Consider the following 144,179-nt stretch of genomic DNA (forward strand, 5'->3'; position numbering starts at 1 on the left):
TAGCTCCACTAAATTTAACCACACCTGCACAACATTCAAACACCTTTTCAGTGCAGTACTTTGAAACATCTATTGACTCAAATGGGATACCGTTTTTCACATACATGGCTACTCCCCCACACCGCAAAGAGCTCCTAGAAAAGCTGCCAGCCAACCTGTATGCTGGTAAAGGAAGCCTCTGAATTATCTCCTTATTTAAGAAGTGTTCAGATATACCAATAATTTCAGAGTCAACATCTATAAGCAGTTCACTAACTTTATCTCTAATACCTTGTATATTTTGATGAAATATACTAATTCCCTCATTAATCGGATACCCAAGCTTTGTAGAAAGTGGTTTCTTTGTTAGAGAGACTTCCCTTAAGCAGGAATACCTATCAGCTGACTTCAATCTAAAAAAGGTACAGCTCTAACACCCACAACTACCGGAATTTTCCCATGAGTGATCCCACCACCCCCACCTATGCTGTCACCTATAAGTTTTGCCAACCTCCCCTTCCCATACCTGTTGAGGTGCAGGCCATGTCTAGTGAACAGTACTCTTCTGACAATACTCCCCGCCTCCTTTTATACTGGCTGGTTCGCCGTTCGTGACATCTGGCGCTCATTTCCGCAATACGACGGGTGCCCCAGTACTAATGATCAGAAGTGTATGTGGTACATTTATTGTCAATTTGGCTACCTTGCATACCACCTTCACGGGGTTGCAAATTTAAGGGTTGGGTTGGGTTGTTTGGGGAAGGAGACCAGACAGCGAGGTCATCGGTCTCATCGGATTAGGGAAGGATGGGGAAGTCCTTTTGTTGCCAGTTCCCCCAACGATTTAAGACGTTCTAATGGAATGTTATCTGTCCCTACTGCCTTATTTGGTCCAAAGTTCTCCAAACCTCTCTTAAATTCTGATTCTAATACTGGATCCGCTACCTCTTCTAAATCTACTGCTATTTCTTCTTACACTACTGGCCTTAAAGTTGGGATGGTTCCTTTCAAAGGGCATGGCCGACTTCCTTCCCCGTCCTTCCCTAATACGATGAGACCGATGACCTCGCTGTCTGGTCTCCTTCCCCAAACAACCCAACCCAACCCTTAAATTTGCAACCCCGTGAAGGCGGTATGCAAGGTAGCCAAATTGACAATAAATGTACCACATACACTTCTGATCATTAGTACTGGGGCACCCGTCGTATTGCGGAAATGAGCGCCAGATGTCACGAACGGCGAACCAGCCAGTGTAAAAGGAGGCGGGGAGTATTGTCAGAAGAGCACTGTAACAGCAGAATGGTTCCTTTCAAGACCTCAGTGACTTGAACGTGGACTAAATTGTGGATCTCACCTGAGTGACAGATCCAGCAGAGGCATTATAAATCATCTAAAGCTGTCTAGATCGACTGTTGGTGATGTGACTGTGGAGTGGAAACGCGAGGAACAACCACACCTAAACCAAGACCACGCAGACCTCGTATACCGTCGGACAGAAAACATCGAGCATTGTGGAGTGTGGTTGTCAAAACCCGCATGAAATCTGCGGAAGGAATCACCCATGAGTTTCGTAGTGCAACCAGCAGTCCACCTAGCCCAGCGACTGGGGATAGGGAGTTGAAATGAATCCGGTAGAATGCTCGAACAGATTCTCATAAGTAACACATTTTTATAGTTATTATCCGCAGCTCGTGGTCTTGTGGAAGCATTCTCGCTTCCGGCGCACAGGGTCCCGGGTTCGATTTCTGGTGGGGTCAGGGATTTTCTCTGCCTCGAGGTGACTGGGTGTTGTGTGTCCTTCATCTTCATTGACTCGCGCAAGTCGCCGAAGTGGCTTCAACTAAAAAGGTCTTGCAGTACGGCGGCCGAACTCCCTCGCATGGGGCCTCCCAGCCAACAATGCCATACGATCACTTCATTTTTTTTTTGTGGTATGTTGTCTGCTGTCATGTTTAGTATCAACAGTGAAGTACAGACGAGGTGGTGAAACTGTATGGCGGTGGTTTTCGTCGTTATGGTGTTGTCCCCTCATTCCAATTAAGAAAACGCTAACGGCTGAAGAATATGAAAATATTTTAAAGCATTGTGTACCACTTACAGTTCTGAGACAAAACTGTTCAAAGACGATGATCGCATTAGCTTCATGATGTACCCTGCCATAAAGCAGCATCGGTGAGGCAGCATTCTGTGGACTATAACATTCCTGAAATGGATTAATCTCCCCGAGTCTCGACCTAAACTTTGGGAAGACTTCTAACGACTTCACTCTCGATCTCACAGTCCAACATCACTGCCTTCTCTGGGTTCCGTTCTTGAGGAAGAATAGGCTGCCATTCCTCCACACACGTTTAGATGCCTAATTTGAATGTGTCCCTAGTGTAGTTCAAGCCAACATAAAGGCGAAAGCGGGACACACTCCATATTAAGGATTAGTAGCAGAAGTACGAAAAAATTGATAATATATTTAAATATTCAAATGGTTAGCGTTTCAGCGCAACACCACCAAAAAGACAGGCACATCTAAATTAGATACGTAAGAAAATGTTATTTAGCGAGTATTCATTCAAAAATCACATTTCAGTGTTGTCTGTTTGCGAGACGACCGTCTTATGACCCATGCACGAAGCAGAAACATCCACTAGCTATACACTAAAGGCTACTACTAAATTAGGAATACATCGATAATGTTATGTCTGTGAAAGGAGTTAGATTTGACTGTGAGTGGGTATAATGCTTAAGGCATCGGACTATTTTCATTTCTCTAAAAATTTCTACTAGAAGGAAGCAATAGCAGAACAAATAGGAATCGAACCAAGATTCTACTAGTAAGTACGTAAAAGGAAATGGTCACGAGCCTAATTAGGCGATGTTGTCGAAGTACTAGCACTATTCATGAAGAAAGTTAAATGTTAGGATTGACTTTACTTGGTACTAGAATTCTGTTTTGCTAATAATATACAAGGCAGTAGCGCAATTTAGCAAGCAGTGTAACAGTAGTTTGGCGTGAACAACAGAGAATGAATATTCACCGTTTCTGCATCAACTGGCCCTCAGTAACACCATTATCTGTACATTAAAGTAGAAAGCTAATGATCATCACAGCTAAATGACTACTAATGGCGAGGCAATTCTAAGGTGTAGAACAAGTTTTTTTTTATCAGCTTAATTATGGGGGAATAGTGTCACTTAAATGGTTTTCCAGTAATTATGTTCTCTAATGAAATTGCTATTTCTATCCTCAAGGAATATTCACTTCTTTATACTGTAAATTTCGAATGCAGCATGGGGTTCCTAGATCTGTTACATTTTGTAACCCGGTAGCCATTTCCACAAGTTATAAGAATGGAAGTTGCATTTCTTTATTATTGTCATTGTAATTTGTATTGGATAATAAGTTCAACAACTGGCACGGGGAACCAGACACTATTCTTTAAAATGACTCAGATCAAAACTGAACATTTTAGTTAGCATATAATATGACAAACACTTATATATATATATATATATATATATATATATATATATATATATATATACATGAAATTATAAACACTGTTACTACCTTGTACAATAATTACTCCATTCAATTTTATTCGATAGTAAACTATACTGAATGATCCCAGTTTTTATTGATGTAGCTTTAATACTGTCCTGGGATTTCAATAAGAAGAACATTGAATCAAAACGCTTAAGATTATCTCTGCGAAATTATACTTGGTGAAACTGAAAAATAAGTGTCTTCATTAACTACAGTCAATGCCCTTTGTGGAGTAGTAAATTTCATAATTATTCAGTGAGCCTTATATCTGAAGTACTTTACGGAATTTACGTCGAAGGATAGTCAATATCCTTCTACGTACATTCCTTGAAATACTTCAGATATAAGGCTCAGTGAACAATTATGAAATTCACTACTCCACAAAGGTCATTGACTGTAGTGACAGAAGACAATTATTTTTCAGTTAAAAAAAATCTGGATACTCGGAATTATCGTAGCACTTGGGATAGGATTCTGTCTAAGTAAATGATTAAGGAAAAATATCGTTGCTTAATACAAAATGAAATGAAATGAAATGATCGTATGGCATTGTTGGCTGGGAGGCCCCATGCGGGGAAGTTCGGCCGCCGTATTGCAAGTCCTTTTTAGTTGACGCCACTTCGGCGACTTGCGAGTCAATGATGATGAAGAACACACAACACCCAATACAAAGTTTACAGAACTCACACTTATTATTGGATAGTAAAGGAGGTAACTGTTCCAAGCAGTTATACAGTTATACAACTGATCCTCCGAAATGGAGGTGGTGGCAAGTCAGTCTCTTATGGCTATTGGAAAATGACGGCAAAAGTATCCATGGCTCTTGCTGCATGACAAACTTTGAAAATTCTCTTTTTGGCGTTGTGTTTCCGTATTTCAGACTTAACCAATAAAAGTCATGAACAATAAATCCAATTTCTTCCACATCCGAAGCTATATAAAATAATCTACCTGCTCTTCTTGCTTCACTCCACTCAGAGGATACGAAAATCCTACATGCGAGCTGCCGACTAACTTTTGCCGCAAAGGATCCTTCCACTTCGATCGCCAAACCCACCTTTTCTATTCCCACCAAGATATTCCGTTATGGAAGGACTTCCCTCCAATTTTCACATTATTACAAACCTACATGAACCAGTATTATAAGTGAAGTTTTAACATTTGCATTATTTCGTAGAACACCACTTTTAAAATTACATCCGAAGATTAATTGCACTGACATAAATGGACATAAATGATGAAATCAACATTTAAATTGATGTTACGTCAAAAAGCTTGGTGATACGAAGTCACATTAAGTAAAAACAGACAAAGAAATTAGATAAGATAATATAGGTAATATTCATAGTACTGTTACACAGAGGTTTTCGAGAACGGCAGGATCGTCGTTTATCGAGACTGTGGTTAATCTTTGCGCGAAGTTGCTGCTTCCGTTGGTCGATATCCCACGACTGTCATTCGAATATAGAATCGATGGATTCAGGAAGGCCATACTCAACGCTATGCAGATCACAGTGGCCCAGCGCAACTTGCGCTCGAGAGGACAATGTATCGACTGCGCTGCCTAGGGATGGCGATTATCGCTTAAACAACCGGTTTCTGGTTATATCGTTCTTTTTCTTCAAAGCAATTTTTTTAGGACTGTTAAAACACGTTCGAGTAACCAGTTTCTGAAATCACTGATTTTCTTTATTTGTTTCTGTTATTTCCTGCAAAAAAGTAGAAATCGCACAAAGATTGAAAACATTGACTCCCTCAGGTTCAAGATACACAGAATCCAAACATAAAATAATATAAGCAAATAAAAGGAAAATTAGTTCATCGTTCGCCGCTTTTCTCGAAAAGTGGTAAGTGGTTGAATATTACAAAAAAAAATCGCCAGTATTTTCCTATTGATTCCAATTTTTTGAAACTCTGCTTAAAATCATGTTGTAATCGGGAATCATATCACTATTTGAATATTACGAATAATCGGTATTAAAGAACGAAAACGGAGGTTTTTCGTGTTATTTTATAGGTTTTCAAGGGCTACATGCACATAAAGGCATTTTATGTAGACACAGGTAGCAGATCAGCAGATTTCTATTCTCATTGTAACTATGAATGAACTGTCAACTTAAGTTTTCTCGTCATATTATGTCACAAGTTTGTTGTGGTTTCTCCCGTTTTCAATCTTTTAAAGCAAATTGAGTATACCATACTTCGTTAAATACTTCCACACTAGGGATGGTGCTATTCTGTAATCCAACAGACGTCCGACGACAGCGCGAAACTATCATATGAGGTGTGATCAAAAAGTAACGGAAATTTTTTAATTTTACAGGTTTTATACATCATTTTTTCATCTTGTTGGTACACATATTCCTGATTTATGTATTTTCAGAGGTTTCGAATATATAGTTTATTGTGTTAGATACGTTTTCGAGTGCTCGGAAATTTATACTTTCTAAAAACGAGCATCAAACAATTTCCATTAAATTTTGCTTTTTATGGAATAGAGTACAGCATCGCCTTGTAAATGTTAACTGTGGGTTTGGGAGAATCAGCTGTCAAATTTATGAATAACACAAACATTTCAAAGAGGGCCGAGAACACGCTTAAGACGACGACCGCCATGGACGCCCTTGCACATCAACTACTGACGACAATGTGGAGGAAGTAAAGGAAAATTGTTCTGGTAAATCACCGAGTCAATGACGTCGACGTTGCTAATGATGTCGGCATATCCTTGGGTTCAAACGAAGCAGTTTTTCGGATGATTTGAGCATGAAACGTGTAGCATAGAAGTTTGTTCCGAAACTGTTAATTTCGATCAAAAACGACGTTGCATAGACACATGTCACAAACTGCTAAATGGAATCGACAACGATCCAGAACTTATAAGCAAGGTTAAAACAGATGAAGAAACATGGGTATATGGGTGTGACATTGAAACCAAGGCCTAGTCCTCCCAATGGAAACTGCCTGAGGAGCCAAGACCGGAAAAAACTTCGACAAGTTAGATCATATGCCAACGTTCATCTCAGTGTTTTCTTCTGTTACAATGGGGAAGTGCATCATGAGCTCCTGCATTGTGGTCGTGCGATTAATAAGGAATACTGCCTGGCAGTTATGCGCTGTTTCCCTGAAGCAATCCGAAGAAAACGACTAGAAATGCGGCATAACCACTCATGGAAACTGAATCACAATAACGCCCCCGCTCATACCTCAATGTTTGTTCATGACTTTTTGGCAAAAAAACGGAACCGTTATGTTGTCTCAGCCACTGTATTCGCCGGTCATGGCCCCTGCTACTTCTTTCTATGCCGAGGCTGAAGAGAACCATGAAAGGACGTCATTTTACCACCATCGATGGGATAAAAACAGAATTGCTGAAGGAGCTGACTGCCATAACGGACAGTGAGCTCCAGAAGTGCTTCAGAGATTGGAAAAAGCGCTAGCACAGGCATATTGTATCTGAGGGAACTATGTTGATCAATAAATAAAGATTCTTTAAGAGAAATTAAAATTTCCGTTAATTTTCGATCACACCTCATATAGATCAGATGGGGCAAGTCTTGCACATTGCATGTACGTACACGCCTACCATCTAATGGCCCATGATAACAAGTAGATTATTGTTCAGCAATCATATCTCAATTCTTACATCATTTGTTTGTTGCTCGTTTCTGTGGGCGTTTTTAATAAAATAGCACTGATTGCTTTTCCCATTTTCTGCAATAACGCAATATTTCAAAGCAATGCAGATTTTACGAATAAAAATTACTCTTTCTTTAAAAAGGTTTATTTAAAAGGGAAAAATTTTAGCTCTGCTGCTATAACTAATTGATATTTTGGTTTTTATCCGGTTATAGTAAAAATTCAAGACACTTCTCATAACTGAGACCAAATAAATATCGGAAAGAGTGTGTATCTCCATCTTTTCATCATGGTTGGAGTATCTAGGCTGTTCAGTAAAGAATATCAAATCAAACACATTTCAGGCGTCTAAATTTCCGAACTGTTACTTTATTGGGCTTCCAGTCTCGGCGATCTATTACGCCATCTCCAGGCCCCCTGCCCTACTTGTAGGAAGATTCTACATCTACATCTACATCCATACTCCGCAAGCCACCCGACGGTGTGTGGCGGAGGGTACCTTGAGTACCTCTACCGGTTCTCCCTTCTATTCCAGTCTCGTATTGTTCGTGGAAAGGAGTGTCGGTATGCTTCTGTGTGGGCTCTAATCTCTCTGATTTTATCCTCATGGTCTCTTCGCGAGATGTACGTAGGAGGGAGCAATATACTGCTTGACTCTTCGGTGAAGGTATGTTCTCGAGACTTTAACAAAAGCCCGTACCGAGCTACTGAGCGTCTCTCACGCAGAGTCTTCCACTGGAGTTTATCTATCATCGCCGTAACGCTTTCGCGATTACTAAATGATCCTGTAACGAAGCGCGCTGCTCTCGGTCGGATCTTCTCTATCTCTTCTATCAACCCTATCTGGTACGGATCCCACACTGCTGAGCAGTATTCAAGCAGTGGGCGAACAAGCGTACTGTAACCTACTTCCTTTGTTTTCGGATTGCATTTCCTTAGGATTATTCCAATGAATCTCAGTCTGGCATCTGCTTTACCAACGATCAACTTTATATGATCATTCCATTTTAAATCACTCCCAATGCGTATTCCCAGATAATTTATGGAATCAACTGCTTCCAGTTGCTGACCTGCTAGTTTGTAGCTAAATGATAAGGGATCTTTCTTTCTATGTATTCGCAGCACATTACACTTGTCTACATTGAGATTCAATTGCCATTCCCTGCACCATGCGTCAATTCGCTGTAGATCCTCCTGCATTTCAGTACAATTTTCCATTGTTACAACTCTCGATACACCACAGCATCATCTGCAAAAAGCCTCAGTGAACTTCCGATGTCATCCACAAGGTCATTTACGTATATTGTGAATAGCAACGTTCCTATGACACTCCCCTGCGGCACACCTGAAATCGCTCTTAATTCGGAAGACTTCTCTCCATTGAGAATGACAAGCTGCGTTCTGTTATCTAGGAACTCTTCAATCCAATCACACAATTGGTCTGATAGTCCATATGCTCTTACTTTGTTCATTAAAAGACTGTGGGGAACTGTATCGAACGCCTTGCGGAAGTCAAGAAACACGGTATCTACCTGTGAACCCATGTCTATGGCCCTCTGAGTCTCGTGGACGAATAGCGCGAGCTGGGTTTCACACGACCGTCTTTTTCGAAACCCATGCAGATTCCTACAGAGTAGATTTCTAGTCTCCAGAAAAGTCATTATACCTGAACATAATACGTATTCCAAAATTCTACAACTGATCAACATTAGAGATATAGGTCTATAGTTCTGCACATCTATTCGACGTCCCTTCTTGAAAACGGGGATGACCTGTGCCCTTTTGCAATCCTTTGGAACGTTACGCTCTTCTAGAGACTTACAGTACACCGCTGCAAGAAGGGGGGCAAGTTCCTTCGCGTACTCTGTGTAAAATCGAACTGGTGTCCCATCAGGTCCAGCGGCCTTTCCTCTTTTGAGCGATTTTAATTGTTTCTCTATCCCTCTGTCGTCTATTTCGATATCTACAAAATGGTCCAAATGGCTCTGAGCACTATGGGACTCAACTGCTGTGGTCATCAGTCCCCTAGAACTTAGAACTACTTAAACCTAACTAACCTAAGGACATCACACACATCCATGCCCGAGGCAGGATTCGAACCTGCGACCGTAGCAGTCGCACGGTTCCGGACTGCGCGCCTAGAACCGCGAGACCACCGCGGCTGGCTCGATATCTACAATTTTGTTATCTGTGCGACAATCTAGAGAAGGAACTACAGTGCAGTCTTCCTCTGTGAAACAGCTTTGGAAAAAGACATTTAGTATTTCGGCCTTTAGTCTGTCATCCTCTGTTTCAGTACCATTTTGGTCACAGAGTGCCTGGACATTTTGTTTTGATCCACCTACCACTTTGACATAAGACCAAAATTTCTTAGGATTTTCTGCCAAGTCAGTACATAGAACTTTACTTTCGAATTCATTGAACGCCTCTCGCATAGCCCTCCTCACACTACATTTCGCTTCGCGTACTTTTTGTTTGCAAGGCTTTGGCTATGTTTATGTTTGCTGTGAAGTTTCCTTTGCTTCCGCAGAAGTTTTCTAACTCGGTTGTTGTTCCACGGTGGCTCTTTTCCATCTCTTACGATCTTGCCTGGCACATACTCATCTAACGCATATTGTACGATGGTTTTGAACTTTGTCCACTGATACTCAACACTATCTGTACTTGAGACAAAACTTTTGTGTTGAGCCGTCAGGTACTCTGTAATCTGCTTTTTGTCACTTTTTCTAAACAGAAAAATCTTCCTACCTTTTTTAATATTTCTATTTACGGCTGAAATCATCGATGCAGTAAGCGCTTTATGATCGCTGATTCCCTGTTCTGCGTTAACTGTTTCAAATAGTTCGGGTCTCTTTGTCACCAGAAGGTCTAATATGTTATCGCCACGAGTCGGTTCTCTGTTTAACTGCTCAAGGTAGTTTTCAGATAAAGCACTTAAAAAAATTTCACTGGATTCTCTGTCCCTGCCACCCGTTATGAACGTTTGAGTCTCCCAGTCTATATCCGGCAAATTAAAATCTCCACCCAGAACTATAACATGGTGGGGAAATCTACTCGAAATATTTTCCAAATTATCCTTCAGGTGCTCAGCCACAACAGCTGCTGAGTCAGGGGGCCTATAGAGACATCCAATTACCATGTCTGAGCCTGCTTTACCCGTGACCTTCACCCAAATTATTTCACATTTCGGATCTCCGTCAATTTCCTTCCATACTACTACACTTATTATCGCTATAAACACGCCTCCCCCTTCACTGTCCAGCCTGACTCTGCGGTATACATTCCAATCTGAGTTTAGGATTTCATTACAGTTTACGTCTGGTTTTAGCCAACTTCCTGTCCCTAGTACTATATGGGCATTGTGACCGTTTATTAATGAGAGCAGTTCTGGGACCGTTTGTCCAATCAAAACAGGGGCCAGCATTCAATGACTGGAATCCGTAGATTTCTGAAACAGCGACTGTTGGAACAGTCGGCGGGTGATGTTTGAAGTGATCACTGTCTAAAAAATCTAAGAATTCCACTCATTGAATGCTGGCCACTGTTTTGACTGGACCAAAGGTGAGAAAAATCCTATAAGTCGGTCACAGGGCCTGAAGATGGCGTAATATATCGCCGAGACAGGTATCCCAATAAAATAACAATTCGGAAATTTAAACGGCTGAAAGGTGTTTTATTTGACATTAAATACCGAAAAATACGGATTATTCAGAACTAAAACACCGGTATCGGCCATGCCGGATCGTACAATCACAAGACCTATCCTGAATAAGATAATGAACTTGTTTTAAGGAAGGAAAGTGCGTCGACGTCCGGAGTGCCATAGACTGTCACCAGGGCGACGATTGTTGAGGCCTCCCTTGACGCGGCAGTGGAGACACGTAAGACGGCAACGGTGCGTCCAGCCACAATGCCTGACGCAGCGGTGACACCCCGTCCTCTTCCCAGACGAGTTCCGTTTCTGCGCATAGCATCACGGTTCACGCATCCCTCAGTGATGGATCGTTGACCGAGTGAATCCATCATCGTCATACGCACCCAATATGTAGCGTGGTAATATGGGGCGGCACAACACAGTGACTTCTGGATGACATAGCCGGTAGGCTAATCTGCAATGAAGGTGCTGCATTTATAACGTGTTGACGCCGGTGGCATAGCCCTATATTCGTGATCTTCTTGGCATATTTCGAGAAGATGAAGTAGAACCGCTTGTTCTCCGTTGTGTCGATACGGAAGGTGTTCCTCTGTTGCCATGCCCAGTAGGCTCACGAGGCCTCCCACAGACTTGAAACATCTGGTATCTGGTCGCCGAGAGGCAGGCTCGTCTCCACTCGCCATATTCTACAACTGATGAATTCTGGCACAGAAGTGAAACAACATGGAATGACGTATCCCCGTTTGCCATTTAAGCTCAGTTTGACTCGATGTCGAGCCGGTTTAGACAGGTGGGAGCTCTGTGTTCTAAATTCCCCAGCTTCAAGTTTAATAATTCAGTCTTCCTACTATAATGAATGCAACATAAATAAAATTTCTTTACTTGCTACCCCTTCTGTGTTTAAACTATGTGACTTGGCTACAGAAGTTCACCACTATTCCTGAAATCAAATTATTTCTCTCTCTTATGGGAAATATCTTTCATTTATCTCCGTTTAACGAGAGAGAAGCAAAAATGCTCTCCAATATGTTCTGTATTTGCTTTTCGTCATCCAGCAGCGATACATCCTCAATGAATAACTTTCAAGTACTGTTCACACTTTTGTAAGTTTGTACTGTTTACCATAAAACGTAGACTCCGGTGAGCGATCCCAGGCAAATAGGAACATGTTTTACAATTTCGTATTATAGATTTTATACACATAGATACGTTGAAGTTATATATGGTGGGAATTAGTGGAACTGAGTGGCAGGAGGACCAGGACGTCTGACCAGGTAAATGTAAATGTCGTTTGACTAGGGCCTCCCGTCGGGTAGACCGTTTCAATTTGATGCCACTTTGGCGACTTGCGCGAAGATGGGGATGAAATGATGATGATTAGGACAACACAACACCCAGTCCCTGACCTGAGAAAGTCTCCGACTAGGCCGGGAATCGAACCCGGGCCCTTAGGATTGACAGTCTGTCGCGTTGACCATGCAGCTGCCGGGGGCGGACTCTTACCAGGTGAATAAAGGGCTGTAAATATGAATAGGGATAGTGCGAGAGTGGGTTTAATAATGAATAAGAAAATAGGATTGCGGATAAGCTACTATAAACAGCATAGTGAATGCATTTTCGAAGCCCACACTCGCCGTAGTAGTACAAGTCTCTATGCCATCTAGCTCTGCAAATTATGAATATATCGAAGAAATGTGTGATGAAATAAAATAAATTTTTTAAATAGGAAATGGATAGGAAAATTTAATTTTGATGGACTGGAATTCGATAGTGGGAAAAGAAGGAAAAATTGTAGGTCATCATGGACTGAGGGAAAAGAAGGAATTTTCCACAGAAAATAATAAAAAAAGATAAAAAATAAAATAAAAAAGCGTTGTATACGTGGAAGAGACGTGGAGATCTTGGAAGGTTTCAGACTGATTGTATAATAGTAAGACAAAGTTTTCCAAGAGCTGATGTGGAGTCTGAACACAGTTTATTGGTTATGAAATGTAGATTGATGCTGATGAAATTTCAGAAAGGTGGGGAACTAAGGAGATGAGACCTGTATAATTTGAAAGAACCAGAGGTCCGCCTTGACTGTCGCTCGAGTTTCGAGGAAGGGTTTCCACAGGCCACCAACAACCACTCAGAAGTTCCTTTTGTGCGTAAAACCTGTGGATCCCAGTCTTATGTTTTCTGTTATACTTTGGCATCCACTATATGATAAAACAATATGTGATAAATGTTTTGTGTCAAAAGAGAAAAATGCTGTCGTATTAGCCTCCTTGGGAAAGTGAAAAACTTTTCAAGTCAGTCACATGTTTCTGCAGATACTCGATGTGATCATGTCTGCTAGCTAAGCCTTTTGCGATTTATTTTCAGATTGACGTTGTCGGTCAATGGCTTGCTGTGCCTGTTCTATCACGAATGAGAAGCTGCGCCTTTTGCCGCAGGATAGTCGTAGGGTCTTCGGTGTGGTGAAGAGTGCTGGGTGAGCAGTTTAAAGCAATTTTCGGGATACTTGTCTACCGCCATTTTCAGAGAAAATTGTACGGTATAATAGCTAGTTATCCCAGCCGATGAGGCAAAAATAACAGTCATCCAGTGCTGTTATTGAATTTTGACTGTATTTCAAGGCCCTCAAACTCAGGCCCGTAATATCTCTTTCGTTGATAGTGACGCCAGATAAAGCAAACCGGTTGTTATCTACCATTAATCTGACACCATTCTGAAATTCAGCTATTATATACGTGTCACTTAAAATACAAATAAATAGTCTTCAACTGAATCTACTACATCAATTATTAAAGTTTTTCGTCTTAAGCGAACTGCAATTAAAGAGTGAAGTTATAATGTAATCTAGACCTTTCGTTGCTTAAGAGTGTTTTGCAACATACACGTTTCGCTTTTATTTACGCTTTCATTTTACTGTAGTCTTAGGTGCTTTACTCCTCATTTTTTTACTTGTTCTCAAGTCGACTCTTTGCATCCATCAGCCCAGAGATAGCCGCAGAGCGCTTGAGTCAAAGACTATCGTGCACCACATTGGGCACGCATTCAGGAGGACGGCGGTTCAAACCCGTGTCCGGCCATCCCGATTTAGGTTTTCCGTGATTTCCCTAAATCTCTTCTGACAAATGACGGTATGGTTCCTTTGACAGGGCACGGCCGACTTCCTTCCACATCCTCCTCTAATCCGATGGGATCGATGTCCTCGCTGTTTGGTTGATCGTTAATTTGAGCTGATGCTGTTAGCTTACTTACTTACTTACTTACTGCGTTGGCCACACAAACCGCAGTCGGTCTTTGGTCTCACCAATCAGCCTCCTCCAGCAGCCTCGGTCCATGTATTCTTCTTCAGACAGCCCCAACGTTCTCATATCCTCTCTGACCTGTTCAATCCATTGGAGTCGTTTTCTTCCCCGTGGTCTTTTGCCACTACTATCTTCCGCCACTACCTGCCTGATGATCTGGCCTTCTCCACGCATTACTTGTCCATATCACTTCAGTCTTCTTCCTTTGATCACTGCCACTATGTCCATCGACTTGTATAGCTCCTGCAGTTCGCAGTTCTTTCTTGTCCTCCATTCATCTCCATCCTTCACTGGCCCAAAAATCTGTCTGAGGATGGCATTCTCAAACGTCAGAAGTTTTCTTTCCATCTCTTGGGTGATGTTTCAGGTCTCTGCTCCACATAAGATTACAGGTTGTATTATTGTCTTCTAGATCTTGGTCTTTGAGGATCTCGGTAGAAGCCGGGACTTTAACAGCTTTCCCACAGCAAACCTTTACCTGTTTCGTGCTTGTGTGCGTGCGGTAATTTCCTGGTCTATCTCGTTCCTTTCATTGGGTATAGCCCCAAGATATTTAATGTCTCTTACCCTTTCAAAGACTTTGTCCCCCACCTTCAGGGGTCTGTCATCATTTTCTCTGCTAACTACGAGGTATTTTGTCTTACTGTCTTTTGTCTTGCTGTTAGCTATCGATATTAATTAAGCGGAAGGTTGTATAGATTTACTCTACAGGTGGGAACTTGTACGACGGGAAGTGTCTGTATGACGGACAGTGTCTGTATTCCGGTGAAAGATTTTAGCAACGGGAATAGGGCTGGATATCAAAGGTTGGAAATAATTTAATTTTATTGCGCTCCTTGGTTTATTTTGAAGAATTATCGCAGTGACGCATTCTTCAATTAGCTGTGTGTGGGTTTAAGTTTTGTACTTGCAACGTGGTTACGAGATTTCTGAGGACCATAAATCATGAATCGAAGAAATATTTTTCGACTTTAGCAATAAGACAGAAGGTATTTGAGTGGGCGTTCCAGTTATGGTGTATATGTAGCACGCCTATAAAGTGTGTACTGTGATTAATTCTAAAAGTTGACGAAAACGCTCTCTGAGACACAGAGTAACGGCCGTGAATGTACTGGATGGATTTGGTGTTTCAGGTGGTATGCGTGTAGGATTTTGTGGATACTGAATTATTTTATTGTCGAGCGGAGTTCTCGATTTTTATAGTGATTTGAAAATTTTTATCGGAACACTGAGACATTTACCCCACTCAGACTTGCGATAGTAACGTTTCGTGTTGATCCAGACCCAGGTGAACCACATTTAGGCGGAATTACACTGCGACCATTTTTCCTGTAGTTAATGCTTTCAAGTGACAATTTCACTGAGGTTTTGTTAGTGGGACGGCGGATCGCTAAGATCTGAAGTCACTGAGAATTTCACAATTTGTTTTTTAAAATGAGGTAAAAAGTGCTGGTAGGAGCGAGGATTTTTGTTTCACTTTTTTGTATTACTTTATTTCGCTTCGAGTGGGAATTTATTTTTGTTTGCCACTCGATCACTTGTTGGTGTTTGTCTCTGTACGTAGCTAGTAAAGAGAAGGTAACAAATTGTTATTTTGTTAAAAAGTCAAAACCTATTTCCCAGTTTCTGATTTACACCGAATTAACTACATTTTGCTATTTGAGAGAAATCTTTCATTATGATATAAACTGTGGAATATTAACAAGCAGAAAAGATCTGTCGAAGTGAGAGATTTTTGAGTGACAAATGAACGCATGCTATATCATCCAAGATACTTACAAGTTAAAGATTTTTCACTTCAAGATGATTTAATTGGTAAAATCATATTAAAATAATTAGAGTTTCTACGTTTGTTTAAAAGGATGTAAGAGTGAGTTACCTATTTAAAAGTACAGAAAATACGAAAGACTACTTTATTTTTCATCTAAAGGTGAAAGTCTACGAAGGTAGTTTCGTAACATAAAGACAGAGACGTTATTTATATTGTCGACGGGCGTTGCCTTAGAAACAAAATACATCGCTCACGGTATCTGTCAAAATTAATCATTTCAGTCACATTTTAAATTTTTGGTGAAGGTAGCACTCGTAAGTAAGAAGGTAGCAAATATCAATCTTTACTGTGAGTTTACTTAAAGCTCGGTAGGGAGTGAGTGCATTTAAGGTCTGTGATCTATGTTAAAGAGCAGTATGACGTATGTATTGGAAGTAGTGATTCTCGGCTACTCTAAAAGGTCACGAGTACGAAAATTAAATTATTTCTATTATAGGAACAGTTCTAGAGTTCTCACGTACATGTTTATAAAAAACAATTTCTGATTAATTTCGATCAATTTATGGTATTTAATGTTTGGTATTATTGGAGAATTTATGGTATTTAATCTTTAGTATTGCTGATCAGTATACGGTACGCAATTACATTTTTTTTGTTGGTGTGTTGACGTTATTATAGGAGGAAGTGCCTAATAAATATAGCTGCTGTTGACCTTAACATAATAATCATAATAATACATAAGGGAAAGGTATTTAAAAATTGTGTCGATGACAATCTACGCAAATAGCAACCGTTTGTGGTGCTCAGTTGCAATTCCCCATATCCTGAACTTGTGGGAAGTGAGAGTTACCGCTGCTTTCCTTCACATTAAAAATCATAATTCTTAAGACTATGTAAAAAAAATGTTTCTCAATTTCTTCTCTTATTGGGACGGGTCTGCTACTAACAGTACTAGTTACGTGAAATTATGGGCACAATGCAGTTCGCATTCAGGAGGACGACGGTTCAAACCCGCGTCCAGCCATCCAGATTTAGGTTTCCAGTCATTTCCTTAAATGGTTCCAGGCAAATGCCTGGATGAGTCCTTTGTAAGGGCACGGCCGATTTCCTTCCCCATCCTTAACAGAAACCGAGCTTCTGCTCCGTCGTTAATGACTCCGATGTTGACGGGACATTAAACGAGATCTTCCTTCGTTCCTCCATTCAATTTTTCACATAAGTTTTCTCCGTGGAAATTTTACCGTGGTTTTAACTGAAACACGGACAGCAACAGTAGGCCCATCAGCAGCAGCAACACGATGTCAGGAGGTCCTCTGAAATTAACTCATCGGTACTACAGAAAAGTAAAACTATCATTCAGCTACGTAAGGTAAATTCTGAGTTTTGTACGCCAGAGATGTGAATTAAACGCCCAACAGTAGTGTCACTGGTAATTTCTTATGGGAGTAGGCCGTGGTTCAAGAGATATTTCTCTGCCTCAGTTTCATCTTCCAGAGGTGAAGACATGAGGGATTATGGGAACTCCGATAGCACTGCAAACTTAAACAAGCTCGACAAGTCGAACTGTTTTTATCTATACAGCTAACGGTAAGTTTGTGACGTCATCAGACCGATGGCTAAGTTCGTGGACTCGCAAGGCCCCGTGTCACGGAGATTGTAGTGAGGAAGAGTTGGCGCTGTTGGCTTCATTTAGTACCAAGCCCTTCTTTTCTTTTAGAAAAGTTTTTGTGCTACTGAATTTCTATGACTTTTCTGTAGATACTAGCATAGTAATGATTGGATCTGGATATAACCATGACCTTGGCTAATCGAATGTGGTGGTTACACGGTCCCAATGCATTAACTATTACTGACAATTTTTGTTGTGTCCAAGACGAAAATTGCCCTTGTGTTACTTAAGCCCGTCGTTAATGCTTGTTTTTGTACACTGAAGCGCCAAAGACACTGGTATAGGCATGCATATTCAAATATAGAGATATGTAAACAGGCAGAATACGGCGGTGCAGTAAGCAACACCAGTGGAAGACAATAAGTAGTTACTGCTGCAGTTGTTAGATCGGTTACTGCTGCTACAATGGAGTTTATCAAGATTTAGGTGAGTTTAGACGTGTTGTAATAGTCGGCGTACGAGCGATCGGAGACAGCATCGCCGAGGTAGCGATGAATTGTGGATTTTCCCGTATGACCATTTCACGAGTGTACCGTGAATTTCAGGAATACGTTAAAATATCAAATCTCCGACATCGCTGGGGCCGGAAAAAGATCATGCAAGAACGGGACCACCGACGAATAAAGAGAATCGTTCAATCTGACAGAAGTGCAACCCTTCCGCAAATTGCTGCAGATTCCAAAGGGGCCGTCAACAAGTGTCAGCGTGAGAACGATTCAACGAAACATCATGATGGCGACATAAAGCTTTACGCCTCGTCTGGGCCCGTCAACACCGACATTGGACTGTTGATGACTTGAAACATGTTGCCTGGTCGAACGAGTCTCGTTTTAAATTTTATCGGGCGGATAGACGTGTACGGGTATGGAGACAACCTCATGAATCCATGGTCCCTGCATGTCAGCAGCGGACTGTTAAAGCTGGTGGAGGCTTGTAATGGTGCGGGACGTTTTCAGTTGGAGTGATATGGGACCCCTGATACGTCTAGATACGACTCTGACAGGTGACACATACGTCTGATCACCTGCATCCATTCGTGTCCATTGTGTATTCTGACGGACTTCGGCAATTCCATCAGGGTGATGCGATCTCCGACACGTCCAGAATTGTTACAGAGTGGCTCCGGGAACACTCTTCTGAGTTTAAACACTTCCACTGGGCACCAAGCTCCCCAGACATGAACATTATTGAGCATATCTGGGCTGCCTTGCAACTTGCTGTGCAGAAGAGATCTCCACATCGTCGTACTCTTACGGATTTATGGAGAACCCTGCAGGATTCATGGCGTCAGTTCCCTACAGCACTACTTGAGACATTAGTCGAGTCCATGTCACGTAGTTTGCGGCACGTCCGCGAGCTCGCGGAGGCCCTACACCATATTAACAGTTTCTTTGGATCTTCAGTATAGTTCTTATATACAATTGAGGGGATTTGCAAGGATTTTTATATACTCCTGCTGTGGCGAGTGGAGGGCGTAAATTGTCTGATGTGTTCCAGAAATTCACGTAGCTATCCTGTTGGTTTAAGCACTGAAAACAGACACACATGTGGGAGAGTGTTATGAGTACACGATATCGGCACAGTGCTTCACCGATATTCTCTCTTCATAGGTGTTGGATTCGATAGGGCTGTATGTTATTAAATGAAACAACAGGTTCACTGTTACCAGTCACCGTTTTATTTATTTGCACGACGCGTTTCGAAGGTTTAAACCTCCATCATCGGGTGGATTTACATTCTCTTCTGTGTAGTTTTCGTTTTCTGTACGATGAACTCGGTGTACTCTTTGACTTGCCGTTTTTGTGGATCTTTGGTTGTGATCTAAGGCAAGGTGCTTGTGGGCTCATTGTTACAATGTTTCCTGCTTCTTGGATGGTGAGTAGGAAGTTACTGTTGTTTGAAATGTGTTTAATCTCCTTTTGTATTCTGGCTGTTGGATCTGTATGTATTTCAGTTATGTTGCTGGTTTGGAAGAAGTCTAAAGTTTTTTCTATGTATGTTGTTCTGTCCATTACAACAGTTGTGTTGCCCTTGTCAGCTTTTACAATTATTGCATTATTCACGTTTAATTATATAAAAAAACAAATGTTCAATACACAGCTTTATAATGCAGAATTACAGTTAGGAAAGTTGCTTCATAGATTAAAACTAGCCAATCTTATAAAGCAACAATTACCTCCCAAACCGAACCAAAACAGCCAAAAGAAACACACATTCTACACACCCTTCCTCAACAACACGAACATAACATTCACTGCAGAAGAAGAGGTACTACTCTGCAATGTTCAAGCTCCGCTGGATCAAAAGAACCAAGAAAAGCTCATCACTTGTGCAACACAGATCTCGACCATCGCCTTTAAGAAGCAAACTGACAGAATATCAGCCTGCCAAAAGGAAATTGCAAAACCTTTCCCAGCATACAAGAAAAGAGAAGAAGCCCTTACACGTACCATTAAGACTAAATTAAACGTGAATAATGCAATAATTGTAAAAGCTGACAAGGGCAACACAACTGTTGTAATGGACAGAACAACATACATAGAAAAAACTTCAGACTTCTTCCAAACCAGCAACATAACTGAAATACATACAGATCCAACAGCCAGAATACAAAAGGAGATTAAACACATTTCAAACAACAGTAACTTCCTACTCACCATCCAACAAGCAAGAAACATTGTAACAATGAGCCCACAATCACCTTGCCTTAGATTACAACCAAAGATCCACAAAAACGGCAAGTCAAAGAGTACACCGAGTTCATCGTACAGAAAACGAAAACTACACAGAAGAGAATGTAAATCCACCCGATGATGGAGGTTTAAACCTTCGAAACGCGTCGTGCAAATAAATAAAACGGTGACTGGTAACAGTGAACTTGTTGTTTCATTTAATGTCAGTAACAGTCACGGTAAAGCCTAACCTAAAAATGTTCGCATTTAAAACTGTATGTTATTGTTTCTTACCCGTATAAGTTACAGTTTGTACGGGTCCCAATCTACTACCCTGTATCCTTCCTTACCTTTTACCGACACCTCTCAAATGAATCACGTACTTTTGTATTCTTACATTTCTTATAATTAATTTGTCGCTCTACTTTCAAAGTACGCTTTTAAAGCCACCGCAAACACGCTGCCATGCAATCTGGTGACGGGTATTAGCAGTTTTGATAATGGTAGCCAGCTATCAGTTGAACTCAGATGATGAAAATGTAATTATGTCACACAATACTATGTATTAAGACATTTTATATGGTATGCAAACTTAACAGCTGATGTTAACTATTTTTACTCTTTATTGTATCCCGCCTGGGTGGCGGCGCGTGGGTAGGAACGGGAAAAGGTAATACAAGTTGGTACTGCAAGAAAATGGTTTACTGGTGCAAAAACAAGGTGATAAACGATTACATAACTTTGTACGTAGGTGCGATGCTGTAGCGGAGTGTCCTGGCTGGCTGCACCTGATCAAATGGGCTGAAGCAGTCGCGGAGCTCGTAGACCTCGACAGCACGTGCTAGAGGGCGCTGTCGTCGGCGTCTCTCGTAGTGCCAACCTAGCAGAGCGGACCTACGTTGTGGCATCGTAGCTATCGATACCATACTCTTAATGTCACGTATACGTTTGCTCGTAATGTTATGGCAATTATGTTTCATTCTGTAGGAGTGCCGGTGACTCGCTACGCCTGACTCCCGTCAGAAAATATAATTGTTAACAAGTGCTTCAGCAATGGTTAAGTTTTAGAATTCCTAATCACAGGGGTCAGCATATTAAATAATGTATACCATTATGCGCTCTGGGAGCATATTTTCACTGAACAAATGTCAGATCGCTTCACTATTAGGTGTTTTTCAAACGTGAAATTTTAGTTGCATGTGTTTCTGAAGAAGACAGGGTCACATCCGTCGAAATCGCGGTCAAAGGTTCAATAAAACCAACGTTGGTTGCAACTGGTTAGCTGCTTTGGATTCGTTTACTAACAAGTGATTTGTTGATTTTAGCGACCTAATAAAGCAATGGTATAAGACATGCTCAGAGTTTACAAACACCTCTGTTCTAGACATCTGTAGGTTCAATGAGATCGGATAATTACTTGCTATCCCGTTTGTGGATATACTGAATCTGTAATGTCGAAAATCTTGAATTAAGTTTAAAAGCGCACAGTTCGCAACGTCCGGCTGTCATGACTTTCTAAATGGTGCTGGTACACCCAATAATTCTCTTCTTAGAGAAGAAATAAATCTCGTGGCGCCATGTCGAGTTACAGAAGTTTGAGTCCGAGGGTTCGTGTATGGCGCAGACCTCGCGAAGCCATGGATTTCAGGTTGTCAAAAAGACACTGTGCAAGCTGTTGGTGGCTCCATAATGGTTTGCAATGTATTTACATGGAATGGAATTGGGCCTCCGCCGTTCATTGGGTTATGAATGTCTTGGAAATACAGCTGGTGGTTTTAAAGACCTCTTCGCACCAAAATAAACGAGTGACAGGAGAAAAGAATAATTATGAAAAGTGTTTTATACATGAACGCAGTAAACCACACGTGCTAAAAATAAGCTCCCAGAATAAACAATGAAAACCTAAGACAACAAAAAAAATTCGGCGAATGAAGGAGGAGGGGAAGCATTACGTTGTCAACACAAAGAGAGTTGTTAGAAACGGCAAGACCTCAGTAAAGGCGAAGTAAATTAATAAACCTTCACATATAATGCCGATAATATCGCTTATCGTATTATTGGTCCCCGTAGTAACATCGCTAGATGATTGATTACGGAGCGCGTCTGACTGTGATGCCACTCATACGATTTCGATCCGCGAGATTGTGATACATTTCTCCTTGACGATGAGGAGGAAAATTAGGAGTTAACCTCCCGCTGAACATGAGGTTAATGGAAACGGTGCACAAACTCTGATTGTAACTAACGGTAAACAGGCCACCTTTTGAAAGGAATTTCATCTTTCAGTGGTTTCCTGAAATCTAAATCTTCGTTGTTGGTTTGAGGGACACTACAACCAAAAATGGTTAAAATGACTCTGAGCACTATGGGACTTAACTGCTGTGGTCATCAGTCCCCTAGAACTTAGAACTACTTAAACCTAACCAACCTGAGGACATCACACACATCCATGCCCGAGGCAGGATTCGAACCTGCGACCGTAGCGGTCGCGCCGTTCCAGACTGTAGCGCCTAGAACCGCTCGGCCACTCCGGCCGGCTCAAAACGATATTCTGTGTTTTGTTTGCTACAAACTCTCCAGTCCAATTCCGCAGTTGGGTTGGTATTCCGTAGGTTCGTATTTTTTTTCATTAGGCGGCAAAGTGGAAGTGTATCGACCCCCTTCCGGAAGTCAAGGGGCACGGCCTTTACCAGGATGCCTGCATTTGCTGCTTTCAGGGTCTTGTCGTTTTCGGAACCTATGTTAACTCCTACAGAGGCAATTTCGGTCTCCAGAAATGTCACAATACACGAGCATAAAACATGTTCCAAAACTGTACAACAGACCGACGTTAGAGACAGCTTCGTGCATCTTTGGACGACCCTTCTTGAAAACGGAAATAAACTGTGTTTTTTTTTTTCAATCATTAGGAACGATTAACTCCTTTAGAGACGTATAAACACTGCTGCTAGAAGAGTGGCAAGTTTTTGCGCATGCTCTGGGTATCCTGTCTGATCCAGCGGCCTTTCCTCTGGTGAGCTATTTCAGTTACTTTTCCGTTACTTTTCTATCTCTTATTTCGTTATCTGTCATTTTCTTGTGACGATTTAAAGCAGGAACTACAGTGGTAATTTCCTCTATGAAACAATTGTGGAAACAGACATTTAGTATTTCGGTCCTTTCTGCGTCATTATCTGTTTCAGTGCCATTATAGTCACGTAATGTTTGGACGGATGGCTTCGAACTGTTTACTGATTTAACATTAGACCAGAACTTCTTAGGACATTCTGTCGAGCTGCTACAAAGCTCACTCTCATCATCTTTGGGGAGTGAATCCTGGGCTATTACACTGAAGAGCCAAAGAAACTGGTATACCTGCCTAATATCCTGTGCGGTCCCCGCGAGCACGCAGAAGTGCCACAACACGACGTGGCACGGACTCGACTAATGTCTGAAGAAGTGCTGGAGGAAACTGACACCATGAATCCTGCAGTGCTGTCGATAAATCCGTAAGAGTACGAGGGGATGGAAATCTCTTCTGAACAGCACGTTGCAAGGCATCGCAGATATGCTCAACACGGTCGGACGAATCTCGTTTCAAATTGTATCGTTTGAGGAGTTTGGTGGCCAGCGGAAGTGTTTAAACTCAGAAGAGTGTCCCTAGAGCCACACTAAAGCAATTCTAGACGTCGGATTGCAGAACGGACATGAATAGACGCAGGTGATCAGAAAGAATGCTTATATACGTGTCACCTGTCAGAGTCGTATCTAGACGTATCAGGGGTCACTTATCACTCTAACTGCACACGCCCCACACCATTATGGAGCCTCCACCAGCTTGAACAGTCCTCTGCTGACACGCAAGGTCCATGAATTCATGAGGTTATCTTCGTACCCGTACACGTCCATCCGCTTGATACAATTTGAAACGAGATTTGTCCGACCAGGAAACATATTTCCAATCATCAACAGCCCAATGTCGGTGTTGCCGGGCTCAGGTGAGGCGTACAGCTTTGTGTTGTGCAGTCATCAAAGGTACACGAGAGGACTCTTGGTTTCTAAGGCCCATATCGATGATGTTTCGTTGAATGGTTCGCAGGCTGACACTTGTTAATTGCCCAGCATTGAAATCTGCAGAAATTTGCGGAAGGGCTGCACTTTTCAGTCATCATTGGCCCCGTTCTTGTGGGATCTTTTCCCGGCCGCAGCGATGTCGGAGATTTGGTGTTGTACTGGATTCCTGATATTCACGGTACACTCGTTAAATGGTTATAAGGGAAAATCCCCAACTTCATAGCTACCTCGGAGATGCTGTGTCCCACCGCTCGTGCGCCGACTATAACAACACGTTCAAACGCACATAAATTTTGATAACCTACCATTGTAGCAGCAATAGCAGATCTAGCAACTGCGCCAGCCACTTGTTGTCTTATACGCAGTATGAGCCGTATTCTACCTGTTTACGTATCTCTGTATTTGAATACACATGCCTATACCAGTTTGCTTAGCGATTCAGTATACATTTCTTCTCCAACCTACGGGATGAAATGGTACACCCGGAGGAGATAATCGGTAAAAATGGATACTCAAAACATCAAATTCAGAGGGCTCTGCAAAGGAAAATGCCAAGTCGACCAAAGAATACTAAAAAGAAAGTGATATTAAGTCTACGGCCTTTCTACCATGTGTGGTTACCGTTTCTTCAAAAATTGCCAGAATAATGAAGAAGCATGAAGTAGAAGTGATATTCTTCACTTCCATCAAGGCGACAGCTTTTCTAGGATCTGTGAAAGATGTTTTGTTTTTACGAAAGATGGATATTTATGAAATTCCTTGTGAAGGTGGTGAATGGTATATAGGATAAATAATGCGCTTTGGACAAGAACGATGAATCGAACACCGGCGACACATCCGCCTTTCACTGTCCCACAAATCTGCAGTGGCAGAACACTGTACTTCCACTGGATTACGGGAAAGTTACGATAGTGGCCACATCCACTCCTTATTGAGATCCAGTGGTCAAGGTAGCTGTGAGAAAGGAATCAGCAGCCAACCTGCACAAGCGAGACGAGTGTTTCCAGCACAATAAATCGTAGACTCGGTTTATTTCACGTCTGAAATATCAATACATGCCATCTATTTTAATAATTAATCATACAATTCGTAAGTACTATCTTTTTGGTATGCGTGCGCTTGTTATATTTTATTTTGGACGCTTAGTTTTTTATGTATGACTTACGCTTTTTTTGACAGTATTATCTCTGAAGCAAGTGTATTTACTCCACAGTATTGAGTCAAGTGATTTTAATTCTGTCACCGAAGACTCGAAGATGACTGTTGTATAAATAATACTGTCCCCGAGCCACTCCCGTAACATGATGAAATATAAGATTTATATTGTGTATCTTAACTCCCATAAAACCTCCCCAACTATTCAGTACCATCGACTAGTAGACAATATGCTTTCATACGGAATAGATGTGTGATGTGATTGAAGATATTCTAAGAAAAAGATGTCAGCATTTTAAGAGGCATGATCAGAATCGAAGGCTGTGTCGTACGTATTTAAACACATTGTGATGGGCCGCTACTGTTTATTTTATCCACATACATGATCTTGTCAATGGATAACGTCTGTAGCCTTACGTAGCTACTTGCAGGCGATGCGTTGAAGTACATGGAGGCGATACGTTAGAAATCTGCTACCAAATACAGTGAGACTCACAGATAAGCAGCGCCTAGTGCAAAATCTTCAGGTCACTAAAAGTTAACTAAATGTAATTTGATGTGTGAACAGACGTAATCATCTGGTATCGTGGCTGAAGAATTCTTGGGGGGCGACTTCAATGTTAATTAGTTATTTGACACCACCATTGAACAACAAAATATTGATTTGCCTAATAATTCTAAACAAAAACTACCTGTTTTATCTATAAGATACAACCACAATGAGAATATATCAGATGAACTTTTGCAAATCAGTACACAATGTCGTTCAAACACAAATGAAATTGTTTTAGCATCTACTACTGGTGTAGTAGGTGGGATTCAAACTACTATTATCTTAGATACAGGTGCAGCTCTGAGCGTTTTGTCTTTTAATTTCTATAAAGAGATATGTGAATTGGAGCCTGTGCCTGAGTTTCCCGCCCAAAACTGTAAAATAACTACTGCTCTAGGTAATAAGTCATGTAGGGTTAAGAAGCAAGTTTTTGTAAACATTAAAATAGGTAATGGAACCGTACAATGGCCATTCCTGGTTGTACAAAACCTTGTGACAAATTGCATATTAGGATTAGATATTATGAGCGAGAAGGACTGCATTATAGACTTCTCCAAAGGTAAATGTATTTTAAATGATAAAGGCAGTGTAATTATTATTGATTTGGACAGGAGAACTCTAAAGCATGACAAACACTGTACAGGGTACAAGGTTCAGTTAGTACTTGACAATGACATTCAAGACACGCACACACACTCATCTGACACAGAGCTAATGGACTTGAAAACATTGATTGATCATAAGATAAATGAAGCTACAGCTCTCAGTGTACATGAACGTATGAAACTACAGGAAGTGCTATCCAAATATTTACAAGTTTTAACCAAACGATTAGGTGTTATCAACACGTATGTCTACAAAATTGAACTTAAGTCTCACAAAATCTTCTACCACAAGACATATAACGTACCGTTATCTCAACGACCTGCTGTGTGGCAAGAATAATGTCAAGGTCATGTCCATGAAAACATTGCTAAGCAACTCGTAAAACTCTGTTTGCTACAACATAGATAATAAGTAGTATAGAAATGTTCATTTCAGTTTTTCCAGTGACGCAATTGAAGACAGAAGAACTTTTCTTTCAACGCCGCGGCACCACCAAGAAGACTGAATATTAAGGTAAAATTTATGATTTTGTAGCAGTGAATGATATATTAATTTTCCCCGGATCATTTGTAACTGTAGGTACCACTGACTTGGTATGACACCTGACGAACCGACAGACGTCATCTGTGAAGGGACCTTTTACTTCGAGAAATAGATTAGACGCACATCTCTCAGCAAGAAAAGCATCTACCAGTAGCCAAGGCCACACAGACACTATAAACACACGCACAAAACTCGAGGAATCTAACAGTTTTCCTTCTTTTATTATTTTGAATATTTATTGAGTAGTGAAAACGCCTGGTCTTGCCTACTGATGTAATGAATGTTGTGTCTAACCTATCTTAATTTCAGATGACATCACAAAAAACATCGATAAAATCCCAGCAAAACCGTTAAAGAGAAAGTAAATATCTGCAATTCATGTAATCAAATGTGACATAATGTAATAATTTATAGCTATGTAATGATGATGTAAACATGTTTATGTCTAACTGTATTATGTTTATGCTAAGAAAATATGTGACGTGTATATGTATGATTACTTATGTTTTTTTTAAAAAATGGATGTATAATGTAACTGTTACTATGTGAAAATTTGAACGGTAACGAGTGCCAAAATGTGAAAAACTTTAAAAAAAAATTGCATAGTGAACGACTGTTCACGGACATTAACGTACATTACTAAGTCTGCAACTACGCAGAAACCTATGTGAAAGAAACTGTTAATGACATTCATCATGCATCGTACCTTTGTAAACGCGATGAACGATTTCTTTGATAAGTAACTACGAACATTTAGGTGAGCTATATTTAGCAAAAAACTGAAAATGTGAAGTGCGTAATTGGTGCATCGTCTAGTGACATTACTACAGTATCTAACTTCAAGATGTTAACTGGATTAAATGGTCACAACGTGCCTGTCCGGACAACATGACGAGTGGAAGAATTTTGGTTGGAACTTCAGGGAATGGAATGTTCTCGAAATGTGACGGACACACTTACCTGGTCTGTCCAAGGATCGACGCCAGCTATGTGCCGTCCGAGGTTCTGCAACCAAGCTTCCACGGAATATCGAAAACGAACTGCATATGGACCAATTACTCGACGGATCACGTCTGATCTGTAATAAACAATGCTTTTTGTCACAACGAACTGCATCACAACGACTATAATGGAAATGGGAAATGGACATGCTTATGTATCAACTACGTTGTTATACAGCGATGTTACTGTGATCAAAAAACTTTACCACAACGACACTAACCTGTGAAACATTACTGTGGAGCAGATGAATATAAACTGTGATAACGACACGATGTGTATAGGTCAACGCACCTGAAACAAAAAGACATTTTTCTTTGAAGCATTTCAATGCAATACTATGTAACTAAGAATATTCAACAATCTAAAGTTGTATTGATTATAACAAATATCGTAATTTTAAAATTAAGTTACCTGTAATAGAGTGTACTCTTCATATGTAATCTTGGTGGAATATTTTCTTTGTGCGACGAGTAAGAAACGCGCGCGCACACGAACAATATGAACTGCAATACTGTGCCGCGTGATGTAAATTTACGATATAACGGCAGTGCCGGAGTCACATAGACGCTTCTGCGCATGCGCGCACTCTATTTTGCCAACATAAGAACTTTTACGGCGCACGCACGTCACTCAAATTTTGTATATAATATACTGTATAATGTATGTCATGTAAATAGTTGTAGATAACTTAGATTTTCTTGTGCCTTTAGGTGAATTGCTCGCCTGCAGGTGTGTCCTTTCGCCTCGCAATTCAGGGGGAAATATAAAGGCACATTTGCATGCCGTGCGTGAGTTTCCTCGGAAAAGCGAAATCTTAATTAAATAATTAATCTCTGACAAATAAATAAAACCTATGGCACAGAACTGCAGCGCTATGCCGCTGATGAAACAAAATACAATTATGACACTCTTATGTTTGATTAAGAAGAAGGAGGTCGAGGAGAATAGCTGAGGCTGGAAGCAGGTATATTTTATTAACTGGCACACCGCCATATTTGATGTTACATAAGAACACTGCGAGTTGCAATCTTACTAGGCACTCGATTCTGTAAAGAATTTATATTTATGAAAGTAAGTAGAATTATTTAACTGTAGGCTTATTCGTTGAATATATCTGATTTAACTAACTGTGTAAAATTTTTTTTTGTGTAGTAGACAGTCACCTCTGTACGACGTATTGGCATGGCTGGCAAATTATTCTAATATTGAGATTTAGATTTTGAGTCCGCACCTACCGCAGCAGTCTTCGGAAAAGATTTAAATACGAAGTCCGATTATTTGAGTCTTATTTCACGGTCAACTACGAATAACATTACATTTAGGAAAAAGCCATTGTCAAGCGTCTGATACCGAATAATTAAACGTCCACGTTCCAGATAAGCAAATATTAATTACATCCAATCACTATCATACATATACAATGATTAATATTTTATTTATTTATTTATTTATTTATTTTATAACCTGAATGTGACCATTCCGAGAAAGCTTTATATCTATCTTCAGTCTTAAGAATTTAGTATTTTTTACTCCACTCGTTGTAACAATGAAGCATCTGTTCTACGTGTGTTCCACGTCAAAAATTCTAAGCCCTGAATTTTGTTGGAGTTCAGCATCAAATTATTTTGTGTGGGTCATGACCCCATTTCACCCAGTACCCTACTTTCTCAATCGTTTACATTACATTTAAAGTCATCCACGATGCCATTGCGCCATTTGAAAGATTAAAAATATGTAAATTGTTACTATTTTACAATATAACTGACCCAGTTTAGAGAGGTCTCGAGAGATTTACTTCAAACACGAAAGAGAAGTGAAGGTATTGAGCCTTCTCTCTTTGCAGTGGCGCATAGCCGAGCCGTTGCGTCAGTTGCTGAATGTTTGGCTTCAGGCTCTGAGTGTACGCAGGAGCAGTCCAGAAATCGCTCTCCCATGCCACACGGAACGCATGTGCATAGCGACGTACGGTGAGTGTTTGCTCACGTAAAGTATTGGGTCAACCTCTCGACTCCACGAAAGCCTCTTGCAGAAGCGAAGGTAACAGATCTCCTATACTGTCTTCTTGTGTCTGCAAACTGCCCGCCTTGCAGACGCAGCCGGCAGTCGCAATGTCAACCAATAACGTAGCCACCACTCGTGGCTCTCCGAAGCGTTACCAAGAACTGTGCAAACAGGAAGACCTGCGTTACGTGTCTGAATTCGCCCGTTTGCGCTTTGCACATCCTACTACCCGATTTCCACGCTCTGTCCAACTCACTCCATTCCTCCGTTCATGTTCACGTACAGTACGTTGCTTCAGCATTCAATTACAGAATAACGTGTAAAGTTAACATTAGCTCTCATAGTGTAACTTTAAAGACTAATATTTCTGCACAGTCTTAAAATGAAGAGCTACTAATATATTCCACACCATAAAAACATTATAAATAAATTTCATGAAAATAAAATACAAGTTACTTCGAACAATCGATACAAATCACTGCATTTCTATCGATCATGCTGTGGGACAGCTGTGGATCTAGAATGGGTTACATCTTATTTCTGGAAAGTGATAGTCCTACTGTGGAAAAGATGTCAGACTGCCCTTAGTTTTAGAAGTAGTACATTTAACCCACATAATTGTGGCGCAAATTCAAACAGGAAGCGAGAAAAGAGATACAACAACCAAACGAACTTGAATCCACCAAAGAACCACTCTCCGAATAAGAGCTTAAATTTCCTTTTTCAACGACTGTCTCCTACTTTGAAAAAAAAAAAAAAAAAAGCAGCAGTATTCTAATGGCCTGCACAGCCGCTTAAAAGTTATTTCACAGGAAAGCATAATATACAGCACTCGCTCCAAAATTGATGTCACATTTGTGAAGTTTTTGATCAGTAAAATTAATTGTAGTTAGACCCTCAGATCAAATACTATAGTGAAGAATTTGAGTGGATTTGTTTTTGGGATGCGGGATGTGCAGTCGCGGTCTTACTTTGACAAACAAAATTTATTAAACGATCTTTCTCTACAATAACAAAACAGCTGTTTAGCAAACTGAATTCAAATATATAGCACCGTTATGGTTTCTGAAGTATTGGTCATTAGACCAACACAATAAATGAATTAAAATTACGTCAGCATAATAATAAAACGTAACACTAAAATTGGGAGACAATAACAAGCCAAAAACACTTCACAATATTCTGTCCCACGGTCCGAAACTACAGTAAGCACAAATTGAAAGTAACCTTGAATCAGAAACCGTTTAACACACACAGTAAAATCAGAATACCTGCCTCCAGACTGTGATACTAGATATTCATACAGGCTGATTGGCTAAATATGGCTCTGAGCACTATGGGACTTAACATCTGTGGTCATCAGTCCTCTAGAACATAGAACTACTTAAACCTAACTAACCTAAGGACATCACATACATCCATGCCCGAGGCAGGATTCGTACCTGCATACAGGCTGATATTTTCACTCTGCAGCGGAGTATGCAGGTTCCGAGTTCGTGTCTCGGTCCGGCACACAGTTTTAATCTGACAGGAAGTTTCATATCAGCGGACACCCCGCTGCAGAGTGAAAATCTCATTCTGGAAACATCCCCCAGGCTGTGGCTAAACCATATCTCCGCAATATCCTTTCTTTCAGGAGTGCTAGTTCTGCAAGGTTCGCAGGAGAGCTTCTGTAAAGTTTGAAGGTAGGAGACGAGGTACTGGCAGAAGTAAAGCTGTGACGACGGGGCGTGAGTCGTGCTTGGGTAGCTCAGTTCGTAGAGCACTTACCCGCGTAAGGCAAAGGTCCCGAGTTCGAGTCTCGGTCCGGCATACAGTTTTAATCTGCCAGGAAGTTAGATATTCATACATTTATAATAAAACCAAATACTACACCTACTAACCATTCCCTCTACAGTAACCCGCTACTAGTGCATTTCTGCCAGCCGACGAGAATAGTGTCTACACTTCCTCCTCCAGCAGCACAGAGGAGGAGGGCGCTTCAAGGTGCGTCAGGCAGCGAAAAGCTTCCCAGGGTGCCAGTCTAAAGGCTTCCCTGACATGTTTCAGACGCTATCGGTTAGTGATGATAGCCGTGCGAAGTGGCCGCGCGGTTTGAGGCGCCATGTGACGTATTGCGCGGCGCCTCCCGCCGGAGGTTCGGGTCCTCCCTCGGGCATGGGTGTATGTATTGTTCTTAGCGTAAGCAGTGTGTAAGTCTATGGACAGATGACCTCAGCAGTTTGGTCCCTTAGTAATTCACACGCATTTCAATATTTGTCTGTTGGTGACAAAGATTCTGAGCCAGAGGAAACCTCTCGACATGCAATATCCCTGGCATTCACAAAGGGAGAGGTTACTGGTAACTGGGAGCTCCAGTGTTAGATGCGTAATAGAACTCCTTAGGGATATGGCTGCCAAGGAGTGGAAGAAATCCAGTGTGCACTTAGTGTGCATACTGGTGGATGGGGGGGGGGGGAGGGGGGTCGCCCCAGATGTGGTGTGGATCAGGTGCATGAAGAGCACAGGATGCAGCCAACTGAAGGAATGCCTTGGATACGAAGACATTTTCTCCAGCTTGGGGTGGCTCTTTGAAGTAAAGACTGTCTTGATTGCTAGATGAAGGCAGAGGTCATCGAAAGGATGGACTGCGGACTGCGGGACTTCAGCACATTGCCGAGTGGAGGGTATGAATGAGAGGCTCAGTCGGTTCAGCGACCGTGAAGGCTGCAGATTCCTCGACTTGCGCCGCAGGTCAGAATTACACTACATGCATGAGGTGGCTACACTGGTAGCGAGGGCTGTGAGGAATGGAGTGGGCAGCTTCTTAGGTTAGAAGGTCTTGGAAAGTACAGAAGCGGTTCATTCTCAAAGTGTGCAGGGCAAACACATGACGACAGTAGACCTAGGTATTATGGTTGTAAACTATCGTAGCTGTGTTGGAAAGGAACCAGAGCTCCAAACTTTAACAGAAAGCACTGAAGCCCGAAATAGTTATGGGTACTGAAAGCTAGCTAAACCTGGAGAAAAGTTTAGCCGAAATTGTACAAAGCACCTAATTGTCTTCAGAAAGGATAGATGAAATACAGCTGGGGGCGACATGTTTGTTGCCGTTAGTAGTAGCTAATCTTCTAGCGAAAGTGAAGTAGAGGGTTCCTGTGCGTTGGTATGGATAGAGATTATTCCTGAAAACTATTAATTAACAATTTTTTCCTTCTACTGACCCAACGAGTCGGATGATACAGTTGCTATCCGCCGCGATAGCTGAGTGGTCAGCGTGACGGATTGCCGTCCTACGGGCCCGGGCTCGATTCCCGGCTGGGTCGGGGATTTTCTCCGCCCAGGGACTGGGTGTTGTGTTGTCTTCATCATCATTTCATCCCCATCCGGCGCGCAGGTCGCCCAATGTGGCGTCGAATGTAACAAGACCTGCATCAAGGCGGCCGGACCTGCCCCGTAAGGGGCCTCCCGGCCAGTGACGCCAAACGCTCATTTAATTTCCATACAGTTGCTGAAAGGATCAAAGAAAATTTGCCTCTCATTTCAAATAAGTAACTCACTCATGTAATTATATCTGGTTCTGACTTTAATCTACCCTCGATATGTTGAGAAAAACGTCTAAAGTCGGTGGTAGGCATAAAACATAGTACGAAACCGTACTATACGCTTTCTTCAAAGATTATTTGGAACAGTTCATCCAGGAGATCATTCGAAGCATAAATGGTTGTGAAATCATACTCGACCTGGTAGCTACAACTAATGTTGAGCAAACAGGGAGCATCATGACAGATGCAGGTGTTAGTGGCCACAAGGTCGTCGTAGCGAGACTGAGCACCGAAACATCCAAAGCCAACAAAAATAAGCGCAAAATATATCTATTTAAAAAGGCAAATAAAAATTAGCATGACGATAGCATAGACGTATCCACGTTTACTAATTTATAGTAAAATATCCTGTGGTAAACTGATAGATAATAAATATTTGTCGTCATTGCCTCACTGTCACAAGTTAAGGTTCCTAAACTCAACGCTAATCGTCATCGTAAAGCCTTTCAGAATAATCTCAGAGATCGATCGTCGACTATAATGGAGATTTAGAAGGAAAATTGCCTACTTTCTTTAGACCAATCTAGTCATCTATCGTCTTTTCTGTTAAGTGACTCCCAAGGATATAAACTTACAGAGGCCTTTTCCATGCCAAATATACTCCTTAAAAGACGCACATGGGAAAGGAATATAATGTGCCTGGGTGAATTACGTGTGCCCACCTCTTGCCATAAGAGTGTAGGTGCAGCACTGTCAAACATAGTCGTTTTGGTGGTCAAGTTGTTGTGACTTGGGGTGGGTGGGGGGGGGGCATAATGTTGCATGTGCGACTGACTTCTAAATTTTGGTTACAGTGATACTGCACTGCTTCCCCACGAGCGTGTGAGCTGCATTTCAGGGGCTCATTCGGTCATGACTTCCTTTTAATGGATGACAACGCGCGACCGCGTCGAACTACGCAGGTGTAGAAACATGTGGAATGACTATTGGGACGAGAGGATTTCTGACAACGGATGACCTACTCGTTCCTCCGATTTAAATCCCATCGGGCACGTGTGGTATGAGATGAGGGGAGGTATTGCAGCACATCCACATGTAGCAACTATTTTCCAACAGTTGTTAGACGCGCTGATGGACTAATGGATTGCCTTACCACAAATAGTCCTTACCAGCCTTGAGGCCAGCATGGCAGTGCGGTGCGGAGCACACAACCCATTGAGAAACAATGTCCCTCCTTTTGTAATGTCACGGGGACCATCATGAATAGTGACGACTTCTTTCTAACTATTGTCTTTGAATAAAAGTTTCATTTCTGACCGTCTCGTTGCGCATTTGTTTCATTTACCATATGTACTATGCTGTAGCAGTTCTTCCTATGTATGTTCCATGTTTTATCGAGCTCTGTTACTTGGCAGTGTCACGACAGACGAAAGTTACTTTCGTTCTCAAGTTTTGCACGCCAGGGTATTTATAGACCAGTCAAGGTGACCATCACAATTATTGTATTTGTAATGGTTCAAATGGCTCTGAGCACTATGGGACTCAACTGCTGTGGTCATAAGTCCCCTAGAACTTAGAACTACTTAAACCTAACTATAAGGACATCACACACATCCATGCCCGAGGCAGGATTCGAACCTGCGACCGTAGCGGTCGCACGGTTCCGGACTGCGCGCCTAGAACCGCGAGACCACCGCGGCCGGCTGTATTTGTAATATTATGGTACATTAAAGAATAAAAGAAACAAAATGTAGAACACAAATATGGCTGCTATGTCGGGAATTTGGCTGTAATCGCAACTGTAATTGCGACGTTCACCGATTAATACGATTTATAATACGAAGTCCAACACAACCGCCGGCTCTTTGTCAACTGAAATGTATGTACTTTTCTCATAAGACATTACATTTCGTAAAAGTACTACACAGCTCTGATACAACCAGAAAGACTGACTGTGAGCTACTGATCACAAGAGTCTGCTGGAGGGCTTGTAAATACTAAAGCTTTCTTACAACAATATTACAATCCCAGAAATGGATCACCTTTATGAAGAAATGAATAACGCTTAACCTTTCTGAAGACAGACTAAAAGGATACAAAGTTACAAGAAATAAGGAATTATAATAATTGAAAAGCTAATAATGTGAGCACGTGCACGTCAATATAATGGCACAGAAGAGAACAGCTAACAGTGCCCAGGAAAGCATGGAAAGCAGGGGAGCTGAAATTAGCTGGCTGAAGGAACTAACGGAAGATATGGCAGAAATTTATAACGCGACTGGGCAATAAACAGCAGAATAATATATGAGGCAGAAGGTTTCAAAGAACGAACGCCCGCGAAGAAATTGCCCAGTCAGAGGAACGCAAGAGTGACCATTCGGGAAAAAAAAATTGAGAAATATTGTACCGAATGTACGAATGTGTGCACAACAAATGACTGATGCTAGTGGAGTACGTAGTTTAAGGGGCTCCGGAAAGGCTCAAAATCATGAAAAGTTCAATTTTCACTTTTTTGCGTTTTCTGAATCTGCAGACTATTACCTTTTAATAGATATATAATTTATTCAATTCCGAAGACTACAACTATTTTTAAATTTTTTTTGAAATGTGTTCTACATTGGCGTGACCCACTGTGGCGCTGTTAAACTGCTGTCAAATGGTGTTATTATTAACGTCCGTGTTCATCAGGTACATTTTAGTGATGTGAGATAAAGTATGTGTTGTGGCTAACCTGTGATGGTTCAATATATATCGCTGGTGTGATTGTCGATTGTTTCATGTTTATTTACTCTCTCGTTATCTCGAAAATATTCGTAATTAATTCTGTTTCTTGAGTCTCTGTTTTGTTGAAGTATAATAATGAGTAAACGTAAAGTTATTAGAAATCCTCTGAAGGCTTTTAAGAAAAGGAGAAATGTTGGAAAGCCAAAGGTATGTGTTATTACTGTAAACAATAAAGACGATAACCAAGTGAGTGAACCTAACCTCTCAAGTACACCTGCCCATAGCAGTCAAAGTGGGAAAGAAAATACTTCACAGAAGAAGCTTGGTTCAATGAGTGAAAACTATGAATGTTTTATGGGCGAATCGGATGTGAATGAAATATTTGATATGTCGGTTCTCAAAGGAATTTTTTCAAACTGTGTAAGATGTATTCATTGTAGTGAAGTTGGTCTGGAACTCTCCATAATAAAGCACGTTGGACTTGCTAGTGAAATACAACTGAAATGTGATAAGTATTCATACATGACCACCTTTTGGAACAGTGTTGCAGTAACTGCAACTGAAGAAAATGGTAGCAAAATCTACGGACACAACATTAGATTTGTTTATTCCTTGCGTTCAGTTGGTAAGGGTGCTACTGCAGGTGCAATTTTCTGTGGCATCATGAATCTTCCAAATCCCCCAACCAAGTTTACGACCTATAATAAATTAATAGGGTCTAAAGTAGAAGATGTCTGTATAGAATCTATGAAGAACGCTGTGGAAGAGGCAGTAATGGAAAATAATGGTAACAGAGATTTGACTGCAGCGTTCGATGGTACCTGGCATAAACGGGGACACACATCTCTACATGGTGTAGTATCTGCCACCAGTACGTATACAGGGAAAGTTTTAGATGTAGCAGTAATATCAAAGTATTGTAGATGTCCACAAAAATATAAAGGTACACATGAAAATAATAGCAAAGCTAACTATAGTGGCAGTAGTGGAGGAATGGAAGTGGCTGGTGTTGCCAGTATATTCCAGCGTTCTGAGGCGTGTGATAAAGTGCGATATGTTAATTACCTTGGTGACGGTGATTCTAAAAATTTCAAACATGTTCAAGGACTGAAGCCCTATGGTGATGATGTTGTAGTGCAGAAATTTGAGTGTATTGGACACGTACAGAAGCGAATGGGAACAAGACTTCGGCGACTGAAAGCTTAGTACAAAAAACAAAAACTCAGTGATGGTAAAGGGTTGGATGGGAAGGGAAGGTTAATTGACAGTGTAATTGACAAAATACAGAACTATTACGGAATGGCTATTAGCTAAAATACACAAAGTGTCGACGAAATGAAGAAGGCTGTTTGGGCTCTTTTTTTGCATACTTCTTCAACCGATGAAAATCCCCAACATAGCTTGTATCCCAAAGAAGAAGACAGTTGGTGTAAATATAACAAAGGATTGCTAACTGGTGAAGTGTACACTCACAAGCATAGTCTGCCTCATGCAGTAATGGAGGTGATAAAACCTATTTTCAGAGACTTAGCAGCACCTGAACTGTTGAAAAAGTGTATTCACGGAAAAACTCAAAACCCCAATGAAAGTGTAAATAGTGTTATATGGTCGAGAATCCCCAAGACTGTATTTGTTGGAATAGAAACACTTCACTTTGGTGTGTATGATGCTGTTGCGACTTTCAATGATGGCAACATTGTAAGGTGCAAGGTATTTAGAAATATGGGAATGAAGATAGGTTCTAACATGGTACGAGCGATGCTTTCTTTAGACAAGGAACGCTTTCGGGCTGCTGACAGGGCTGTAAAGAGTCTAGAAATACAAGCATGAGTAAACAGGAGGAGGAACAAGAGGAAGCTGGAGGAGCAGTTTGCAGAGGATGAAGATAATCCATCCTATGGACCTGGAATGCACTAAAAAGTTAATCCAATCTTTGTCGCTCGATTCCCAAAACTTTTATTTTCTCATACTAATTACATGTTTTCTAAGGATCTTCCAAACATATTTGTTTCAAACTTTCAGTAAATGTTACACAGTACCTTCTGCATAATTTAACACAGCCTTTTTCCAAAAAACTGTATATTTTTGAATATATAAGTAAAAAATTGCAAAAAAATGTTGTGAATTTTCATTACAATTGAAAAAAATCATCTTTAATAACTGAACTAAAATTTTGTAAAATCCCTGTGTTAAGTTGTAGCCCATATTCCAATAAATAATCTGTAAAAAGTTCAACTTCCTACCTCAAATACTTTGTGAGGAAAGATGTAATTTATAAGCGTTATTTTAACATTGCAAGTATAGGGCGTTCCGGAGCCCCTTAAATAATAAATTAGATCTCAGTATAGGGGGCGCCATACATTTCCCTACCAGCAAAAGATAAAACAGAATCATCAATACATATTCCGAATTTAGTAATAATATTATAGGACGACTACTGAAATATGAACAAGTAATTGGAGGATGAGATTTGTGTTATCTTGGAGACGATTTTTCGCATAGAGAACCACGACACCTGCAATATTCCCTGTCGAGGTGGGCAAGTTGTGAGGCACCATTTCTGTTGAAGCCACATCTTATTTTCATTATTTTCCAGTTTTACAATTTTATATGGCGTCTGCAGATAATATGTAGCATACATTGGCTAAAACGGTTCTGCAGAGTGCATAGTAGGGAGTGAGATTTTAGTTCCCACGCTAGTTGAAAGACCCAATGGACCATATGAATTTGATAGTGATCGCTGGTGTGAGGCGCTGTAGCTAGATTTGAGAACGCCCCTTATGTCAGCAGCGAGGTTCGAAGGGAAAGCATACTTCCTCTGATGCGAAGCAAGTAATCTTGCTTAATAAATGTTTGCTAATAAAAGTTGGTTTTTCCAATACCGGTATTAGCAGAAGCCTACAAGTCAGAAGTACTTTCTTATAACAATATTACAATCCAAGAAAGGGATCATCTTACTAAAGAAGTGAGTAACGTTTAAGCTAACGAAAATGTACGTATGGCTACGGATAATAACGAGTGTAAGTACGAGATACAGTTGCTCGTCAGTCTCAGATAGGATGCGTTGTGTCATAATATCTTACTCTCAAGAAATTGTTAGTTTTCACTTAAACATTATTAATTGGACGATATTATCAGTTTGTGGTGTTTATTAAACAAATAAATCATAAAAATATCCATTTTGAACCTTATTCCGAATAATATAACTTTCCGCTTCATCATTTAGAATCACAGGAAGTAGAATTGTCTTCGAGAGCTTTTCGGCAAAACAGGTAGAAAGAATCCTACACGGCGACTCACTGAAATAGTGCATGGACGGATTGTTATAATCTCCACTAGACTGTGATGGAAAAGCACAGCCATTCATACTGTACGACCCTTATAGCATCCTCTACGTATTCACTAGCTAAACTGAGACATTTCTGGAGGTTTGGTACAAGTGGGGGATCCTTGCAATGTCCCAGTTTCATATTACAGGTCATCTGCATCAGCTGCATTGTGGAATAAGTGAAAGCGTGTCATCCGAGAGAAATCTCCATCCTCCGCACTTGCGCAAATGCGTTTACAATGAGGGTGACGTGTGGAGGCACTCCCACTGAATGAAGGCTTCGACGGACTTTGTGGGCAGGGAGGGCGTGCAGAGGGAGGAGGCGTCTGTTGTGCAATGCGAAGAGCTCGCCTGACTGGCTGATAGGGTCTACCTAAGTCCGGACTGCTCCATATTCTGCAGCTGCCTTACTTTCTGTGCTGGAGGACGAAGTTACGCCAACACACCTCATCCCCACAAATGGACCTTACATTTAATTCGTCCATTTGGCAGTAGCGTTATTTCACTGAAGTAAATTCGGTTGGAATTACTGCATGATACACCCAGAATGGTTGGTTGGCTTGCTCGGATAGCGTAATGTGTAGGCCGCTGGTTTGCGGAACATGGAGCCCAGCCAAACCCGGTTCGATATGTGTAGTGCGGCGTATTAACAACTACTAGCTGGTTCACCGGCAAGCCTGCTTGTACTGTAGTACAGAGTAGGCGGTTTACCGCGCTCGTTTAGGCAAATGCTGCGTTGGCCTCCAAATTGCGTCTCAGAGGATACGATACACAAACAATTAAAATACGAGAACGCACAGAACACAGTTTACGAGATTAACAGACAGATGGTGCACGCTACTTCCATCCTTTATGTTACCTTGACGACTGTAATGCCAAGGAGGGCGTCCGGATACAAAGCGAAATAATGCAATGAAATTTTCCAATTACTGGAAACCATACTAGACGGGACAATCGCTGGAGAAAAGAAGACTTAGAGCCATGTTTCAACTGCTTAATCTCGTATCTTGGCGCTCTGACACATCGTGGAACAGATATTTCTTACGTGCGCAGTTTGGCTTAGCGAGTAGGGATGAGTGTGTGGAGCACATACCGTGTTCATTTTGTTGGTGGGGCATATAGCGTGCGTATTGCATTTCTCCATGTATTAAATGTGTAAAAGTGTGCTGCAGAAAAACTAACACTGCCCTATGAAACAAAATGTGCTGCTAAACAGGTATTTAGCAACCTACAAATTCATTGATAAAACGCATTTTACTCCTCGGCTATTTTTAATTGAACCTTAATATCTACTTGTAATTGTTTCTGTCTTGGGCCATTTGCACATGATATGAGGCTAAAAGAGATCTGGTGAACACATAGAACATTTCCTTTTCTGGCTGACAGAAAATCCAAAACATCGTAACAGAAAAGAACACAAAATGTTTGACAAAAGTTTAATAGGTATGTGCTCAGAGTAACAACACTTAATGTAATGTTCATTACGTTAACTGTTATTACATTGAGCACATCTCTATTAGACTTTTGTGGAAGCTGTTGTGTTCTTTTCTTACGTCTGTTACGACGTTCTCGACTTTAAGCCAGATAGTTAAGATGCGTTTTTTTTTCAGTTACTTGATCACTGTTGAATGTCACCTAATCAAAATATTACAAAGTCATTGTCCTAAGTTAAAAACTAAGTCGGTCTTGAGGTCTCTTTTCTGACTATTTCATCTCTCGTAATGGTTTGTGTATGTAGAAAACGATAAATTGCACCGTGTTTGTAGATCTGCCTGTAACTGGATACATAAATCAGTTCAGATTTTCCGAAGAAGGCAAGGGCATACAGTTTACAAAAGGACCACGCCTAGTTACCCTTTGTCGTGTTCAAACCAATTTTCGGCCACTAGAAAAAAATGTATATTTTGATTAATACCTGATAAAAAAAATTTGCGCATTAATATAGTGCCTGTTATCTATCTGCTGACGTGAATAACTCCCGCTGTGAAGAAGCCCACGTTGCAGCTTTGGTTTCTGTATCTGATGAACAAGTAGAACTCTCAATAGCGCAGATATTCAAAATGTAGTTCCGCTGATACTAGAGTGAATGAAACGTAGTATTATTTATGACGAACTTTTGAGTGCAGTTATCATAGCGAGCAACTGTCTCTAGAAAATCTACCGTGCTTTTGCAGGTTGAACACAGTTGTATGACATTGTGCTATCACTTTGCAACAAATGAGCACATTAACACATTTTAATAACGCAGTAGCCCAGAACATTTACATCGCTTCTATGATAAATGCTATTACATTAAATTCGCTTTGATTCCTGTAACACCTCTGTAATAGACTACACTGAAGATCCAATCTCGATGATTTCTGATTAACTTTTTGTTTCAGTCCTCTGCCCCGCGACGAATTCCTCTCTAGTACCAACCTCTTCATCTCAGTGTAGCACTTGCAGTGTGGGCCCTGAATTATTTGCTGGATCTCTTCTTCTACAACAGAGATTCAAAACCTGTGGGTAATTACCACTTGAGGGGTAAAATAAAATTTTCTGAGGTAAAACCAAGAAGGTTCAATTGCGTTTCAGTCACAACACTAAATGATTTTTAAAAGATCATTACTATTATCAGTATTTCGTGACAGCTTAATACTGACTACAGTAGTTATCAGGATTTACATTTTTTTTAATTTGACATGGGAGAAATAATGTGTGACACAGTGTGGTGGGGGTTACAGCTTGTGAAACGAATCCATGGACATCTTATTCACATAGCTGACGAACTGCAAATACCGTGTAGTTTGTACCATGCAATTATAACAGTAAAATGAAACACATATAACACATATGCTTAAATATCTCATGAAAATGCCATCTCTGATCTGTAGGTAGTTCCAACTACCTGATGTTCAAAAAATGGCTCTGAGCACTATGGGACTCAACTGCTGTGGTTATCAGTCCCCTAGAACTTAGAACTACTTAAACCTAACTAACCTAAGGACATCACACACATCCATGCCCGAGGCAGGATTCGAACCTGCGACCGTAGCAGTCGCACAACTACCTGATAATACGATGTAAGAGTAACCATATAATGCTCCTTCACAGTTGTACGGCCTGCATATTATTATTATTGTTATTGTTAGTATTATTATTAATATTGAGAGTGGTGGTATACAAAGAATTGGCGGCCTGAAGTTCCGATTTCTGTCATTTCAGCAGTAAGGAGACCGGCAATTAAGTGATTTACAAACAATAAGTATAATGAAATTTCTTCGCAGATCAAAAATGTGTGCCGGACGGAGACTCGAAATAGGGATCTTTGCCTTTCGTGAGTAAGTGCTCCACCAACTTCCTTTAGTGTGCTTTTTTTTTGCATTTTGTTTGTTGAATTTGATCGTAGCGGACATCACATGATATCGGTTGAGGTTTTTTGTTGATCCCTTCACTCAGTTTTTCTACTTCAGAGAGCAGCCACCTCTGACCGAACACGCTGAGCTACCGTGCAGTCTTCAACTGAGCTATCCAAACACACAAGCACGCAACTATAGTGCACACATTTTAACTTGGCTGAATTGAAATAGATGGTACAGAGAATTTCTACTCTCAGTAAGCATACTTTTCTAAGGAGGAGTTGTAGGTAGTGGTTGCAATGCGCTGAGAATTGCTTCAGCGTTGTATAAAAAGAAGTTGTTAGAAATAAGCAGTACCAATTCTCTCAATGACTTTATAGCTCACGGTTTAATGAAACACCTACAAAAACGGTATTATTAATCATATTGATAATGGTTGCATAGGGGAGGGAGGTAACAGCTAACATCTTACCTGCAATCGGAAGGGGGGGTGGTGGTAATGGTCAGCAAGTTTGGGAACCACTGCTCCACAGTTTTTACACTCTACAGCTCTCTCTGGTCCTGCGGAAGTTATTTCACGATGTGTTAACAGATGTCCTACCATCATGTCACTTTTTTTGTCAATGTTTTCCATATATTCCTTTCATCTCCAATTCTGCATAGAACCTACTCGTTGCTTACCTGGTGGGTGCCTTTACCTTTCCTAAAACCAAACTGATTGTCATCTAAAACATCCAAAATTTTCTTTTCCATTCTTCTGTGTATTATTCATGTCAGCAACTTGGATGCATGAGCAGCTAATCTGATTGTGCAATCATTCTCGCGTTTTTTGGCTCCTGCAATTTTCGGATTTGTGGTGATGATGTTTTCCGAAAGTCAAATGACATTTCGCCAGACCTATACATTCTACCCACCAACGTGAATAATTCTGATGGCACTTCTCCTTATGATTTTTGATATACCTATGGAGTGTTATCAATCCCTTCTGCATTAATCGATCTTAACTCTTTCGAAGCTCTTTTGAATCTTGATCTAATACTCGATCCCCTATTTCTTCTATATCGACTCTTTTATCACGTCATCAGACAAGTCATCACCGTCATAGAGACCTTCAATGTATTCTTCCCACCTATTCCCTCTCTCCTCTGCATATAGCAGTGGCATTCCCATTGCACTCTCGATGTTACCAACCTTGCTTTTAATTTAACCGAAAGTTGTTTTGGCTTCTTTATGCTCCGAGTCAGTCTTACAGACAATCATTTCTTTTTAGATTTCTTCAGATTTTTCATGCAGTCATTTCGCATTGCTTCCCTGCACTTCCTATTTATTCCATTCCGAAGTGACTTGTATTTCTGTATTCCTGAATTTCCCCAAACATTTGATTAAGCGATCCAATTTATTCCGTTGTTTACGGCGTATAATATCTCATTCACAGTTTATGTAGTGCGAAACAAGATTAGCAATTTTTTTGAAGCACATTCCGTTAAAATGGCTGCGGAGTCGAAGACGGAAGGTTTCCGTTTTGCGGCTGGCCAAATACTGTATTTTTCTTTGTTAGCTACTCTAATTTCACTTTTAACCCAGAACATTTCCACCGTATGTTTTACACTTTGTGCACTACACGATCCATTTTGCCGCTTAATTCTTGCATACACTGGTACCACTTCACTTTTCAAACACATCTTGTTGAACAAGATTTTAATTTTATTTTGGGTAATGGGATTTTTTGCCTGATAGTAATTATTCACCTCCTGTTTTGCGCAACTAGGCGTTGTTCTACGTATGCCGGCCTGATACTGCTGGAAGAAGTATGCGACCACTATTATCAGTATAATTGACTGGATTTTAGAAAATTTGAGCAGTCGCAAGCAAACAGGTATTAGTTACTTTTTGGTGCATTTATTCCAAATGACATGCTTCGGGCTCTGTCCATCATCAGATAACAAATAATTAGTCGTACATTTTTTAAAACACCAAATGCTAAAAAGAAAAAGCAAAATCGAATTAAATGTCAGAGCCAATACATACCGTTTCACAGCGAGAATCCTGCACGATTACTTTCTTAAATTTCAGGCTGCTCTTCATCGTTGTCAAATTGTGATCTGAGTCTATGTCTATTGCTGGATAGGCCTTACTATTCAATATCTGATTTAGGAATCTCTGCCCGATTGTGTTGTAATCTAACTGAAATCGTCCTGTATCTCCCGGTCTCTTGTTATTACACCCTTGTCCGCAGCTCGTGGTCGTGCGGTAGCGTTTTCGCTTCCCACGCCCGGGTTCCCGGGTTCGATTCCCGGCGGGGTCAGGGATTTTCTCTGCCTCGTGATGACTGGGTGTTGTGTGCTGTCCTTAGGTTAGTTAGATTTAAATAGTTCTAAGTTCTAGGGGACTGATGACCATAGATGTTAAGTCCCATAGTGCTCAGAGCCATTTGAACCATTTTAATTACACCCTCTCCTATTGTCATTTCTTGAACAGAGTATTCGCTATTAGTAGCTGAAACTTAGTGTTGAACCCAATCTTTCTTCTGTCTCCCGTAATGTTTCCTTCTACTCCTTTCCAAGAACCGCATTCCAACCCCCATGACTATTAGATTTCCATCTTGCTTTACGTACTGTGTCATCCGTTCAGTTTCCTCATATACTTTCGGTATCTCTTCATCTTCTACTTGCGACATCGACATCTACACCTGAACTATTGCTGTTGGTGTTGGTTTGCTGTCAGTTTTGATGAGAACAAACCTATCAGTGAACTGTTTGCAGCAACTAACTTTTTACCGTATCTTCCTATTCGTAACGAGCCCTAATCCCGTTATACCATTTTCTGCTGTGTTTGAGTTTATCATATAGTCATTTGATCAGAAATTGTTGACTTCTTTCCACTTCATTTCAGTGACATCCGGTTCTCCGTCCCCCCACTGTATCTAGACTGAGCCTTAACATTTTTGTTTTCAGAGTTTCTAGCTTATGTACCTAGTTAAAATTCTAACAACCCACGCCCCGACTCGTAGATCCTTTTGTTGATTATTCCATCTTTTTCTCGTGGCAACCTCCCTTTGGCAGATACTAGTCCGGAATCTTTTGCCAATGGAGAGACCTCCATGACAGTTTTTCAATTACAGGAGTACTCCAAAGGATGGACGAGTGTGTCAGCTGTGAAGCAGAGTGTTTGATTGTACCAGTCGATCACCTCGAATGAGAGTGTCCGCACGTTTCAACATCGCAGGAGTCACAGCTGTGTGCGGCCGGCCGGCACACGGGAGATGTTTGAGCGACCTTGTTGCGAGATGACAGACGCGTCGCCCAACGGCTCACAGTGCTTTCCTTCACTGCTAGGTCTCCGTAGAGATTCTGAAAGCGTCTATGAATAACCTGGATGCTCTGGTTTCCCGCCTAAAGAAACTCAATGACAGCGCTCTGGTTAGAACGCACCTTCGTTACAGTCGGTCGCAATTTTGAAGCCTAAGCGTAGCGCCGCTTCCTGTCGGAGCTTCGTGAAACCGTAAGGGCTGAAGCTGGAATATTCCACGATGTCCCACAACAAATTCCGAGTTATTCTCAACCAAAATCGGCAGAAAAAATTTGATATATAACGCCCCTCGTATATGGTTTTCCCATCACGCCAAAGGCGATTTTGTACCACCATACAGCGAGACCTTCAGAGGTGGTGGTCTTGATTGTCCCACTCCTTAACGGCCATTCGGCGTAGATCGTTCAGAATTGGTGGTGGGTCACGTCGTCCATAAACAGTCCTTTAAAATCGATCCCAGGCTTGTTCGATAGGGTTCTGGAGGACATGCTGGCCACTCTAGTCGAGCGATGTCGTTATCCTGAAGAAAGTCATTCACAAGAAGTGCAAGATGGGGTGCAAATTGTCGTCCATGAAGGCGAATGCCTCGCCAATATGCTGCCGTTATGGTTGCAGTATCGGTCGCAGGATGGCATTCACGTATTGTACAACCGTTATGGCGCCTTCTATGACCATCAGCGGCGTACGTCGGCCCCAACATAATACCACCCCAAAACAGCAGCGAAACTCTACCTTGCTGCACTCGCTGGACAGTGTGTCTAATGCGTTCAGCCTGACCGGGTTGTCTTCAAACACGTCTTCGACGATTGTCTGGTTGAAGGCATATGCAACAATCATCGGTGAAAAGAACGTGATGCAAATCCTGAGCGGTCCATTCGGTATACTGTTGGGCCAATGGGCTGCATGGTGTTGTGGTTGCTAAGATGGATCTCGCCGTGGACGTTGGGAGTGAAGTTGCGCATCATGGAGCCTAAGCGCACAGTTTGAGTCGTAATACGGGACGTCCTGTGGCTGCACAAAAAGCATTAATCAACATGGTGGCGTTGCTGTCATGTTTCCCTCGAGCCATAATCCGTAGGCAGTGGTCATCCACTGCAGTAGTAGCCCTTGGGCGGCCTGAGCGAGGCATGTCATCGACAATTCCTGTCTTTCTGCATCTCCTCCATGTCCGAACAACATCGCTTTGGTTCACTCCGAGACGCCTGGACACTCCCCTTGTTGAGAGCCCTCCCTGGCACAAAGTAACAATGTGGACGCGATCGAACCGCTGTATTGGCCGTCCAGGTTGAACTACAGACAACAGGAGCCGTGTAGCTCCTTCCTGATGGAATGACTGGAACTGATCAGCTGTTGGACCCCCTCAGTCTAATAGGCGCTGCTCACACATGGTTGTTTACTTCTTTGGGCGGGTTTAGTGCCATCTCTGAACAGTAAAGAGACTGTGTCTGTGATACAATATCCATAGTCAACGTCTGTCTTCAGGATTTATGGGAACTAGGGAGATGCAAAACTTTTCTTGAGTGTGTATATGTAGCATAAATAACAGCATACGCAAGAGTATCTTGCTGACAAGATGACTCTTGCACATGTTGTTATTTATGCTACATATATTTGATGATGCTGGTGCTGATTTTATATTTAACATTTGACGAAGACACTGTGACTCCAGTACTTTAGGACATGTTTTTATAAAACACATCTGAAGAAGGTCATCATAGACCGAAACCGGTGGTCTGACGACATAACATTTGTGACCATAGACGCAACGTAAAGGACATTTATCCTCTGTGCTCCACCGTTGGCACTATACATCACGGCAGACTAATTTCTCCAGGCATTCGTCGAACCCAAACTTTCCCATGGTACTGTCACAGGGTACAATGAGACTAGTCATTCCAAATTCGTTTCTGGTCATCCACTGTCCAATGGCGTCACCATTTACAGCTTCTCAACCCTCGCTTACCAGTGGCTACAGAAATGAGTTCATCAACCATTATACCCCATTACTTTTAACTTCCCAGGCACAGTCAGTGTGTTAGCTGGACTCTGCAAGTCACGAGTGACACCTTCTGTTGATTTTACATGAGTTTTACAACCACCCTTCGGAGTGCTCGACGGACGCTCTCCAGCAGTGCATGATGCCTGCCTACTTTAGCTGTGGTTGTTGCTTCGTGTTTCCACTTCACAATCGCGACGACAAAACTCGATTTGGGCTGCCTGAAATGGTTGATATTTCCCTGGTGGATTTGTTACTCGTATGACATCGAATAACGAGTCCACATTGAAGTCAATGAACTCTGCTAACCGACCCATTCCGGGGTTACTGCTTGCTATAATGAACTCACATTATTCCCCGTCTCCTTTAATCCTGGCGGATCTGTCTCTTGTGACGTCTAGTGGTCAGTTCCGCATTACACAGGAGTATCCAGATACTTTTGGTAAGGTACTCTGCATGACAGTGGAGGACGTCAGTGATGAGTCACGAGGTGTTTGTGTTGCTGGTAGTGGATGGAACTGTAGGAAGTTTTGAGAGACAGGGCCAGAGCCGAACGGGAAGAACGGTCTAACCAGACGATAAACTGATGTGGACGATAAACTCATATGCTGAGGTTCTTAGAGAAAAAAGAGGAGTTGCGTGAGCAGCTGAGCTTCACGTCATATGCATGACATGCTCAGTTATAGCTAAGCATTCTATACAACTGCACAGCCCCGAGCAATGTAGGGCAGGCCGAAAACCTGCTTTACAATAACAGTTACGAAAGAAGAAATTCAGACAAGTATTTACTGAAATATTGTAGAATCGTTGAAGTTAATCCTAGAAGCGTAAAACGGGGTCAGTCTGACCCTGGAGTTCTTTGTTTCTTACTGTATATGCGCCGTCGCACACACACAGCTTGCTGCCACCTATGTAAATTCAGCACAGATTGAGACCTAGAAGGGGACGGTCGTTCCAAGTTGTGAAACATTCTTCTTTAATTAATTTAAAAGAAGTGTTTTTCAAGGTTCCCTGTGATCTTGGAGTACACATTGTGTAACTGATGTGTCGCAGGGTGTGAAGAACATTTACGTGAAAATGGCATGTAGAAAATACATTTTACTAACGGTGAAAACATTATTAGAAGAACTCAGTTTTGAAAATAACGTTAGTGAATTTCCTGATGAAAATGATTCATAAACCGATGCTCCTGCAGCAGTTACGGACAGTGGCGAAACTGATCACTCCGCCGAATCTTCTGACAGTGACGGAGTCGTCCTCGGTAAGAATGGTCGTTGTTGGAACACAGTCCTTCCTGACAGAAGAGACTGGTCATTTGCCGATAACATTGTAGTCCAGATTCCACAGTTAATCCTTTTTGCCAGTGACGGGTCACGAGAGAACTTAATTGCTTTCGTTGAGAAATTTGACTTCGCTGTACAACTAGAGAACGATGTGCCCTTGAAGTTCGTAAAATTCAGAAACGTAATGGGCAAGGATAAAATAACTGAAAAGGAACTAACCACCATTTATAAACCATATGAAAAATTATGTGACACGTGCTGAGGAATAAGGGAGTATTTATAAAAGCAAGCTCACCGTGACGACTGGACCCTCTGTATTCCATGAAGTTTCGGGATTGCAGCAGGGGACGCCGGCCTTTAACGACGATGATGCGGCTGACAACCATTCAGCTGCCTTCTGGACATACAGTGTTCGAAGATCAACAGAAACAGGTAGGCCTCCGTCGTAGTGGCCAGCACCTCCTTTTGGCACGGTGGCAGCAGCAACCAGGAAAGCAGGCGTAATTGACTGCCGCGATGGTTTTAGGTCTTTGCATAAATAGTTGCTTTCGAGGATGAGCAAAACAATGCTAAGTTCCACAAAACGTATAATGTTTAGCCAAAAAGTGATACACATAGTAGTTCAAGGTGACGAAAGATCCTATGAAATAAGACATGGATCAGATTTCCAGAACACATGATTCCAAAAACGACTTTCTGTATCAAAAATCGCAGGTTTCCTAATCTTTAATCTCAATGAAGCAGGGGTTATCACAGTCAGGTTGAGCTTAAAGGGCCGGCCGGTGTGGCCGAGCGATTCTAGGCGCTACAGTCTGGAACCGCGCGACCGCCTCGGGCATGGACTTGTGTGATGACCTTAGGTTAGTTAGGTTTACGTAGTTCTAAGTTCTGGGGGCTGATGACCTCAGACCTTAAGGGGCTCCGGAACGCCCTATACTTGCAATGTTAAAATAACGCTTATAAATTACATCTTTCCTCACAAAGTATTTGAGGTAGGAAGTTGAACTTTTTACAGATTATTTATTGGAATATGGGCTACAACTTAACACAGGGATTTTACAAAATTTTAGTTCAGTTATTAAAGATGATTTTTTTCAATTGTAATGAAAATTCACAACATTTTTTTGCAATTTTTTATTTATATATTCAAAAATATACAGTTTTTTGGAAAAAGGCTGTGTTAAATTATGCAGAAGGTACTGTGTAACATTTACTGAAAGTTTGAAACAAATATGTTTGGAAGATCCTTAGAAAACATGTAATTAGTATGAGAAAATAAATGTTTTGGGAATCGAGCGACAAAGATTGGATTAACTTTTTAGTGCATTCCAGGTCCATAGGATGGATTATCTTCATCCTCTGCAAACTCCTCCTCCAGCTTTCTCTTGTTCCTCCTCCTGTTTACTCTTGCCTGTATTTCTAGACTCTTTACAGCCCTGTCTGCAGCCCGAAGGCGTTCCTTGTCTAAAGCAAGCATCGCTCGTACCATGTTAGAACCTATCTTCATTCCCATATTTCTAAATACCTTGCACCTTACAGTGTTGCCATCATTGAAAGTCGCAACAGCATCATACACACCAAAGTCAAGTGTTTCTATTCCAACAAATACAGTCTTGCGGATTCTCGACCATATAACACTATTTACACTTTCATTGGGGTTTTGAGTTTTTCCGTGAATACACTTTTTCAACAGTTCAGGTGCTGCTAAGTCTCTGAAAACAGGTTTTATCACCTCCATTATTGCATGAGGCAGACTATGCTTATGAGTGTACACTTCACCAGTTAGCAATCCTTTGTTATATTTACACCAACTGTCTTCTTCTTTGGGACACAAGCTATGTTGGGGATTTTCATCGTCTTTATTGTTTACAGTAATAACACATACCTTTGGCTTTCCAACATTTCTCCTTTTCTTAAAAGCCTTCAGAGGATTTCTAATAACTTTACATTTACTCATTATTATACTTCAACAAAACAGAGACTCAAGAAACAGAATTAATTACGAATATTTTCGAGATAACGACAGAGTAAATAAACATGAAACAATCGACAATCACACCAGCGATATATATTGAACCATCACAGGTTAGCAACAACACATACTTTATCTCACATCACTAAAATGTACCTGATGAACACGGACGTTAATAATAACACCATTTGACAGCAGTTTAACAGCGCCACAGTGGGTCACGCCCATGTAGAACACATTTCAAAAAAAATTTAAAAATAGTTGTAATCTTCGGAATTGAATAAATTATATATCTATTAAAAGGTAATAGTTTGCAGATTCAGAAAACGTAAAAAAGTAAAAATTGAACTTTTCATGATTTTGAGCCTTTCCGGGGCCCCTTAAGTCCCACAGTGTTCAGAGCTATTTTATTGAGCTTAAAGTTTTCCAGTCTAATTTTTTAGTCATTTGGCAACTTTTAGGAGATGTTCCCTGGCAAATATTCGATTTTTTATTTCTTGTGATCAATCTGGCGTTCAAAATTCTCTAGATCGCACCACAGATATGGTCAACATGATTTCGGACAAATTTTTGGGATCGGGATCAGTTTAGCACACACGACATTCCTGTGGGACCTCTATCGTCTGTATGTCATGAACATTCCGAAGCTTTCATTTCATTCACTCTAAATAACATCCGTACGAGTCTACCGCCATCAGCTTGAAAAGAATCCCATTTCTTATCTCACTAGAGTACTGGAATTAGCATGTACCGTTAGGCACAATGGCATTCCTTGCTGAGTATCCTCCTATGGTAAGCTGCATTTTGTTTTTTCCGGTGGTAAACTGGCAGGTACACTGTGGTACAGTGGTTCGTCTGTTCGCTGTGACGAGTTGTTGGCTAAAGATTTTCGGACCAGAGGTGACAGATCAACCTGAGACTACTGAAAGCTAGTTTGACGAAATTCTCCACCCTGTCCTCCAAGTCTCTTCATCTCTGACTAGCTAATCTAATCTACATCTACTTGAACCTATTTACTCTACTCAAACCTTGGTCTCCATCTGGAATTTTTACTTCCACACGTCCTGACATTGAAATATTTGATGTCTTAGGGTGTGTCCCATCACCTTCATTTAATCAAGTCCTGTTATAATGGTCTTCCCTTTTCAATACGATTCAGTCTTTTCACTAGCGAATCTACCAGGGTGATCTACGGCGTCCTCCTGTAACAGGACAATTCAGGATCACCTTCACTCATCTGGTCTGTGCTGTTTTTCGCTCACGTTTAGTCACTTCTAAGGCCATATCCCAGAGAAATGCTTCCTAACATTTAAACTTATATCCGGTGTGGACAAATTTTTCTTTTGTGGATAAGCTTACCATGGTACTGACAGTCCGCATTTTATATACTGTTTACATAGGCTGGTTCTAGTTATTTTTCTGCCCGAAACGGCAAAACTTGTCTATGATCTCTACTAACTGATTTCCTAATCTAATTTCCCCAAGTTCACACTAGCGTAATTTGACTACGCTCCACTACCTTTCTTTTAAGTTTATTAATTAGTATCTTACAACTTATTTTCAAGATATTATCCATTGCTCTCAATAAAGTTTCCAAGTACTTTTCCTTCTCTCATAGAATTACAGTGTGTGATATGAATGAAAATGAAATGCAACTAAGTCTTACACGATTTCAAGATGTACCTATGTTGTATGTGAATAATCGTTGTAGATTCCAAAACGCCAAGATGTATCCTGGCTCTTGCGGACGGGCTGAATTTAAACTGTAAGTAAATAATACAAACTAATTTTGACACTGAGATACATCTAGGCCATTCGTAAGACAGTGGCATGCTAGCTCTTAAGCACTGTCCGTCAGTCTCCACCATGGCGATGTTCTTGCCTGCCAGACATGAGAAATGTTACCACATTTGGAGGCATGTTAGTCGATGTAAACAGCTATTACGATTTGAAACTAAAAATGTGGAATTTTCGACAGTGGAATTTGTGCCAGTATATGATGAAACACGTGGAGGAGCCCTGACTTCCCGAAAACGGAGTGAAATATTATTTCCTTGTCTCGGCCGTCCTGGATTCCAGACAAGCGTTGATGACGATTTTGGAGTTGACCAGACGAAAGTATATACAACAGCGAACGATGTTAGTCAGTTTTAAAAACTTACAACTGGATTCGATTCCTGCCTAAAACGCAGAAAATCAATACTTCTAAGCTAGGGGGGGGGGGGGGGGAGAAAATATTTCCACTGCCGAATATTATAGAGCCTCTGATCGCACCCAAAGAGAAACAAGAAAACCACCATTGTGATGAGTGCATCAATCATAAAAGTTATGCCTCTATTAATGTGCAGGCCGCCATAGCTGCTGGTGAGAAATTTACTAGCTTATGTGCAGAATGGCCTGGTAGCGTGCATGATGCTAGAATATGGAAACGTAGGACAGGGTACAGCGGGGATGTTTGCTTACTTGCTGATTCAGGGTGTGGAATATCTTCATGGTTAGTCACTCCATTTAGGCCAAAAATAAGTGCTGATCAGCGATGATTCAGTTTTATCCATAACAGAGAAAGAGCAATAGTGGAGAGAGCCTTTGGTCAGTTGAAGCAATGATTTCCGATCATCGTTGACTGTGTAAGGCTTTCTTTACAGAGAGTCCCCAAACTAGCAGTATCGTGTGCTGTACTGCACAACATCTTCAAGCAACTGTAAGATCACTTTTATTATAATTTAGAGAAGAGGAAATATGCAGAAGAAGAAAGTGATGACGAAAGAAAGAGTCCTTATGACGACGAGCCTACCGAAAGACAGAAAGCAAGGTGAGCAGAGGCGGCAGCAAATGCCCGGATTTATTTAGGTGTTTTTTCTTGGTTTAGCTGTGTGCCATTCAAACGCAATAAGCAACATACAAAACAATGTCATTATAAGTGTAAGTCACTGTAGAAACTGTATTTTTATTTACTTCTTTTAGACAATAAAAGGAAGGAATGGAAAGAGTATGCTAATAAAAAACACTTAACAGTACTTTGTTTACGTTTCATTTTAATAATCTGATTGAGCAGATTTGTCCTACGCAGTTTTTCTAGCTGTCCCACTTGGTTTTCTATTTAAGGGTTATGTAATTCCAGTTCTTTCAACGATACAAGTCTTTGAAGATATGGTGAAGACAAGTCGTCTTTTCTTTATATTCATATGCTACTATTGTTTTCACTCCAGGTCGAATGTATGTTGTCGGCTTTGTTGTCGCAGGAGCAACAACTGGAAACGTACTTGTGTATGACATTTCCCTCTGATCTGAATTACTATCACAGTCCTTAGCAGCGTTTTATACTTGCTTGACATTAACCGAAATAGCTCCTGCAACCTTACTAAAAAACAAGATTATCTTCCTGGAGTGCAATACCAATAAATCTTTTTTCCAGTCTTTAACCTTCATCGGTTATTTCCTGTTTCCTTCACATAGGTTTAATTTTCTATTTGACTCTTAGTATTAGTGAACAGTTTATTAACCTATTCAACAATCTACTGTTTCCAGTTCCGCGGGAGCATTTCTGTGCAATAGTGTTCCATGCACTCTTGTTTTCCGACATTCCCTTCGGTATTCTACATTCCTGTAGGCAACGGCCTTGCCGGAGTGGATACACCGGTTCCCGTGAGTTAACCGAAGTTAAGCGCTGTCGGGCGTGGTCGGCACTTGGATGGGTGACCATCCAGGCTGCCATGCGCTGTTGCCATTTTTCGGCGTGCACTCAGCCTCGTGATGCCAATTGAGGAGCTACTCGACCGAATAGTAGCGGCTTCGGTCAAGAATACCATCATAACGACCGGGAGAGCGGTGTGCTGACCCCAAACCCCTCCTATCCGCATCCTCCTCTGAGGATGACACGGCGGTTGGATGGTCCCGGCACGCCACTCGTGGCCTGATGACGGAGTGCTTATTCTGGATTTCTGTATTCTCGATTCATGTGATCCAATATCACAGGTTTGTTAGCTATGATCCTGCAGCGTCTGCACTAGAAGATATGTTGATAATTGGCTCTTGAACTAGAACAACTCGCGAGTCGCGATCCTCTACGTGCATCTAAATGTTGGTAAGAGTACAGGATTGGGGTGGGGAGCAGGACATAGAATAGCTGTGATTTGTTGCAAGCATTCGAACGCTAACTCACAGTAAAAAACAACATACACTGGGGTGACAGAAGTCATGCGGTACATCCTAATATCGTGTCGGACCTCCTTTTGCCCAGTGTAGTTCAGCAGCTCGACGTGGCATGGACTCAACAAGTCGTTGGGAGTCCCATGTAAAAATGCCGAAACATGCTACCTCTACAGTTGTCCACAATGGCGGAAGTGTTGCCGGTGCAAGATTTTGTGCACAAACTGACCTCTCGGCTACGTCCCGTAAATGTTCGATGGGATTAATGTCCGGCGACGTAGGAGGCCAAATCATTCGCTCGAATCGTCCAGAATGGTCTTCAAATCATTCGCGAACGACTGTAGCCCGGTGACAAGGCACATTGTCACCCATAAAAATTCCATCATTGTTCGGTAATATGAAGTCCATGAATGGCTGCATATGGTCTGCAAGCAGCCGAACATAACCATTTCCACTCAATGATCTGTTCATCCCACACTACAATGGAGCCACCACTTGCTTGTTTAGTGCGTTGTTGACAATTAGGATGCATTGCTTCATGAGGCCTTCACCACACTCAGTTCCCACAATCAGCTCTTACCTACTGAAATGTGGACTTATCTGACAAGACCATTGTGTTCCAGCCGTCTAGGGTCCAACCCATATGGCCACAGCGTCAGGAGCGGTGCTGCAGGCGTTGTTGTGCTGTCACCTAAAGCGCTCGCGTCGGTCGTCTGCTGCCATAGCTCATTAACGCCAAATTTAGCCGCACTGTCCTAACGGATGCGTTTGTCGCTCGCCCCACATTGATTTCTGCGGTTATTTCCGCAGTTTTGCTTGTCTGCTAGCACTGACAATTCTAACCAAAAGCCGTCGCTATCGGCCGTTAAGTGAAAGCCGCCGGCCACTGCACTGTCCGTGGTGAGAGGTAAGGTCTGAAATGTGGTGGTCTCGGCACATCCTTGACACTGTAGAATGGAATCTCTCATGCCTCTAGCTCCAGCTACCATTGCCCGTCCAAAGTCTGTTAATACCCACCGTACGGTCATAATCACACAGAAAAACTTTTCACATGAATGATCTGAGTACAAATGACAGCTCCGCCAATGTACTACCCTTGTATAGCTAGTGTACGTAAACTATCGCCATCTGTATATGTGCAAATCTGCATAGCATGACCTTTGGCACCACAGTGTTATCTTGCCCTTGTGTTGCATCTACCCCTGTAGAATCTACTTGCATTTTCAGACTCAAGAGGATACATGTACCTAGACTCAGGTTTCTTAATGCACATTTAACAAATTGTCGGTGCTAGATCTAGACCCTAGAGACTACTAAGTAGATTCTATATTTAATTCGCATCAATAATACCATCGAAGAAACTTAAAAATTTAGTTTTGTGTCTGTGAACTTTAATTCCTTTTCTTAATGTCTCCTTGATGTTTCTTACTCTCTTCTATATTTACAGACTTATTAAGATGGCTGCAATCGTGCCGGAATCCCTTCTCAAACACTGTTTCTCTTTCATGTCCTTACATTCATAAAGCATGGTTTCTGTAAAAGTTACAGACAGATGTTTGTTCCCTGTATTATATTACTGATAACTTCAGAATTTTATGTGCTGTGAAACGGTTTTTATAAATCTAAAAATGTGGTTAGCCTTTTTTTAACCTGTCTTCTAAGACGAGTCGTACAGTCAACTTCGCTCTCGTATTTCTTTCTCCCGAACCCAAGCGGATTTTCCCTATGTCATATTCAGTCCCCACTCGCCTGTCGATATCAGGAGTTAGATTTTGCGCCATTATTTATTAATCTGATGTTTCAGAAATAGAGAGACTGTGTTCTGCTTGAAGTTTCAAAGTATTCTGATTAGCATATATATCGGTGGAATAGTTGTTGTCATGGTATATTCTCTCAGAGGTGTTAATAATTCTCAAGTAATGTGGTTTAATGTAGGTGTCGCCTCCGCCTTAGGTCCTTCAGTATGCTGGTAAGTTCTGCTCTTAATATCGCATCCTCTACCTCATCGTCTTTTAATACTTCTTCCCATCGTAAATATCGCCTTCGACGAGCGCGAACATTGCCTAGCTACACTGCCGAAACAAATTAGACGCCTGGAGAGATGAAGCCGATTTTGATCCGATGATGGCGTATACCAGACGGAGGATATTGGACCTACTGATAATGGTTTCAGCTTCGTCCACCAACTGGTAGCGTAGTGGCATAGCTACCACGGAGCCATCTGCGTCTACCCTTTAATAGGGAATGCCAGAAGGCTCAGTGTGACGCAGACGTGTTAAGCAACAAGGCATTCACGCTGCGGAGACGCACTCTTGCTTCATATAGGCTAATAAGCGAGTTTTAGAAGCATCAAAATGTGACCTTCCGAGTGGCGGGATGAACCTCTCCGAGAATTAACACACAAGCTGGACGTATGCGCCAGTTGTGCGACGATGGTGGTATCTGTAGTCACGTGAACTTTCTCACACCCATAGATAATGTCACGCAACACAGATGTCCACCACGATCGTCGTACTGTGAGGGGAGCTGTCACAGCACAGATATGAGAAATATATTGAAAAATACGCCTCAGTTGCGAAAATTTTCTGGTCTTTACTCAGGTTTCGGCTAGAATAATCTAGCCTTCTTCAGAAGCATAAAATTAGTATAGCATGCCAGAGTAAGGCAAAGTCAACACTAAAAATAAAAACCTATAGTACCGCAGTACCGGTCGAATTAAAACTACTTAACTGAAGTCCAGCCCTGGCATCACTTCACCACGCGGTCGGGTGGCAGCGGCAAGTACGTTGGCACTGACTGTTGCACGCGGAATTTTACTGAGCACATAGCAACTCGTGCGCGTGCGCATACAGAGAGTCAAGGCTATATATCATTGGCTGTCTGTATATCACGTGTTGGGAGCTGATAACCGTAATTGTAAGCAAACTAAGCATTATGTAGATGAAGTCCCTATGTGTATTAACTATACGCAAATCGTATTAAATGACAGGAAATTCACTTGGTTGCTTATGTAAAGTTAAAGGATTACCTTTACGACTTTCAGCACATATGGCCATGGTGTGAAGTATCACCACCGAACATGGCTAATAGCGAGCACCTTATTTGTCTCACTTATTTAAAACCTTAATCATTATCTATAATTTAATAAGGGTGTAACTGGGTGTACAACGCCCCTGTCATCACGCTTAACTACTATTGACCGACATAGTTCAAGCATATTAATTAAAGTGTGGCAGGGGGTACAACGTCTCCGTCACCACGTTTACGTGCTATTGATCGACATAGGTCAAGTATATTAAAAATAGTCTACGATGTACATTAGACGGGAAATATTGTCTATAGGTAACACTGTAAGTAACGCTATACATGTAACGTTATCGTTATCATTAAAAGGGGAAATATTTAGAACAGCTAAAGTTCTACTTCACTTTGTTGCATAATTGTTATATTCATCTATGCTATTGACCGACGTAGGTCACGCATATTAATTAAAGTGTGGCGGAGGGTATAACATCTCCGTCATCACGCTTATGTGCTATTGACCGACATAGGTCAGGTGTACTAACATATAATCTACAATGTACCTTTGACAGGAATAATCGCCGGCCGCTGTGGCCGTACGGTTCTAGGCGCTTCAGTCTGGAACAGCGTGACCGCTACGGTCGCAGGTTCGAATCCTCCCTCGGGCATGGATGTGTGTGACGTCCTTAGGTTAGTTAAGTAGTTCTAAGTTCTAGGGGACTGATGACCGCAGATGTTAAGTCCCATAGTGCTCAGAGCCATTTGAACCATTTTTGAACGGGAATAATCTTCCACAGGCAACATTGTAAGTAACGCGATATGCGTGTAAAGTTATAGTTACCACTGAAAGGGGAAATATTTAAAGCAGCTAAGTTTTACTTTACTATGCTGCATAATTGTTAAATTCAACTATAATGGCGGGCCAAAATTAAATTAAAAAGGGGAACGCGAGGCTTGATGTTTGAACATGGTATGCGGTTACCAAGAGAGAAATGTGGTGGTCGATGTAACAGGGAAAAATTAAACCAAACTTAACAAAGATTGGAAACCTTCGAAAAAGTTTTTATTTCTCAGCGGCAGCTGATCGTTCAGAAGATTTTCTTTATCGGAGAGCAAGTGTTTAAAAATCTGCATCTACTCTAGAATATCTAGCCTTGTTGCTTTTACCTCACAGTGCAACAGCTCAGTATTAGTTGGAGGATTGCTCGGCGAAAGTCGAACCCCGTGTGCCATCAACACTTCTCGTTGGAATATGTTCTTTATATCTTGCTGACAACGCTCTCCCTGTTAGGCCGGGGCTGCAGTATGCTAAAAATTCACAGATAAGAGAGCTTGAGAGCCCAGACGTGTCAACAAGAACTATTGCGAACTGGCTGTTAGCAGTGGGACTACGGTCATGCACACCTCTAGCACGTCTTCCACTCACGCCACACCATCGACGTCCACAAGTCGACTGGTGCCGTCAAAGGATCACTTGGAAGAAGGATTGGCGCGCTGTGGTCTCCAGCGATAAAAGCAGATTCCACATGCACGCAAGTGATCGTCGTTCGCGAGTACGACGTAGACCTCGTGAGTGTTGTCTCTAAGACTGCACTCGGACAAGACCCACTGGCCCCACACCAGGTCTTATATGTTCATCCTTGGTTTCTCTGGAGGGGAAGCTAATTAGCGCTAGGTATGTGCAAAATGTTGCTAACCCATTCTTGCAACGGGAAGGTGATGTGTCGTTTCAGCAGGATAATGCTCACCCACTCTGCCCGCGAAACTCAGGTTGCTCTGTGTGGTGTGTGTACTGTAAGACCTTCGGTACAAACACCATCAGATTATTTGACTTGTCGCTCTAATGAAGTAGGCGAGTGTCAGCAATATGTCTCGTGGTCTTATCGTGGCGTGTTTATCTTCTGCCGTTAGGTCAGACGATAGAAATGCCACTTGCACGCTTAGAGTAGCAGATTGACGGTGACCAACTTTAAACAGAACTTGATTAATTTTCACACACATTTATTAAAATGATAACAAGGATAAACATTACATAACTTGATTCTGGATGCTATTTACAATTGACAATCTGAAGTTCCTTTGGTCTTGGTACGTTAATCTTATTCTCACATATCTCTGATACTTGACAAAGTGTCTATACATTTATCTTCATGGCTATGTACAGGAATATGATAACCTTCTTAGGTGCAGACTGAAACTTGACTATAGACTGGTACAGACTAATGCGGACTGGTGCAGACTGGTGCAGACAAATGCAGACTGACTAATCCGAGATCTGTACACTCGTTATAATACCTCGTGCGTTCAGGTATCACTGCGCGAGTGTGATCCGCGAGGAGAAAAGGTTCTACGTTAGCAGCAATCTCATTGGCTGCGTTACATATTAATACGCGGATCGGCGGAAGCAGAATTTGGTCCGTCTCTAAGGCAGCGCCATCTCGTAGTGCGGAGATGGACGAGCTCTGCGCCTGCACTGTTGTGCTTAGTGGGGCGCGCTCTAATGGAAATGTTGTGTACGAGCTGAATATGCGGAACTATGTACACAACACTGTGCAAGGTGTACAGCAGCTTCCCTGGCCGGAACGATATCTAGTCTTGTCTTCAAACGAGCACCTGTGGAATTGATTAGCGAGAAGCGACTCGGGCGTCCTCTCAACCAATAATTCTTACAGAAATATGTTATGTGAACATAGTGTATTCAGGTGCCAGAGTTCATCACACTCATGTGTGGCAAAATATAGGCTGTGTTTGTCCGTTGATGTTACACCTATATTCTTGCACAAGAATGTCAATCATCCTCTTGCCTAATTAGGAGCACGACAGTTTTTTTTATTCTTTGAACAGTGTAGATAGGTAAAATATTGTTTATTTTGTTTAAATATTTACATAATTCTGACTTTCAATTCCGATAAGCCACCTCCGTTAGGTACAACATGGTCAACATAACAAAATTACTCTCAGGGGATAACACTGCTCTGTTGCTTTGTGCCCGCATCTCGTGGTCGTGCGGTAGCGTTCTCGCTTCCCACGCCCGGGTTCCCGGGTTCGATTCCCGGCGGGGTCAGGGATTTTCTCTGCCTCGTGAAGGCTGGGTGTTGTGTGCTGTCCTTAGGTTAGTTAGGTTTAAGTAGTTCTAAGTTCTAGGGGACTTATGACCACAGCAGTTGAGTCCCATAGTGCTCAGAGCCATTTGAACCATTTGTTGATTTATACCATAATTGCTTCATCAAGATAGTTTTATTTCACGACCTGCCTTCAACTTTAAGGTTACGGTATAACAGTGGCAGACGGTAGTGTTATACGCTGTCCTCACTATGATTTTCATGTCTCACCCAGTTCACCGTTCTCGTTAATGGATAGTAACCATTTCTTTAAATACACATTCCCCAGCAAGGAGATGACATGTATAAATTATGTGTCCCTTTGGAAGCCAGATCTGGAAGCTGGAGAAATGTGGCGAGATTGAATAAGAGTCTCTGACCGTTCTTACCACCAACCCGTCGTCTTCTAAAGTTGTGTCCCCAGCGCAGAAGACAGATCATCGGTCGTGGGATTTTCTTCGGCAGAGGCTGCTACGCTGTCAATTCGAACCTGTAATTGCGCTTTTTGCGGGATGCCACTTGCCCAGGTTAGTCTCTGTATCTACAGAGGGCAAGATCTGTAGCATTGACTATGATGGTGGGTGACACTTCTCATTAATGTATCCTGTTTGGTTATTATTCAAGTATTGACACATTTACGCTATCTTTTACATCACTCGACATAGCTTTCTTAATTGTTGGTAACTTTTCCACTCAACTTCCAAAATATGATGCACATGTCCGGCTCTCCAGTGCGCACTACACAGAGTGAGCATTACATATTCACGACTAAGTTACGCCTGATATAGAGTACAAGATGACCGGCTCTGAAGAACACCCGAAACAGAGTGATTATTACATATTCACATCTAAGTAACGAACGATGCTGATATACGTGTCCCACCCTCCAGAACGCCCGAAACAGAGATACGTGTCCGGCCCTCCAGAACGCGCCAAAGCGACCTAAAGGTGTCCGGAGCACTTCGGTTGCAATATCGTTACTCTTATGTTTCTCAAAACTAGTGAAACTTGATAAACAAAAACAATAGACTCTTAGGGTAACCATGAGAGACTGTCAAACTAAAAACTGGGTTAAATTCAATGAAAAGTATGTAAACACATAATTAATAAGAGAAGTTAGGCGTTTGGCGCCTAGCACCCGAACGTGCCGACCAGTCAGAGCAAGTTCAGTATAATTGGCGGACTCTCCCTCGGGACTGGTACATTCTGTACCATCTGTGGCTTGTACCTCACTTCACTTTCGTACCATATTCTACTTCATGTGTATCAAGCTGCAGCAAGGCGAGCTTCTAGCAAAATATAATACTGGCGGCCACAGCCAGGAATATCACACTGGGTGCTAAACACACAGGACTTACACCTGGAGTTATGGTCTGGGGTGCGATATCTTATGACAGCAGGAGCACTCTCGTGGTTATCCCACAAACCCTGACTGCAAATCTGAGTCAGTCTGGTGATTCGAGCAGGCATGACATATCCCAGGACAGCATTCGCCATTTGTACGATCGACTGGATGCCAGAGTCAGCGCCTGCATTGCCGTCTGTATAGGCTGTAGCCACAGCCCGTACTAACATGGATGTTTCAGCTTGGGTCGAGACCTGGTACCTCAGAACCGCTTGTCCTATTCACTGGTTACCAAGTGCATCAGTCAACTGTGGTGTGCTAAATACACGAGATGTACTGCACAACTTGTCAGCAGCTACGAGCAGCAGGGCTGTATTATCTGGCACCTACCTGTAGTCCCGAAGCTATTGGCCTCTTTGGCATTTATTTGAAATTTTGTATGAAGGCTGTTCACTAAGTACATCTACATCTACATTCATCTACATTTATACTCCACAAGTCACCCAACAGTGTGTGGCGGAGGTCACTTTACATGCCACTGTCATTACCTCCCTTTCCTGTTCCAGTCGCGTATGGTTCGCGGGAAGAACGATTGCCGGAAAGCCTCCGTGCGCGCTCGAATCTCTCTAATTTTACACTCGTGATCTCCTCTGGAAGCATAAGTAGGGGGAAGCAATATATTCGATACCTCATCCAGAAACGCACCCTCTCGAAACCTGGACAGCAAGCTACACCGCGATGCAGAGCGCTTCTCTTGCAGAGTCTGCCACTTGAGTTTGCTAAACATCGCCGTTACGCTATCATGCTTACCAAATAACCCTGTGATGAAACGCGCCGCTCTTCTTAGGATCTTCTCTATCTCCTCCGTCAACCCGATCTGGTACGCATCGTACACTGATGAGCAATACTCAAGTATAGGTCGAACGAGTGTTTTGTAAGCCACCTCCTTTGCTGGTGGACTATATTTTCTATGGACTCTCCCAATGAATCTCAACCTGGTACCCGCCTTACCAACAATTAATTTTATATGATCATTCCACTTCAAATCGTTCCGCACGCATATTCCCAGATATTTTACAGAAGTAACTGCTGCCAGTGTTTGTTCCGCTATCATATAATCATACAATAAACGATCCTTCTTTTTATGTATTCGCAATACATTACATTTGTCTATGTTAAGGCTCAGTTGCCACTCCCTGCACCAAGTGCCTATCCGCTGCTGATCTTCCTGCATTTCGCTACAATTTTTTAATGCTGCAACTTCTTTGTATACTACAGCATCATCCGCGAAAAGCCGCATGGAACTTCCGACACTATCTACTAGGTCATTTATATATATTGTGAAAAGCAATGGTCCCGTAACACTCCCCTGTGGCACGCCAGAGGTTACTTTAACGTCTGTAGACGTCTCTCCATTGAGAACAAAATGCTGTGTTCTGTTTGCTAAAAACTCATCAACCCAGCCACATAGCTGGTCTGATATTCCATAGGCTCTTACTTTATCAGGCGACAGTGCGGAACTGTATCGAACGCCTTCCGGAAGTCAAGGAAAATAGTATCTACCTGGGAGCCTGTATCTAATATTTTCTGGGTCTCATGAACAAATAAAGCGAGTTGGGTCTCACACGATCGCTGTTTACGGAATCCATGTTGATTCCTACAGAGTAGATTCTGTATTTACAGATTGTTAATTCTGTCCCAGGGTGAGCTGGCCAGGAATCTGGTTCCTTTATGCCTTTCAGTGACCCCTTTTGGGGCTGTGTGTGCAAACTGGAGGTTTCTGTAAGCGCCAAGCTAGTATTTTCCAATTTCAATCTGGCACATGGAATAATTGTTTGTTGTCATTGAGTTTTTGATACTATCGATTGTAATTTCCGTTTATTGTTGACCTTTATGACCCTTCCTGGGGCGAGTTACTGTATTTGGCCTGTAACTAAAGTTGTGTGTGCTCAACCTAAATGTACACACGTGTGGGCCATCTGCATATTGTATTTGCACACTCTCTCCTACTCCGTGTTGAGGAGCACTTCGGGTTATAGGTGTACGTTTTAATCCTCTATCTGCCATTGGGTACGTATCAAAATTACTGTGTCTGTTACTCCCTAAGAGGCCTTGACTTATTTAATCTTGCTTGAATTGGTTCAAATGGCTCTGAGCACTATGGGACTTAACTTCTGAAGTCATCAGTCCCCTAGAACTGAGAACTACTTAAACCTAACTAACCTAAGGACATCACACACATCCATGGCCGAGGCAGGATTCGGACGTGCGACTGTAGCGGTCGCGCGGTTCCAGACTGTATCGCCTAGAACCGCTCGGCCACTCCGGCCGGCTTTCTTGAATGATTATGTAATCATTCTTCTAAACAACACTGTACAATGTTTCTTGTTATTGCTAGATAGGTTAACTTGCTATGTATATGAACGGGTCACTCCTGTACTGAAGTTTTAATAGTTGGTTTCCTTGAAAATGACCTTTAGTTGCCCGTTTAAGTATTGCTGTGTATGTTAATTTCTATCAAACTTGTTTGCTGTGCCTTGTTTGGTGTATGTTGACAGCCTTGTATCGGCAGCGGCTGACGCGTTGCTGTTCTGCTGGTCCGGGGCTGGGACGCGTTTACCTTCTGCTTCGACGGCTTTCCCGTCGTTGCACGAGGCCTACGTGTTGGCAGGTCACACGCCCTTCTGCGGATCTCCCGTTACAGGATCAAATTGAGTAGTTTATTGCCATTCTGTTGGTATCGCGCAGCGGCGGAGGCGTCGCCGGATTAGGACTAGACTTTAGTGATTTTGGGGAAGTAATTTATTCATTGCTTCTGTTACTGTAAGGGCTTTGTGGGCGTGTGATGAAAGCCTTTGGGCAAACTGAGCTTTTGATTTATTTTAAAAAATAAGGGTTTACTTGTCATTAACATTTTAATTGTATTTTAGGGGCCTAGTGGTTTATTTAAGTACTTAAATTTATTTATGTGTAACAGCTTGGTAGCCAATCAGTGAAGTATTGCTGTCTGCTTCGGTTTTTACACATGGATAGCGTTTCTACCAGCTTGGCCTATCTTGTCTGTGAAGGAGCATAATAACATTGTCTTACGACACCAACGTGTCCACGTTTGCCGTAGGCTCCATAGTGTTGTTAATAAAATCAAAATTTAACGTGACTGTATACCTTCTAGTGGTGAGGTGGCTAATGGACCTTGGTTACCAACGTTGTATCTATTTGTGTCAATTTCTTGCAATGGAGAGGCATGCATGTTAAAATCTTTTATTTAACGTTTGTAAAATTTATATTAAAGTCCTATTGTGGGATTAGCCCATAGTTCTGATGCGGACAGAGTGCCGCCACAGGTTTATTTAATCGATTATCTGTTTGTAATCGGGCCACCACTGCATTGCACAGTTGGCATGCCCTTCGAGTACCATTTGTAATTTTACGTGTAATGCAAATGTCCTAATGCAATGTGATGTTGAAAGGTATCCAAATAAATAAAAATATGACTGAAACTTCTGACAGTAAGATTTCAGCTGAAATAATGCATGAACTGTCTTAGTGAATCCTGCGAAGCAGCCGGCCGATGTGGCCGTGTGGTTCTAGGCGCTGCAGTCTGGAACCGCGAGACCGCTACGGTCGCTGGTTCGAATCCTCCCTCGGGCATGGATGTGTGTGATGTCCTTAGGTTAGTTAGGTTTAACTAGTTCTAAGTTCTAGGGGACTAATGACTTCAGCAGTTGACTCCCATAGTGCTCAGAGCCATTTGAACCGCCAATCCTGCGAAGCCAAAGCTGCACTGTAACAATAATTAATCATCGTAATGTAAAGGGAAGTCTTTCATACAGTGAAAGTTAACAATCTGCCCGCAAGAATTTTGAACAGTATAAACTGCCTGAATAATGAAACATAAAATCTACGATAATTAGTTTTGTAAAACAGATCACAGAGCCCAGAACTAAAAGTGATACACAACACAAAAAACCTAACTGTCTCTGAATGACATAAGTTGGCCCTGATTGCATAAAAAAGCATCAAAATATTGAGTTGTTACCTCTATTCTGCGCAAATTTGGATAACGCGTTGCAGTACTGCAGTGTCTTGCGAACCGCTGTGCTAAAGCTGCAAATTTCTATATCTACACAGATCCACTCGTGAGGTGCAATGAGTTCTCTGTCAGTTGTAAATCATGGTATACTTTGAAAACCCATGATCAATTTACGATTGTAAGAGAGAGGTAACTGAAAAATGAAATCTGGGCATAAAAGACAACATTATTATTATTTGTTTTTGTATACTGTGAAAAACTGCTCGAGGCTGATTTTAAATTTAACATCCAAACAAGACACTTTCCTATCCTTAAAATCTAGCAGCTCTCAGTACGCTAACCAAGTTAGCCCAGTGGCGTAACAATAATGAAAAAAAGTAACATCAGTATCACTACTGGCCATTAAAATTGCTACACCACGAAGATGACGTGCTCCAGACGCGAAATTTAACCGACAGGAAGAAGATGCTGTGATATGCAAATGATTAGCTTTTCAGAGCATTCACACGAGATTGGCACCGGTGGCGACAACTACAATTTGCTGACATGAGGAAAGTTTCCAACCGATTTCTCATTCACAAACAGCAGTTGACCGGCGTTGCCTGGTGAAACATTGTTGTGATGCCTCGTGTCAGGAGGAGAAATGCGTGCCATAATGTTTCCGACTTTGATAAAGGTCGGATTGTAGCCTATCGTGATTGCGGTTTATCGTGTCGCGACATTGCTGCTCGCGTTGGTCGAGGTCCAAAGACTGTTAGCAGAATATGGAATCGGTGGGTTCAGGAGGGTAATACGGAAAGCCGTGCTGGATCCCAACGGCAGCGTATCACTAGCAGTCGAGATGACAGGCCTCTTATCAGCATGGCTGTAACGGATCGTGCAGCCACGTCTCGATCCCTGAGTCAACAGATGTGGACGTTTGCAAGACAACAGCCATCTGCACGAACAGTTCGACGACGTTTGCAGCAGCATGGACTATTAGTTCGGAGACCATGGCAGCGGTTACCCTTGACGCTGCATCACAGACAGGAGCGCCTGCGATGGTGTACTCAATGATGAACCTGGGTGCACGAATGGCAAAACGTCATTTTTTCGGATGAATCAAGGTTATATTTACAACATCTTGATGGTCGCATCCGTGTTTGGCGACATCGCGGTGAACGCACATTAGAAGCGTGTATTCGTCATCGCCATACTGGCGTATCACCCGGCGTGATAGTTCAGGGTGTCATTGGTTACACGTCTCGGTCACCTCTTGACGGCACTTTGAACAGTGGACGTTACATTTAAGATGTGTTATGACCCATGGCTCTACCCTTCATTCGATCCCTGCGAAACCCTACATTTCAGCAGGATAATGCACCACCGCATGTTGCAGGTCCTGTACGGGCCTTTCTGGATACAGAAAATGTTGGACTGCTGTCCTGGCCAGCACATTATCCAGATCTCTCACCAACTGAAAACGTCTGGTCAATGGTGGCCGAGCAACTGGCTCGTCACAATACGCCAGTCACTACTCTTGATGAACTGTGGTATCGTGTTGAAGCTGCATGGGCAGCTGCACCTGTACACGCTATCCAAGCTCTGTTTGACTCAATACCCAGGCGTATCAAGGCCGTTATTGCGGCCAGAGGTGGTTGTTCTGGGTACTGTTTTCTCAGGATCTATGCACCCAAATTGCGTGAAAATATAATCACATGTCAGTTCTAGTATATCATATTTGTCCAATGAATACCCGTTTATCATATGCATATCTTCTTGGTGTAGCAATTTTAGTGGCCAGTAGTGTAATATTTACCTCTGACATTCCATTTCTGGTATGCGCTTAGGTCTATTAAACTTTCTCCTTCACAAATCAGTTTCCGTTACAATTTTGATATAATTGTATTCATTAAACATATTGATAAATTGGGACTTTACATTTGAAGTATAATACTGCCATTGCTTCCTCATTTAACACAGCTTAACATTACCTGCTCATTGCGCCCTTGATCGCAACAAACATAATAACCTAACTTCTGCGATACAGCTTTACAACATCGCTGTTCTCTCATAATCGATCCAGAACAAAGCTATGCATGACACCTGTGGCACTCCGTCTTCAGGCCACGAGTGGCCTACAGGGACCATCCGACCGCCGTGTCATCCTCAGTGGAGAATGCGGATAGAAGGGGCGTGGGGTCATCACACCGCTTTCCCGGTCATTACGATGGTATTCGTGACCGAAGCCGCTACTATCCGGTCGAGTAGCTCCTCAATTGGCATCACGAGGCTGAGTGCACCCCGGAAAATGGCAACAGCGCATGGCGGCCTGGATGGTCACCCATACAAGTGTCGACCACACCATACATGGCAACTATCAATGTTAACTTAAAAATCTTAACTATTTGTTTGAGTTTGGCAAGAATATTGGTAACTGTTAGTTGGCTTATGATCAAATAAAAATACTTGTTTGGGAATGATAAACGACACATCAAGTTGAGCCACTCTTACACGTTTTATCATTAAATTAATCCAGATCCTACTCCTGGATCTCAAATGTAATCATTCCATGTACTCCATATCCACTGTTGCAACAGTAAATCTTGACTAAATTGGGAACTTCCAAAAGGCTGCAATGTATTTTACACTTCGTGGAACAGGGGCGCTGTCATACTAGAAAGCCACGTTTGATTTAGTTACTCATCAGTGTCAGTACTCCACAACGCTTGCTGCAGGTGTGAACGAGGATAGCTCGCACTGCTTCTTCTTGAGCAACGTCGCCGGATGAGCCCCGGTGTCACCGGGTGAGGAAGGGCGCGGGCGACCGCGAGTGGGCAGGTGGAATGCGGGGCGAGGAGCAGCGCGCTGCGGCTACAGCCGGCCTTGACCTATGTCAGGCGTAGCGACCTCGCTCGTTGCCCGTGGCGGCTGCTAGTGAGGGCGGGGGCGGCTGCGGCTGCCGCCTCCACACTCCAGCCCGCTGCTTGCTCAATGTGGCTGACTCACGGCTACCGCCTCAGCCAAACAACAACTTGGCACTACTTAGTTCGTGGCGGTACTTGTCCAAGATACACTCGTTCCCTAACAAAACATTAAGTACATAAAAATAAACCAACATTTGCGAACACTGCAACGAACAGGATGGATCTCGAAATAGAATCCAAATTCGGCGGATGTATACAATAGCGCACAGCAATGAATGATTAACATTACAGGGAGTTCGCGGAAGCATATGCCGCCTTGGGTTACCAGAAAGGTCAGCGTTACACCACACCTACCCACGAAAGGGCTGTCAGAAGAAGTGGGAGGGTCAATTCAGATATCCGGTTGCCTCGACATCCAAGGACGCAATGTATATGAGTTCTAAATGGGTGGAACAATCGGGCTACGGGAAACATGACTTTTCGGCTGATTTATGGTAAACTGCTTCTGCTGTGTCACCTGCTTCTAAACAGTCAGCAGAAGTCGTGTCTGCATACTTGTTAGCCGGCCGAAGTGGCCGTGCGGTTAAAGGCACTGCAGTCTGGAACCGCAAGACCGCTACGGTCGCAGGTTCGAATCCTGCCTCGGGCATGGATGTTTGTGATGTTCTTAGGTTAGTTAGGTTTAACTAGTTCTAAGTTCTAGGGGACTAATGACCTCAGCAGTTGAGTCCCATAGTGCTCAGAGCCATTTGAACCATTTTGCATACTTGTTAGACCCTTTTGTTGTCAACGTGAAGTCTAGATCGCACTAACAGGCGTGTTGCACTATACGGTTTCTGGAGGGTCTATATACTGTGTGATCAAAAGTATCCAGACACCTGGCTCAAAATGACTTACAAGTTCGTGGCGCCCTCCATCGGTAATGCTGGAATTCAGTATGGTGTTGGCCCACCCTTAGCCTTGATGATAGCTTCCACTCTCGCAGGTACACGTTCAATCAGGTGCTGGAAGGTTTCTTGGGAGAATGTCAGCCCATTCTCCACAGAGTGCTGTTCTGAGGAGAGTTATCGATGACGGTCGGTGAGGCCTGGCACGAAGCTAGCGTCCCAAAACATCCCAAAGGTGTTCTACAGGCTTCAGGTCAGGACTCTGTGCAGACAGTCCATAACAGGGATGTTATTGTTGTGTAACTCAAAAATGTTCAAATGTGTGTGGGACTTAACTGCTAAGGTCATCAGTCCCTAAGCTTACACACTACATAAACTAAATTATCCTAAGGACAAACACACACACCCATGCCCGAGGGAGGACTCGAACCTCCGCCGGGACCAGCCACACAGTCGATGACTGCAGCGCCTTAGACTTGTCGGCTAATCCCGCGCAGCTGTCGTGTAACTACTCCGCCATAGGCCGTGCATTATGAGGAAGTGCTCCATCGTGTTGTAAGATGCAGTCACCATCCCCGAATTGCTCTTCAACAGTTAGGAGGAAGAAGGTGCTTAAAACATAATGTAGGCCTGTGCTGTGATAGTGCCGCGCAAAACAACAAGAGGTGCAAGCCCCCTCCATGAAAAACACGACCCCACCATAACACACCGCCACCGAACTTTACTGTTGGGACTACACACGCTGGCAGATGAGGTTCACCGGGCATTCGCAATACCCATACCCCGCCAGCGGATCGCCACATTGTGTACCGTGATTCGTCACTCCACACAACCTTTTACCACTGTTCAATCGTCCAATGTTTACACTCCTTACACCAAGCAAGGCGTCGTTTGGCATTTACCGGCGTGATGTGTGGCTTATGAGCAGCCTCTCGACCATGAAATCCAAGTTTTCTCACCTCCCGCCTAACTATCATAGTGCCTGCAGTGGATCCTGATACAGTTTGGTATTATTGTGTGATGCTCTGGATAGATATCTGCCTATTACACATTACCACCCTCCTCAACTGTCGGCCGTCTCTGTCAGTCAACAGACGAGGTCGGCCTGTACGCTTTTGTGCTGTACGGGTCCCTTCAGGTATGCACTTTACTATCACATGGAAAAAGAGGACCTAGGGATGTTTAGGAGTATGGAAATCTCGCACACAGAAGTATGATACAAGTGACACCCAATCACCTGACCACGTTCGAAGTTCCGTGGAGCGCCCCATTCTGCTCTGGTTGGCTCTGAGCACTATGGGACTTAACTTCTAAGGTCATCAGTCCCCTAGAACTGAGAACTATTTAAACCTAACTAACCTAAGGACATTACACACATCCATGCCCGAGGCAGGATTCGAACCTGCGACCGTAGCGGTCTCGCGGTTCCAGACTGTAGCGCCTAGAACCGCAGGGCCACCCTGGCCGGCCATTCTGCTCTCTCACGATGTCTAATGACTACTGAGGTCGCTGACATGGATTACCTGGCAGTAGGTGGCAGCACAATGTACTTAATATGAGAAAAGTATGTTTTTGGGTGTGCGGCTACTTTTGATCACGTTGTGTATGTTGTCTAGAGATATTCTCCATTGATGGTGTACTGACGAGAGTCTCCATAGCTTGGGTTGAGTGACCACACTTCGCTTTTTCATTACGGTCGACGTTGTTACGTACCGAATGTGTACTCACTGGGTAGTCATTTCCAGTTTTCATCGAAGAAGATATAAGTCTGAAGGAAAGAATCTCGATTTAATGCTTTATGGCAGGCCATTTGTGTTTCCTCGTAAGTGAAGACAACTTCCCCCACTTTGTGTCTCGTAACTGTTACCATCTGTTCTCCTGCTGCTGTATGATTTAACATCGATAGCAAGTTATCATGCGCAAAACAGGTCGTACTTTTCAACACATTTGCTATTCGCAAGCCATTAATTTTTTCTTTCTTTTTACGCCGGTTAGATTTTGATGTTATTACTGCAGTCTACGATACTGTCACACCTTGTTTCAGAGCCAGCAGTTCGAGTAAATGACATTTTTGTGTAATTTTCACTATCACAAAAGCAAAACACAGCGTCATAAGTTTCAAACTGACACTTTTTCGTTCGACGACAAAAGACACGAATGCACAGCGACAGATTTCAGAAGCGGAGAAAAGGCAGGCGTCGTCTCTCAGGGAATGTATCGTCAGTCGAAATGTTAAGCAACATATCTACGGTTTCACTTCGTCTCCCATTCTCGTAAACTTGCAAATTTTTTTGAAAGTGAAATGTTCTCGATTTTTAGTCTCCGTCGCTTTCCTTTCAATTTGTTCTAACACCAAGTATCGATCACTTTGATCGCATATTATTCAAGAGCTCCTGGCCCTGAAAACCATACCAGCAGTAGGATCGCAGCGTCGACTGTGTTAGAAGGAACTGACTAGATACACGATGAGCCCCCACAATCTACATTTTTACCTTCAACGACAGCGTACGATGACGTGTAGACATCCACTTTTTTTGTCGAATATCAGATTACCTCGTAGCGGTTTGTCTATAGCCATGTGTGTAGATAAATCGCTAGACATGTCTCAGAGACCACCAGCATCACATATCATATCTGTGAGGTTGCGCTACGGTTAAATTTTCAGTTTGATTTGTTGAACAGCGTACCACGCAAACGCGTAATCGTGTTGTTTGAGGTGACATCCGTTATTCCATGCGACTTGCAAACCTACATGTTAACAATAGTATGAGCAGCACCTGTTGCACTAAGAATGGTTTTAAATTCAAAGTACTTTCCATGTAAATTAATATGTTCCGGTGACCTGCAGTTCAACAAGACAAAGATTAGGCTAAAAGGCACTAAATCATTTACATAATATAACATACGAAAAACGCTGTAACCAACTCGCACTGAAAGTTTACCAACAGTCTTCGTAATTAATTCACAGGAAGTGGCTGAAATATGCCTGTGTCATGTCGCAAAATTCTAACAGCCAGACCTGACGCTAAAAGGCACATTCTCGAACACGAAAAAAACGCTGATTCAAGGGCACATTCTGGAACACAAAAAACACACTGATTCATTTCAGCGACCACCTGGCACAGGTACAGCCAACAGTAAGTGCAGATAACATAACATGCAGCCAACGAAAGAAGTAAAAATGTAAACATTCTGCTCGGCGTCTATCGAATGCGACATATCAGTTTCAGGGGAGGCACAAGGGAGACAAAGGCCCTGGTGCGATCGTCACAGCACGTGACACGGCAGATGTTACGAGCGCCAGCAGTCGTCTTTGGCGGGGAGTGAGTAGCTATTTCAGACGAGTTTAATAATTGACTGCAAGTTTAACGCATGCAATCTCTCTGTAGCACAAGACAAATTGAGACGTTTAGTGGGCACCTTTCCAATTACATGCTAATTTCAAAAATGGCTCTGAGCAGTATGGGACTTAACAGCTGAGGTCATCAGTCCCCTAGAACTTAGAACTACTTAAACCTAACTAACCTAAGGACATCACACACATCCATGCCCGAGGCAGGATTCGAACCTGCGACCGTAGCGGTCGAGCGGTTCCAGACTGAAGCGTCTAGAACCGCTCGGCCACCCTGCATGTTGATTTCCTGTAGGTCCTACCCAGCGAGGTGGCGCAATGGTTAGCACACTGGACTCGCATTCGAGAGGACGACGGTTCAATCCCGCTTCCGGCCATCCTGATTTAGGTTTTCCGTGATTTCTCTAAATCGCTCTAAGCAAATGCTTGGATGGTTCCTTGGTCAAGGTAGGACCAAGTAGGTAAGTTGCTACTCCGCTGCAACGTTCATCAGAGTGGAGAATGTAAGGACATGAGGTTAGATGGGTGCGGTCAATGATTTCGTAGTCTTCTCTGCTTCAAACCATTTTGACAGTGTTTCCCGATATTTATTCACATTTCGCGATTGTTCATTCTTAGTATTTTTGGCGAGTCTTTGTGATTGCAACTATTTCTGGCCAGAAGGGCTTTGTGATGTCTGGTATTTTCAAACAGGCATATGGTCTGCTTCACATTTGATATACTCATTTAACTAACGTTTGTACAACATTTCTGATGTATCGCTATGCGATTTTTTTTCGTTTCAACCAAGTTTTCTTTGTTGTATGATTTCATGTGGGGCTAGACAGTGTCTCACACAATTCTGTTAAATAACCTCACCGTGCTACAGCCACAAGTTTAATTACTTCAGTTGTGCTTTCTGTGATTTCCGTCCGTAAATTCTTGGAAAAGACGTACTTCCTTTGTGATTAGTTACACTTGGCAGCACATGTTACTTCAGATCGCTTACTGCTTACGGTACAACGTAGGTCTCCCATCGACTCTCTGCTTGCTTAAACTGATTACAACCTCAGTCTAAAATTTATTCTAAACGTTTTTTCGTGCACTATTTTAAATCTTACTGAAATTCTTTTGTCAATCAGCCACACGTGATACGACGTAGATTTGTATGTCATGTGAGTTGTGAATACTGAATCGTTGCGTTCGATCCCTTTCTTATTTTTGTTGGGATTTTGTGAGATCGCTCACATTTACCTCAAGGTTAAGAACCCCTATTTTCGTGGTGTTTCTTTAATGTTCCGACCCCTCCCCCACACCCATGAGGTACAGAGGAAGGCCGCCTGCCAACTGATCGTCAGTAGTAGACCATTAATCTCTCCTGCATGTAAGCACATCCTGCTCGCCTTACCCCCCCCCCCCCTCTCCTCCAGACCACTCCCATCCGCAGATTTATAGCAGCAATTATTCTACATGAATGTGTGTTTGCAGTCAAGCCATATAACGGACCTTTTTCCATTTGCGATCCTTTGTCCCAAGCGTGAATGATTAATTGCTGTATTGTTTTGAGCCCTATGTTTACTTGTGCACTGAAGAGGAAGTGTGCAGGGAATAATACTACGAATCACATCTAGTATATGTAAACTGCACTTCGATAAATGTTGAAATCCTCGAACTTCCAGACTTTCCTAAAATTGCAGTTCCCTTGATCTGGTGAGTGAATTGACAATGTATATACGCAGACCCGATATTCTCGTACAGTAGGCCCTACAAAGTTGAACCGATTCTAAGTAATTACGTAATGTAGTAACAGGGAGTGTAGTGGTTGTTGCTCGATCCTGCCAATACCACGTGCACAATGGCGATATGGCCAAGGTTCAACCGATCTCTTGCTGCCGGCTATCCTTCCCGAGGTGCCCGCAGTTTCTCTGAGAGGCTCCATGGCCCGCCTAATGTTGGAGCTACCAATAAATATCAGTCTTACACTATGGACTTGTTCGGACCTTTCAGGATGACCGACCTCAGTCCAATCAAACGAGGCATCCCTTGCTGACTCAGATGTACTTTCACTGGCTACGTGACCTTCCCGACCATGGTGCTTGCGACGCTTTTGTAGGTCCCTCCGGTGAAGTGAGACTTCCAACCAAGCAGTTTTGCACCATGGGTCTTCCGACTAGATCCTCCTCCACTACTGATTTACGGTAGTCGTTCACCAGCAGTGGGTGAGCGTGTTGTTGCTGTCAGCCAGCTAGTGCCTTCACCGACAGTCTTCATTTCCATATGGTTTCCTAGGCCTAAGCTACTTCTATACACTGCGAGTAATGGAAATAATTACAATGGCCATCACTACTGGGTACACACAAAATATGGTGGGTATGCGAACTGGTTGTGCCTGAATTCCGAACGACGTAACTGTCCAGGATGATTAAAAACTGCAAATGGCACAAATCATGAATACAGTCTTTCCCACCTGACGAAGTAGATGTCCAGATTAATAAACTGCTGCAGAGCGGTCTAAGGCGCTGCAGTCATAGACTGTGCGGCTGATCCCGGCGGAGGTGCGAGTCCTCCCTCGGGCATGGGTGTGTGTGTGTTTGTCCTTACGATAATTTAGATTAAGTAGTGTGTAAGCTTAGGGGCTGATGACCTTAGCAGTTAAGTCGCTTAGGATTTCACACACACACATAATTGCAAGGACGTTGTCTAGAGGATGGATCTGTTCTCGACAGACGAATCTTGGTGTTCGATTGTGAAGAAGCGAAGAAAATCCCGTGCGAAAATGGAACTATTGTTAAGGGCAGGGCATTTGACAGTTTTCCGAACAGTGCAAACAACAGAGCCCCCTACTCAAAAATGGCTCTGAGCACTATGGGACTTAGCCGGCTGCGGTGGTCTCGCGGTTCTAGGCGCGCAGTCCGGAACCGCGCGACTGCTACGGTCGCAGGTTCGAATCCTGCCTCGGGCATGGATGTGTGTGATGTCCTTAGGTTAGTTTAGGTTTAAGTAGTTCTAAGTTCTAGGGGACTGATGACCACAGCTGTTAAGTCCCATAGTGCTCAGAGCCATTTGAGCCACTATGGGACTTAACATCTTAGTTCATCAGTTCCCTAGAGCTTAGAACTACTTAAACCTAACTAACCTAAGGACATCACACACATCCATGCCCGGGGCAGGATTCGAACCTGTGACCGTAGCATTCCCGCGGTTCCGGACTGAAGCGCCTAGAACCGTACGGCCACCGCGGCCGGTGCCCCCTACTCGTTGACATTTCAGAATTTATATGGAAGAGTTTTTTCTGGAGTGAAAAATAAGATGCCTGGATAGTCGCCGAAAGCTGCAGTGTAACACATTAAAATGGACGTAATCAAAGATATGTAAACAATGTTCCTGCAAGCCTCCTTTTCCGATTTCAATTTTCACTTCAACCAGTCTGTGGAAGAAAATGCAAGAAGTGGGAGTAACAGAGGAGAGGAATACAGGGATAGAGAAGACGTCTAATTGTTACGGTGAATATGTGCAGCGAGGCACATCTTCCACCAAACAGATTGGGTGTGGACGATAATAATGGACGAAATTCCCAATGGTGAAAAGGCTATAAAATTAATAGACTATGCGGACAATCAGTGGAGGAAAAATTCTAGTACATCAATCTAGATATGGCATGTTTTTAACCAGGGGCACAGGACAACAAATGCTGTCAAAGAAAACTAAACTTTTCAAAAATCAACAACGTTCGAACGTATACCTTCTGGTAAATAAGCTGAAGGAGGAAATTAAAAAAGATTCCATTAGCCTCCCTCTTCAAACAAGAAGAAAAAGATACATAGATTCTGAGGAAAAGTTAAAAGACACTATAAGAGCCTCCCCATTGCTATGGTTACCTTTGACGGTCAGAAAAGCTACAGCTAAAATATTTGTCATCGGAAACACCCCACTGACAACAGGGATCGCAAAATCCACGGTCGGAAACCCCACGCAACCCTTTCAGCCGTGGACAATACCTCATACCTGTTTCCTAGGCGTAAAGGAAGCGGCCACTACTCAATTTCGTTTTCCAGCCAGAGGCTCGCGACCCTGCCACTGTCCGCCACTCGCCATCAAGTTAGTGTCGACTGACCAGGCAAGCGAGTAGGGTTTGCTGCGACACCAGGAATCCAGAGCGACACTATAATGTTCATCTCAGGTGCCCGAAAGTCACCGCAGCCCAGGGCAGCAGCCTAAAATTTGTCGATTATGACCAACACAGCTTCGAGCTGTTTACAAACAGTGGCCAGTTCCCACAGCATATATACACAGCGGGTGCAGTCCCTATTCATCTTTAATTTGTTAACCCTAGCAGTCACTGGGTGCAATGTAAGTACTGCACCTATGCTACTTCCGGTTTTTACTATACTCCAGTCAGCTCACGCGATGAAAATCCACTGAAGTTTAAGCACTAAGTTAATTTACACTACTCAAGGCAGTAAAACACACAGATAAAATTCATTCTTCCATAAAAGAACGTAAAATGAAACAAATTTTGCGTATAAACACAACTGTAGCTGCTACGGGCACATCCGTGCTGTTGCCCGATTGTGGCGGAGCACTGATCGTGACTGATGGATGTAAAAATGTGTATTACAAAAAATTATGTCGTCATTACATATGGAAAATATTGGAATTACTGTTTTAGAGAAGATCATTCGGCTGGTTAACAACAAAACAGGAAAGCTTTACGTACACTATAACTGATTAATTAAACACTATTTTTTTAAAGTAAAGCAATTGTCCTATCATAACTAAAGTTCGACAACTAGTTTCTGTTGCTATCTGCTACTATCTTCTGATCTTTCAGAATATGGAAAGGCGGTGAATACGCATTGGAAAACTCCGTCAGCTGCAGTTATGCAACAACGTGCATTAGTAAGTACCAAAACAACAACAAAACGAATTCGTTTTGACGTGACTTTTCAGACTGGTCGGCGTTCAGCGTTGTCATATTATCCTTCAATTTGTACGCATTTCATAAAGATGACTACATTATACGCCATGGAGGATAGTTCTTGTACAAGTCAGGCTACGAAACAGCTGACAGTTTTTGGAACTGTGGGATGTGCTGTTCTGTCGATAATAACTGTTACACTGTTGCAAGTAATGAGCTTTTGATCCAGTTTCTACTCAGACAATTGGACAATTTCCTGTATAACCGTCAACCTCTAAAATTACTGTGTACAGCGTGGCTTGCTCGCGGTGACATTCTCAACAACGAATTGTTATTGTTTTGGTACTTAACGAATGCATGTTGTTGCACGGCTACGCCTAACGATGCTTTCCAATGCTTATTCACGGCCTTTTCATATTTTGAACAATATGAAGATGATTGTAGATAGCAACCGAAACTAGTTGCGAAACTTTAACTGTAATAGGAAAATTTCGGTCAATGCATTAAACGTTTTTACTCTAAAAAAATTATTTAATGAACCACTTTAAGACCGTCGTCTCCTCCCTGACCATGTCAACTTCGTCATTATAACTGAAATATTGTGATCTCCATTATTTATGTCCATGAGCCACGATCATTTTAACTACAGTTAGCGCTTTACGTTTACAGTGACAGTACGGCTTTTTGTAAGCAGTAGCTTTTGATTTCTTTCACTTAAGGATACCTCATCAATGTGGTAAGCCTTTTATAGGCCAGACAACGCGCACCTTGCAAGCATGCTGCACCGAACACCAACGCTACACTCACCTTTTCCAGCCATTCATGTCTGCTGTTCGTCATCACTGTCTCGCCACCAGATAAAACAATTATTTTAGCCGTTGCAACATCTGTCAGGAACTCCGTTAGTAAAGAAATCTTTGGAAATAAGCTGAGGAAAATATTGTGAACCATGTTAGTAGGTTACAGTTGGATAATGCATGGGACTTCACCATTTCCACGAGTTGCTCGAATGGAAGACAAGTACGTCGATGGCGGTGACGGGAGGCAGTCCTGAGGACAGCTTAGTTCCACAGTTCCTCCAGCGAGGGCGCTGCTGACCGTGTGGTGTGGTCAGGCCGTCAGCTCGATCTTAGTGCCTAGGCGGGGTACACACAGCGCGTTAATAAGTTACGACATGGGGGAGCAAGCATTAGTTGTCGAAGTACCGCCTGAGGATGACTGCCGGATGTCAACTCGCAACATCGTGCAGTGAAGTGAACGACGACCCGTAGCAAGTCTGAATCTTGTTTGAATAATTACTATGTAGTCAATGACATGATATCGCAGGCGTATTGTTGTTGCGGTCCTCAGTCCAAACACAGGCTTGATGCAGCTCTCCCTGCTACTCTATCCTGTGCAGGCCTCATCATCTGCGAGTAACTACTACAACCTTAATTCTTCTGAATCTGCTTACTGTATCCATCTCTTAGTCTCCCTCTACGATTTTAACCCCCCCCCCCTCTCCCCACTTCCCTCCAGTACTAAACTGGTGGTCCCACCAACCACTCCCTTCTTCTAGTCAGGTTGTACCACAAATTTATCTCCTCGCCAGGTCTTCAAAAAAAAAAAAAAAAAAAAAAAAAAAAAATTATGATTTATAGAAAAGACAAAATGGTTCAAATGGCTCTCGTCACTATGGGACTTAACATCGGAGGTCATGAGTCCTCTAGAACTTAGAACTACTTAAACCTAACTAACCTAAGGACATCACACACATCCATGCCCGAGGCAGGATTCAAACCTACTCGTCATCACAGAATTCGTCCAAATTTATACTACATGTAGGGCGTGGTGAGACAAGAAAGAGCCTCTAGTGGAAACTCCAGATGGCCAAGCGTTTAGGAAATAAAAGGAATTTTGGTACGGATCTAGCACCACGTGGATCTTATGAATTGTCCCTGCGAGTGTGTGCTTACGAAGCGGTGTTTGGCTCAGCGGTAAGCGATCAGATTCGCATTGAAAGCGTTGCAGATTCAACACCGTCTGGTAGTAAATGTTTTTGTGCTCCTTGGCAATGCGTACACTACTGACATCACAATTAACCGCAACGTCATACAGGTTATTGTATTAATTAATATAAGAACAAAAAGTATAGGCATAGGATGAAATGCGGGACTGCAAACATTTAAAAAGGGATTGCAGTTAACGTGTACACGGGTACGCCGTGTACGTAAATCGATACTTTCATTCTATTACAGTTGATCAGTTACATTTACCGGGGTAATATTCATAAAAGAAACAGGGGAAGCAATTATTTTGAAAGCTTCTTGCGGACGTTATAAACGCTTCCTTTTTGCAGCGACATGGTTTTTTTAATGTCTCCATAGAAAAACAAACTTGATTGACATTCTGAAAACAGCTTCTTTCATCTCACAGTCTAGAAGCAAATCACGCGTAACACAGCATGTCGCTGAATACGTGCGAGGATAGCTAGTGATGTCTAATGGAATGTAGTTTGATGCAAGCTTCTCGGGAAGTGATTTCTTCTTCTTTCTCGATGAGGTAAGTGCAGTTTTGACATTTTTGTTAGATTTTTTACCTGACGTTAAAAATATACATCGCAGGGTTGCACTAGTGGCGTACATTTGGGGGGAATTATTTTGATACTGAGCGTTGGCAATCCGTCTTCATCTTGGAACAATTCGTCGTATATTTGTGGATTTGTCTGTCCTCCCCACGAGTAAGTCAACAGAAGACATGCACGTAGGGCTTCATCACATCAGTTTACCGGATTTTGAAGAAGGAGCACAGAAATAATCGCTGCAGGGCGGAGTCGAGCCCTGCGACTCCTTCAGTACGAATCCGTTCTCTTACTGCTGAGCCAAACAGTGCTCGTTAAACACATTGTCACAAGGGACAATTGATAAGGTACACGTGGTAATAGATCCGTTTCAAATTCCTTTTATGTCCTAAACGCTTGAACAACTGAAGTTCCCACTTGGGACACTTTCATGTCTCACCACGCTCGACATGTACCTTGAATCTGGACGAATTCGGCGATGACGAGTAGGCATCCTCTCCTTGTCAGTACTTCCTCATTAGCTATGTGATCTACCCACCTAATCTTCAACATTCTTCTGTAGCACCATGTCTGAAATGCTTTTATTCTCTTCTTGTCTAAATTGTCTGGCGTCAATGTTTCACTTCCATACATGGCTACACTGCTTACAAATAATTTCAGGAAGCACTTCCTGACACCTAAATCTATACCCGATGTTACCACTTTTCTCCTTTTCAGAAACGCTTTTCTTGCCATTGTCATTTTATATTCTCCCTACTTCGTCCAATGTCACTTACTTTGCTTCCCAAATAGCAACACTCATGCATTGTTTTAAGTGTCTCAATTTCTAATCTAATTCCATCAGCGTCACTTGATTTAATTCGACTACATTCCATTATCCTCGTTTTAATTTTGTTGATGTTCATCTTGTATCCTCTTTTCAAGACAAATGGTTCAAATGGCTCTGAGCACTATGGGACTTAACATCTGTGGTCATCAGTCCCCTAGAACTTAGAACTACTTAAACCTAACTAACCTAAGGACATCACACACATCCATGCCCGAGGCAGGATTCGAACCTGCGACCGTAGCAGTCGAGCGGTTCCGGACTGAGCGCCTAGAACCGTTAGACCACCGCGGCCGGCTCTTTTCAAGACATGTCCTTTCCGTTCAGCTGCTCTTCCAGGTCCTTAGATGTCTCTGACACAATTACAGTGTCATCGGCAATTTCTTCTCCATGGATTTTAATCCCCACACCAAATTTTTCTTTTGTTTTCTTTACTGCTTGGTGAACATACAGATTGAATAACATCGAGGATAGGCTACAACCATGTTTCACTCTATTTCGTGCCCCTCGACTCGTATAACTGCCATCTAGCTTCTGTACAAATTGTAAATAGCCTTTCACCCCCTATATTTTACCCCTGCCATCTTTAGAATTTGAAAGAAAGTATTCCAATCAACATCGTCGAAAGCTTTCTCTAACACTACAAATGCTACAAACGTAGGTTTATCTTTCCTTAAGCTATCCTCCGTGAGAAGTCGTAGGGTCAGAATTGCCTCACGTGTTCCTACATTTCTGTGGAATCCAAACTGATCTTTCCCAGAGTCGGCTTCTACCAGTTATTCCATACTACTCTAAGGAATTCGTGCTAGAATTTTGGAACTGTAACTTATTACACTGATAGTTTGGTAATTTTTACACCTGTCAGCTCCTGCGTTATTTGGAATTGGAATTACTATATTCTTTCTATAGTCTGACGGTATTTCACCTCTCTCATACATCTTGCTCACAAGATACAAGAGTTTTGTAATGGCTGGCTCTCCCAAGGCTATCAGTAGCTCTAACGGAATGTTGTCTACTCCCGGGGCCTTTGTCAAATTCTTCACGCAGTATCATATCTCCCTTCTCATCTTCATCTACGTTCTCCTCCTTTTCTATAATATCGCCTTCAAGGACATCTCCCTTGTACAGATCCTCTATATACTCCTTCCACCTTTCTGCTTTTCCTTCTTTGCTTAGGACTGATTTTCCATCTGAGTTCTTGATATTCATACAGGTAGTTCTCTTTTCTCCAAAGGTCACTTTAATTTTCTTGTATGCAGCATCTATCTTACCACCATTGAAATACGCTTCTACACCCTTACATTGTCCTCTAGCCATTCCTGTTTAGCCATTTTGCACTTCTCATTTTTTAGGCGTTTGTATTCCCTTTCCCCAGCCTCATTTATTGCATTTTTACATTTTCTCCTTTCATCGATTAAATTCAATATCTCTTCTGTTACCCAACAATTTCTACTAGTCCTCGTCTTTTTACCCACTTGGTCCTCTGCTGCCTTTACTATTTCGCATCTCAAAGCTACCCCTTCTTCTTCTACTGTATTCGTTTCCCCTGATCTTGTCAGTAGTTCCCTAATTCTCCCTATGAATCTCTCTTCAACCTCTAGTTCTTTCAGTCTATCCAGGTCCTATCTCCTTAAATTCCAGCCTTTTTGCAGTTCATAACCAATACATTTTGGTGAGAGTCCACATCTGCCTATGGAAATGTTTTACAATTTAAAACCTGGTCCCTAAATCTCTGTCTTACCATTATAGAATCAACCTGAAACCAACCGGTGTCTCCAGGTCTCTTCCACGTACACAACCTTCTTTAATGTTTCATAAACCAAGTGTCAGCTAGGATTAAATTATGCTCTATACAAATTTCTATCAGGCGGTTTCCTGTTCCGTTCCTCTCCGCAACGCCATATTCACCTATTACTTTCCCCTCTCTTGCTTTTCCTACTGTAGAATTCCAGTTCCCCATGACTATTAAAATTTCGTCTCTCTGAATAATCTGAATACGTATTATGCGGGGTGTAACGTGTATAAGTGCCTATTCATTTCTTAAAATTTTGCTGTGGTGAGATCCACAGCCTCTAAATGTTTTGCCGACCGCGGTGGCCAGGCGGTTCTAGGCGCTTCAATCTGGAACCGCGTGACCGCTACGGTCGCAGGTTCGAATCCTTCCTCGGTCATGGATGTGCGTGATGTCCTTAGGTTAGTTAGGTTTAAGTAGTTCTAAGTTCTAGGGGACTGATGACCAAAGATGTTAAGTCCCATAGTGCTCAGAACCATTTGAACCAGGTATCCACACATCTGCACATGAGAGAGAATATTCCGTTTGTTCACCATGTCCATGTACCTAACCGCAGTATAAATTCTTAAACGATGTTGAATAGACCAGCGTTACCGCCGTATATTACTTATGTCCTCAAACGAAAACAGGACGGTCTTGAGGACACTGTTATCAAATTCGGGTGGAAGGTTAAACACCCTGACGTTAGTATAATTCAACACTGCCTTCGCCAGAATAGTCATACTATTATAGCCATTGCAGTGACTGAAAGGGACCGTTTGTCAGTGCTGCAAAAGAAGCCTGTAAACCTGAGACGGGTCTAGAAACTTGACACAAATCTTGTATGATTCAGAATCGAAGTAAGCTATGTGAGAGTTTCCTGAAGTTATGATGACTGTATCTACAAACCAATCATGAATTTCTGATGAAGTTGGCTCCACATGCCGCGTGAACTTGTCAAAACTAAAACTGAGGGTACCTGTACGTGGAATGTTCCTGGGAGCCATCGCCATCCGTACACAGAGTTTATCGAAACTGCGCGGACTATCTCGGTAAGCACCCTTGCCTGCCGACGTTCACACTAACCTCCGTCTATCCTCAGTCCTCGTCCATGTCCTCCATGCTCGCTACTTTAAGGTTCCCACAGGTGGTCGAACGTAAGTGTGCATTCGCACTGAAGGTGGTGGATTCATTGCCCATCCAGACGACTCAATTATATGAATGTCTGAAAGGACCATGAGAAATCCGCAACTGTGATACATATTACGTAAATTGAAGGTGGTCAGAATCTCAAAGCAGTGAGCTCGGAGGACTTGGACGAGGACTACAGGTAGGTGGCTCTAGGTGGGAATGTGAGTCGGCTGGGAAGTAAGCCGAGATACTCCACGCAGTTGCTATAAACACTGTGTCTGGATGGTGCAGTGGCTAACGCAGCTGCCTAGTAAGCAGCAGATCCTGGTCTAGAATCCCAATCGGGCACACATTTTCACTTGTAGGTGCTGACGCCACGTAAATTCCAGATGCAGCTGACATCAATGTTCCTTCCCTTTCCCTCCCTTTGCCCCCCCCCCCCACCATCTACCTTCAATTTACATAATATATATCACAGCTGGGGATCCCGCATGATGTCTGAGCTTCCGGACACGTCCGAAAGAACAGGCACCATATATTCATATATGAGTATCTTGATAGTGCTCCACCATGGTTGTGATGTTGTTGTTGTTTTTGTTGTTGTTGTTGCTGCTGCTGCTGTTGACGATGATAATAACAGAACGAACAATATGAAGTGTACAGTTTCCTCCTCTTAATAGGAGCAAGAGGGCTGGAAAGCTTAATATCTCCATCCGTCAGCTCAAGAAATGTTCAAATGGGTGTGAATATCTAAGGGACCAAACTGCTTAGGTCATCGGTCCTTAGACTTACACACTACTTAAACTACTTAAAATAACTTACGCTAAGAACAACACGCACACCCACGCCCCAGAGAGGACTCGAACCTCCGGCGAGAGGGGCCGCGCAGTCAGTCACATGCATCCGTCAGCCAGATCATCTGCAGCAGTGTTAGAAGCTCGAACTCCATGATGTCCTGTGGAGAGGTTTTTAATTCAACATACGGTATTATGTTCAGTACACTGACTTCAGATACCAATAGAAAGCCTACTACTGATCATCTTTTATTTTTTTTAAACATTTAGATGGCTCTGAGCACTATGGGACTTAACATCTGAAGTCATCAGTCCCACAATGTGGATACCTGGCACATATAATTTACACACAGGAAGAAGGGACCTGTTTTTCTTGTAATGAGACTGCACATCACAGCAAAAATTGCCCACGTCACTGTCGTACAATCGAACATCGTAAAAGGCTATCTTTAGCGAACCTAGTTCCCCAAGTGACAGCCACTGTGTCTATACAAGTTTCTGAGGGGCAACGCGAGCCATTGCGTAATCGCCCTAGCGTATTTCCTCCGTTAACCTCGCATAGGGACTGCCACTGTATCTTCCCCGTCGCTACCGCCTCCACTTCAAAACAAGCGCAGACAAACGCAAGATGTTGAGGACTCAGACGATTCCTCTTCCCTTCTCCGCTCTACTGAAAAATATTCAGTTTGAGAAGGCCTCTACCTTTGCAGAGTTCAGAACTGCTTACAACGTCAGCTGCTATTCAAGATTCTAAAGCGTCCAGCATCTCGAGACCGAGACCGCCTCTTCGGAATCATATGAGAATAGACCTGTTCTGAAGCTCCATACTATACTGACAGATTTGCTGGGCATCCGTTGGCCTGTAACGTATTCCCACCTTTGTTTTGGGCCCCCCGACTGGGAAAGCAAGCCATAGACAGCTGCTGATCAGATCCAGCTGAGAACAGGTGTGCCAGTGGAACACACAATGATGGTAGACAACGGACCATCAGTTTTAGTTTCCGCTGATTCCCAGAATCTTCACCGCCTTCCTGTGGAAGACTGGGGTGTATCCTCTGCAACGGATACATAATTTCCCTAGGACACTCAACGTTTCCCCTTGCGGCAGCCGCCTTTCCGAAAATCAGCAATGAACTGCGTTTTCGAAGTCAGCGTACGGCCTCTCGAAGAAAGAAAAAACAGAGAGAGTGGAACAGAGGGATCCACCTCTTTACATTGCGATTCATCCTTGACTCTGTCATGGACTACGATACACGACTTTAAAGGTCACCTTCAAGTAATCAACCTCATTCTTCTGGTAGTAAATAAATACATGCAAACCTCTTTCTTACATTGAATGCGAGCATGTGAGCAGAATTAGTTCCTAGTTTAGACTTGCGGAACTGCGACAGTTTATTTACGATTCAAGCGCGGACGTTTTATTTTTGCAAGAAGTGTTATTTGACCATTTTTCTACTCCCGGATTTTCTACTTTCTTTTACATGGTTCCTGTTCTGTCTACGGGAACTGCGTTATTTTGCAGAGGGACTGATTTCGAAGGTCTTGATAACGGTCGAGGAATAGGCTGCACTTTTTGTGACCGTACTTTAATTCTTCTCAGTGCCCTTTCAGGATCTGGCCGTTCCACAGATCGTGCGCCTTTTTATTAAGGAGATATAGTTTATTTTATTTCGTGAAACTCTTCAGAAACTTCTGTTAGACGGAGATTTTTGACTCTTACGGAATGGTGGTCAGGGCATGCAAAACCATTGCTCCGGAAAGCGTTAATGCGTTACGGCGCTGAGGGGGCGGAGAATCACCATCAGACCCAGGAATATAATTATTTCGACTGTTACTATAGGTTATCCGTCTTGAGCTGACAGCAACCTAATGACGAAGAATTACACAAGACGCGTATAAAAAACCGTTTCCTTTATAAAGTTGGTTGGAAAGTTACTTAAGGTGTTCCTTTGCATATTTTGCTCCTTCTCTCCTTGCTAGCAGCGACTGGTGTCGAAAGTGTCGAAAGACTTCGTTTCATATCTGCACTTGGCAGTTTTTGGCGTTCTGCAGTAATTCCTGCGCTGTACTATTTAATATTCACTTTCTTAAACTGTTTCTCATTTCTGCACTGCCACATGTCTCTTGGTTTGATTCCGTTCACGTTGTGAGTGTTGCCAGCCTGTGAAACGATTTATTTTTTCTCTGCGCGTGTGTGTGTGTGTGTGAGAGAGAGAGATTTAGTGAAGTTGTCTTATACACTCCTGGAAATTGAAATAAGAACACCGTGAATTCATTGTCCCAGGAAGGGGAAACTTTATTGACACATTCCTGGGGTCAGATACATCACATGATCACACTGACAGAACCACAGGCACATAGACACGGGCAACAGAGCATGCACAATGTCGGCACTAGTACAGTGTATATCCACCTTTCGCAGCAATGCAGGCTGCTATTCTCCCATGGAGACGATCGTAGAGATGCTGGATGTAGTCCTGTGGAACGGCTTGCCATGCCATTTCCACCTGGCGCCTCAGTTGGACCAGCGTTCGTGCTGGACGTGCAGACCGCGTGAGACGACGCTTCATCCAGTCCCAAACATGCTCAATGGGGGACAGATCCGGAGATCTTGCTGGCCAGGGTAGTTGACTTACACCTTCTAGAGCACGTTGGGTGGCACGGGATACATGCGGACGTGCATTGTCCTGTTGGAACAGCAAGTTCCCTTGCCGGTCTAGGAATGGTAGAACGATGGGTTCGATGACGGTTTGGATGTACCGTGCACTATTCAGTGTCCCCTCGACGATCACCAGTGGTGTACGGCCAGTGTAGGAGATCGCTCCCCACACCATGATGCCGGATGTTGGCCCTGTGTGCCTCGGTCGTATGCAGTCCTGATTGTGGCGCTCACCTGCACGGCGCCAAACACGCATACGACCATCATTGGCACCAAGGCAGAAGCGACTCTCATCGCTGAAGACGACACGTCTCCATTCGTCCCTCCATTCACGCCTGTCGCGACACCACTGGAGGCGGGCTGCACGATGTTGGGGCGTGAGCGGAAGACGGCCTAACGGTGTGCGGGACCGTAGCCCAGCTTCATGGAGACGGTTGCGAATGGTCCTCGCCGATACCCCAGGAGCAACAGTGTCCCTAATTTGCTGGGAAGTGGCGGTGCGGTCCCCTACGGCACTGCGTAGGATCCTACGGTCTTGGCGTGCATCCGTGCGTCGCTGCGGCCCGGTCCCAGGTCGACGGGCACGTGCACCTTCCGCCGACCACTGGCGACAACATCGATGTACTGTGGAGACCTCACGCCCCACGTGTTGAGCAATTCGGCGGTACGTCCACCCGGCCTCCCGCATGCCCACTATACGCCCTCGCTCAAAGTCCGTCAACTGCACATACGGTTCACGTCCACGCTGTCGCGGCATGCTACCAGTGTTAAAGACTGCGATGGAGCTCCGTATGCCACGGCAAACTGGCTGACACTGACGGCGGCGGTGCACAAATGCTGCGCAGCTAGCGCCATTCGGCGGCCAACACCGCGGTTCCTGGTGTGTCCGCTGTGCCGTGCGTGTGATCATTGCTTGTACAGCCCTCTCGCAGTGTCCGGAGCAAGTATGGTGGGTCTGACACACCGGTGTCAATGTGTTCTTTTTTCCATTTCCAGGAGTGTATGTAGTTAGAGACGTGTGTGGAGGTTTTTTTTTCTGGGTGTGGGGGGTGAGACAGGGATGGGCCTGGATAGTGTGGTTCTAATACAGAATCTGGGAGGAGATGGTAGCTGTAAATGGAGCTTGTGGTTATATGTGTACATTTAATGCTATATTAAGTGGTCAATCAGTTTCAAGATTGTGTGTGGTTTGCCAAGCTGGTCTGATTGTTTATGAATTGTTTCTTTTCTGTTACGGTTTTTGGATGCTGTAGCTTTCTTGTAAGGTGAGGATGTGTTTTTTGATGTTGTTAATCCTTATGATTTCCATGTTTGTGTCTCTGGTTGTAGTTTTATGTTGGTGCTCGTGTAAGGGTTCTGCAAATGTTGAATGATTTGTCCTATACTTCGACGCTCTTAAAAGTTCTTTGTATCTGGTGTCAAACGTCCTCCTTGTTTGACCTATGTATCTTCCATTATATGTATTGCATTTCAGTTGGTATATTCCTGATTTCTGGTACAGATCAGTTTTTCCTATTGTTTTTGGGAAGTACTTCTGAACTGAGATCTTGTTTTGGTGTGCTATTTTTATACCTTGTTTTTTGAAAATATTCGATATTCTGTGTATGTATTTGTAGTTGTATGTCATTATGTACCATCTTTTACTCTCCGTTTCTTTCACACTTTGTGTTACTTATTTTCTTGTATTTTGTTTATTTGTTTGTGTGTGATTTTGTGCTGGTGTTGGTGACAGCTGGGTGTTTGTTCTTTTCTGTTTTGATTTCCTTGCTCAGCTCTGTTACTAAGTTCTCTTTGTATCCATTGGTTGTTGCTATTTGTTTTATAGTACTCATTTCTTTTTTTGAAATTGTCTGTATCTAACGGTACTGTGTTTAGTCTGCGGAGCATCAACCTAAGTGCTGCCTGCGTTTGAGAATTAGGATGTTGTGATGTCTCATGTGTAATTGTGTCTCTTGTTGTCGGTTTTTGTTATATGTCAAATGTGTGTTGGTTGTTTTGAATCTTTAGGGTGATGTCCAAGAAATTTAACTGTCTATTTTGCTCTTTCTCTATTGTGAAACGTATCTTATCGTGAACAGAATTTTTGTCTGTGTGTAGCTTGGTCAACTTTATTGATGGTTCTTCTATCGAGCATAAGATGTCATCCGCATATCAAATCCAGTGTAGGACGTTTTACCTATTTGGCACTATTTTGGTAAATAGGGTCTGTTCTACATGGTTCATAAACATGGTTGCTATGGTTCCAGACACTGAGGATCCCATTGGTAATCCTTCACTTTGTAAGTAGAATTCGTTATTGAACTGAAAATAGTTCTGTTACTAGCTCTAGAAGCCTAACTCTTTCTTTGATGTATTCATATGAAATTGTACAGTGCATTTCAAAATTTTGTTTTATAATGTTTATTGTTTCAGTTATTGATCAAATGGAAGGAGGATGGCTGTGTCTGGAACTTGTATGTCGTATATCTTTTATGTACTGAATCAATTGTGTGGTGTCTCTTACAGTCCTGCCTTCTTGTAATTTGTAGTTTTCTGATAAGATTTTCAACATGTATCTCGCAAGTGGGTAAGTGGGAGCGTTTCTATAATTCACAATAACTCTAATGGGTAAATCTTTCTTGAGTAGCTTTGGGTGGCATCGGAGGGAAGGTGCATTGTTTGTAGCAGTTTTCCTTTTTCATTGTTTTCTATTGTATGATCAATGCCTTTCAGAGTGTTTCTCAACTCCGTTTCGTATCTGTCTGTTGCATCGGATTTTAGGTTTATAATTTTATTTTTTATGATCAACTCTTGTGTATTACTGATAATACAAACGTATTATAATTATTTCGTCTTGCGACAACTTTATGAAGGTGCCGACAAGCTTCCGAAAGCATTACGCTTGTGCGCCATGTTAAGGCGGAGCTTCTTCAGTTAAAGAGACAACAAATGGAAAGACTCAGGTTGCGATCAGAATCTAGCTCATTCCTACAGGAGAAGTGACCTCCTCATATTACCTTCTTCACTCGCGGACGCGTCGAAAACGAGCACGTATCGCTCCCTCACTCACACCAATGGTCACATACTGACGTGACACTTCCAGAGCGATTTTTAACGACCTTTATAATGTCCCTGCTACTGATACGATTGTCCCTGATGGCTTTACTTCTCTCCCGGATTGCGTGGCTACTCCCACATTAAATGGTGACTTTTCTCGAGATGGTACATGTCACCATATTGTTGGTTCATTATCAAAAAATCGCCAGGACTCGACGATGTTGTTAAAGAATTTTATGTACATTTTTAGCCTTTAATAGGTGACACCATTACGTGACTGCTAAATTTGTTGATCTCACCCCTTCAAGGATGGTAAAATCGCTCTACATCTACATCTACGTGATTACTCTGCTATTCACAATAAAGTGCCTGGTAGAGGGTTCACTGAACCATCTTCAAGCTGTCTCTTTACCGTTCCACTCTCGAACGGCACGCGGGAAAATTTTTCTGCGCGAGGCCTGACTTCTTTTATTTTATCAAGATGATCATTTCTCGCCATGTAGGTGGTACCAACAGAATGTTTTCGCAATCGGAGGAGAAAACTGGTTATTGAAAGTTCATGAGGATATCCCGTCGCAACGAAAAACGCCTTTATTTTAATGACTGCCACTTCAATTCACTTATCATGTCTGTGGCACTATCTCCCTTTTTCGCGATAATACAAAACGAGCTGCCCACCTGATGCGGATCCAACACTGCACAGCAGTACTCCAGAATAGGGCGGACAAGCGTGGTGTAAGCAGTCTCTTTAGTAGACCTGTTGTACTCTCTATGTGTTCTGCCAATGAATCGCAGTTTTTGGTTGGCACTACCCACAATATTATATATGTGGCCGTTCCAATTTAGGTTATTTGTAATTGTAATTCCTAAGTACTTAGTTGAATTTACAGCCTTCAGGTAGGTGTGACTTATCACGTACACGTAATCGAAATTTAGCGGATTTCTTTTAGTACTCAAGTGACTAACTTTACACTTTTCTTTATTTAGGGTCAACTGCCACTTTTCGCACAATACAGATATCTGTCTTATCTAAGTCATTTTGCAATTCGTTTTGGTCATCTGATGACTTTACAAGAAGGTAAATGACAGCATCATCTGCAAACAATCGAAGACGGCTACTGAGGTTGTCTTCTGTGTCGTTAATATAGATCAGGAACAACAGAAAGCCTATAAAACTTCCTTGGGGAACGCCGATATTACATCTGTTTTACTCAATGACTTTTCGTCTATTACTGCGATCTGTTCTTTCTAACAGGAAATCACGAATCCAGTAGCGTAGCTCAGGCGATAATCCTTAGGCACGCAGTTTGGTTAGAAGACGCTTGTGAGGAACGGTGTCGAAAGCCTTCTGGAAATCTAAAAGTGTGGAATCAATTTGGCATCCCCTGTAGATAGCACTCATTACTTCATGAAGAGCTATTTGTGTTTCACAAGAACGATATTTTCTGAATCCGTGCTGACTATGTGTCAATAAATCATTTTCTTCGAGGTAATTCATAATGTTCGAACACATTATATGTTCCAAAACCCTACTGCAAATCGACGTTAGTGATATGGGCCTGTAATTCAGTGGATTACTTCTATTTCCCTTTTTGGATGTTGCTGTGACTTGAGCAATTTTCCAGTCTTTAGGCTCGGATCTTTATGTGAGAGAGTGGTTGTTCTAATTGCGAACATAACTGGACATTGAGACATTGATATCTTCTGCCTCATCATACTACTTAATTTCAATTACAAAACTGTCGCCGGGCAATTTGCCGATATTGCTAGAGAGAATTCTTGCTGTCCACCGAAGCTGTTTGCTCGGAGCACGATTCTGATTTCTACAGTTGAATGCCAGGAGGTCGTCTCGATGGCTGCAGCGACTTCTGTCTCTGGAACCTTACTTTTTATTATGCTTATCCATTACGGATATTTTAGAACCGTGACTGTATATTGAATGTAAATAAGTTATACAAAACTGCAACCAGTCACTTTTTTGAATAATTATGCTTTATTCCATGAACCGGTTTTAGAACCTTTTCAGGTTCATCTTCAGATGGTTTCACGAAATTGCCTCATTATTGCTAGGATAATGCTGGGTGCTGGCTCTACGACAAAAAGATGGAACACACTTTAATGTATCGCCAAGACTATAGCTTATCTGTCCATATGGATGTAAGTTTACTTTTTACTCACTGAGACATTGCTTTTTACTGATTTTAATAAGGCATTTGACCGGGTCAGTCACGGTTTATTGATGCAGGTTCTTAAGACGACTGGTCTCAATCATGCTGCGTGTCAGTTATTAGCCAACTTTTTCTTGGTATTGAAGCATCTGCCGTAGTGAATGGACAACTTACTCCCAAGACCACCTTCCGACGGGGCAGTCCCCTCTCCATGTCGCTTTTTGTCTTGTCCCCAGAACCTCCGCTTCGCAGTATTGCTGATCAATTATGTGGCTGGAAGATTTAGGAGAGTTCTTCGCGGTACGAGTGTTCACGGATAATTTTATCCTTTTGATGGGTCATATCGATGAAATATCCTTATTCAAGGACATATTTGATTCCTTTTGTTCTCTCTCTGAGGTACACATTAATGAACGGAAATGTACCCTGTTATTATTCAATGGGCAAAGATGGTTGCTCTCCACAAATCGTTAGGGTTCGCCATGGATCGTGGCCCGATGGAAATGACTGCACTCAAATGGCGGAAGGTGACGAATATTCAAGGGCCAATTCGTGTACAAGAACTCCGTTTCCTTATTCTTCTTCATAAAGTGTGGAGCTTAGTTTCCTACATTTCCTGTAACGTGTACTATGTTGCAGAAATACTCCAGTTCCTGGAGAGGATGGCCCACAAATTGATGCAATTATCCGGCCATTTCCTCTGAAAAAATCATATTTCGGTATCAAGTGGGTGTGGGGTCCCGTCCCCTTGAGGGCCGGGACTTCCCAATAGCAAAGTTAAGGCTTGAATATTGTAACGGTTTAACGTGTACTCGATCTACTCATTCCATTACATCTCGATTATTTATATGTCTTCGACCGGTCAGTGTGACTCCCCCTGCTAATGTTGGCTGGATCAACTCTAAACTGCGACACATATATGAATTACATATTATAATATAAGTTTTCTGGGAGCCGACATTTTATCGATGAGAAGGCTTACCACCAGATCTTTGCTTTCTCGTTGGGGAGTACAATCATCCTTCTCCACAGCTGAAATGACCGGGTCATTGACAACCTGGAAAACAGTGTGGTTTCGTGTTGATCTTCCTATCCTCCCGATGGAAGCTGCCGCACTGCGGTATAGAGCCATTCACAATCTGATTCCGACCATCGAACGCCTCCATCGAATGGTCTTTGCGAGTCATGTCATAAACCTCATAAATTACCACACCGGCTTGTCTCTTGCGGGAACACTGGCACTCGATACGCGGACAACTGGCTTATCTCTACAATTGTTGTTCGCTACTTTGGCCCAAATAAACAGATACTCGTCTGCATTCAGCTTCTTCTTTCTTCTTGTAGACAAAGTAAAGGGCTTTTCTGGCACCAAAGTCCCACACGGAACCTTAGCAAGCAGTCCTGTACTCCATGTCTTTCAAGCCAAAATGTTTGCATCAGGGAATGCTTCAAGGCCACTATAGTCAGCATGGTTTCCCCATACGACAGCCAAGGTCAGCCATGTGCTGCCTCCAAACACAGCAGAAACATCACACGTGAACTGCATTCGTAGTCCACGAAAAACGTTTGGAACACACATTAGCTGCTGCTTATTAAATTGACCAGCCAAGTCAATCTCTATTGCTCTCAATGACTTATACACGGGAGCTGTGCGCCGCCAATGGCGACGATATTCACGTCGCAAAGGCATTGCTGAGGCACGTTAACGCTCGGTGAACGTAGCAAGCCAACACCCAGTGATCGCCCTGATGCAAACATTTTGGCCCGGAAGACATGGAGTATAACAGAGAGTACAGGACTGCTAGCTAAGACTCCGTATGGGACTTTGCTGCCAGATAAGCCCTTTACTTTGTCTACTAGAAGAAAGAAGAAGCTGAATGCAGACGAGTATCTGTTTATTTGGGGAACAACAATTCTAAAATATAGATTACTGGTGACTGTATGTTCTATTATAGACAATACAAATTCCTTAACTCATTTCCTTATCTCTCCCATGTTTTTTTTATCACTTACGTACGCTTTTAGCGCATGGTTATGTGCTAGGCGTAGCGTGAGCTTGAGCAGGACAAACTGCTTTCTCGGTTGAATTTATTCTGTATCAGAATTTCTCCGTTTTCCCTCAGACGACGACTAATTCGATCGTATGGCTCTTCGGGTATTACGCCCACTATGCAGTCGGGTGTGACAACGATCCTGACTCCCGTGTTTTTCGCCAATATATGGTGAACGCTCATTGGAAGTGACAGAGGCTATCACGTTACCGTGCTTTATTAGCAAATATGCTGAAGCTAGTCTTTAATCGTCAAGGTATTGCACAGCTTTGTTTTCTCTACTTTTTCCTTATTCTGGAGCCTTCTATCTGTCTGTTCTTTTGAGCACCGTAATTGGGAAATTTATGTCTATCCAGTTTTATTTTCGTAACAAATAAATAAAAGATAAAAAAAATAAAAGGTTAAAAATGAAAAAAACTAATCTAGTACCATGTACCTGTGAGGAACCAGCAGAGAGACAGGCGAGGGGGACAGACATTGTGGCCAGCCCACCTTGGCTCGACCCAGCCTGGACAGCCTGAAGCTTACCGTTGTAAGGGGCCTGGGTTCGATTCCCGTCCGTGTTGCAGATTTTCTCCACTCGGAGCCTGGCTGTTGTGTTGTCTTCATCGTCATTTCATCAACATCGACATGCAAGTCGGCGAAGTGGCGTCAACGAAAGAGACTTGCTCGAGGCGGCCGGGCTCGCTGCAGGTGGGGCTCTCAGTCTATCCAAACGTATTACTAATATTTTTCCTCTAAGAGTGAGAATATTTTCCAAAAGTCTGACAAGAATTTTTGTTACTGCTTGTGTATATAGCTGTTGTATCGAGTTATCTAGTAACTATACTTGATTTCACCGGCAAAAAAGCTTCCTACAAATTTCTCAGTAATGTTTTACAAATAAAATATCTGCACACCTCTGACTTGCTTCAATGTCTTCCTCTCAGCCGAGGGCCTCACTAGAAAATGCATAGCATTCTTTTACATCTTAGTAGATTTAGGAACTATTGTATTGAAAGTCACATTGTTGTCGTTTTCCTAGATCTTTTACGGCAAAAAATATTAACAAACCATTGTATCACTGCACTACCCTTTAGATTTTACCGGTAACGGCTATTACATTGTCTTAGGTAACTATAAACAACTGTAAAGGGCAGCGGCATGTCAGCGCACACATTCAAGTAAGTAATAACATTGTGGTGCGCGTACCGAGAGATATCAGTACCCAGCGACAGTACCAACTTGCAGTAATAAAATGAAACAAAAACGACGCAGTGGTAAACGCAACTGCCTAGTAAGCAGGAGATCCCACGTTCGAATCCGGGTCCAGTGCACAATTTCACTTGTCGCTGCTGATTCCGCATAAAGTTCTTACGCAGTTAACATCAGTTATTCGTCCCCTTTCCTCTTCTTTCTCTCCTCTTCACCATTAGTTTATAAGAAGACACTCATAGCAGTCACGTGCACGAAACAGTTACATCTGAGATGCGGGCCAGTCAGGTGGTGTCCACTAGATACACTTTCAGCAGCCGTAAATCTTACCAGCAAATAATAAAGAGCGAGATCCTCCTGGCATTTGCCTTACTGTGTGCTACAATTTTTGGTTGCCTACCTTTCACTTCCCTTTTGGGCTCCTGACCTTGCTCTTTGACACAGAAACTACAGTATAAATCAGCCTGTACCTGTGATCTATAATGCCAGATGCTCAGACGTTCGCTTCGTGGTTTATCGCGTAGTATTAATCATCTGAACTTCTTTAAAAGAAAGTATTGGGGAACAAAATCGACTTAACATCAATCAGATTGGGTGTTGCCGAGACAGGTAAATTTCTTAACAGAATAAGGGACACTCTACAGGTTAATAATTATTGACACAAAACAGCGCGGCTTCCACACCTTCACCTTTAGATTGTTTCTGTAAGGCGTACAATGACGGCGATTAATCAAGTGTCCTGGCGGAGGAGGCAGCAGGGACTGGAATATCTGATGGAGTACATTAGTTAAGAATGACAGCAAGGCCAGTGCCTAAACAAAGAACGTTCCTGTCTCAGCGTTTGCATACGAAATAATGCGATTTCTATATTTGTGTACAGAAAACAACTTGTTAAAACCGTATGTAATAATTATAGGAATACATGGAATTTTGATTCCTAAATCGAAGTTTGTTTATCATGTAATAGAAAGGCAGGTTCGAAGCTAGCAGTCAATTATAGCAAGACAGCGTGTACGGTAGTTTTTTTTTTTTCAGCAAGTGCGGGATATTTGTTGTCCTGTGTATAGTGTTGCATAACTCAGATACCAAAGAGCTTAGAATATACCAAACGAGAGCTATGCGGATGAAAAATAACCGAGTTAATGAACATATTGAAATTATATGTTAGGTACGACTATCTTTTAGCAGATCATAGCAAAAGTATATTCAATGAAAGCTGCAGTCATTCGTTTAAATGCTATTCAAAATGTTGTGCTGAGGGCTTGTGAGAATAAATAAAAACAGCGAAGGAGCCCACAGAGAGCCCACAATTTGTTTATACAAGCTAACGAACATAGGACAAAGAATCAAGTAATACAAGCATACTGGTATTTGAGCCAGGTTGCACATGGAAGATCCATTATGATGGAGAACAAAAACTCAAGTAGCGATAAATTCTGTGTACAAGAAGCATAAATAAAGTACTGTTTAAATTAAGGGAGGGAAAGTGCAGCAAGAATTGAATCGTTTATTACTAAAAGGGCATAGTTCCCCAAAAACTGAAAATGTGGATTTTGCCAGTTTCAATTTCTTGGAACATAAATACATTGATCGGAATTAAAATGGGAAGCCGTCAGTGCCTTGCTGCTTGCAGAGAGACGATTTGCAGTTGTTTCTAATGGAGGTCAACTGTAGGACTTGTCACGTTTTAGAAATGAACTTGTGGCTGGCCTGGAATCATGCAGAGCCAGGCCATTGTTTTTGTTGAAAACTTCAATAATTAGACTTGTAATATTAAGATGATCAGTTCATAGTCTGAAGTTTCAAATAATGACCAAAAAAGCAAGAAAACTTGATTACTGTTTAGCATGTTATGGGTTTTTTGAAAGACACAACACGAAAATACTGTATGGAGCAACATCTTATTCTTGTAATGAGGGCCAAGGTAAGGAAGGTTCTATTGAGGTTCAGCAATGCATGTGGTGGACAAAATCGCAATCATACGGTTATAATAATCTTGCTGTTTTTAACAGGAAGTGGAAGATGTGATAAAACCTATCACTGTTCCTCCATTGGAGGACACTATTATCTACCATCTAACCATGAACTATCTCAGATAGGTATCAAAAAAGAGGTTACGAAGGTGAGACCGAGTCCTTATTCGAGATTAATATATGTCGCTTATCACCGAATCCAACCCCCTTGTTTGCTTTAAGTGTTATGCACGAAATCAAGAAAAAATTTAGAGTTTGATGGATTCTTTTACACGAAAAGATCATCATCGTAACTGAAACAAGGGAAGAGGCACTAGAAAACAGGACTTGCTCCCTGTTAGCTTCTATCCTATGAGCACGGTTGAAAAAAAAGGTAAGGCAAGTAATTGCTTAGTCGTTTATCGGAGTACTCGAAGTCCGTATATTTACGTAAGTGAAAGGCGACACATATTTTACCAGCGATAACATTAGGTTTCCTCAAACAGAAGCATATGATGGGAAGGTTCCCATAAACAAGAAGAAGAAACAATGAGTGTCAAATTACTGAAGTATATTACAGATCGACAGAATCATGTATTTGTAATAAGCTGAAAACTTATCCTATAATACAGGTTAATGAAGACGATTGAAAAGTGTCTAACATGTATTTGTATTCATTTTTGTATAGACTGAGGACAGTTTTGTGAACAAGTGGATAGTTGTTATTTGTAACATGTTTTGTATTCATTTTTGTATAGACTAAGGGCAGTTTTATGAATAGGTTTATTTTTGGAGAGGGTCCCCATTGCGCAAAACACACTTTTCCTTTTTGTTTTTATTTCCCAGTCATGTTTCGCTGAAGCTTTAGCATCATCATTGGGTTTTTATTATCCTTCCCTTAAACCAGAAAAATGGTTTTTACTATTGTGATTTACGCATATAAATTTGAGTTTTTAAGACAGTATTTACATATTTGAAAATCAAAGTTTTGTATACATAAATTGTTTCTAAATTATGTGCATTTCCTGGATTTTACATTATTTAATGCAGTTATTTTGTTTCACAGTTTGTCGTTTGCAACGAGACAGAACTTAATGTAGAACAGTTATTTACTTCGAAAATTTACGATTGGGCATGTTATGCTTATGCCTACCATTAACTAATATTAGTGGAAGATTGTGGGTGTGTCTGCGTGAGTGTTTGTAATATGTGGCATTTACTTTTTCTGATTTCCCCAATACCTTCACTGTGAAGGACTGAACTGAGTAACTTCCTCTGAAACAGAAACAAGATGGCGGAAAGCTGAACAGTTGAATGTTTCTGGGATGGGACTTGAATCTTTGTGGGGTGTATCTGTCATTTTTTGTGTGAGTGCCTGTAGCTGAATGGGTGAGAGTTTTATTTATTTAATTACAATTTTTATTTTTTGTTTATTAATTTATTCTATAAATTTATTTATTTATTTGTTGTGTATTTGTGTGTGTTTGTTTAGAAAACGGGGTTTGGGATGTTTATGGGTTCGTCTTCTCTGATTGTTCTTTGAGGGCAGAGAACTGTGTATTCATTTATTATTTGTTTCCCTTCAGTTATGGCCTTTTGTATTTGATAGTTTTCTTCAATTATTATTTTTTGTCTGTCTTTGCATTTGAGAATGTGTGAGTCAGTGTTGACGTTTCTTTCGCTGCGTTTCATGCTCATAAGTTATTCAGCCAGTGTGGAATGACACTCGTCATGTTTTAATGCTCTTCTGGGTGTTCTGTGTGTGTTCTGCATGGTTATAGATGACAAACTGGGAAACAAAACAATTGCATTAAATAACGTAAAATCAAGCAAATTCACAACATTTCGTAAAAAGGTACATGTACAAAGCTTTGTCTGTTTCTAAAATATGCAAATACTGCCTTAAAAACTCAAATTTGTAAACGTACAAGTAGCGAAAAGCATTTGACCTGTCTTATGGAGATTTAGTAAAGAAAATCCATTGGTGATGCTGAAACTTTAGCGAAACATATCTGGGAAATAAAATATAAAAGTTGTGTTTTCTTCAATGCTGATCTCTCCAAAAACAAATCTATTTGTAATCAAACACGGACAGAAGAGCTTCAACCTGTGGAGTTATGAAGATTATGTTAAATTTAATCATTGACATACGTTAAAAATAATTGAGAAATAGTAAGTTATTCGGCTATCATTTAAAATACTTCATATTACGATTACATGTGGTAAGTTTTCTGTTTAATAGTGCGATCCAGACTTACTTAAATTACATTTATTGCACTCAAAATGCTCTTTCATTAAATGTTAGTTTTTATTTTTCATTTAATTAAAATAAGTACATTAAAATATAATTCCATCCTCATTTATTAGTATATGGTGACAACTCCATATGATAAGAATCACCAGAGCAGCTAAAAATAATTTTCGAGGTAGGTAATATTAGCCTTACTCATTCCAGCAAGCGAATTATTTCACACAGCAGAAAGAAATTTGCCATTAAACAGGCAAGGTTGTGGAGTATTTTACCTTCCTCCAGAAAAAAATTATCAAATTTGAGATGTCTCCTTTTAGAAATAACTAATTCAGTTGCAACAACAAGTGATGACATTAATCTCAGCGGACCAAATATTTGGGAGACGCTCACTTTGAAATGCTGTGGACAGTGCAGAACAGATTACACGCGGTCATGTGACGTGGGGCAGTGGTGTGTATGCGTCAGCAGGTTTCGTGGAGTAACTGCAGTCAGATGAGTCGAAATGGAGAGGTAAATAGAAACCATCGACTGGCGATATTGGCCGGGAGGCCCCTTCGGGGCATGTCCAGCCGCCTTGGTGTCGGTCTTATTACATTCGACAGCACATTTGGCGACCTGCGCTCTGGATGGGGATGAAATGATGAAGACAGCACAACACCCAGTCCCTGAGCGGAGAAAACCCCCGACCCGCCGGGAATTGAACCCGAGACCATAGGGCGGCAATCTGTCACGCTGATCACTCAGCTATCGGGGCGGACGACATGTAGAGGTGACAGAATGGAAGAGAGGAGCTGTCTTGTCTGGACGTACCCATAGCCACGCCGTGAAAGAAGTTCCTCGATTTTTTAGTGTATCAACGCAGACCGTCCACCGTTCTCTGTAAGGAATGGTGGCTACTAGCAGCTATGTAACACGAGTTAAGGAAAATGCTCCTGAAGATACCCTTACTGACAGGGGTTTAACCCTTACTGACAGGGGAGGGAACGAGTATCTCGCCTTGCCAATGGCAGTCGGTTTCAAACGTGACTCCAGTGTCATCAGTAAATGCAGTCCCATGTAAATCGGTTTTCGGACGGTTATTGTGAAGTCAGTTGCGATGAAGTCTAAATTTGGAATCGGGTACCTCTCGAAAGGCCAGTGCCTACACCAGCACTTAAAACCGTTCGTCTTCAGTGGGAAAAACGACACAGAAAATTTAGGGCTGGAGATAGGAGGCATACAGAGTGGTCTGACGAGTCACGATTTTTTCTCTTTGCAATTGATGTGAGACGCCGATAGGAGGCATATAGTGTGGTCTGACGAGTCATGATGTTTTCTCTTTGCAATTCATGTGACACGCCTACAGCACCGACGGACCAGAGAGGCGTTTAACCTGCAGTCTATGGAGAGTGTAGCTCAGGGTGGATGTGGTTCTGTAAATTTTGGGTCATGCTTTACGTGCCATGGCTTGGATCCACTCATTTAGGTTGCCATGAACATGACCCACAATTATTTCAACATTCTCTGTCCTCTACACCTTCAAGACTAGTATGCTGTGTGCACTTCCGTCTTCCAAGACGACAATAGTCATGTTTAGAGAGAACTCTACATCTGCATAGATACTCTGCAAATCACACTGGCAGAGAGTTTATCAAACCACCTGCACATTAATTCTCTATCATTCCACTCTCGAACAGTGCGCGGAGAAAACAAACATCTCTATATTTCGGTGTGAGCTCTGATATCCCTTATTTTACTATAATGTTCGTTTCTACCTACGTATCTCGACGTCACCAAAATACTTTCGCATTCGGAGAAGGAAGTTGGTGAGAAGATTCAGCCACAACGAGAAACGCCTGTGTTTTAATTGTGTCCATTCCAAATCCTGTAACACGTCAGTGACATTCTCTCCTCTATTTGGCGATAGTAAAAACGTGCTGCTCTTCTTTGAACTTTCCAGGTGTACTCTGATAATCCTACATGGTAAGGATCCCAGACCGCGCAACAGTACTCCGAAAGAGGGCGGACAAGCGTAGTGTCGCCAATGTCTTCAGTAGGCCTGTTGCATTTTGTAAGTGTTCTGCCAATAAAAAGCAATATTTGATTTGCCTTCCCCACAATATTTTCTGTGTGTTCTTTCCAATTTAAAGTGTTTTTAATTGTAATTGCTAGGTAATTAGCTGAATTTTCGGCCTTCAGATTAGACTGATTTATCTTGTAACCAAAGTTTAACGGCGTCCTTTTAACACTCATGTGGACAACGTCACATTTCTCATTACTTATTGTCAATTACCAATTTTCGCACTATTCAGATATCTTCTCTAAATCGTTTTGCAATTTGTTTTGATCTTCTGCTGAGTTTGCTGGACGATAAACGACAGCACCATCTGCAAACAACCTAAGACAGCTGCTCAGATTGTCTCCTAAATCGTTTATATAGATAAGGAACAACAGAGGGCCCATAACATTGCCTTGGGAAACGCCAGAAATCACTTTTGTTTTACTCAATTAATTTCCATCAATAACTACAAACTGTGGCCTCTCTGACAGGAAATCACGAATCCAGTCACATAACTGAGACGACATTCCATAAGCAGGCAAGTTAACTACAAGCTACTTGTGTGGTACAGAGTGAAAAGCTTTTTGGAAATCTAGAAATACAGAATCAACTTGAAATATCTTGTCAATAGCACCCAACACTTCGTGTGAGTCAAGAGCTAGCTGTGTTTCACAAAAACATTGTTTTGTAAATCCGTGTTGCCTTTGTGTCAATAGACCGTTTTCATCGAGGTAATTCTTAATGTTCGAACAAATTATATGTTCCAAAATCCTGCTGCATATCGGCGTTAATGATATGGGCCTGTAACTACAATGAAATGAACACCCTTAGCTGCTTACAGGCGTTGACATACGTCAACGGGGACAGATGAAAATGTGTGCCCCGCCCGGGACTCGAACCCGGGATCTCCTGCTTACATTGCAGACGCTCTATCCATTTGAGCCACCGAGGACACAGAGGATAGCGCGGCTGCAGGGATTTATGTCTGGAACGCCACCTACTACCTTTCTAGAATATTGGTGTGACCTGTACAGCTTTCCAGTCTTTGGATACGGATCTTTCGTCGAGCAGTCGGTTGTGCTAGCATAGATAGTTGCTGATTTGACGAACACTCAGGCTGCGACATATCATTTCCGGACCACTCCATTTTATTCGTTTCTGTGGCTATTGTGTACGCCTATGGTTAGTGGCCCGGTCTCTCCCTAATTCACCTGAATGGGAAGTAGTCTGGGCATACGAACCCGAAAGACGCCAACCGAGCTCGACATGCCACAGGGCTGTCAGAATGATCCGTGCCGGCTGCACCGACCGGAATGGTTCATGTACTGTAACGAAACTGTAGCGCAACGGAATAACGATACTAAATGGGTGGCCATCTTGAGAGAATCCAGCGCGTTGCTTCTTCAAAAAGTATTACGGAACTCATAAATAAGGAATTGTCTAGTCACTGAAATGAAACATCGGTTCATATCAACCACAGTTTTTTTAAATATTCTCTGTGCGTACATGCGTGAAGATAAACCAAAGACAAAACAGTATTGTTATCGGTAAGACACAGAGAAAGCGAAAAATAACATTCAAAAGCATTTAACAGTACAAAACAGGTAACTGACTTGGCAAAGTCCACGTGTGATAGATGAATTTCGAAAAAGGCGATCATGTGAAACTCGCACTTTTCTCACACGACAGACTGAAAGCTTTGGATCGAGGAACTGGATAGTTGCAGTATTTTTTGATTTCAGAAAAGCATTTGACTCATTACAGCACCTACGCTTTTGCTCAGAAGTACGATAATGTGAGGTGCCAAGCGAAATGTGTGACGGGAGTGATGACTTTTTGGTAGGGAGGACACAGCATGTTATCGTCGATGAAGAGTCATTATCAGATATAGGAGTAACTTAGGGTGTGCTCCAGGGAAGTGTGTAGGGACCCTTGCTGTTCATCTTGTATATTAATGACCTTGCAGACAATATCAATAGCAAAATCAGGCTTATTGCAGATAACGCATTAATCTATAATGAAGTACTTTCTGAGAGAAGCTGCATAAATATTAATTCAGATATTGATAAGATTTCAATGTGGTGCAGAGATTGGCAACCTGCTCTAAACTTTCAGAAATGCCAAAAACGTCATGAGTCACTGCGGGAATCAGCCAACTCCACAAAAACCTGGGTTTAATACTTTTTAGGGACATGAAATGGAATTATCATATAGGTTCAATCATGGATAAAGCATGTCGTAGACTTCGGTTTATTGGTAGAATACTGCGGAAGTGCAATCAGCCTACAAAGGAGATTTCTTACAAATCACTCGTGCGACGGTTCTAGAGTACTACCAAAGTGTGTGGGACCCATACCAGATATGAATAATAGGGGATACTGAACGTACACAGAGAAGGGCATCACGAGTTGCCACAGGTTTGTTTAACGAGTGGGAGAGTGTCACAGAGATACTGAAGGAACTGAACTGGAAGACTCTTGAAGACAGACGTGAGTTAACAAAGTTTCCAGAACCAGCTGATGATTACTCTATGAGTATACTACAACCCTCTACTTTTTGTTCACGTAGGGATAATGAGGATAAGATTAGAATAGCTACTGCATGCAAAGAGATCATTCTTCTCGCGCTCCATACGTGAATGGAACAGGAAGAAACCCTGGTGCAATGGGACATACCCTCTGCGGCCGGCTGCTGTGGTCGAGCGGTTCTAGGCGCTTCAGTCCGGAACCACGCGGCTGCTACAGTCGCAGGTTCGAATCCTGCCTCGGGCACGAATATGTGTGGTGTCCTTAGGTTAGTTAGGTTTAAGTAGTTCTAAGTCTAGGGGACTAATGACCTCAGATGTTAAGTCCCATAGTACTTACAGTCATTTGAACCATACCCTCTGCCATGCATCTCACGGTGGTTTATAGAGCATAGTTTTAAACCGCAATGAATACGCAGTGATTTCAATGCTTTTGCCAGAAAGCTGATATAGCCAGAAGGGCGTATGATAACCACACCCATACAGCAGAAATGACCCGGTCCTCGTTAAGACCATGATGAGTTAAATCACAGAACCTAATTCTGCCCACAAAACGTTCCGACCGACGGATAATAACTCTCATTTCCCGTCTGCCAAAGCTGCGAGTTCTCACGCTGGAGAGTGGAGTGTGAGGATTGGCGTGGCCGGCTTTCCACAACTGCCTGTCAGCACCGCTCTCTACTCCAGCGGAAGCCTGTTTTCCCTATCACACTGCTCTCTTTCCATCTCCACAATTCTGCGAAAAATTTTCTCTGGCAATCAGACGTCTTCACCAAAAGTTGTCCAAAGACATTTTTAACAAACTGTCCGCTTCCCATCCTAGTAAAAATTTTACATTGCATCCAATCGTCTACCTTCCCTCATAAACTGTTTACAATTTCTCAAGAGATTCAGTATCAAATCACGATTCCCTAAGATTGTTCCTCCTTCGGCCAATCTGCTGTAATCTACAACTGTAAATCTCAGAAGCTCGCATGCTGACTCCCAGCCTATGAGACTTTTATAAAATCAGACAACGAGCCTGCTTCCCAATTTTTAAACGAACACAAGCAGTTCACCCCACATCCTACAAACCTTAGGCACTGGCATGTCATGCAACTACAGAGAGAGGAAAAAATTCCTTAACAAGCACAGTCGCGTGCCTTCCCATGAGAAAGTACAGAGATCGCTCATTACTGGCTTCTCATGCCCTTACCTTCCGCTGAAACTGCCTGTAGAAGACAACAAACTCTGAAAAACTGAACTTCGAGCGAACAGCTCTGCTTGTAGAAAGTCAATTAAAGATATATTTAATTTCTACAGGAAATCATATAACTCTTGTCAAAGGCGTTTCCAAGATTGATACCTGAAATAATAATCTGTTATACTGACAAGGGGGAGATTGAGTCAATAATTAAATCACTGAGGACTCTCATGGGTGAGTTGGAGTGCCTATCAGAATGTTAAATTACTGTGCTGCTCATGTTAGCCCTGTATTTAGCCGTATTTTTAATTTTTCCTTTGGGAATGGTCAGTTTCATGAACGACTAAAGTACTCAATAGTAAAGCCGTTTTATAAAAAGGGATAAAGGGATAATGAAGACAATTTTAGATCTATTTCTTTCATATCAGTGTTTGCTAAAGTTATTGAAAAGGCTGTGTATGTAAGGATAACTGATAATTTTATATTAGATAATTTGCTATCTAATGCACAGTTCGGCTTTAGAAGTCTAACAACAAAAAATGATATATTCTCGTTTCTCTGCGGGGTACTCGATGGGTTAAACAAAAGGTTTAGAACGGTATGGGTATTTTTTTATTTAACTAAGGCGTTTTATCATAGCGGTGGACAAGCTTTGAAAGACCTTTGTCGTAATATTCTGCCGCCTGAGACTTCAGCCAGTGAGTCACGCCCGCCGGAGTTCTGCGTCGTCTTCAAAGCGCTGCATTGCAAGCCAGTTCTTCATCTTTGGAAACCAGTGGAAGTCTCTTGGTGCAAAATCGGGGCTGTAGGGTGGATGAGCGAAAATTTCACATTTGAATGAATTAAGGAGTTCTTTAGTGCGGTTTGCCGCGTGAGGTCGGGCATTGTCGTGCAAAAAAAAAAATCTTAGATGTCAGCATTCCTCGGCGTTTGTTTTGAACTGCTCTTCTAAGGCTGTGCAAAGTTTGATGGCACCGGTCAGAATTTATGGTTGCTCCACGTTCGAGAAAATCAATAAGAAGCACACCTTGCCTATCCCAAAACAATGTCGCCATCAATTCCTTGCTGACAAGGTTTGCGCATATTTTCTTGGTTTTTGGGGGTACCTTGCATGTCCCCACTCCATGTGTAAGCGTATTGTCATATCGCTGGCATAGTTGTGGAGTATCTTTGCGGTCAGTCGCGTCTGTCAAGTCGAGCGCGGGATACGGAACTGTTATGTTGTGTTGTGTGTAGCTCTGCATGTGAGAGGCATTGTTAGCTTGGAAGTTGAAGTGTTGCTACAAGTGTTATTACAGTAAAGTGATAAAATATGCAAGTGATTCAGAGGAAAGTGCGTCAAGAAGTAATTTAAAAATGAGCAGTGCTGCTGATAACGTATTTGTGTATCCTCGTACCGTACAGTATCAATCATCGGCGCCGTGTTCGGTCTGTAAGAATGAACTAATGTGAATCAGCAAAAATTATTTACCATGAAAGAGTAGAAACAAGTGCTAGTGCCTTGTAGCGAGCGTGAGAACGTGCGTTCGGTCATCGCGTTTCCGCATCATCAACAATCAGCCGCGCCGCGACGGTTACGCGCACGCTCGCACAACTGAGAACTGTGAACAGTAAATTTAACTTTGTGAACAGTGTTAAAATTTATTACTAGTGTCAAGGAGGACTGGTACCAAATATCTATGTATGTGTGACGAGCGTAAGAACTTTGGTGCGATCATTCGGCTTCCGCATAATCAAAAATCACCCGCGTCGCGTCGGTTATGCGCACGCTCGTCCAAGTGATATTGTGGACTGGTAATCATACATTAATTGGGATAAACACTTATGAATTAGATTGTGAACAGTGCAACCTGGGTTTTCTTTAAGCGTCTCAGAATATAGTTGTTCATACCAGACGTCGAACAGTGTTGTGATTTAACGCTGAGTGGCTCCCCTAACCCCGCTTGCATATTTCGATAGATAATTTCAGGCAAGCCAACAGCTGTGTGGGGCAGGACAATACGACCGCCGCGGGATTATCAGCTACGTGGTGTGGACAGGGCGCACGGTCAAGGAACGACAACCACTTTAAGGTATCACTCCAGCCAATTGTACCCCCTGGCGTGTTACACATGGACTGTAATTTTGTCTCGCAATCGACGTGTTTCACCCAAGTCTCGATCCGGTACTGAATCACCATGTTTGTGGTAGGCCTCTAGAAATGTTAACGTTGCCCCCATTCGCTGTTCTTTATGGTGCTCTGTAAACATTTTAGGCACACATCGTGCACAAGATTTGTGGCAGCCTAGCTTTTGAGTGACAATTTCAAACAACAAAGTCCTTGAAACGTATGGTAAAGAAAGTGAAAGCTCCGTTATTGTGAAGCGACGGTTTTCACGAGTCGTTTCATCAACTTTAGCGACAAGATCGTCAGTCACAATGCTCGGGTGTCCACTCTTCTCTTCATCATGAACTTTGGTTCGGCCATTTTTAAACCGAATCCACTACTTCCGGACGCAACATTCACTCATTACGTTGTTTCCGTACACTCCGCACAGTTCACGATAAATTTCTATGGGTTTTAGGTTTTTTTCCAACAAAAACCATAGAACAGACTGCACCTCACATCTGGCCGGGTTTTCGATTGCAGCGCACATGTCAACTTCGAATATCGAAAAAACCAGACGCGCAGAGACGTTCGCGCTGTCATGGATGGATGCCGACTGAGCTGCCGAGGATACACATACAAAAATATACGCGTTCGGCACGCTCCTAGCGGCGTCAGACAGAAATGTTCCCTACTTTCTGAATAGCCCTCGTACTTTGCTTATTTTCATTCGCTTATATCGCATCATATTATATTTTGAGGGAACTCTTCTCATTCTGAAAGGATATTTTTGGCTCAGGAACGGGCGGTTCAGGCAATAAGTGGTGTAAGTTTGTGAATCTCTTGGCGACACCTGTTTACGAGTCTGTATATTTTGACATTGGCTTCCCAGTATGTATACTCTTTATTGTCGTTTATTGTTAACTATATCAGCTTATTCCCAAAAATAAGCAGCTTTCACTGAGTTAATATTCGGCAGAAATCCAACCTGCATTTGGATTGGACTTCCTTAACTCTTGTGCAGAAAGATGTGCAGTTTACTGTTGCATCCATTTTCAATAAGCTACCACAAGAATTCAAAAATCTTAGCAGTAATCCATGCGCTTTCAAAACGAAATTGAAGAGTTTTCTCATAAATCATTCGTTCAATTCTGTTGAGGAGTTTCTTGAAAAATTAAGCTGATTCTTATGTTAATTTGTTGATTGCGTTTACTCATACTAGTGGCTTGACGTTTTTGGGTTCGTAAACACTTTATTTTTATCTGTTACTACTTTTATGTTGTAATTTCATGTAGTGACACATTCCATGATCTTGGAGATTTGCTCCTCAATTTGGTCCCATAGAACTTGACGTGTAAATAAATAAATAACAGAATGAGATTTTCACTCTGCAGCGGATTGTGCGCTGAAATGAAACTTCCTGGCAGATTAAAACTGCGTCCGCAGCTCGTGGTCGTGCGGTAGCGTTCTCGCTTCCCACGCCCGGGTTCCCGGGTTCGATTCCCGGCGGGCTCAGGGATTTTCTCTGCCTCGTGATGACTGGGTGTTGTGTGCTGTCCTTAGGTTAGTTCGGTTTAAGTAGTTGTAAGTTCTAGGGGACTGATGACTATAGATGATAAGTCCCATAGTGCTCAGAGCCATTTGAACCATTTTTAGATTAAAACTGTGTGCGGGACCTTTGCCTTTCGCGGGCAAGTACTCTACCGAGCTGGTAGAGAACTTGCCCGCGAAAGGCAAGGGTCCCGAGTTCGAGTCTCAATCCGGCACACAGTTTTAATCTGTCAGGAAGTTTCAAATAAATAACCATTCTGCCCACGATCACGCCTTCTCTTCAGTTCATCAAACTGGCATATCACTTAAGACGCCTATAAGCAGGTCAACCAGTCGGCCAGCCCCTCCTGGCAAGTGGGTCTGCCCTGACCTGTTTGCCTTTGTGTGGGGGATTTTATAGCTGCCGGCACCATGGACCAGGTGCATCGGTTTGCTGGTGGACCTCTACCTGCTTGTCCTGAACGCTACCTGTCACCACCTACTCGACTAGTGCAGGCAGGCAAGATCTGCTACAGAGCCATGGTCGGAACCAGCCCCTTCCTCTCCCTCTGCCCCTCTCCACCCTCCCCATTCCCCAACCAATACCATAGGCGGAAATTTTTATTTTGCGGGAATTTCAATCTTTGGGGGGAATTTCGAATTTTGGCGGCAATTGCTGTGTCCAAGGGCTATGCTGACAACCCACTCCACCCCTCCCAGAGGAATTGTCGGGAAATTACAATTTGTGGTTCCCTTTATGGGACTCAACCTCTCGTCCTTGTGGGTGAACGGGACACGTGCACGCCCCTGACACAATTTAACTAACAGACGGGAAATTAAAATTGGCGGTACCCTTTCTGGGACTCAAACCCTGATTCCACTGGATGGAAAGCCAAAGTGTACCCTCTAACACATGGAAACTGTCCAGATGCGGGAGAGAAAGGTTAGGTTAGTGTACTTTATTTATTTTGGTCGGGAAACTGACGCAAAGATCGATACTAATTACATAATTACTCACAATGATTGGGCCTGCTTACACAACTATACGCATAGCGCTACACAAGGATGACTAGAAGCGCAATACAACTCAAAAATTTTCGACAATATGAAACTGGTGTTATCCATCTGAGAAAAAAAATCGCAATACCACTCGAAACTAGTGACAGACAAACTCTATCCCTCACATACAAGCTGAAGGGAGAATAGCAGTGGTGTAAGGTAACATCTTTATTCTTTTTGGTGGGAAATACGTTCAGTTGATGAGATGGTGGTGTTAGAAAGAGAGGAGTTTAAAAAGTGTATTACCTGTAAGCATACACCATCTGTCGCTGTTTGACGTCAGAGTTCGCTAAAGGTGCATGCTCAGAAACCATCCTGCAACCCAGGTAATCGAAGGCAATACACGTTGTGACAACTGATGGGAAAAAATGCGTCACAGCTCTAATTTCACACCGAAATTGTAGTGAAAAAAAATCAGTACTCGTAATGAACAGGTTATAATGCAGCACATGTACTGGAGCAAATCGTCGTCCAGAAAGACTGCAAAGGAGGAGGTCGATGAACGTGCATTTTCCTCGACGTACACTCACAGACTACCAAAACCCGAGGCCTCACCCTCCTTCTCTCTGTCCCTACGACTCTCTCTCCCCCCCCCCCCCTTCGCCTCCCTCCGTCTACGGGAAGAACACATATTTCCCCCAACGGCCAGCTGCTTGGCTGACCACCTCGTGGCTGCTAAACACCCTCTGCTGTTTTTCTGATGTCCTCTATGCAATCAGGCCTCACCAGGCCATCCACAGTAGTTATTACGTTCAACTGCAGATTAGAATTCGCATCTCATTATTTTCTGACATCCAGCGAAGTGTACTGCCGCCAATTACAGATGATCAACAGACACATGTCCATGTGTAAAATCAGGAAAAAAGATACATCGACTATTTTGCTGCAAAAATTACCGATCACCACAGAATGTCCTCGTTAGCTCGAAACTATCATCCGTGTAAAGAAAAACTGAGAATTTAAACTCCAAGAAAAAAATAATCTATATTAAAGTAATTCTGTCAGGTTCTTGAATAACTTACACGACATGAGAGCATCTCTCAAATTCAGCGTCTGTAAATAAACTGTCTTGCACGTGTGTATTACAACAATTTCAGACAATCTTTCATGCCATTGGCGCACTTGTCGGAAAAAAACGCAATCATTTTACGTTTGATGACAACAAGCTGCAACTCAAGAAAACGTAGCTGTTTTGCGCACTATGACAGGTCCCCTTTTGCCAGTGCGAGGCTACATCATACTGGCACTTGCATTTACGAAACAAATCGTGAGAGCCTGTCTCGCCCTGTGTAGGTGGGAGATGGAAATTTCGTTAAAAGATATCACTGCAACGGAGAAAAAACCAAACCCCTGTCAAGAAACATTCTGTGGCACCCTAGCCATCTCTTCCAGCCACCAGGCGGCAAGTCGTTGATATCAATTTGATAGGGAAAGTAATTAAATTGATCAGTCAGTTTGCATGGAGAGTAATTTTTTTTCAATAGTTGGATTACACTCACTAGGTAGGTCAAGTGGGAATCCGTGGAGGTAAGACGATGTTGTTTTCGAGGAACACCATTGTGAAATGACATCTGAAGCTGACCACAGAGGGATTCTACAGCCGACAACATACATTTCGCGTAAGGTGTGCGCTATTAAAAACACGATCATAATGCCTATGTTACCATCACCCTGCATAAAAAAGCGGTGTTAAATATAGAGCCACACACGAGTTGCTGATAGTGTTACACTTTTCGATAGAAATGCTGTCCGCGGTTTGGAATCAAGTCTATCCATTTAACCACATATTTGTGTTCGATCCTGTGGAGATGTCTTTTAATGATTACAGCCACTGGTGAGTCATATTCGCACCACTCTCGTGTCTCAAAATGAGTCACGTTTTTTAAAAAGTATCTGCTATGGATCCCATACACCAAGATCTCCAGAGCTGTTTTTTAGACAGTCCCTCTGCATCTTGTAACTACTCCTAAGTCTCTGCCCCACTCTCCATGCAGCTTCGTCCATGTGATCACCCTAATTTAAGTCAGACCTGAAAGGAAGTAGGAGAGTGCTATATCTAAAACATTGTGCACGCTGTAGACAAACAGGACGAGCTGAGTTAATGCGACACGAGCGTGTTTTGACCACTCGGAGGAAATGGGATCATGTTGGTTCAAATGGCTCTGAGCACAATGGGACTTAACATCTTAGGTCATCAGTCCCCTAGAACTTAGAACTACTTAAACCTAACTAACTTAAGGACATCACACACATCCATGCCTGAGGTAGGATTCGAACCTGCGACCGTAGCAGTCCTGCGGTTCCGGACTGCAGCGCCTAGAACCGCACGGCCACCGCGGCTGGCTGGGATCATGTTGTCGTAGTTCAACCAAACACGTATTTTTGTCGTAGCTCCACCAAACATGTATACTCACAGGGTTATTTGGTAAGCGTGATAGCGTTATGGAGATGTTTAGCAAACTCAATTGGCAGACTCTGCAAGAGAGGCGCTCTGTATCGCGGTGTAGCTTGCTGTCCAGGTTTCGAGATTGTGCGTTTCTGGATGAGGTATCGAATATATTGCTTCCCCCCTACTTATACCTCCCGAGCAGATCATGAATGTAAAATTAGACGCCGGCCGCGGTGGTCTCGCGGTTCTAGGCGCGCAGTCCGGAACCGTGCGACTGCTACGGTCGCAGGTTCGAATCCTGCCTCGGGCATGGCTGTGTGTGATGTCCTTAGGTTAGTTAGGTTTAAGTAGTTACAAGTTCTAGGGGACTGATGACCACAGCAGTTGAGTCCCATAGTGCTCAGAGCCATTTGAACCATTTGTAAAATTAGAGTTTCGAGCGCGCACGGAGGCTTTCCGGCAGTCGTTCTTCCCGCGAACCATACGCGACTGGGACAGGAAAGGGAGGTAATGACAGTGGCACGTAAAGTGCCATCCACCACACTCCGTTGGGTGGCTTGCGGAGTATAGATGTAGATGTAGATGTAGTGTGTAATGCCAGCGCCAAATGAAGCTTTCCCCTGCAACAAGAGATAGTAGAAGATACAGTATGAGAGGTTACGGTGGTGTTCCTTGTTGGGAAAATTAGGAAGACTCTCCATACATGGCACAGAGGGAGGACGAAAATTTTGTAACTGCGTTCTAACACATCTCCAAGCTACATACGGATACTACTGTCCGAAGGAGATTTGTATCTCTCAGGGTGCATTCATGTTTATCCCCCAAACATATGTGGTTATCCTATTAAATTTTCAGGTATTAGTTCATTGGAGCAGGTGGTTCGTTAGCGAACTCGCTTCCACAGACCGGTGTAAAGTTTCATCACCTGTACTATAGGGTGACCATATCCAACACACTATCAGTCTCACGAGAGGTTTCCTGGTTCCTGTATCGTTCCTTCATAAGCAATTTAATACATTGTTATTCCGGATGTAATACAACTAATAGTTTTACACCGCCATATACTTTGTTTTTCCTACCATGACTTAGAGGTCCCCGTCAGCTGCTGCTAAACCGGCATTGTCACATTTCAATGCTCTGGCTCTCACAGAAAGCTGATCATTGCATGGCATAAACTATAGAGCTACTACAACACAGGCTGGTAGAAATAAAACACAGAGGTGATGTTTCACATTGATAGAAATGTGGAACGCACCGCAACATATGGAGACCGGAAGAGTTCGCGATATTGTAGAATGCTTCCAACATTTATTCGAAGATGATGAACTGTACAGTTAAGCTCATATTCCTCATCGACAGGGTAGCGGATGTCTCGTGTTGCACTTTGAAAGGCATTATTACTTCATTTTGCAGTCCTGTACATGATTACTGTTCCATTGTTGACCATCGCTGCAAGGTGCTGCCCACAACACGCATGGGGTAGTACAAATAAAAAGAGCTACTGCCACCTTATTGGTGAGAAAAAATAAAAATCATGTGGAGGGTATCGCAGCATATGGAGATACGCTACCCAACAACTGTTTGGAGGTGATGAGCTCTACATTTAATCCCATGCTCCACAGCGACATGTAGCAGATATCTGGTGTTCCGCCAAGTATAACTCCAACCACACCGAGTGGTGTAAGTCACAGGCACGATCTGTTGGTTTGATACCAGATAGAGGCATCTACTCATTTCCATTTGTCTGTGGAAGTGGAGTGAGAAGGGTTCTCTAGACGTCTTGTCGAGGTTGCATCGAGTTTACCAGATCCTCTCCCTGGTCCGGTTGGCGGCCGCGGTTCTGAAGTGATGAGCGACCTCTCGGCATCTCAGCAGAAAGACAAGGGATGCCAAAAGACGCTCCTTCCTGTTCCAAAGCTTGTCCAGCTTCTTGATTTTGCTGTGAATCTCCTCCCCCAGAGGTGCTTGAGTTATTACTATCTGATGTTTCCCGGCGTATGGAAATCTTGAAAATTTCTCGGTGGCGTCGTCCAACAGGCGCAATATTTCGGCAAGCCGACTTCTTACCATCTTAAGGCTTTGCTGGAGTCTTATCTCTGTTGGATGCCGACTTTATATAGTCTCTACCCCCTCCCCAAAATATCAAGTTCACACTGGAGGTAGAAGAAAACAGCCAGCTTTCCTTTCTAGATGTGCTCGTCAAACGAAGACCAGATGGCACACCAGGACACAATATCTACGGTAAGCCAACATACAGATTTGTACCTGCATGCCTCCAGATGTCGTGCTCCTTCTCAGTGAGAGGGCGTCCTGAGCACTCTGGCGCACAGTGCACGCGAAATCTCGGCCCGTGACACCCTAACAGCTCAATTGCAGCACCCACAGGCCGTGTTCCGCACGAACGGTTACAACAACCGCCAGATAAATCACGCCTCAAGACCGAGAAAGCTGAGACTGCAGCCTTCCGGGGACGAAAAAAAACCTGTTGCGACGGCGATTATAACATACCTCGGGAACACATCGGCTAATATCGACAGAATACTCCTAAAATACAATGTCAAGTGCGTTTTTCGGCCTCAATCCATAACGAAGATGCTATTAAGATCAGTCAAGGACGGCTTAGGACTCCGGAAACAGGGAGTTTACCGCATTCGTTGCCAGTGCGGGAAAATGTATCTAGGCCAGGCCATTCGGACGGTACAGGAGGGATGTAGTTAACATAAACGCCACGCAGACAACGCACAGCCTACCAAGTCCGCCGTGGCAGTACGCTGCATCTCACATCGACATCGATGGCACAAAGGATTATAGCACTCGAACACCTTCTGAGACTGTATCCTCAAAGAGGCAGTGGAGCTCCGGCTGCATGACGAGCTGATACATAAAGAGAGTAGTTTTCAGTTGAGCAATGCCTGGGATCCAGCCCTGAGTATGATTAAAACATAACGGCAGTCTACACGGAAATCCGCCTCGTCAGGACACCTGAAAAGAAGACCCATTGTCACCACGGTGCAGAGTCCCACACGCGGCCGTGGACACGGAAGGTCTACGGTCCATGGACTGTCGCGAGGCGCCGCGTTTCCCCCACCACCGGCCGCGGACTGCACAGAAGTGCCAAGATGAAGGCTATGGGAGGAGGGTAAAGATTATATAAAGTCGGCATCCATGAATAAGACTCCAGGAACGACTGAATACGGTAAGAAGTCGTCTTGCCGAAATATCGCACCTGTTGGATGAGGCCATCCGGCTGAATACCCGAGAAATTTTCAAGATTTCCGTCCGCCGGGAAAACCTCAGATCATGCATTGGAGGAAGTTGATAGGAACCAGTTGGAGGTTGTTCAGGAACTGTAAGTGGTGTACATATTCCTGTCCATTGGGATCACGGAATCTATCTCAAAGTAGTTAAACTGCTACAGGTTTTTGATTATCGTGATTTTAGTCGTGAGGTGTTTAAGCCTGTCTCACGGTTCAAAGCGAGCCTCACGACCCCTATTTACTTTGATTTGAGGGTGTAGCAGAGCAGAGAACTAAACCAAATTCGCGATTATTCGTTTACAATGAAACCTACGGATCAGAGAGTGAAATTTGTCTCGCGCATCATACATAGCCAGAGTATGTAGATTCAGGCCACGTCCACGAATGTAATGTCGCATGATGCGACGGAAGCTTCAAGATACGGAACAAAGAAATGTTTCAAGGCACTCTTTAGCACTTGTATTGGGCTGCTAAGTCACCTGATCTTAATTCCAAGGACAATGTCCGGTATAATTTGCATCACTAGTGAAATGTAGGAATCAATTCTCACAGTTTGGTAGCTCTTAGATTTCAGCTGGGTATGATAATTCTGAGAAGTAGGCTCTCTTGTTTGCCGAATTGAGGCTGTTATCTAGGCTAGAGTGGGTTTTATACGATATTAGAATCCCGTCTGTGTGTCACTAATGTGTTTTTCGTGTCCGCTCCCGATTTCTACGACATGAACCAGCAGTGGTAGTATAATCTCACAGTGCTCACAACCTAGTGCAAAAGCCTTGCGATTTATCTGCATTTCGGTGACTACTTACTCTACTATCGTAACTGTACTGTCTGCCATCGGGTTCCCCTAAATGGCAGGCAGCGCCGCATAACAGCCACGCTATGAGGGAAACAAACCAACAGCCACACAGGCGAAGACATCAGGTAAACACGCCGAAGATTAATAGGAACCTTTCCTTGGAGAGGTCGCCGCGACATATCCGGCCACGGATTCCTACGGCGGGTTTCCATTGGTTCCTGCTCACTATATAGGCCCGGCCGGTCGACGGCAGACCATTCCTCTCCTCCCTCCTTGTTTTTCCCCCTACTCCAGGTCCCCCCCCCCCTCTGCCTTGGATCGGGAGTGCCATCTTTGTACCGCCATTTTCGTGCAGCGTTTTACGGTGTGGTTTTCCAGTGAGTGCTCCGTGTTGTGTCTTTTGGGAAGTGTAGCGAACAGCCATCATACTGTCACTGGGTGTGCTCTTTTTATCTCTTGCGAAGAGAAACCAGACTGTCGCCATGTTTTTTAACTGTGTGTCTACTATGTTACTTGTCTGATTCCTGTGTATTTTAACAACATTGCCAACCCCTTTTGCTTTCTGTTTTAACTTTCCGCGTTTTTACGCCATTTTACACTTTAAGTCACCATTTTATCGCCTGTTTTTTCTTGTTTGTTTCTTCTTCCTTTTTTTAAAAAAAAGTCTTTAGGCTGTAGAGCAGCGTAGTAAGCTGCTGCCAGCCCGCCCCTTCGGAGGGAATTGAAAATCAATAAAGAAAAAAAAACGGCAGACCAGTCTTCGTCCGCTGCTAATGGCAACCGCTAGAGCAGAGTCTCCGAGAAGATATCACCGAAGCCGCTGTACTGCACCGCCGATCGAAGTACCAGCCGACCGAGAGGAACCACATCTCCGGCTGGATCACGGCCGTCTACATCTATTGTACAGCCAGGTATTGTATTGTAGAAGAAGTTCCGTTCAATAAACTGTTGGAGAATACAACAACAACATCGTTTGATGGGTGGCCCAGGTTCCCCAAGTAACTCAGCCACTCAGTACGGGGAGTAAACGGGAGACGCCAGCAGTTCTGAATTCCACAAAGTATTCGTCACCCTCAGACTTCAAGAAGAATATAATAATTCCAATACCAAAGAAAGCAGGTGTTAACAGATGTGAAAAATACCGAACTATCAGTTTAATAAGTCACAGCTGCAAAATACTAACGCGAATTCTTTACAGACGAATGGAAAAACTAGTAGAAGCCGACCTTGGTGAAGATCAGTTTGGATTCCGTAGAAATATTGGAACACGTGAGGTAATACTGACCCTACGGCTTATCTTAGAAGCTAGTTTAAGGAAAGGCAAACCTACGTTTCTAGCATTTGTAGACTTAGAGAAAGCTTTTGACAATGTTGACTGGAATACTCTCTTTCAAATTCTGAAGGTGGCAGGGGTAAAATACAGGGAGGGAAAGGCTATTTACAATTTGTACAGAAACCAGATGGCAGTTATAAGAGTCGAGGGACATCAAAGGGAAGCAGTGGTTGGGAAGGGAGTGAGACAGGGTTGTAGCCTGTTCCAGATGTTATTCAATCTCTATATTGAGCAAGCATTGAAGAAAACAAAAGAAAAATTCGGAGTAGGAATTAAAATCCACTGAGAAGAAATAAGAACTATGAGGTTCGCCGATGATATTGTAATTCTGTCAGAGACAGCAAAGGACTTGCAAGAGCAGTTGAAAGGAATGGACAGTGTCTTGAAAGGAGGATATAAGATGAACATCAACAAAAGCAAAACGAGGATAATGGAATGTAGTCGAATTAAATCGGGTGATGCTGAGGGAATTAGATTAGGAAATGAGACACTTAAAGTAGTAAAGGAGTTTTGCTATTTAGGGAGCAAAATAACTGATGATGGTCGAAGTAGAGAGGATATAAAATGTAGACTGGCAATGGCAAGGAAAGCGTTTCTGAAGAAGAGGTATTTAACATCGAGTATGGATTTAAGTGTCAGGAAGTCGTTTCTGAAAGTATTTGTATGGAGTGTAGCCATGTACGGAAGTGAAACATGGACGATAAATAGTTTGGACAAGAAGAGAATAGAAGCTTTCGAAATGTGGTGCTACAGAAGAATGCTGAAGATTAGATGGGTAGATCACATAACTAATGAGGAAGTATTGAATAGGATTGGGAGAAGAGAAGTTTGTTTCACAACTTGACTAGAACAAGGGATCGGTTGGTAGGACATGTTCTGAGGCATCAAGGGATCACCAATTTAGTATTGGAGGGCAGCGTGGAGGGTAAAAATCGTAGAGGGAGACCAAGAGATGAATACACTAAGCAGATTCAGAAGGAATTAGGTTGCAGTAGGTAGTGGGAGATGAAGAAGCTTGCATAGGATAGAGTAGCATGGAAAGCTGCATCCAACCAGTCTCAGGACTGAAGACAACAACAACAACAACAACAACAACATCATTCGTCACCAAGGCCGATTTACGAAGGGCGTTCAGTGAGTAATGGAACACTATTTACTGTGAAAGCAGGTTGATTTTATTGATACGAATACATCATATTATATGCCACTGTATTGGCTGAAAAATCATATTTTCAACACAATCTCCGTCCAATGCGATGGCCTTAGGGCGCCTTAATGGAAGCGCTTGTATGCCCGCATGGTACCATTGTACTGGTCGACGTCGCAGCCAACTTCTTTCTACATCAATAATCCCCACATCAGCCTTGTACTGCTTCCCGAGGAATGCATCCTTCATTGTGCCAAACGGATGGAAACCGGAAGATGCGAGGTCCGTGCTGTAGGGAGGATGAGGAAGAACAGTCCAATGAAGTTTTCTGAGCCCGTTTCTGATGCACGGACTCGCGTTGTCATGGAGAGGCCGAAGATGCGTTTGCATATCTGTGGCGACAAACACGCTGAAGTCGTGTCCAATATCCCAGGAGTCATAGCTGTGTGCGATCGGCCGGCACGCGGGAGATCGTACATGTCTGCGCGACCTTCGCGATGGTGACAGACAGCTCCACCAAAGCCGCAGCGTGCATTCCTTCACTGCCAGGCCTCAGAGGATGTTCTGCAAGTGCTTTTGAATATCTGCAATGCTCCGGTTTTCCGTCAGAAGAAATGCAATACATCTGTCTGCTTGGAACCCACCTTCGTTACGGAAGCCATTTTGAAGACGAAGTATAGCGCCGCCACCTATCGAAACTTCATGAAGCTATAGGGGCTGAATCGGGCATATTCGACGATGTCCCACTACAAATCTCACATTTATTTCAACCTAAACTGGTTGAGAAAAAAATGTTGCATTACTTATTGAACACCCCTCGTATTTGCAGGCTGATTCAGCTGAGCTTTCAACTCAAATATTTCATGAACCGATTCCGATGTATTAAATGTTTTTACACAAATGAACTGTGAAAAACTCTTCACTAAATGAAATATAATCAGCCATTCAGGGCCGGCCGAAGTGGCCGTGCGGTTAAAGGCGCTGCAGTCTGGAACCGCAAGACCGCTACGGTCGCAGGTTCGAATCCTGCCTCGGGCATGGATGTTTGTGATGTCCTTAGGTTAGTTAGGTTTAACTAGTTCTAAGTTCTAGGGGACTAATGACCTCAGGAGTTGAGTCCCATAGTGCTCAGAGCCATTTGAACCAGCCATTCAGGGGTCTAACTTGGTGGCCAGGCTTCCTGCAGCGGTCGACACTCCCATTGCCCTATCGACAGACATCGCTAGTGAGGTCGAATATCGAAACTGCTTTAAGTGATGTATGTCGGACAATTTAATTTCTGGCGTCTACTCAGCCGACGCATAAACAAATTTGTCGCGTGCAGACGCATTTAGCCCATTACTGTAACTGTTTATCGGATATCGCTTCAATCGATCTCAATGATGTAATAGGTGCTCTCCGTCATACGGTGCTTGGTGTTGCCGGAAGTTTCGAGTCACGCGCCCTTGCGCTTGCTTTAAGCGGGGGAGGTTAAAGTACTAATTCTGAGCCTGAAAATGTGAGTGAGGGCACGCACTTATGTGTAACGTAGAATATTTGAGTTTATTCAAGTTACCTAATTAAATTATCGATGTCTTGAAAGATATGTTTCTCTTGTATATCGAAAATTTGAGCCAGATTCAATCCTTCCTGTGGTTGTTAGTCAGTCTCCAGATTCACACTGATGGGTTGCATGTTCCACAGTCTGCCGTATTAGCATTGTTATATCCGATGGCTGAGGGTGTGCTTAGTAGCATGATAGCCGAGGAATTGGAACAACATTGTACCTTAGTTCAGCTCCGTCAGCGTATTATTAATACACTACTGGCCATTAAAATTGCTACACCACGGAGATGACGTGCTACAGACGCGAAATTTAACAGACAAGACGAAGATGCCGTGATATGCAAATGATTAGCTTTTCAGGGCATTCACACAAGCTTGGCGCCGGTGGCGACACCTACAACGTGCTGACACGAGGAAAGTTTCCAGCCGATTTCTCATACGCAAACAGCAGTTGACCGGCGTTGCCTGGTGAAACGTTGTTGTGATGCCTCGTGTAAGGAGGAGAAACGCGTACCATCACGTTCCCGACTTTGATAAAGGCCGGATTGTAGCCTATCACGCTTGGGGTTTTACCGTATCGCGACATTACTGCTCGCGTTGGTCCAGATCCTATGACTGTTAGCAGAATATGGAATCGGTGAGTTCAGGAAGGTAATATGGAACGCCGTGCTGGATCCAAACGGCCTCGTATCACTAGCAGTCGAGATGACAGCCACCTTATCCGCATGGTTGTAACGGATCGTGCAGCCACGTCTCGATCCCTGAGCCAACAGATGGGGACGTTTGCAAGACAACCATCTGCACAAACAGTTCGACGACGTTTGCAGCAGCATGGACAAACAGCTCGGAGGCCATGGCTGCGGTTACGCTTGACGCTGCATCATAGACAGGAGCCCCTGCGATGGTGTACTCAACGACGATCCTGGGTGTACGAATGGCAAAACGTCATTTTTGCGGATGAATCTAAGTTCTGTTTACAGCATCATGATGGTCGCACCCGTGTTTGGCGACATCGCGGTGAACGCACATTGGAAGCTTGTATTCGTCATCGCCATAATGGCGTAACACCCGGCATGATGGTATGGGGTGCCATTGGTTACACGTCTCGGTCACCTCTTGTTCGCATTGACGGCAATTTGAACAGTGTACGTTACATTTCGGATCTGTTACGACCCGTGGCTCTACCCTTCATTCGATCCCTGCGAAACCCTACATTTCAGCAGGATAATGCACGACCGCGTGTTGCAGGTCCTGTACGGGTCTAAATGGATACAGAAAATGTTCGACTGCTGCCCTGGCCAGCACATTCTCCAGATCTCTCACCAATTGAAAACGTCTGGTCAATGGTGGCCGAGCAACTGGCTCGTCACAATACGCCAGTCACTACTCTTGATGAACTGTGGTATCGTGTTGAAGCTGCATGAGCAGCTGTACCTGTACACGCCATCCAATCTCTGTTTGACTCAATGCCCAGGCGTATCAAGGCCGTTATTACGGCCAGACATGGTTGTTCTGGGTAGTGATTTCTCAGGATCAATGCACCCAAATTGCGTGTAATTGTAATCAGATGTCAGTTCTAGTATAATACATTTGTCATATGAATACTCGTTTATCATCTGCTTTTCTTCTTGGTGTAGCAATTTTAACGGCCAGCAGTGTATTTAGATGACGTAGTTACCTACAGTCGCACCTTGGAGAAACACCTTGTTCACCTGGAGCCGGTTTTCCTACGGTTACTTTCGGCTTGCCTCACCTTCAAACCATCTAAGATCACCTTGTGTAAACAGCAGATTTGGTATCTGCAAAAGACGTAAGCATCGACTAGGATAGAGCTAAGGCCTTATGGTATTTTCACCCTCCCCAGAATAAGAAAGATGTCACTTGCTTCATTGGCATGGGGAATTTCTTCGCTAAATTCATTGCCTATTTCGCCCATCGTGTAGCCCCCCTTAATGATCTTCGGAAGAACCCTCGATAGCGATTTAGTATGGGAAGAAAATCAGCAGCGAGCCTTCGTACAGATTAAGACTGCAATCACTAATCCCCCGTTGTTGCCTGTACCGGACTTTAATAGTACGTTTGTGGTACAGACCGAGGCCTGTCATACCGGGGTAGCGGCAGTTTTACTTGAAGAACATTAATGGGAGAGGTGACCTCTAGCTTATGCCTCACGGCGACTGACTGCTTCTGAATCGAACAATTCTGTATATGAATTAGCTCTGGCCGTTGTTTTTGACTTGGAAAAGTTTTGTTTCTATTTGGAGCATAAAGAATTTGTATAAGAGTCGGGCAACCAAGCATTAAGCTGGGCCTGGGCTAGGCCGAGGAAGACTGGCTGAGTTGCACGTTGGGCAGTCCGTACATCGCTTTTAAGTCCGACATATGAAAGCCTCGAATAATGCAACTGCCGATGCTCTGAGTCGTATGTTTAGATCCGACTCCCAGGAAGGTCAGGAGCAAGGCGAACTGGATATTAATGTTGGGGCGATTTTGTCCGACCTTCCTGACCTGTTTGGTGGGCTTAAGGAGAAGCAGGCGCATGACCCCTGTTGTGGTCCAATTCGAGAAAGGGTCATGGCTGGGGTTTCGGTGCCTCCAACAAGGGATATTGGCTAAGCAGGGCAGTGGCGATCAACAATGGAGGCTGTGTTCGCTAATTGAGTTAGTACCGATAGTCTTCCGGTTTTATCACGATTTTGTTCTTGGCGACAATTTGGGCCAGTATAAGACCTTGGCTAGGATCCACGAACATTTTGTGTGGCCCTCTCTTTGTTGCGACATTAGGCAACTGGTTGTGCAATGTGATCTCTGCAAAAGGGCGAAGCCTGATTCCGGGGTCTTTCTTGGGCTTCTACACTCGCAGAGGGAGCACTATCCCCTCGATAAAGTTTTTATCAACTGTATTGGACCATTACCACGGACAAAGAAAGGCTACCGTTACAGTTTGGTTGTCGTGGATGCTTTCTCCTGGTTTACATGGCTGCTTCCTACTCGGGGGATCACTGCGGAAATCACCACCCAGCAATTATTGACCACGAATACCCGGTATATGATATAATTAGAGTTGAAACTCTAATTCGTATATAATAATAGGATCATATCCTGGTCCGGACCGCTGAAATCATTGGTGAGCGACAATGCACCCGCCTTTGTCTCGTGCGTTTAAGGCCTTCTGTTTCAATCAGGGTATTAGACATATTACCGCCACGCCCTATTCTCCTAAGGCGTCTGATACGCCCCGGTAATCCCACAGGACAGAGCAGATAGTATAAATTGTGAAAAGGGGCCAAAATAAGAGGCTGTCAGTTACACTCGAACATACAGATTTATTATTTGATCAAACATCCCAACGGCCGAAAATAATTTTTTTTTAAACACACAGTTTTAATCTTTGGGACATAATTAGTGGCTGAAAACCACTTTAATTTAAAAATAGCTGAATGCCAATAACTTAAAACGCAAGAATAATCAAAAATTTAACAGGCAAGTCATATCTTAAAACAGTTCTTTAGTTAGGCTGAAGTAAACAAGTTAAATTCAAATCGGCTGAAAGCCTAACACTTAAAACTCGACAAAATTAATTTTTTTTTAAATACCAAAGGCCTTACGTGAAACAGTTCTTTAATTTAGGCTGAAGACCTCAACAGCAAAACAACTGTAATTTAAAAAAGAAATTGGTTAGGAGACATACAAGTACAAACAACAAGAACAAATAAAACAAAATAGGGCAGTACACCCAGGGGCGCTCAGATGTTCGAGGGTCGGCCTGGAATTCAAACTCAAATGCTTGCTTAAGTGAGACAGGCAGTCGGGCCAACCATTCACGATCCGACGACAATCCAACCGACCGACAGTTAACACACCCACCGACAAGATAACTTGCACTTCACGTGACCAGGGCACAACAGGGAGTTCAACAGAACAACTTAGAAGATATTGACGTCCACAACCAATTATACATGGAGCTGTCAAACTACATACCATGCTGGACAGCAACAACACGATGAAGAAACTACACTGCCCGAAATTTACGTCAACGGCCAGGGCAGGTAACCGGAACGTTAACGGCTACAAGGCAGAAGATTCCGCTGGTGCACTTCAATTCAAATAACCAAATACAGTGAAATTCCACTGGAGGGTGACTAGAATTTTCCAACTTGAAAACCGCGTTGTTGCTCGTGAGAATATCCTAACAGCCGACAACGAACTCCAAACGGCACAACGTGAACAGTCTTGACTTACTGGTAGGTTAAATCAAAACTCAACCTTCGTGTCCAGGGTCGGTGAGCCACGGACCTAGTAGCAATGGGAACAGCGCCACACACTCCGACACAGTGTAGAGGCCGGCCGCTGGTGGCCGAGCGGTTCTGGCGCTACAGTCTGGAACCACGCGACCGCTACGGTCGCAGGTTCGAATCCTGCCTCGGGCATGGATGTGTGTGTTGTCCTTAGGTTAGTTAGGTTTAAGTAGTTCTAAGTTCTAGGGGACTTATGACCTCAGCAGTTGAGTCCCATAGTGCTCAGAGCCATTTGAACCATTTGAACAGTGAAGAGACCACCAGCGGGCCCTGCAAAACTACGCCCCACCGAGAATTCCTCACTGCTCCATGCCAACCAACAGGCTGCAGGACCGGAAATGGTGAAAGATCGAAATATACGTCGGCCGATGAGACGACCAACCGAACGACCAATCAATGGTCGTCCTGCTCCAATCTCCCTCCGTCGGACAGTTCATGGGTGTCGCCAGCAGTCGGTGAGCACTGTCTGTCGGTGCTCACCAGCGCACCGTCTCCGACACACGACGACAGGGCCCGCATCTCGTGGTCGTGCGGTAGCGTTCTCGCTTCCCACGCCCGGGTTCCCGGGTTCGATTCCCGGCGGGGTCAGGGATTTTCTCTGCCTCGTGTTGGCTGGGTGTTGTGTGCTGTCCTTAGGTTAGTTAGGTTTAAGTAGTTCTAAGTTCTAGGGGACTGATGACCATAGATGTTATGTCCCATAGTGCTCAGAGCCATTTGAACGACGACAGGGAAGTAATAGCAGTGCCGCAAAGATAATATGGCAGGGCTTATATCGATAAGCGCTGCTGCTGCTCACAGGCAGTCAAAGCAGCAACACAGTGACACAAATAATTGAAACTAACATAACGAGGTGGCAATAAGACAAAAACAGGATGTTAAATAAGAGATGGCACGAACACGAGTCACACATAGCTCAATTTTCTCCTCTCACACATGAACCCGGGGGTCACATGCCGAAATGAAATAACTAGCAGCTCCTAATGAAGGCAAAGACAATGGCTGAGTACAGCCGCAAGCAGAACACTCGCTCGGACCCACACCTGCAGAGGGAACACACCCACTGGCTGCCCAATATCCCTGCACCAGGAAGGGACCGACCTAAGTCCCTCAATACGACCCATTCGAAACCATAGGTAAGTCAGCAACGAAAGAAGCGAGATACCCGCTCGGATTCAACAATGCAGAGGAAACATGCCCATCAGCAACCCGACATCCCTATACTGAAGAAGGGACCTCACAAGTTGACAAACGTGAAGGAATTATTCGGAGTTCACAACCAAAGAGCTACCAGAATCTTAAGACCAGAAGGTGATGTCTGAACTAATACATTATCAGTGCCTGCGCTCTATCCAATTGACTGTCAGTAGCCTGCGTTCCTTGCAAAACACGAACAGTGTCCTCAAGGCCTCTAACAGCCTCAAACAAAATTCAATTGCCGCTCCTATCTCACCTACCAACTCCGGCTTGACGTCAACCGGCCGAAGAACGGTAGCCCGCAAATGGGTTATCAGTTCCAGGACACTGCACTCAATCGGTTGGCGCATTATTGACAACTCACAAACAAGATGGTCTTTTCCGAGTAGGCCGATCCCCGGTCACTGTCTGACTGCTATGACGATAAGCACCTGAAACAAGTAACACCCAAAACAAGGTGGTGCCACAGAACACAAGCGAAACATGAGTGAAACTGACAGCAACTAGAATGGCAAGCACAAGCGCAAACCACGCTCTGCTACCGGTGAGACAGGACAGGACAGGACAGGTAGTATAAATTGTGAAAAGGGGCCACAATAAGGGCTGTCAGTTACACTCAACATACAAAGTTATAATTTGCCAAAGGTTACAAGATCCCAAAGTAGTTTTTAAAGACACATAGCTTTAATCCTTGGGACATAATTACAGGCTGAAAGCCATTTTAATTTAAAACGGCTGAATGCAAATAACTTAAAACGCAAGCATAATCAAAAATTTAACAGGCAAGCCATATCTTAAAACACTTCTTTAGTTAGGCTGAAGTAAACAAAGTAAATTCGAATCGGCTGAAGGCCTAACACTTAAAACTCAAGAACATTAACTTTTTTAAATACCAAAAGCCTTTAGGTGAAACAGTTCTTTAATTTAGGCTGAAGGCCTCAACAGCAAAACAACTCTAATTTAAAAATAATCGGCTAGAAGACATACAAGTACAAACAACAAGAACGAATTTAAAACAATAGGGCAGTACACCCAAGGGCGCTCAGATGTTCGAGGGTCGGCATGTAACTGAATAACGCTCGCTTAGGTGACACAGGCAGTCGGGGCAACCATTCACGATCCGACGACAACCCAACCAACCGATAGTCAACAGACCCACCGACAAGATAACTTCCACTTCACCCGACCAGGGCACAACAGGGAGTTCAACAGAACAACGTAGAAGATATTGGCGTCCACAACCAATCATACTTGGTGCTGTCAAACTACACACCATGCTGGACAGCAACAACACAATGAAGAAACTACACTGCCTGAAATTTACGTCAACGGCCAGGGCAGGTAACCGGAATGTTAACGGCCACAAGGCAGAAGATTCCGCTGGTGCACTTCAATTCAAATAACCAAATACAGTGAAACTCCACCGGAGGGTGGCTAGAATTTTCCAACTTGAAAACCACTTTGTTGCTCGCGGGAATATCCCAATAGCCGACAACGAACTCCAAACGACACAATGTGAGCAGTCTTGACTTGCTGGTAGGTTAAATCAAAACTCAACCTTCGTGTCCAGGGTCAGTAAGCAACGGACCTCGTGGCAATGGGAACAGCGCCACACACTCCGACATTGCGTAGAGACCGCCAGCGGGCCCTGCCAAACTACGGTCCGCCAACATTTGCTCGCAGCTCCACGCCAACCGACCGACTGCTGCACAGCAGCATGGAGACAACACTAAAATAACTGGGCAGTCGACATCACACGCCGCACACAATTTCACAAACACTTAGACGAAGAATGCGACCAATGCAAAAAGCAGGGACTATGGAATCACAAGGACGAACCACGAGTTGAGACACACACCGCCAACCCATAAACGATCGACGAGCAAATACACGTCGTCCGGTATGGCGACCAACCGACGATCAACCAAGACCGTCCCCACTCAAGCAATGTACGCCGGCAGCGGTCGGGCGTGTCATGTCTATCTGAACCTCACTGCCACTGCAACCTGACGGAACTTCTGCCGTGTACCAACTGTCCGACTGCTAGGTTCGAACTCCACTCCTGGCGCGTTCCAACTGACTTCACGACACACGACGACCGGGAAGTAATAGCAGTGTGCAAAGATAATACGACAGGGTTTATATCGATAAGCGCTGCTGCTGCCACTCACGGGCAGGCAAAGCAGCAACTCAGTGACACAAGTAATTGAAACTAACACAACGAGGTAGCAGTACGGCACAAATATGATGTTAAATGAGAAAGGGCACGGACACGAGCTACGCAAGGCTCAGTGTCATTTGCCGAAAGACTTAATCGGAATTTGAAAACAACCCTAACCATCTACCAGGCTCGGTCACCTGGTAGATGAGATATTACCGTGCCCTGGCTGAAACAGGCGTTTAATGCTGCCAAATATGAGGCAACCGACATGACACATGCTGCGTTAATGTTTGGCCATACCATTAATTCTCATCTATCAAATTTTTGGAATATGAGTGACCTCTTACCAATGTCCATTACCCCTCAAAGCCTTCGTGAGAACTGGCAAAGGGCCAGGCAAAATATCCATGCAGCCCACTGGCGACAGCAGCTTCAATATAACAAGGGTCAGAGACCATCTTCGGGAAAGATTCGGGACCTGGTTTTTATCTGTAGCTTGGCGGCTCCGTCTAACCAAGATACCAAGGGGAAATTAAAACTGAGGTATAGGGGCCCTTGTCGTATGGGCAAAATCATGAGCCCAGTTAACTTGCAGTTCAGGGAGATCGCGTCGGGCAAGCTGTTTAGGGTACATCTCAGCCAGGTTAAGCTGGGATGAGTAGGGAGGGTCTGTCCCATTCCTGGGCGGTGTCGTATCGTTTAGGCCGGCGAGGTTGAGCCGTCGCGAGATGGTGCCAGTGTTATTTTGTTCATGTATCGTTGAGATGAATTGTGGTTCAGTTGAGCTATCTTTGCTTTTCGCGTGTGTTATCTTTCGGGTTGGCGGGCAAAGCGAGTTGGTTGTTAGCCTTCGAGGGGTAACCCTCGAGATCTCGTGACATTCGCTGGGAGATGAGTGTCAACGGCTGCCGAACGAGCATGATGACCGTTATATGTTGTGATGTGAAGTTGGTCGGGCGTTTTGGCGACCTGGGCAGCTTGGAGATACAAGTTCAGTGATTCGACTGGGAACAATTTTTGAAGTGACGCTGTGGAACCTACTTCTTTGTATCGTGTACGTGTTATGAGTAAGTGGTCGTAATTGTTTTTTGTTGACCGACGCACTCAGGGGCATTTAAATTTTATTATTGTAGCGAGACTTTCACAGTCGGACTTTAAGATGGTGTGGAAGAGTTCAGTTGGCCCATTTAAATGGTGGCCGTTATTTTAAAGCTCTCTCAGAAGTCTTATAAGTGGTTTGCCTTTTTTGTAATCAAATGGTTTTATATTGGTATTGTCAAAGCCTGCACTCTATTAATATTGTTGTACACGTGTAAAATGCTTAAGGTCAGAGTAACGAATTTGTCAGTAGTGTAACGTGTTCCATTACATGCTTACCCATATATCGAGTCAAAGGTTCTGCCGAGTGTTTCTATGTTTGAGTTATTGTAATGTCTTTGTGATTTGCGCAAAAACCTTTGTGCCAGCGCTTTGACGGGGAGTGAAATGTCATCGGATGTCCAGGCCTGGCAGTGTTTAAGACACTGGCAACTACCGGGAGTTGTTCACAAACCGCCTTCCAAAGTTTTGTATTTATCTTCCTTCTACCAAGGCGGGTTCAACTGGTTGATACATAAAAATGTATTATATGTAACCTGTTCTTATACGAACCTGCTTCCTTAAATATTAGCGACTAACAACTGGCTAAATTTTAAATTGCATAGAATCTGCTGAGTTCCTTATGCAGCTCTTTGTATTAGTCTTTTATTAACACGTCTGAACACGTGAACATTCATTTTTAAAGATCAGTGTTTCTGTTGTAGTTTTTTATGTAAGTGGTTCTATCATGTTATGTAATTGGATCTTAGCTTCGCATTAATGTTGAACTGTCGTTAAGTCGCCCTTTATTGGTAACTGTTATTATTTTATGTATTTTGAGAGAAATCCTATATAAGAGTTTGAATTTCTGAAGTTTGTCAGTAATTATCTTTTACTGATAAGGGAAAATAAATCGAGGGATATTAGTGCCTGGCAACGTTAAGTTTGTAATTTACCTTTTAACAAGTGCTTCTTTAACGGATTGCAATAGTAAGTTCAGAAAGGTATTTTAGTGAAGAATGTTTTAAGCGTGGCCATCTTAATGTAATAATTGGTTTTAAGGACTTTCAGGAAGTGGCTATGAGAAGAAATTGATAAATGCTATGTTTAAGTTTTCTATAAATGCCTGGCACATTAAGTTTTTTATAACTTTCTCTTAAGGGGCTGTTTATTTGAGTACTGAGTACGTAGTGGCTTGGTTCAAATGGCTCTGAGCACTATGGGACTCAACATCTTAGGTCATAAGTCCCGTAGAACTTAGAACTACTTAAACCTAACTAACCTAAGGACATCACATACACCCATGCCCGAGGCAGGATTCGAACCTGCGACCGTAGCAGCCTCGCGGTTCCGGACTGCAGCGCCAGAACCGCACGGCCACCGCGGCCGGCTGAGTACGTAGTGTTTCTAACTGTATTTGCAATGCTTTACCTGGTGGCTCTTCCTCAATTTGTATTTCTCAAATTCCTTAAAAGGCGTAATGTCAATAAACTGTCTTAATTATATATTGTGTCTACCAATCATGATTCCATCCCGCTTCCTCTTTTTTGGTATCTAAGATATAGTGGGTAAGCGTGGTACGAATAAGGGAACCCATGTACTAATACCCACTTCATCGCTACCTCGGAGATGCTGCGTCCCATTGCTCGTGCGCCGACTACAGCAGCACGTTTAAACTCCCTTAAATCTTGATAACAGGCCGTTGCAGCAGCAGCAACCGATCTAACAACTGCACCAGATACTTGGTGTCTTATATAGCAGTTGCCGACCGCAGTGCCGTATTCGGCTTGTTTACATATCTCTGTATTTGATTACGCATGCCTATACCAGTTTCTTCGGCGCCTCAGTGTAGGTGGAAATGAGCGTATGGCATCGTTGGCAGGTAGGCCCCATTCGGGGATGCTAGGCCAGTAAGTGCAAGTATTAGTTCAGTCGATGCCACATTGGGCGAATTGCGCTCCTGTGGTGAGGATGAAATAATGATGTCAACATAACAGCCAGTCCAAGAGCGGAGAAAATCACCAACCCGGCCGGGAATCGAACCCGGGCCTGCTTGGATGGGAGGAGAGCACGGTACCACCCAGATAAGGAGACGGACTTCAGTGTAGCTATTTAAGTATGACATGCTTCGCCGGGTTAAAAAGAGGATCATATCATTTCGAATGTCCCACTCTCGTGGGAATCACACAGTGTGTGGCCAGTTTTGGGAAACGTTGACAAGTGTCACATATGGAAGTTTGGGTCGATCCTGGAGGCGTGGTTAGATAGCCCAGTTCGGCGCTAGCAGCCGTGCGAAGCGGAGGTCCGATACTTCCGCCTGTGCGGCGTGTGCGAGTGTTTGTTTACTTGTGGACTTAGTCTGCACGCGGGCTAGTAACAACGATCATGGCGAACAAGTACAGGAAAACTACATTACGATTCAATTTCTGCAAAGACTACGAACGACCAAAGGCTTTAGCAGTGGAACGATTCATTCGAGAGGACGTCAAGATACCGCCAAACGATATTATCGGAATTCACCTATCCATCGTTAGTCCCACGGTGTATGTTAAGATGGTAAATGACGCGGCGTGTGAGAGAATTCTACAGGCGACAAAAGCAGGTCTCCGATTTTGCCATAGTGACGGGAATGTCGGCACGGTAACTGTAGAACATGCTGGTCTGGGTATACGGACAATACGTGTTTTTGAGCTGCCATTTGAGCTCCCGGCTGACGAAGTTATCGAGGCTTTTAAGCAATATGGCACAGTACATGGTCACACAGCAGAACGCTGGACACAGTTCGCCACATACCCCGTTCTTAACGGAGTGCGGCAGATCACTATTGATCTTCAGAAGCATGTACCGTCCTATCTGACAATTGGTGGTTGTCGGTCGGTGGTGATTTACGATGGTCAACCACGTCCATGTTCTGGATGTGGCCAGGAGGGACACCTCAGGTCGAACTGTATGCAACGGCGGATTACGCAACTGCCTTCAGATGTGCGGGAGCCGTCGCCGGCGATGACAGTACTACCGATCACCTATGCCAAAGCCCTCACTGCGTCCGCTGATGACCGAAAGGACACAGCCCCGGTGGAAGATCAAGATGGCACTCTCCGAAACCTTGTCGCAGACGTCGGGTTGACAGAGCATGCTGCTCCGTCGAGCATACAATCTACGGCGACAACATCAGATGAGACCGAACTCCCACCAAGCACACCGATAGTACAAGAAGCAGTTCCAGCCACTACGGATGCTGTTCAGTCTGAAACGCACTCTGAGACGACATCATTAGTTTCGACCGCACTCCCGCCAAGTTCAACGATGGGACTCGAAACATTTCCAGTTCCTACGGATGCTTTTCTTTCGGGCAGCCGTGATTCCCTGCAATCTGAGGACACGGACGGAAGATCACGCAAACAGCGTTCCCCGAAAAGGAGGAAACGGCGGCGTCGCACGACATCTCCTCGGGATGACTCCCCTTGCCCCGACGACGATGTGCCTGTGGACCAAGACGACACAACAGCCTCTACGAAACAGGATGAGGCACTGGGAACTGTTCGATCCGACCCACAGCGGTCTGTCACATTGATGGTACCGGTACGTGGTGATGCTGAAAAGAAATCACAGCCAGTTGGCTCTCCAGACGCAGATGCTGTGGCTATGGACACGAATTTATCACAGCCTGAAAAGATGTGGTATGAGGATATTGAGGAGGCGCCGGACGTCATACAGAGGCAGCCGGCACTCACGAAGACGGACTAATAATTGCTGAAGGTGAAGGGAGAGGGGCGAGAGAACGTCTTCTAACTCAACCCCCGGCGCCGGTGCAGGGAGATGTTTTTGCGCCTCGACAGAGTGGGATTCAACGCCATGCGAACCGTATTGCGACATTAAATATCAATGACGTGCGTTCACCGGCCAAAATACACCTATTGAAGGAAACGGTTTGGGCATCTGATGTGGATATTGCTTTGCTGCAGGAAGTCCACATAGCAGCACTCCCATACATCGCAGGCTACCAATCCTATTCGTCACATGGAGATCACAATGGGAGTGGGGTGGCAGTTTACGTGCGAGATGGCTTCCCAGTGGAAAACGTGTGTTATCTTCCGTCGGCCAGGGGAATGGCTTTCACGACGTTTGGGACACGCATCATCAATCTTTATGCACCGTCGGGAAACAATCGGCGGCGGGAAAGGGCGCGATTTTATGCAGAAGACATTGCTCCACTATTCCATGGACGTTCTGAATGTGTAATAATTGGTGGAGATTTCAACTGTGTTCTCAGCCAGAAAGACCAATGGCCGCAAGCAAACATCAGCCAGGAGTTGCGAATCGTTGTCAACGACCTTGTACTTAGTGACACGTGGGAATTACGACATGGAGCTGCACCGGGATACACCTATGTGACAAGTCATTCGGCGAGCAGATTAGATCGCATTTATATCTCACGGGCTCATGCAAATGATGTCCAGGACGCGGAACGCTGGCCATTGGCATTTTCTGATCACAGCGCTTACATCTGTACGGTGCTTCTTCCCCGTAGAGAGGTGTGGAACAGTAAGGCCCCGTGGAAACTAAACATTCAACATCTACACGATCCTGAATGCCGTCAACGAATCCTTGAGACATGGACGATGTGCGAGCGAAGGGTTGGAAGGTATGCGACGAAGCTTGATTGGTGGCTGACTTGTGCTAAACCGGCACTTCGCCGTACGTTCATCTCATATAGCAGGGAAATGGCAGAATGGCGCCGCCGTACCACCGACTTTTATTTTGCAGCACTGCGCGACCTGGATGATGGCCCGCCGGGACAGGACATCTGGATCGAACGCAAAAGGATAAAAGCTAAACTAGTGGCTTTATCTCGGAAACATCTTCAGGGAACCATGGTGCGCGCCAGATGTCACGATACGGTAAGGCACGAGATTCCTTCCATGCACCACGTCGTGAATGAACGAAAGCACCGACGACGCGTTTTGGTACGGGAGTTAATCACCCGCGAAGACCGAAGAGTGACGCGTCAAGCGGACATTGTCTCTGCATTCGTTGACCATTACCAACACATCTATCGGGAAGAAGCAGCCTCTTTCGATGACCTCGACCGTATAGCCACGTCCGTCTCCCGTACACTGACGGTGGAAGCCGCGGGAACCTTACTGGAAGCCATTAGCTGTGAGGAAGTACATGATGCGATCGCACAAGGTGCGTTGAATCGGTCCCCAGGCATTGATGGGCTTCCTGCTGAATTCTATCGCGAATTTCACAACGAAATGCCACCGCGATGGACGGAAATGTACAACGAGATGTTAAATTCCGATGCGCCTATTCCACCGGCTTTTATGGAAGGCCTCCTGGTGCCAGTACATAAACCGAAGCCAGGAATTACGGTCACACATTATCGCCCCATCACCCTGCTTAATGCCGACTATAAGATCTTTGCACGGTTGCTAGCGTCCCGATGTCGTATGTTAATTCGTAGCGTTCTCTCTCCGGAACAGACGACACCGGGTGGATCGGTGAATGTGCAAACAGCTACTGGCGAATGCCGTGATGTGATAGCGCTAGCGGAAGAGTGCCGGCTTAAAGCGGCGATGGTGGCGGTTGATTTTGACAGTGCTTTTGATAAGGTGCGCCACAACTATCTGTATGCTGTACTGGAACAAATGGGTTTTCCAGACCGTTTTACTGGTCTCATTAGAAGGATTTACGGGGGCGCACAATCCTTGGTACAGGTTAATGGGCGTATAGCAGGGCCCATTCAAATTCGACGATCCATTCGCCAGGGCTGCCCTCTTTCGATGCTGCTGTTCGCGATAGCGTTGGAACCATTAATTGGGAGGCTCACCAATTCTCTTTCTGGGGTGGAACTACGGGGCTACACCTTCAAATGTCGTGCCTATGCGGACGACCTCCTGCTGCTCGTTCGTTCTGAGGAAGAGGTGAAGACGGTCCTTGAACTGTTGTTGGACCACAGTGTGACGGCGGGTAGTGCAGTGAACATGAACAAATCGGCGGCAATGCCGGTGGGAAGGGGCCTTACGCCGGAAGAAATCAGTCCGTTTCCTTATGTGCAACGATTCCGCTATCTCGGCATAGACTTTACCTCATCTGTAAAACATACTGCAGCAGTTAACTACCGACGTATGTTACAGACAACACGTACCATGGTCCGACAACATCTCCTACGGCGCCTTGATCCTTTGCAGCGAGTCGAGTACCTGAACACTTATGAGGTTTCTCGAATGGTGCATATTTCGCAGATCCTGCCCCTACCACTCACGCTCGGACGTCGACTTCAATCAGCACTAGGCTATTTCGTGATGATTGGATCGCCCCTCAAGGTGCGATACGAAACGCTCACTCTCCCTACGGACAAGGGGGGACTCGGACTTACGAATGTTCACTGCCGTGCGACGGCGCTCCTTCTAGCCACAATGTATAAGCAATGGCGTAGCGGGCGTGATTCCCTTACATCCCGCCTACTGGATCTCCTGGTTCCAGCGTCCCTCACACCTCCGGTGGCGGTGGGCAACATTACGCCACATTTTGCGCATGTCTCAACATTTATCGTGGAACTTAGTTATATCAGAGACGAGCTTCCGCGCACTAGACCGCCATGCGCGAAGGATTTTTATGTTTGGCTGCTACGACGGATAAGTTGTAATGTAATTGAACTGAAACACCCCAGGTTGCATTGGCCGAAGATTTGGAGACATGTGCACCAAAAAATTGTTTCCTACCTTCGTTCGGGCACTGTGGTTCTCTGTCGCCTGTGGCAAGTTCAACACCCACCAACGGCTCCATGCAATTGGACTCGTGGACACTCCACTATGCCCGAAATGTCACCAAGTGGATGACGACCATCACCGCTTAACTTGTATCGCGGTGGAGGACGTCTGGCTCCTAGGAAGACAGATGGTGGCTTGCTACCTCCGTGTGACCCCGCAACATATTACACCTGCTTCCTTCTTACATCCGGAGAGTGACTACTTTCCGGCGACTAAATCACAGTCGATCATCTGGATCAAAGGTTGGACGATCGCGTACCTCTATGGGGATACTGCCACGTCGCGACTTGACTTTTGGTATTTCTTGCTGCAAGCCCACAGTGAGGTTCATAGATGGTCCCACTATCGGAAAACCTTTGCCAATTATCTTCAGGCAGTCTTCCTTGACCCCCCACGCAGTTGGAATGTGCCGGGTGCAGTCGGTGTGCACATTTGACAGCTGATGATGAACCTCACGCTTCTCTCACCACTCACTATGTAATGCACATACTATACGATGCAATGGTCTATATGTTCCTTTTAACAGAGTGTTCCTTCTTGAAAAAAAAAAAAGCTGTTAAAGCGGCCCCTGGAGTAAAATGGTAAATACGAGTTCGAGTCGTGGTCCTGGACATATTTTCATATAGCATCGATAAATTGTACAGCTGAAGTCAATTTAGATTTACAATTTACAAATCACATTTTGTAATATCGTTAGTCAGAGCTCTGCAGTTGGTAAGACAAAACCTTCGCTATCGTAATATATGCATCGAAAAGACTACAGGCTACCTCTTGAATAGGAGTGAATGATGGGTTTTTGAACGATCCGTAGTACCACTACAGAATTTCATAAGCCACTTTAGGGGAAATATGTGAGACCATATAGCAGAACTATATGTTTCGGGGAACTATAATTGCGTTAAATAAAAGCCAAAATTAAAGTCACAATTTGGCCTTATTATACTCGCAGAATTTCGAATAGTTGGTTTCCAAAGAAACTGCTCGTACATCATAAGGTCTATAACAGCAAATCTGTAATCCAACATTTGTTGTGATCCACATGGATGTCCTTCCTTTCCTCTTCGTTATTCGTAGCATCTAATACTCTCGATGTGTTTTTATCGGTGCTTTTATTAATTAGAACTATCGTATAAGTTGGTGATGGTTATATCTTCAGTTATCGATGGTCAGGCATTGTGCGTCTTCACCTATTCGCCACATTTACTTTGATCAGCATGTTTGAATAGAACTTTATTGGCTTTTCATGAGGTACGTTTGTCAATATACTACTTACGAGGTGTAGGACACACAGAACACTAATTGTCACCGAGCGAGGTGGCGCAGTGGTTAGCACACTGGACTCGCATTCGGGAGGACGACGGTTCAATCCCGCGTCCGGCCATCCTGATTTAGGTTTTCCGTGATTTCCCTAAATCGCTAGAGGCAAATGCCGGGATGGTTCCTTTGAAAGGGCACGGCCGACTTCCTTCCCCGTCCTTCCCTAATCCGATGAGACCGATGACCTCGCTGTTTGGTCTCTTCCCCCAAACAACTCAACTCACTAATTGTCTGTTGTGCGAATTTGTAGGTCAGACGAGAAACGTTTTTAGCTTCAGAGCATAATTCTGTCAGCACATTCAAGTTAAAGTTAAATCTTTTGAGGGAATAATTTCAGTGCATTTAGATAAAGCTGCGTTCATGTCAAATAGCTCTGAGCACTATGGGACTTGACAACTGAGGTCATCAGTCCCCTAGAACTTAGAACTACTTAAACCCAACTAACCTGAGGACATCACACACACCCATTCCCGAGGCAGGATTCGAACCTGCGACCGTAGCACTCGCGCGGTTCCGACCTGAGGCGCCTAGAACCGCTCGCCCACCGCGGCCGGCCGTTCATGTCAGATAAGAGCCTAAACTGTATATATTTAAATGAACTCCCTCTACTATTAATTTGAATATAATTCAGGGCAGTAACTTTGAAGCATTATCCTAGATACCAGTTCGTTGTGCAGTTGGTTACAAGATTATCCCCCAACATTCACATTCACGTACACCATCTAATCACAAGTATCCGGACACCCCTATTTACTGAGGACGTGACCACTAATTGTCACCAGAGGCGGATCCGCCAGCATAAAAAGAGGTGGGGATTATTTTGACGTCAGCAGAGAAACAGTAGCAGCGAAATGGGTCGGTCAGGATGTCATCTGCGTAACAAATCCATCACGGATATTTCGACCATTCTAAAGTTGCCCAAGTCGTCTATTGGTGATGTGACTTCAGAGCGGAAAGGCGAAGTAACAACTGCGCCTAAACCAAAACCAGACAGACCCAATGTACAGGGTGTTTCAAACAGAATACAGGGTGGTCCATTGCTAGTGACCGGGCCGAATATCTCACGAAATAAGCATCAAACGAAAAAACCAGAGAGAACGAAACTCGTGTAGCTTGAAGGGGAAACCAGATGGCGATATGGTTGGCTCGCTAGATGGTGCTACCATAGGTCAAACGGATATCAACTCCGTTTTTCTTTAACTAGGAACCCCCATTTTTATTACATATTCGTGTAGTACGTAAAGAAATATGAATGTTTTAGTTGGACCACTTTTTTCGCTTTGTGATACAAGGCGCTGTAATAGTCACAAACGTATAAGTTCGTGGTATCACGTAACATTCCGCCAGTGGGGACGGTATTTCCTTCGTGATACATTTTCCGTGTTAAAATGGACCATTTACCAATTGCGGAAAAGGTCGATATCGTGTTGATTATGGCTATAGTGATCAAAATGTCCAACGTGACTGTTCTATGTATGCTGTTCGTTATCCCGGACTACATCATCCAAGTGTTCGGACCGTTCGCCGGATAGTTACGTTATTTACGGAAACAGGAAGTGTTCGGCCACATGTCAAACGTCAACCACGACCTGCAACAAGTGATGATGCCCAAGTAGGTGTTTTAGCTGCTGTCGCGGCTAATCCGCACATCAGTAGCAGACAAATTGCGCGAGAATCGGGAATTTCAAAAACGTCTGTGTTGAGAATGCTACATCAACATCGATTGCACCCGTACCATATTTCTATGCACCAAGAATTGCATGGCGACGACTTTGAACGTCATGTACAGTTCTGCCACTGGGCGCAAGAGAAATTACACGACGATGACAGATTTTCTTACATGCGTTCTATTTAGCGACGACGCGTCTTTCACCAACAGCGGTAACGTAAACCGGCATAATATGTACTACTGGGCAACGGAAAATCGACGATGGCTGCGACAAGTGGAACATCAGTGACCTTGGCGGGTTAATGTATGGTGCGGCATTGTCGGAGGAGGGATAATTGGCCCCCATTTTATCGATGGCAATCTAAATGGTGCAATGTATGCTGATTTCCTACGTAATGTTCTACCGATGTTACTGCAAGACGTTTCACTGCGTGACAGAATGGCGCTGTACTTCCAACATGATGGATGTCCGGCACATAGTTCGCGTGCGGTCGAAGCGGTATTGAATAGCATATTTCGTGACAGGTGGATTGGTCGGATCTGACGTCCCCGGATAGCTTTCTTTGGGGAAAGTTGAGGATATTTGCTATCGTGATCCACTGACAACGCCTGACAACATGTGTCAGCGCATTGTCAATGCATGTGCGAACATTAAGGAAGGGGAACTACTCGCTGTTGAGAGGAATGTCATTACACGTATTGCCAAATGCATTGAGGGTGGCGGACATCATTTTGAGCATTTATTGCATTAATGTGGTATTTACAGGTATTCACGCTGTAACAGCATGCGTTCTCAGAAATGATAAGTCCACAAAGGTACACGTATCACATTTGAATAACCGAAACAAAATGTTCAAACGTACCTACGTTCTGTATTTTAATTTAAAAAACCTACCTGTTATCAACAAAGCGAGAAAAGTGGTCCAACTAAAACATTCATATTTCTTTACGTACTACAGGAATATGTAATAAAAATGGGGTTCCTATTTTAAAAAATGCACTTGATATCCGTTTGACCTATGGCAGCGCCATCTAGCGGGCCAACCATAGCGCCATCTGCTTACCCCCTTCAAGCTAGACAAGTTTAGTTGTTTGGAGTTTTTTCGTTTGACGCTTATTTAGTGAGATATTTGGCCCGGTGACCATCAATGGACCACCCTATATACGCATTACGAATGCATGTATATATTAAACTTTAAGACATACGAATATGGAACTTTACACACATATTTACGAACCTCTCAAGTTTAGATTACAAATGTTCAATATGTCCTCCATCAGCGTCACGAGCAATATCGCATCGATACTCAATTCCTCCCATACTCGGGCAAGCATGTCGTCCGTCACTGATGTTACGGCTGTACGAATCCGGTTCTTCAACTCTTCCAGGTTCTGTGGGAGTGGTAGTACATAAACCTTGTCTTTAACGAATCCCTACAGGAAGAAGTCAGAGGGTTTCAAATCCAGTGACTGTGGAGCCCAGCTGAGACATGCCAAGACGCCAGCTCTTTGACAACCAATCCATCGGTTCGGTAGAGTTCCATTCAGAGACTCACGCACTTGGCGGCTCCGTTGAGGGTTTCCCCGTCTTGTTAAAAAAATGAAGTTGTCTTCATGCAGCCACGGAAACAACCATTTCTGTAACATAGCGAGATACTGCTGACCATTAACCGTGTTCCCATCAAAGAAGAAATGGCCGTTAACAGGTGATCGGGATATCGCACGAAACACATTGACTTTAGGAGAATATCGTACATGTTCAATTGCTGCATGTGGGTTCTATAGGCCCCAAATTCGAACATTGTGTTTGCTTACCTGACCACTAACATGGAAAGTCGCTTCATCACTGAACACGGTGCGTTGTGCGAAAGTGTCATCTTTGTCAATAGCATCAAGAATCTCGTTACAAAATGCCACACATTTTCGTTTGTCATCAGGATGCAGAGCTTGTAACAGCTTTAACTTGTACGGCTTCATAACCAACCGACGTCTCAAAACACGACAAATTGTTCTTGTAGGCAGTTTTAACTCCTGACTGGCACGATTAGTTGATTGTGAAGGACTACATTGGAAAGTAGTTTGAATTCGTGCAACATTTTCTTATGGAACACGACGGCGGCCAGGACTCTATCCTTTACATACAAATCCTGTATCTAGAAACTGTCGATACCAACTGCGAATGTTCCATCCATTCGGAGGATCAATTTGATACCTCAACCTCAAACGTCTTTGCACTGTAATCACGGAACTGAACTTGGCAAACTCGAGGACACAAAACGATTTCTGCTGCGAAGTAGCCATTTTAAACATATGACGGTTACCAAGCACCGGCCTAATGGCCGAGCGGTTCTAGGCGCTACAGTCTGGAACCGCGCGACCGCTACGGTCGCAGGTTCGAATCCTGTCTCGGGCGTGGATGTGTGTGATGTCCTTAGGTTAGTTAAGTTTAAGTGGTTCTATGTTCTAGGGGACTGATGACCTCAGAAGTTAAGTCCCACAGTGCTCAGAGCCATTTGATCTATTTGATTTTTGGTTACCAAGCAAAACAAGATAACTGACACCTAGCGGCTATTAATATAAACTACACTATGTATTCGTTTCTCCAATAGCCGAGCCGAGGAGCAGCGATCGATAGTTTGGACAAAATAATACTTTGTAATACGCATATTCTTTTGGAAACACCCAGTATTAGGAGACAGAGACCGTGGAGCATTGTGGATGGCGGTTATCAAAAATCGCATGAAATCTATTTGCGGTTTGTGGAATACTTTTTCTAATCATTTGACGAGAATCCTAGATAATTTTTTAAAATAATCTACCAATTTTGGGGGCAAATTCAATAACCGTCATATTGAATTCATTAATGATAAAAGCAACTTTTAAGCGCTTCAAATTTTGAAATTTTTCTGTTCTACCGTGATGCCACTGTGGAGTTCTTGGTTGTTTACAGTGGAGCAAAGGGTTCGTAACTTGGAGTATTTCGAAGGGAATTACCTGTTTCGGCGTTTGGCTCTGTGACGTCGGTGGCATTTGTTACGTCATATACAAAGGAAATTACGTATATATTTTATATATTTTTATTTTTAATTTATCAGTATGGTTCTTTCTCT

The sequence above is a fragment of the Schistocerca nitens genome, chromosome 6, assembly GCF_023898315.1.
Source record: "Schistocerca nitens isolate TAMUIC-IGC-003100 chromosome 6, iqSchNite1.1, whole genome shotgun sequence".
NCBI lineage: Eukaryota > Metazoa > Arthropoda > Insecta > Orthoptera > Acrididae > Schistocerca > Schistocerca nitens.